The following is a 123,269-nucleotide window of genomic DNA, read 5'->3' on the forward strand; positions in this document are numbered from 1 at the left end:
TTCGGCCTTCCTGATCACGAGTCCAGGGCAGAGCCTGCCAGCCCTATAAAAGGGCTGAGCAGGCCCGAAAGCCTCCTTTTCGCCCTGGACTCGGCAAGCGAACACCCGGCTGGGCTTCGCTCTTCTCGGCGGCCATTTTGAGGCTGCCTCGTGGCATCGGCCATTTTCTTGTGGAGGCCTTTAACTGGAGGCCTTTAACTGGTTTGGTGTCAGGGGCGGAGAGTTTGGGATCCTTCCCCTTGGGACCAAGGGGGAATTCTCCTGGGACCAGGGCCTTTCCTTTCCGGGCGGTTTTTTAAGGCACCCTTTGGGGGAGGCGTTGGTCCAGGGGGGTGAGGCCTAGTAGCTGGGTGAAGCCTTTGGGCCCTTAGGCTTGGAGGTTTAGGGGGAATCTTTTCCCTCCCACAGATCTTTGTGGGATACTGGGGATTCCTCCCCATTTTTTAGTTTAAATCTATTTTAGATTTAGTTTAATTTATTTTACCTCAAGTTTTAACCCGATGGCTCCTAAAAGGCAGAAGCCTTCTGTGCCTTAGGTTGAGTCTGTGGCCCGGCCCAGGAGGGCCTTGAGGCCTTCTGCCAGGGCCCGGCTGGTACAAGAGGACTCCCATACAGGGGCCAGGAGGGAGGGCAGGAGAAGAGGTCCCCTGGTTGCCGATGCTAATATGCCTGCTCATTCCTGGTCTAGGATCATCGAGAGGCTGGATGACCTGGATGCCTGTTGGAGGTCGGTGTATGGGCCAGGGGGTGCTACCCCAGCGGCCCCAGCGGCTCTTGGCGGACCACCGATCGAACTAGCAGCCCAGACCGGGCAGATGACAGCGTCACCCAGCTCAGTAGGAGCTGGGCCCTCCAGGATGGCTTCTACCCCGATGGGGGCAGGTGAGATCGCACCACACCCCACATTTCAACCGCTCCTCCCTTTGCCCGGTCAGGCCATTGTTCCCCTGGGTTCTGGGAGTGGGGTCAACACATTGGGTAGTGCAGCTGTCACTTGTAGCCAGGTTTGGGCTCCCCCCACTGTTACTGCAGTGGCTCAGACCCCTTTGACGGCCTCTGTGCCGGTGGCGGGGTCTGGGGACACGAGGGTGGCTACGGCCTGGGATCCTTTGGCCAGCATTAGGTCAGGTGCCATCCCCTGGGGGCTGCCCTCCATGCCTCTGGGATTTCACCTCCATCCCCCTGTCAGGGAAAGTATCTGGAAGGGGGAATATATTGATCTTTTCTCCCTCCTTAACAGAGAAGTCCCCAAGAAAGAGAAAGAGGAGGAGGTGCAGGTGGACAAGCCTAAGAAGGTTAAGGTTAGCAGATGCTTCAGCTCTTGGCTGTATGCTTATCTGACTTACGCTTCCATAGTGGTTCAGAGGGAGCCCGCTAGGGCCACCTCGATGTTTAAATATATCGATTTGATTGCCCGTGCTCATTTTGAGTACAAGGGCACGATTTGGTGTCACTATGACAAGGCTTTTAGAATGAGAGTAGCATTTGATCCCACACTCCCTTGGGATATGGTTGTCCCCGATCTGTGGTTTGCTGCAACCCACATGTCGGGGAACAAGAATGGCGACCGCATGGACAGCGGCCACTTCATGGAGGAGGAGCCGGCGGCATCCCCTCCGGTTAAGACGGCTACAAGGGGCGCGGTGAAAACGGCCCCCCATGTCATGAATTTTCGGCAAAGGGGGCGTGTTTTCGCCCCTTTTGCAAATTCAGGCATGCCTGTGGGAACTGTGGGGGCTCCCACTCCACCAACGTTTGTACTAGGCCCAAAAAGGGTAAGGATAGAAAAGGGGGGGTCAGGCTAAGCAACCCCCCCCCCACTGGGGGAAAAGGGTCCCAGCCCAATTAGGCTGGGAGTTTTGAAGGAATGGTTGGAGGATTACCACCCTCGCAGGAGAGCGGCTGCTCTCCTGCAGGGTTTCTCGGAGGGTTTTAGGATCCTGTATGTGGGGATCCGGAAGGCTTTCATGTCTGACAACCTTAGATCAGTTGTGGGACATGAAGACATTGTTAGAGTCAAAATCCAGAAGGAGGTGGCCGAGGGCAGGGTACTGGGACCTTTCCCGTGCCCGCCCACACCGACTCTTCAGGTTTCCCCTTTAGGTGTGGTCCCCAAAAAGAGTAGTGGTGAATTTAGGTTGATTCACCACCTGTCCTTTCCAAAGGGTGAATCAGTGAATGATTTCATTCCTGATGAACTTTGTTCTGTCCGCTACGCATCTTTTGACGCAGCGGTAGCTATGGTGAGGAAGTGTGGGGTAGGAGCCCTTATGGGTAAATGCGACATTAAGTCGGCATTCCTGCTCCTCCCCATACACCCAGATGATTTCGAGCTCCTGGGCTTCCACTTCAAAGGCGGCTTTTATGTAGATAGAGCATTGCCAATGGGATGCTCCATATCTTGCTCTCTTTTCGAGAGCTTTAGCACCTTCTTGGAGTGGGCGCTCAGGAGGCGCACTGGTCTGGGCTCGATCGTTCATTACCTAGACGATTTTCTGTTGGTGGGGCCTGCGCGGTCGGAGCAATGTTTTGCTCTGATGCGGGCCTTCGAAGCCCTTTGTGCTCAATTGGGGGTACCTTTGGCCGCTGAGAAGACCGAGGGCCCCGCTACCAGGATCTCTTTTCTGGGTATCGAAGTAGACTCAGAGGAGCAATCTTGCAGATTGCCCCTAGAAAAGCTGGGGTGTCTCCCTCTTAGTGAGGCAATCAAAAACCGATCAGCTAAGCAGGGGTGTTAGGATAGAGTTAACGGCTGCCACCGACCAGTCTGTGTGCCCGGTGGCGGCTCTTTCTCAATTCTGTAGTCTGAGAGGACCGGGTCAGGGGTACCTTTTTAAACATCAGGACGGTACCCCTTTTACCTGCTATCAATTTTGGGTTTTATGTCCAGGGCTCTGGTCAGGATAGGTATTTACCCCGCCGGCTATGGAACGCATTCGTTCCCTATCGGTGCTGCCACTAGTGCGGCTGTGTCTGGTTTCCCAGGCCACAGGATCCGGGAGATCGGCCGCTGGCGGTCAGCAGCCTATTTAGGATATATACGGCCAGCTGAGGGTCTAGGGCAGGATCTCAGGCTAGGTAACCTCTCTTTGCCCTCTTCCAGATAGCCCCGCCAGTACGAGACTGACGGCGTTGCTTTGCAGCCACAGCATGGTATTTTGGGCCGGCCCCTCAGCAGCAAGAACCGCCGTGGGGACCCAGCTGTCATTGGGCCAATGGGTCAACATCATATGGATGGGGAGAAGAGGCCTGCGGTGGGAAGGGCTTCTCCCACTACTCCTGGGAGGGCGGCATCCAGTAGCTGCACCCAGGTGGTTGGTCTTACACCTCGGTGGTAATGACCTGTGTATGCTTGGGGGTCTACCTTTGATCTGCCAGGCTCGCGAAGATCTGCAGATGCTTCGCACTGTGTGGCCTACCACGCAAGTGGTTTGGTCTGAGATCCTCCCGAGGATCGTTTGGAGGGATGCCATTTCCCTTAGGGCCATTCACCGGGTTAGAAGGAGAGTGAACAAGGCTCTGGGTAAGGTGGTCAAAGAGTTAGGTGAGGTTGTAGTGGCCCATCCCCACATTACCGTAGATCAGCCATGGCTTTACCGGGCTGACGGTGTTCACCTGTCAGATCAGGGGAACACCATCTTCTTACAGGACCTGCAGCGGTCACTGCGCGAGCTGGTGCAGTTAGAGGGGGGAGTCGGGGGGCCAAGATAGAGATCTGACCCCCACTCCATGGCAGGTTAGGGGCGGAAAACTGGGTGGTGGTTTAGCAACTGCGTGTTCTCCGTTGGGCATCTTTGGGGATGATTGACAGGTTCTTTCCAAAGGCTTGTGGTTCGAGCGACCTGAGCTATTGGGGGGAACCTGTGTTTGGGTCCCGCCCATTTAATTCCCCTTGTAGGGGTTAGCAGGCGGGACCTCCCACATGCAAGTGCATGGCAGGGTTTCAGATGAGGGCGTGGTCCCTCACCTGGATCAGCATGGAGCTACGCCCATAAGTTGCCCCAGAAGTTTTTCTGACGTCATTTTCTGCCCCGGAAGCAATTGTTTGACTCTGCAGGTCCTTGTTAGGGTTATAGTTAATTATGCTAATTTATGCTAATTTAATTAATTAAATTATGCAAATTTAATTCATAAAAATGACCCAGTTTTAAATCCAGCTCTTGTGTCGTGTCGTTACTCCGCCTCTGCTGCAATACCTGGCCGGTGACTCATCCCCGGCCCGTTTTGCGGTAGAGCCAGGGAGACACGGCCCTCGGCTCGCCGCCATCTTGGAAGGCCAAGATTTTGCGAGATCTCGGCCAATTTTCGGGTGGCTTTGGCCTACCCGATGATGCTGCCAGGGTGGAGCCTGCCAGCCCTATAAAAGGGCTGAACAGGCTCCAGGGCCTCTGATCTAGGTCAAACAATAGCTTCATTTGTTATTTCCTACAATAACAGCTATGACTGTCTGAGTACAGAAAATATCATTTTGAGATGTGTCAAACAATCTTCTAGAAAAAATTTTCTAGAGTCTGTGCTGCACATTTGAAAAAGCTCATCTTACATTCCTATTTGCTGTACTTTAGCTGGTGAGGTATCAAGCAGACTAGGTGAATAGATTAGAAGATAATCCTTAAAATATACTGGTCTGGATTAATCTTCTGTATCCAGGAGGTCTCCCTAACATACTCTGATTTTCTGTTGAACATAACCAAGGATATGTTAACTCAGAGTTACAGAAGACATGGTCCAACATTCTGAAATCAGCAGGTTTAGAAAAAAATGTAGTCTAAGTCTACTTTAAGATTTGTGTATGTGGGGGGGGGGGGATTTTATGATTTGTGAACTTCAACTCCCAGAATTCTTGAGGCAGCCATGGTGGCTCAGGAATTCTAGGAGTTGTAGTCCACTAGTTATAAAAGGGCCATAGTTTCCCATCTCTGGTTTAGATGATTAAGACTCCCACTTTAAATTGAAACACACTGGAAGCGAATGAAATTAGTATAATCACTGGAGTAATATTTTTACTATCGGACCTTAACTTAGCCATTCTGCCAAGGTAATCTTAAATCATGGCCCTCACCTTTGTAATGTCCATTTCAGGCCTTTTGTCACGCACCAATATTGACACATATTTTAGAGAACACAAAGTCGCTTTCGTTGTGTTTGGGCTTGCAGCACGGATACAAAGGTACTTTAGGTCATCGTAAAAATTGAGGATGGGTAATTTATTCAGCTTTGTTTGAGTAGGCTGGAAAGCAAGGGAAAATGCAGTATAAAATTCATGTCCCTTACTTCAGTTATCGGTCTAATTACACCTGTTCTGGCAGGAATAAAAGACATGCTTATAATTTAGGTGTAATCAAGTCCCTGGTGAAATCAATCATAAACAAACTAGCAAGCAAGCAAATAAACAAAACTCCTGTTAATTTTAAAGGGGCAGATTTGCATCCTCTAGGAGTCAAAGTGGGAATCTAACTCTCAATTAAACAAAGATTTGATGTATTAGTGCAGATCATATTGAGACTCTCAGAGTGACAAGGTGTAAAATTTCAGGTAGGATAATCCTTACACGTGAAATAACATACTAATTTATTGCATTGCAGCCCAAAGGCAGGGGAGGGAATCTATAACAAAACTATTTATTTTTAACATTTTACATTTGTCTTGCCAGAACATCACTACAGCAATATACTGTAAAGTATTGTGCAAGCCATAGTATTCTCTGTGATGCTCTATGGAAGCAATGTTTGCACTTTGAAGAATCGTGATAGGAAGACTATTGATGCCTTTGAACTTTGGTATTGGATTCCTGGGAATATTGCTGAGAGACGAGAAAATAAATCAATGGATAAACACATCAAGCCAGAAGTTCTCACTCAAGTCACAAATCATCCTCAAGCTTCAATCATCCTACTTCAGACACATTATTAGTGATGGGCGAACCCAACGGTGTTCGGGTTCGGCAAGTTTGGATGAACTTTACGCAAAATTCGGCCAAACCCGAACCGAACCCGAACTCGAACCCGAACGGGGAACCCCTCCCACGAAGAGATTCCAGGGGCAGAGCTTTGACGTCACCGGCAGGTTGCTAAGGACGCCAAGGTGATCACTTCCTGGAATCTAGGAAGTGATCACTTTGGCATCCTTAGCAACCTGCCAGTGACGTCAAAGCTCCGCCCCCGGAATCTCTGCATGGGAGGGATTCCCCAGCTCCTTCAAAGGGAGGTCTTCATGTAAAAATAAACATTGTTATTTTTCTGAAAAAGGACACCGCAGTGACGCTGCAAACATCCTTAGCAACCTGCCGGTGACATCAAAGCTCCGAACGCCGAACACGACCCCAAACTTTGCCTGAAGTACGGACCCGAATTGTGCGGGTTAGGTTCGCCCATCACTACACATTATGCTAAGGCCAACCTCTCTGGAAAAGGATATAATACTGGGAAAGGATGAAGGAAAGAGAAGAACCATCAACAAAGTAGATGGACTCAGTTACAATAGTGAGGAGCGCATTGTTGGAAGACTTGAAAGAGCAGGTTAGGGACAGATTGTCATGCAGATCTGGTTGTTAGGAGTTAACTACCTGATGGGATATAATAATCAATTATCAATGTATGATAGGATTATAATTTTGGCAACTGTAGGTTGATTATTAATATCTCCCAAGAATGTGGAATGTCTGTCTGGTTGATATGACTAAGCAACCTTCATTTAACCTGTTTAAGGAAATGATTTACTCAGCTTGTGTTTATCTAAGTCAACTAAGTCTTCTGTTTGTCTAAGGCAGGGGTAGGCAAAGTTGGCTCTTCTATGACTTGTGGACTTCCACTCCCAGAATTCCTAAGCCAATCATGCTAGCAGAGTACATTGTACATTGTATAATGGACATCAATATGCATTATATTGACAAGAATATATTCTGTCTATATATATATCCCATTTTTTGGAAACCTTACACTGTGTTCCTCTAAATATTCATCTGTGCTTGTCAATATACCTGTGTTGTACATTGATGCTCACATTGTTAGAAAACAGTGCACTGGCTTTAAGGCAGGGCTTCTCAATTATTTTCAGATATGCCTCCCCCCACCCCAGGAAGAAGTAAACATTTTGCGCCCTCCCAACTCTCCGCCAACAAGCATCTCACAGCCTGGCCTGCCTGACCTGCCACCCCAAAATTGTGCCCCACAATGAGATGCACATCCTGACACTTCTACTAGTACTTCCATCACATTCCTTGCGCCGTTGTGTCCAGGGCAACCTGTTATAAAAGAAAATGTCTCACGAGTTTGAGAAGTTTTATTGAACTTGTGAGATGTTTTCTTTTAGAATAGGCTGCCCTGGACACAACACTAAGGAACTCTATGGAGCTACCAGTACAACTATCAGGTAGGACGTGCATCCTAATCCCTGCGGCAAAACCCCCCACATTCCCCGAAGTCACACGCCCCCCTGGATCGCTCTGCACCCCCTTAAGAAGCACTGCTTTAAGGGAATCCCCAGCCATCAACTTGACGTCTCTAATTAAAGCTCTATAGCACTGATGATGTTACCTTTTTTAACAATGAAACATTGCAAGAAAACCACCAAGTTCAGAGATCACCATCGAGCCCACTATAGAGGTTCAAACAAAGGACAGAATGGGGGATCAAAAAGGAAGGGTCATTTCCCCCCATAATTCCTACTTTCTGGACTGGTTTCTAGTACGTTAAAGTCTCAACTCCAAGGAAGCTGACATTTAAACATTCTCAGATACCAAAACTACAGGTGGCTGATATTTGGCTTGCCATCACAAGGGAAGGGGGAGAGATAAAAAAGAATAAAAGAAAGTAATATGTGCAGATAAGATTGGAAAGTAATATTGCATCCAGCAAAGGAGTCAGTTGAGACGGGCAGTACAGAAGTCAAATAAATAAATAAATAAATAAATAAATAAATAAATAAATAAATAAATAAATAAATAAATAAAAAAATAAACAAACAAACAAACAAACAAACAAATATCCGTTTCAAACAAGGAAGTCCCTTGATATGTCTTCTACTTGCAACACTAATTCTGTTGTATATGTGTTGTTATGTTCCGTCACCTTTTAGCTAAGGAGGTACTTCTCTAGCTACGCCAAGAATACTTAGGGAAAGCAGCTTATTGTGCTGCATTGTCCATTAAGCATGCTTTATGCATCCCCCAGGGTGAGTGTTGGAAGCAGAGAAAGTCTTTGGAAACGTCATACAACACCTGCTACGCATTTGGATAACAAATCCAGAAGAATAGCAGATCTCTTACTGCTATCTGTGTGGTTAAAATGAAGCAGCATGCTTGTCAATAGCTTCCCACCCACCAACCCACCCACCCCCAGACTCAAACTCCCAAGAAAGTTGGGTTCACCCTAGATTCAAACAGATTGTTTTGAAATGCCAGGTTCAAGTGACACAATGTGAATTTCTGCAGTGCTTTGATTCTGATTTGGATCAGTAGGGGTACCATGGAAGGACTCTTAGAAAATTACTTTCTTGGTCAGTAGGGGGAGAGCAACGGGGAGGGTATTGCTTGAATTGCAGTAAACCAGGCTGTCAGTCTTTCTATTTGTATCGGATTGTATCAGAGTTGGAAGCAGTGGTGGGCTACGAGCCGGAACGCTAAGTTGCACTCGCCGCCGCGGCTTGTAAGTTCTGGCGGGCAGTGTTCCCTCTAATTTTTTGGGGGGGTGGGCGGAAAAGTATAGCGTCTGAGTGGCAGTCCCTTTGGGACTGGGCGGCACAGAAATAATAAATAAATAAATAAACAAACAAATAAATAAACAAACAAACAAATAAATAAAAAACCCACCCTGTTTTGCCTCAGAGAATAGGCGTTGATTGCTTACCTGAACGCTTCTTCTCGTACGGTGAGTGGGTACAGCAGTCACGCGGGTTGCTCCTGTCCAATCCGATGGGATTGAGCCTAGTATTTAAAAAGCCTGCTGGATCCGCCCCTTCCCCAGAATTCGCGAATCCGTAGACTAGGCTCAGTAGTGAAGCTCCATAATGTTCAACTCTCATGTGTTAGAAGAAAGGTAGGAATAGAAGTCATAGAAGACCACACAAAAGGGAGGGAAGTGACTGCTGTACCCACTCACCGTACAAGAAGAGGCGTTCAGGTAAGCAATCAACGCCCACTCACCGTACAAGAAGAGGCGTTCAGGTAAGCAGTCACGTGGGACATACCCAATAGATAGGTCCCTAGGGTGGGATTAGATTGCTATCGTGAGAGATAACGGATTGGAGTACCCTTCTGCCGAAGGCAACATCCGCTGAGGCGTAAGAATCGATTTTGTAGTGCCTTATGAAGGAATTTGGCGAGGCCCAAGTGGCTGCTTTGCAGACTTCCTCCAACGGGGCTTGAGTCGCCCAAGCAGCAGATGTGGCAGCACTTCTGGTGGAGTGCGCTGTAATATTCTTTGGAATGGAGAGGGAAGCTTTCTCATAGGCCTTAGAGATGGTCCCTCTGATCCAACGGCCTATTACTGTTGAAGACACTTTGGATCCCATGGATCTGGGATGATAGGCCACGAAGAGTGCTTCAGACCTCCGAATGGGTCCTGTGCGTTGAATATAAATTTTTAGCGCTCTAGTAAGATCCAGAGTGTGCCATCTAATTGCCAGGGGGTGCTCCCGTTGGAGACAGAAGGAAGGTAAGACAATATCCTGGGATCTGTGGAACATGGAACTGACCTTGGGTAGAAAGGTGGGGTCCAGTCGCAGAACCACCTTGTCCTGATGGAACTGACAGAGGTCCTGTCTGATAGAGAGGGCTGCCAACTCAGATATGCATCGGGCGGATGTAATCGCCACCAGGAATGCTACCTTAAAGGATAGGTACCTGAGGGACGCAGATTTCAGGGGTTCATAGGGTGCCTGAGTAAGGGAATGGAGAACCCGTGGCAAGTCCCAGGAAGGATATCTGTGGATCTTAGAAGGCCTGAGATTGGCAATTCCTTTGAGAAATTCTTGAATTTCCGGGAAGGAACGGAGAGGCTGCCTGCGAGGCCCTGCCAAAACAGAAGAGATGGCTGCCAGGTGGCGACGGATGGTGCTGGTGGAAAGGCCTTGATGGAAACCTTTCATGAGGAAGGAGATTATCCTGTGAATGGGAAGACACAGGGGAGATAAGCCTTCCTGCGAGCACCACTGATGGAATTTGGACCAAGTGTGGTCGTATATCCGGTTGGTAGACCCTCTTCTAGACTTCAGGATGATTTCCACTGTGTCTGGGTCGTACCCTCGCAGGTCTAGGTCTCTCCGGATAATAGCCAGGCGGTGAGGTGGAACCACTCCGGATCCGGATGGAAGGAGGCCCCCTGCCACAACATATCCTCCGAAACGGGGAGTCGCCAGGGGTCCTGGACGGACAGCTGTTGGAGGTCCGCGAACCAGGGCCTGCAAGGCCAGTGAGGGGCGATCAGAATTACTCGAGCCCTCTCCAGGATGATCTTGTGAACCACGTCTGGCAGAATTGGAAGTGGAGGGAAGGCATACAGAAGACCTGGAGGCCAAGGGATCCTGAGAGCATTGATTGCCTCTGCTCCCAGGGATGGAAACCTGGAGATGAAACGAGGGAGCTGGGCGTTGGCTTCGGTCGCAAACAGATCCAGCACTGGATGGCCGAACCTGAGGCAGATTTGGTGGAACAGTGCTTGATGGAGATTCCACTCTCCTGGATCTATGGTTGCTCGCGATAGCCAGTCCGCTTGGACATTGAGGCTCCCCAAGATGTGATCGGCTAGGAGCGACTGGAGATGTTTCTCCGCCCAAAGGCCTAACTTTAGGGCCTCCCTCATGAGGGCCTTGGATCTTGTGCCTCCCTGTCTGCAAATGTGGCTTTTGGTGGCTATGTTGTCGGTAAGAATCAGAACATTCTGGTTGGAGATGTGAGGTTTGAATTGCTTTAGAGCTAGAGACACGGCTCTTAATTCTAGCCAATTGATGGGCCTGGAAGCCTCCTCCGGTGACCACGTGCCCTGGGCTAGTAGACCCTGGGCATGGGCTCCCCAGCCCGAGAGGCTGGCATCTATGGTGACAACAAACTGGTCTGGGCACCGGAAGGGAGATCCCTTGTCTAGGGCTGGAGAAGTCCACCACTTGAGGGATCTGCGAACTGTCGGTGGAATGGCGATGCGACGAGTCGAGTTGCTGTGGCCCGATCTCTGGAATGGTAACAGAAGCCACTGTAGTTCCCTGGCGTGAAGGCGGGCCCAGGGGACAATGCCAATACAAGACACCATCTTTCCCAGTAGGGAGGATAGGGTGACGATGGAGGCAGATTGTTGGGATAGGATGCGAGCGATGAGATCCAACATGCTGCGTTTTCTCTCAAGAGAGAGGAAAACCTGGGATATCTCAGAATTAATGACAGTTCCCAGATGTAGAATGGAAGTAGATGGCTTAAGGTGACTCTTTTTGAAATTTATAGAGAAACCATGGTTCTGTAGAATCGACATGGTGGAGGAGAGATCTGCAGCCACTCCATTTTTTGAATTCCCATGAATTAAAATGTCATCTAAATAACATAAAATATGAATGGGCGTGGCCCGGATATGAGCCGCCAGGGATCCCAAGAGCTTAGTGAAGACTCTGGGAGCTGAGGAGAGCCCAAATGGCATAGCCCTATACTGAAAATGCCTGCCTTGAAGGCAAAACGCAGAAATTTTCTATGGCCTTTGGCAATGGGGATATGGAGGTAGGCCGAGAGTTTAGCATCAATGGTTTTAGTCAAAACAGACAAGATAGACTGAAACTCCGGAGGCAAGGAAGAAATATCAGCCGGAAAAATAGGAGGATCCCTGAAGGCCTGAGAAGGTTCTGGCTGGGAGGAATCCTCAGTAATATCTGGCTCCTCTGGACCTAAGCCCCATAGGTTAGGTTGGGGTGGATTTAGGTTTGGCTCATCCAGGGATAGCACAGGAACCCCAGAGAGAGGCAGGTTAGAGGCCTCTGGGCAGGTTGGATTCATATGCACTTGGGCCTGCACCTTTAAACGTTTGGCTGATTTATCATGTATTTTTTGTAGGGCTAGGTCCCTTCTCTTCTCAGCCCTGGTGGACTTAGCCAAGGAATGGGCCCCTGAAGAAGAGGAGGAAGAGGCCTGGGGGATATTAGTAGATTCATCACCAGTAGGCCTAACCTCTCTGGGACCTTTAGTAGTGCCTCTCTTGGGAAAAGAAGCCATAGTCTGAACAAATTACAGAAGACGAGGCTTGAGCCAAGAAATTTAGGGGGGAGAAGAATTTAATGAGCTTCCCAAGAGGAGAGGTGACCCTGCTCCTAGGCCCAGGAGCGGCTGCGACTTAGGGGCAATCCGGACAGTACCAAGAGTTCGTGTCCCTAAATGCAGCGTGGCAGGCCTCACAAAACTTAACTTAAGTAAACCAAGGCACACTGGTTGGAGGCCACTTCCGTGGAGAATAGACCTGAGGGACTCACAGCTACTCCAGGGTCAAGTGGCGGACTGGAAGCACTGATGGCTGACCAAGAAGGGCAAAACCGAAAGTGCGAAGTTACTGGGCGCGAGGGCCTTCGCGCCAAAAAACCCCGCTCCGTTTAATTTGCAACCGGAGGGAACTAAGTCCGGGAGACAATCAAGTCCCACACCGCAGGAGGTAAATAGCCCTTAAATCCTTATGTAAACAGTGGCTTGCCCCGGCAGGACCTCCAGGCCGAGAGGAATAAGGTTAAATTCCAGGCCGGCCGCAGCGACAGCACGCACGGAAAAATAAACCGCGAATGGCTGTGCCGCTCACTTCTCCCCCAAACTCGAAGCCCGATACGGCTGAGTAGATTTCACTGCCGGCAAGCTTTAATAATAGAATAATCTTACTGTTTTTAGAAGAGAAAGATCGAAGGGAAGGTGTTTTGAGAGGAACGAGCGTTCACACGACCGCAGGATAGCGGGACTGAGCGAATTCTGGGGAAGGGGCGGATCCAGCAGGCTTTTTTAATACTAGGCTCAGTCCCATCGGATTGGACAGGAGTAACCCGCGTGACTGCTGGACCCACTCCTTCAGTACGGAGAATTTCAAAATAAAATACTGTACTGTGTGTCTATAACAGTGAGCTCATAATAGGGAAACTCTATCAATATCAAAATGCCACTTAAATAGTTGAGCTAGTTTCAAACTAGATTTTGATTTTCTTTCTCTCTTCCTTACTCCCATTCTTTTTTTTTCTCTTTTCCTTCCTCTCTTTTTTCTATCTGTTTCTCTCTCTTCCTCTCTTCCTCTCTCTCTCCTTCCCTCTCACTCTTTCCCTCTCGGCTTCTGGGCAGGTTTGGAAAACTCTGAGTTGATGATGATTTTTAAGTGAGCGATTGCTCACTGCTCAGCTTAGAGGGAACTATGCTGGCGGGACCAGCGCGATTTTGCTGCTGCACCTGTAGAGGTAGCAAAATCGTGCATGGAGCCACAGGTAAAACCTCACCAAAACACAGGTGCAGTTTTGCTACCTCCACAGATGCAGCAGCAAAATCGTGCTGGTCCTGCAAGAACTTACGAGCTACGGCGGCAAGTGCTATTTGACATTCCGGCTCGTAGCCCACCGCTGGTTGGAAGGCACCTTTTAGGTCATCTGGTCCAACCCCCCCTGCCCAAGCAGGAGACCCTACACCATTTCTGACAAATGGCAGTGCAATCTCTTCTTGAGAGCCACCAGTGATGAAGCTCTCACAGCTAATTTAATGATCAAGGTAGCATTTCGGGGGTCTGTCATTTAAAAAATGAAAAATAAAAAACCTTATTCTTGGTTTTTATTACAAATTCTCATAAAATCATCAGTACACTGGAGACTACAAAAAACCAATAGCAAGAGAAGATGAATGTGTCTTGATTTTATTGCTCAATGAATTATTAGAGAGAGAGAGATCAAAGCATAAATATAATGTGTGTGTGTGTGTATATTGAAGGAGCATCACAGCTTCCTTTTTGACTCTTGGCCCCACTAGGGGCCATAATCCAAGGCAGATAAGATTTTTTAATAGCCGACAATTATAATCTATAAGTGTAACATATTTTTGCTGATAATGAAAAGGAAAGGAGACTACTATAGATCTATTTTGTGCTTATTTGCCTTCATCAGGTAGCCACACCCTTACTGGGACAAAAAAATTCATCAAAAAAATCACACATAACCCTTTCCTGGTAGAAGCTGGTACAGGAAATGAAGCTGTAGCCTAGAGCAGTGTTTTCCAACCTTGGCAACGTGGAGAAATTTGGACTTCAACTCCCAGAATTCCCCAGCCAGCAAATGCCGGGTGGAGCTCCATTTTCACTACCCCATGGCGTTTACAACCCCCCCCCCCGGTCCGGGCAGTAGCCCACTCCTGCTTAGAGCCCAAGCGAGCAAATTCATCATACACAGTTTACCTACTATTACTCAGCCCTGCTAAGCTGAGATATATGTGTATTTCTGGTGAAATTATAATGAGAATAATTTCTGTATTTGAATCTATAGACATAAATCACGCTATACACATTTTATGCAAATCTGTGTCTCCTTTTAAAAATATGAATTACATAGTAAGGAATCATAACTATAAATGAATTGATGCAGCATCTTCTAGTGAAAATTACAATGAAACAAATCATATAACAAGAAAAAAATAAGACAAGAACAGCATGGTTCATAAAAGCAAGTACAAAATGAAATCTAAACATAGGATATAATCAGTGGCTTTTACTAGTAATAACAACAACAACACAATTCACAACTTTCCTAGATATTTCCATAAATTAATCTTGCGACATCTGATCTATAATTGCTGTTTGGGATTGATTTGAAAATTTGCTGACAATGGCACAAGGAACTTAAGGTGTCAGATATAAGATAAAGGGCCGTTTAATAGCATAAATCACAGATATAGCTTCAATATTTAAATGCAAAAGATGTTCCGCTATGAGATATTATTGTAATTTTACGCTAAGAGATATTATTGCAATTTTACATTATCACCATTGAGGGCAAGTCATTGATTCAGGAGTGTCAATGTCTTTCTATGTGGACTGTGAAGGATATTATGAAAATATTTGCCAAAGCTGATAAACATTGTTATGTTAATTGGGTACAGTAGTATCTTGGTATTCAACTGCTTTGAAACTTGTCAAATTTGATACCAAATGCATTTTGAAGTGAAAATTTTGTCCTAGTACTCTTGCGCCTCAACGTACAAATTAAAACTTGTTGATGGTGGCTGCCTTGTGACCCACTACATAATTCCTTCTCAAGATTAAATTTGTTTGATACTCATTGTTTTTTGTACTCATTGCACCTTCTGGAACCAGTTAATGTTGAATACCAAAGTATTCATCTTATCTAGGAAACATGAAACTTTGGAGAGTGCAAAATGTTATTTGTTTGTTTATTCGTGACCGAATAATACATTGTACATACTATACAACATAAAATTTAAAATATAAAACACAAGATTAAAATAAGTACAAATTAAACAAATCTCTGATTTTGGCAAGATATAAAAGAAGACAAAAAAATGAAGAGAGAAAATGTAAATGGATGTCAAAAGTTGTTTTTTTTAATCACTACATTTTAAAATGTTATTAATGTGCTTGTTTATTTAAATTCCATTTTCTAGATGATCCATGTCCCTCAAGGAGTGGAGTGTGTTAAAAGAAATCAGATTATATTTTGCCTTACTTTTTAAAAAAAGTATATTTATTAAAGTAACCCAAAACCATCACAGCACATGGCAAAACCTGAAAGCCAGTCTAGTAATACCATTTTCAGAACTCTATAGTTCAGAATGGCCTTGATATTTCCTTGTATTTTGGTAAGAAATTGCAGAGACATTTCAGTTGAATTGAGTAACCAATGGAGAAGGAATTTCTTTCTGTTGTATCATGGAAACCTGCAACAAACTAGATGGAGCTATAACTAGGTTTAAAAGTTGGATGTGCAATGTTCTATCAGTGGGGATCCCTTTGGGGGGGGTCGAATGACTATTTTCTGGAGATTGCCTAAGACCATGGGAAAAGACAAATTTCCCATGGCCTTAGGAACTAAAGCTCCTATTCTGGCACCTTGCAACATATTTTTACCATCCAACCAATCAGGCGTTTACAATGGGAGTGTCCCTCTGACCTTCCTTCCAATCAGCTTACAGCTCTGTTGGGAGAATTGGCACTAGACTTATGGTTGGGTGTCACCACAACATGAGAGACTGTATTAAGTGGTCACGGCATTAGAAATGTTGAGAATCACTATTTCTAGATCTTGCAACATGGGAAAACCAGAGGCTTCATTGCTTTAGTACTACAGAATGTGTCATTCTTCAGCCATGAAAACCGGCATTCAGTGTTCCCTCTAATTTTTTTTTGGGGGGGGCGGAAAAGTATGGTGTCTGAGCGGCAGTCCCTTTGGGACTGGGCGGCACAGAAATATTAAATAAATAAATAAATAAATAAATGAGTGAGTGAGTGAATGAATGAATAAACAAACAAACAAACAAACAAACAAACAAACAAATAATAAACCCACCCTGTTTTGCCTCAGAGAATTTCAAAATAAAATACTGTACTGTGTGTCTATAACAGTGAGCTCATAATAGGGCAACTCTATCAATATCAAAATGCCACTTAAATAGTTGAGCTAGTTTCAAACTAGATTTTGATTTTCTTTCTCTCTTCCTTACTCCCATTATTTTTATTTTCCTTCCTCTCTTTTTTCTATCTGTTTCTCTCTCTTCCTCTCTTCCTCTCTCTCTCCTTCCCTCTCACTCTTTCCCTCTCGGCTTCTGGGCAGGTTTGGAAAACTCTGAGTTGATGATGATTATTAAGTGAGCGATTGCTCACTGCTCAGCTTAGAGGGAACTATGCCGGCATTTGTATAGTTTTACATTTTAAATGTGCAGAGTTTTAACGTTTTAATTGCTTTTCTATTTATCTTGTATGGTCTGTAAGCCCTCCCTCCCATTGCACAAAGCTGCCGTACTGGAGAGATAAAAAGCACAGAAATTTAACAAATAAATAAATCATATCAAATTTCTTCTGTTTTCTTTTCTCTTCTATGTTGTAGGTTGGCTCAAAATATATCAAGGGTATATTTTCTCTATTTTAATTATTGCTGCTCTCTCTCCCCCTTTACAGTCTGTCAAAGATTCTACTGCAGTGTTATTAACAGTGCCTGCTTAGAATTCTTTAATTTTCTCAATATTTCATCTCGTTCACAATTTGGCAGTGTTTCAGAGGAGTTAATCAGCCCTGCTTCCTGACCTTCATGCATAATTTTTCTCTGGTGGTTATCTCAGGTGTTCATTTAAACTACTCTTTGTCAAGGGCAGGGCTGACGTCTCTGCCATGATTTGATCCGACATTTTACTTTTGTGGCTTAAAGGAATCGCTTCAGTTTGAATGTGTAAGTTGAAAAATCAGAAGGTTTTCTGTTCCATAATATGATTTTGAAAATACCAAGGATGGTTCCTTTTGAGTAGGGTTCCAGCAATTTTGTAATGTCAGCAGAATTCTCTATTTCAGTGTTTCCCAACCTTGGCAACTTGAAGATATTTGGACTTCAAATGCTGGCTGGGGAATTCTGGGAGTTGAAGTCCAGATATCTTCAAGTGGCCAAGGTTGGGAAACACTGCTGTATTTCACCAGGTGATCAAGAAGTTGACCCTGATCCTGAGAATTTGACTTAGAGAAAGAATAATGGCCCTGTCAGTATTCCAATAACTCTTTATTTGTAATCATCTGTAAAGTGGCTTTGTTACTTTGAAGGGTCTCATTCTTGATTTTCCTCTATCTTTTTTTACCTCACAACAATAAAGAGTCTCTACATCAGAGCTCTCCAGGTTGGCGGTCCGGAGCAGGGTGAGGAGAAAGAGGGTATGATGCGGGAGGGGCAGGCACATGTGTGAAAATGGGGCTGTGAATGCCCACAATGAGGATCCCATGAATGAGGCCATAAGCTCCTACATGTGTGAGGCACGCTATGCGAGTGAGCGCAGAGGCATGCGCCCCAGCTGTTCCTTATGCGGCCCAGTGATTAACCTGCAGCCCAGTAGTAAGCCAAGGACCACAGACTGGTGGCCCCTGGTATATGTGGTATATATTTCTCTCTGTGGTATACTCATGGGACTTGGAATTTGTGTAGACCAGGTTTATCCTCCTTCTTCTTAGCATCAATATTTTGTGCTTCCTCAATAATTTCTAGTTATATAGGGTATTTTGGAAGAAATACCTTGAATGTCTTTTTAAGGCATTCACTTTGTTGTTTACTGTTGTTAAATATTCAGAAAAGGGAAATACTGTATTTTTTTGGAGTATAAGATGCACCTTTTTCCTCCCTAAAAGAGGCTGAAAATTCAGGTGTATCTTATACACCTGGATTTGTTAAAAAGTGCTATTGCTAACATGCTGTTATGCCCTTTGTTAAACGGGCATTATAAATAAATGGTTTTTTAAAACATTATTATCATCATCATCATCATCATCATAATCTGAATGTAGCTTTTTTTGGTAGCTTTTTCCCCCAGCCCTAACTAAGTGCTAACAATCTTCCCAGCTCTTACCTTGCAGGTTCTTTCATTGTTACTCTTTGTGAAGAATGTTTTCCAAGCCCGAAGTCTCTGCAGGGTTATTTTTCATTGCTCTAACTTGCACAGAGGCAAAATCTTGCATGGGGGTGCGTGGGGGCATGCGTCATGCGGCGGGGACGCACAGGTGCACATACATCACCGTTTTTGCTACCTGATTGGCGATCCCAGGCGTACTGGGGGCAGCGCAATACTGGTGACCTTGCCAGTCAGCCTCCAACAAGCAAAGTCAATTCAGTTCTTAAGCTGAATTGGTTTAACAATTATATGATTCACTTAGTATTGTTAAGCAGTGATTTGCTTAACAAAAAAGATCTGAAAGACAGACATGACTCAATAACCAGAAATTGCGGGCCCAATTGTGATTGTAAATCGAAGACTACCTATATTATAATATGAAATAATATGAAAATATTATTTTACTGAAAGTAGATCCTTGGAACAAACTTCCAGCAGACGTGGTTAGTAAATCCACAGTAACTGAATTTAAACATGCCTGGGATAAACATATATCCATCCTAAGATAAAATACAGGAAATAGTATAAGGGCAGACTAGATGGACCATGAGGTCTTTTTCTGCCGTCAATCTTCTATGTTTCTATGTTTCTATATCGCATCTTCAGTTTACCTTTCCATAATTTTGACTGAACCAACCAATATAAGCTATTTGCAAATTAATCCATAGTTAGAGAGAGTCGTATCTGGATTGTTTATTATCAATTCAACATTCAACTCTGCCATTTGGGTTTCATCTTCTACCATGGAGCTCATAACCATATCAATAATCTTAATAGTTTGGTTAGGGAAACTTGCTTAATGCCATGCTGGAACACAAATTTATTTATTTATTATTTATTATTTTTTAATTTATTTTATTTATTACTTAGATTTGTATGCCGCCCCTCTCCGAAGACTCGGGGCGGCTCACAACACGTGGAAACAAATCATAAATTTAATTCTCTTGTTTCAAGCCCAAGTTTCTATAGCTTTTATTAGCCATAAAAATTAGTGCTCTATCATCTATGCTACATGGGAGAAACTTTTGAGCAGAAACTCATGGTTATACCATAGAACTGATATAGCCAATTAAAAGTTTTATATGGTCCACTCCTCACAAAAACTGATACTGCACGAAGTTTTTCTTTTGTCTCTGAAGAAAGCTGAAGAACAAACCAGATACAAGACAATCAAACATTAGTGTGTTCTGTAGCAAATGAGTCACTCAAGGAATGAAGACTATTGGGCTGCTGTTTCTTGTTCTATCTCAGGGATCGGCAACCTTAAATACCCAAAGAACCCCAGAGGTCCTAAATGGAAATCCCCTGTTCAATTCTGGACCCAACCGGAAATCCACTTCCCCTGCCATAGCGCAGCATCCTTTTTCCTCTACCTGTACTAACTGAAAGCCCTATCAATTGTGGATATGACTGGCAACATGGAGCCACAGCAGAGGGACGAGAGAGCCACATGCAGCTCCAGAGCCACGGATTGCTGACTCCTGCTCTATCTCTTCTGATAAAAGGGTTCAGCCTCTTGTTGCTGTTGGAATAATACATTTGTGTCTGCTATCTCCTTCAGGATATTCAAAGGAAGAAGGAGACATCAATGGCTTCCGGCTAAAGAGAAGACAGCAGAGGTTACTAGGAGCCTTCCTGTATATATCCAACCTATGACCATCTTCTGATACCACAACTCTGAAGTTAGACTACGAAATTCTGGGTTTAAAGATTACGACATTCAACATTCCGTATAAGCTAAAGGTTTTCTTTCCAAAATACTGATGAATCAATGAGGCATTTTATACCCTTTGTTCAATATATGATAATTTAATATTCTCAACAGATCTATGAAATCTCAGGTTTTCGCCACATCATTTAGCTTGAATTCATTTGAGGGGATTCTTTTTAAATACAAATAAGCTTAAGGTTAAGGTGCAAATCCAAAATGTTTTAAGACTGCTTAGATACGTACCTTTGAAACAATCAGTAACACACAGCAGCTGTCAACATTGTACATCCAGTGAAATCAATCACTTTGGGGGGAGGGATTCATGTCTATCATTTTTTTAATCGAACCACGGGGGGGAGGACGAGTTAGCCAATACAAAATAAAAATGTCTTGCAAAATATTCAAACATACAAGCTACGTTTTGCTTACAAGAATCACATCATTGTCTGAATAAAGATTGATACACATTTTAAAATCATTTCATGGAATACATCTCTTCCCTGTGTTTTTTTTTTAGTAAACTGCACACAATTTTTATTGGGGTGTTAAAGAGGTACATGAGGGAAGAAAATTAGTGGAATGGCAAATGTTTTCTTTAGTGTGTGAAGACCTCGTTTTGTTGCTGTTTCCAGTCCTCATGCTTTTATTTTTTGCAAGAGTAGCAAATTGCCATTCAGTCCCAATCTAATGATCCCAATTTGTTTAGCAGTAGGAAAGTAACAAAGGAAATCTTGAGTACATGCTCTTTTTTTTTTAAGCGTATGTGCTATATTCACATTAGGGAGCTATAATTAAATCACAACTTCCCACAATAGGCTAGTAGGTTAAAATGCACTCTTCCCAGCTTTATATTCTCCTGATGGGAAGGTTGATGTCCCAAAAATTTTGAGCCCACCAATTTGAGAAAGATTTTAATGACCAAAATGTGATTTTTTTCTTTAACACGTATTTAACATTCATATCTGGTAATTGCCAGTAAACACCTGATAACTCCCCAAAACATGATGTTTTCTCCAAACCTTCTGTGCTATACCTGTAACAATATAAAAATGGCCACTATATCAACAAAGACTGACATTTCATGAGGTTTTGTTCTTTAACCATGTATTGGATGACTCCTTTCTCTCACCCCCCCCCCACCGTGTGTGTGTCCATGTGTACGTTTTTTAATTAGGGTGCTTCCATTTTCCATAGGATGAATCAAAGTCAAATGGCAACGAAGTATATTAAGCAAAATCCATTGTTCTTCACTAGCAATGTTCTAATTCTGAAGCTGTTAAGGACATCTAAATCTCCCTGTCGTCTAATAAGTCTGCCATTGTCCATCCTACTGTGTTTAGTTTGTTCTAAACGACAATACAGTATGTATCTATGTATGTATGTATGTATGTATTTATTATTATTATTATTATTATTATTATTATTATTATTATTATTATTTATTAGATTTGTATGCCGCCCCTCTCCGCAGACTCGGGGCGGCTCACAGCAATAATAGAAACAATATATTACAAATGTAATAATTAAAAAATCATTAAAAAAACCCTTATTAAAAAACAAAACATACACACAAACATACCATGCATAACTTGTGTAGGCCTGGGGGGAAAGGAATATCTCAATTCCCCCATGCCTGACAACAGAGGTGGGTTTTAAGGAGCTTGCAAAAGGCAAGGAGGGTGGGGGCAATTCTAATCTCTGGGGGGAGCTGGTTCCAGAGGGTCGGGGCCACCACAGAGAATAGGCGTTGATTGCTTACCTGAACGCCTCTTCTCGTACGGTGAGCGGGTACAGCAGTCACATGGGTTGCTCATGTCCAATCCGGTGGAACTGAGCCTAGTGTTAAAAAAGCTTGCCGGATCCGCCCCTTCCCCAGAATTCGCGAATCCATAAACTAGGCTCAGCAGTGAAGCTCTGTAGTGTTCAACTCTTATTGTTAGAGGAAGAAAGGTTATAGGAAGGTAAAGAAGACACATACAAGGGCGGGAAGTGACTGCTGTACCCGCTCACCGTACGAGAAGAGGCGTTCAGGTAAGCAATCAACGCCTATTCTCCGTACTGAAGGAGCGGGTCCAGCAGTCACATGGGACATACCCAATAGATGGTCCCTAGGGTGGGATTAGATTGCTATCATATGAGATAACGGATTGGAGTACCCTTCTGCCGAAGGCAGCGTCCGCTGAAGCGTAAGAATCAATCTTGTAGTGCCTGATGAAGGAATTTGGCGAGGCCCAAGTGGCTGCTTTGCAGACCTCCTCCAACGGGGCTTGAGTCGCCCAAGCGGCCGAGGTGGCTGCGCTCCTGGTGGAATGCGCTGTGATGTTCCTTGGAACTGAGAGGGAGGCCGACTCATAGGCCTTAGATATAGTCCCTCTGATCCAACGGCCTATTACTGTTGAAGACACTTTGGCACCCATGACTTTGGGGTGATAGGCTATAAAAAGTGCTTCTGACCTCCGAAAGGGTCCTGTGCGTTGGATATAGATTCTCAGCGCTCTAATGAGATCCAGGGTGTGCCATCTAATTGCCAAGGGATGGTCTCGTTGGAGGCAGAAGGAAGGTAGGACAATATCCTGAGTTCTGTGGAACATGGAACTGACCTTGGGTAAGAAGGTAGGGTCCAGTCGCAAGACTACCTTGTCCTGATGAAATTGACAAAGGTCCTGCCTGATTGAGAGGGCAGCCAGCTCCGAAATGCGTCGGGCAGAGGTAATAGCCACCAGGAATGCTACTTTAAAGGATAGGTACCTGAGGGACGCCGACTTTAGGGGTTCGTATGGTGCCTGCGTGAGGGAATGGAGAACCCGTGGCAAATCCCAGGATGGATACCTGTGAACCTTGGAAGGTCTGAGGTTGGCTATGCCCTTGAGGAATTCCTGAACTTCAGGGAAGGATCGGAGAGGCTGTCTGCGGGGGCCCCCTAGGACAGATGAAATGGCTGCCAGATGACGCCGGAGGGTGCTGGTGGAAAGTCCTTTATGGAAACCTTGCATAAGGAAGGAAATGATTCTGTGTATGGGAATGCACAGGGGAGAGAGGCCTTCCTGTAGACACCACTGGTGAAACTTGGACCACGTGTGGTCGTAGATTCGATTGGTCGAACCCCTTCTGGCCTTTAAAATGACCTCCACTGTATCGGGGTCGTGACCACGCAGTTCTAAGTCTCTCCTGATAACAGCCAGGCGGTGAGGTGGAACCACTCCGGATCTGGATGGAATGAGGCCCCCTGCCGCAGCATATCCCCCGAAACGGGGAGTCGCCAAGGGTCCTGGACGGACAACTGTTGGAGATCCGCGAACCAGGGCCGGCGGGGCCAATGAGGGGCGATTAAGATTACTCGGGCCCTCTCGGTGAGGACCTTGTGAATCACGTCCGGGAGAATTGGAATTGGAGGGAATGCGTAAAGTAGGCCTGGAGGCCATGGGCTCCGGAGGGCATTGATTGCTTCCGCTCCCGGGGATGGAAATCTGGAAAAGAAGCGAGGGAGTTGGGCGTTCGCATTGGTCGCGAAGAGATCCAGAATTGGAAGGCCGAATCTGAGGCTGATTTGATGGAACAGGTCTTGATGGAGGTTCCACTCTCCTGGGTCTATCGTTGCTCGAGATAGCCAATCCGCCTGGACGTTGAGGCTCCCCGAGATGTGGTCGGCTAGGAGCGACCGAAGATGTTTTTCCGCCCAAAGGCCTAACTTGAGGGCCTCCCTCATGAGGGCCTTGGATCTCGTGCCCCCCTGTCTGCAGATATGGCTTTTTGTGGCAATGTTGTCGGTGAGAATGAGAACGTGCCGGTTGGGAATGCGAGGAGAGAAGTGCTTCAGAGCCAGGGAAACGGCTCTTAACTCTAGCCAATTGATTGGCTTGGAAGCTTCCTCCGGGGACCACGTGCCCTGGGCTATCATCCCCTGGGCGTGGGCGCCCCATCCCGATAGACTGGCATCTGTGGTGATGACAAATTGATCCGGGCACCTGAACGGGGATCCTTTGTCCATGGCCGGAGACTTCCACCACTTGAAGGATCTGCGAACAATTGGTGGGATGACAATGCGACGATTTGAGTTGCTGTGCCCCGATCTCTGAAAGGGTAATAGGAGCCACTGAAGTTCCCTAGCATGAAGGCGAGCCCAGGGAATGATGCCTATGCATGACACCATCTTCCCCAAAAGGGAAGACAGGGTTACTATGGATACCGAAGGTTTAGATAAAATGCAAGAAATTAACTCCCCTATACTGAATTTTCTCTCGGGAGAGAGAAAAACCTGGGAGGATTCTGAATTAATAATGGATCCCAGGTGTAAGATGGATGTGGAAGGTTGGAGATGACTTTTATCAAAGTTGATGGAAAATCCATGGTCCTGAAGGACTGACATGGTGATAGAAAGGTCTGTTTTCACTTTCTCTAGGGAGTTCCCATGAATCAAAATATCATCAAGATAACATAAAATGTGAATGGGAGACGCCCGGATATAGGCCGCCAGGGACCCCAAGAGCTTTGTAAAGACCCGAGGGGCCGAGGAAAGGCCAAATGGCATCGCCCTATACTGGAAATGCCTGCCTTGAAAGGAGAAACGTAAAAATTTTCTGTGGCATTTGGCTATAGGAATGTGGAGGTAGGCCTCAGTGAGGTCTAAAGAGACCATGAAATCTCCCGTGTGGATGGCGGCCAAAATAGATGATAAGGAGTGCATCTTAAACTTCCTATATTTGATGAATAGGTTAAGCTTCTTTAAATCCAAAATAGCTCTCCAACCTCCGGAGGATTTTGGAACCATAAATAGGATGGAATAAAAACCTAGACCCTTCTGACCGGAGGGAACCGGTTGAATGGCTCTGATGGACAATAAGTGAGAAATGGCCTCCTCCATACGGTTACAATCTGGGGAGGACCTGGGAGAAGGGCAGGAAATAAAACGTTTCGGGGGGGGAGAAATAAATTCTAAAAGAAGGCCTGTTTGAACAGTGTCAATGACCCAGGGGTCCTTAGAGGTGAGACGCCAATTAGAGGCGAAATGGGCTAGGCGACCACCTATGGGAATTGAGGAAAAATTACCATCTAGGTTTCTTTGAAGCCCTGTTAGAGGACGCTCCCCTTTGGAAGCGAAAACCTCTGCCCCTGGAGTTCCTACCTTGGGAACGAAAGCGGGGGGAATACTGACCTGGAGATCTCTGATAGGAAGCCGCTTGATCTTGCTGACGCCCTGGGCGACGAAAGGACTGCGTTTTGGTAGCCTTTTTGGTGGTTGGACCCAAAACTTTCTTCTTGTCCGTGGTTTCCGTGAGGAGTGGATCCAGAAGATCACCGAAAAGAAGGTCGCGCTTTAAGGGTCCCAGGGATAACTGCCACTTCTGGCGTACTCCCGCTTGCCAAGGGCGAATCCATAGGAGTCTTCTTGCCGTTGTAGAAGCTGCAATAGACTTAGCAGAAAATCTAGTAGATTGTAAAGTGGCATCAGCCACGTACTGAGCAGCAGCAAAGTCCTTGTTGAAGTCTTGTTGACCTCTCAAGTCATCGGGAGGAATATGCTGTTGAAGTTGGCGAAGCCACAGAAGCATGGCTCTGGAGAAAAAGGAAGCCGCTGCAGAACTTTTAATGGCCCAGGAATCTGCGGTGAATCCTCTTTTGAGCATTTGTTCAATCCGCTTGTCCTCTGGGCGGAGGACTTCCTCTGCTTCGCCTGGCACAGCAGCCGCCGAGTGAAGGATCTTGACAGGTTCATCCGGTTTAGGAAAGGATAGGAGCTCCTCATAGGAAGAGGAAAGTTTGTACAATTTTCTGTCCTTGGTTGAGGGATTAAGCCCAGAGGCTGGGAAATCCCACTGCTTAAGTAAGGCATCTTTAAACAATTTAGGCATAGGAATTACCTCGTTATCCTCCTGTTCCTCTGTGAAGTAAGGTAAATTCTCCTCCGGGGGATCAGTGGATGTGGAGGCCTGTTTCTCCTGGGCCGCCAATCCCGTAGAAATTCTAGCTTTGAGGAGGAGAGATTTGAACAATTGAGAAGGAAAAATAGTAATTGGAGAAGGAACCTTTATTTGGGATTCCTCATCATCTGAGAGGCCTTGAAAGGGATCCTCATCCTCCTCCATATCCTCATATTCGTCCTGAGAGGAATCTGAATCATCCTGAATAGGAGCTCTAACCGCTGGGGAAGAACCCAAGGGGCGGGAGGGACGAGGAGGTGGAGGAGGTAAGGGAAGCTCATTGATGGTAGAGAATTTAGCATCAATGGCCTTGGACAACACAGAAAAAATAGATTGGAATTCAGGAGGTAAACTAGAAATATCAGCAGGAATGGCAGAAGAATCCCTGAAGGCCTGGGAGGATCCTGGCTGGGGGGAATCTTCAATAATATCTGGTTCCTCTGGACCTATTCCCCATAGGTTAGGTTGGGGTCTGTCTAGGTTTGGCTCATCCAGAGATAACACAGGGACCCCAGAAGGAGGCAGACTAGAAGCCTCTGGGGGGTCTTGACTACTGAGTACTTGGGCCTGTACCTTCAAACGCTTTGCTGATTTGTCATGGATTCTTTGTAGGGCTAGGTCCCTTCTCTTCTCAGCCCTGGTGACCTTGGTCGAGGGGCGGGCCCCTGAAGAAGAGGAGGTCGAGGCCTGGGGGATACTGGTAATCTCATCGCCTGTAGGCCTGGCCTCTCTGGGACCTTTAGTTGTGCCTCTCTTGGGAAAAGTAGCCATAGTCTGACAATTAACAGAAGACCAGGCTGAGCCAAATAACTGAATAATTAGGGAGAAGATTTCAAGGACTTCCCAAGAGGAATGGATCCTGCTCCGAGGCCTCGGAGCTGCTGAGACTTGAGGGCAATCTGGGCAAACCCAGAGTTCGTGTCCCCAAATACAGCGTGGCCAGCCTCCCTAAACTTAAATTAAAGTAAACCAAGGCACTCTGGTTGGAGGCTTAGCCGGTGGAGAATTAAGCCTGAGCGTCCCAAAGCCCACTCCGGGATCCACGCGGTGGACTGAGGCCTACGCGGCTGGCAGGAGGCCAACACGAGAGGCCTAAATTTAAAAAGGGCGCGAAGGCCTTCGCGCCGAAAAATCGCTCCGTAATAGAATTCTTAAAGGGGAAGCGATCGACTAAGTCCAGGAGACTAGAAACAAGCGTCTCACTCCGCAGGAGGTATTTCTTAAGCCCTTTTACAATAATACAATAATGAATCAATGAATCAATACTTGCACCAAGACCTCCAGGCCAAAGGATTAAAGGAATCCACAAGCGGCAGCGGGGATCGTAAACGGCAAAACAGCCGGGGGGAAACGAAACCGCAACTTCTCCCAAGGAAAAAAGCCGAGCCACAAACGGCTGGCGCTATTAGTGCAAGTAAATAAATAAGGAGAAAACAATTCTTACTACTTTTGAAGGAAAAGATCGAAGGGAAGGTGTTAGAATGTTTAACGAGCTATCACAATACAACCGCAGGATATGCGAACTGAGCGAATTCTGGGGAAGGGGCGGATCCGGCAAGCTTTTTTAACACTAGGCTCAGTTCCACCGGATTGGACATGAGCAACCCATGTGACTGCTGGACCCGCTCCTTCAGTACGGAGAAGGCTCTTTCCCTGGGTCCTGCCAGATGACATTGTTTAGTCGACGGGACCTGGAGAAGGCCAACTCTGTGGGACCTAACCAGTTGCTGGAATTCGTGCAGCAGAAGACGGTCCCAGAGGTATTCTGGCCCAATGCCATGAAGGGCTTGTATCTCTGCAGGATTCCCAAACAGTGAACTTCATCACAGCAATTTGGTTTGACAAAATAACATTCTTGGCCTACAGTGCTATAGATCCCTAGTACAAAGGTACCCCATAATAATATGTTGAGAAAATAGTTTAGCGAAATGTTAGGAACTGTTATTGCAAAGTACCCCATTGTAAGTATCTCCTGATTAGGATTCCATTAAAATTGTATTTTTGGGAGGAGCTAAAAAATTTCTATAGCACTTCCCTCCAAATTTTTATTTATTTATTGTATTTCTATGCTGCCCCTCTCCAAAGACTCGAGGCGGCTTACAACATATAATAAAGAATAATAAAATCCAATGGTAAATCCAATTATTTAGTTAAATATCTAATCTAAAATCCCATATATTTTAAAAATTGTACACACTCAGACCTCAGCCACTCATAAGGGGGCCTAAGATCTAAATAATAATAATAATAATAATAATAATAATAATAATAATAATAATAATAATTTATTAGATTTGTATGCCGCCCCTCTCCAAAAACTCGGGGCAGCTCACAGCAATAATAAAAACAATGTTGTAGCAAAACAAATCTAATATTAAAAAAGAAAGCATATAAAACCCTATCATATTTAAAAACCAAACAACACATACATACCAAACATAAAATATAAAAGTCTGGGGGAAGATGTCTCAACTCCCCCATGCCTGGCGATAAAGGTGGGTCTTGAGTAGTTTGTGAAAGACAAGGAGGGTGGGGGCAGTTCTAATCTCCAGGGGGAGTTAATTCCAGAGGGCCGGGGCCACCACAGAGAAAGCTCTTCCCCTGGGGCCCGCCAAACGACATTGTTTAGTCGACAGGACCCAGGGAAGGCCAACTCTGTGGGACCTTATCGGTCGCTGGGATTGCCCCAAACCTGGTGACACAAATGAGTCTTAAGACTTTTACGGAAGGCGAGGAGGGTGGGGGCAGTGCATATCTCTGGGGGGAGCTAATTCCAAATGAAATACTTACCATTTATTTGCTGGGTTCTGTAAAATGAAATAGGCTATGAATGTAAAATTAACTTTGCATGATTGACTCAAACCACCAACATATTAACCATCTGCCATTTTACTGTATAAAGATTGGAGAGTGGAGATACCTCTTTTTCTCTCTTCTCTTTTCTTCCACCATTAACTTTGGGGTGAAACAGCCGGACTTAGGTACACAGAAGAAATTAGGGGTCCTAAAAATTCTTAAAATCCTTCTCCACACTGATCACCCATCTCCACCATGCTGCAGCCAAATGGGATGTCACTGCGGTTTCTTGACATATCAAGAGTAGGTCACTGATAGAACATCTACATTAGCAGAACATCCTCTTCATATACCCCATCTTCATATACCCAAGCATCTGCCATAGCAGAAGAAATTCTTCTGTTCTTCTTAATATCTCTGTTCCGTTTTATAGGAAAGTTAGAGTGGCCCAGTAAATATACATAAGATTGTACTGCAAAAGTGCTACTTCAATTTGTAGGAAAAATAAGCATTTGTGCCCAGAATAGCAATTATACATACTTCATGCTCTTTGACTGCATGTGTTGGGCAGCAAAACTTAACATTTGGCACAATGTGTCTAATATAATATATTATTTTCCTTCTAAAGAGGCACTTATATAGGCATTAAACAGTATTTTGTGGAACTGTTAACTTGCGCTCAGTAAACACCACGATTCCTCCCACCCTTCTTCAGTAAAGCAACAATAGATGTGTATAGCAGCAATACTTAATGATCCATCCTACAAATATCACAAAAGCACCTATAAAGCATGCATATTTAACAGGAAAACCACTGGAGTACACAATTCATAGAATTGTCATTGTTAATATTTCCCTCTCAAAATGTCACTGCTTTTTTCAAAAATAAATGTTTGAAAATATCTTTAGAGCAGAAAACTGCTAGGAAGAATTGGACTAGCTAACTGTCATGTTTTTAATGCTCACTTGTTTTCAACTGATCTATAAGGTTAAAAATGCCCTTAGATTGTCTCCATAAGAAATTGCAGGTGAGAGAGGCAGCGCAGGTGCCTGCCACCGATGGAGATAGAGAGAGAGAGAGAGAGAGAGAAAGAAAGAAAGAAAGAAAGAAAGAGAAACAGAGAGAGAGGGAGAAAGAGAGATAGCAAGAGAGAGAGAAAGAAAGAGAGAGAGGCCAAGAGAGAGAAAGAGAGGGACAGAGAAAGAGACAGAGACAGAGAGAGGGGGGAGAGAGAGAAAGAGAGGAAGGGAGAGAGAAAAAAGGAGAGGAAGGAAGAGACAGAGACAGAGACAGAGAGAGACAGAGAGAGGGGGAGAAAGAGAGATAGCGAGAGAGAGAGAAAGAGAAAGAGGGCAAGAGAGAGAAAGAAAGAGAGAGAGAGACAGAGAGAGAAAGAGAGAGGGAGAGAGAGAGAGAGAAAGAGAGGAAGCGAGAGAGAAAAAAGGAGAGGAAGGAAGAGAGAGAGAGAGAAATTTTTTTGCTAATATTTTTTGGCTAAACATTTTTTAGATGTTTAGGTGGTGGAGACAAAGTTTTCTGTGATGTAAAGCAGAATTCGGGCTTTCTTCAATAATGGCGAGCCATCCGGCTAGTGAGGCAGAAGACCCTTTTTAAACCATGACACTACCAACCTCATGAAGTTGTTTTGAAGAGGCATTTAGCAATTTGCTGCTAAATTACTTAAAGAGCCATTCTATCAGCACCATTCCAGGCCACTTCCATCAGCTTCCTCTTCCTTCCACGTACTTTTCATTCCAGCTAGTTATTCAATTATCAGCAAGCATGACCATTAAACTACAATGGTCAGCAGGAATGAAAACAATTTAGGAAGAAGAAAAACCTGATGGAATCAGACTGTTGCTGGAATGGCTCCATCTTCTCCAGTTAATTTCAAGAGATACATAGCTAAGTTAGCGTCTTTTCTTTTATTCCCATCACCTCTGTCTAATGCAGGTAATTTAATGGGGAGGGTGCCTTTTTAAAATTAATAATATGTAAGTCACTTTAGATGCCTTTCCAGCTGAAGACAAGTATAAATTGCTGTGAATAAGTAATTACTTTAGAGGAGAGGAGAGGTTAGTATGCAAGGAAGGAGCCGCTCCAGGAAGATTCATTTCTTGTCAGATAAATGCTAGCAGAAATTAGGAATGCATAATTTGAAATAAGATTTGTTTATCACCGTGAAAGAGGATTCATAGACAGAACAAGACACATCCTCCCTGTTTGTATAAGCGAAATCAACACTTTGAATTTAACTATATTATTCTCTTATGAAATGTGGACAGATGACATTCACTGGTCCCCAGGACCTGTTTAACATACAGTGGTACCTCATGATACGAACTTAATTGGTTCCAGGAGGTTTGTAAGGTGAAAAGTTCGTAAGACGAAACAATGTTTCCCATAGGAATCAATGTCAAAGCAAATAATGCGTGCAAATCCTTCAGGAAAATCCCAAACTTTAGAAGGGAGGCGAACAGAGGGCAGGGATGAGCAGCTAAAGGGGGCAGGTGGAAGAAGCAAGACTAGGCTAAAGGGTGAGTGGGAAGGAAGAAAGGCAAGGGGGGCACCCCTCCCTTTTCTTTCTTCAAAAGACACCCTTTCAGTGCCTCTGCAAGCACACTGTTCTCCTACTTTTGTTAATGCAAAGTCTTTCCCCTCCAAGCCGCCCCTCCCTTTTCTTTCTTCAAAAGACACTCTTTCAGTGCCTCTGCAAGCACGCTGTTCTACTTTTGTTAATGCAAAGTCTTTCCCCCTCCAAGCCGCCCCTCCCTTTTCTTTCTTCAAAAAAGGGGGGGGAAAGAAACCCCTTCATCCCAGCAGCAGCAGCTTGGGTTCGTAAGGTGAAAATAGTTCGGAAGAAGAGGCAAAAAAATCTTAAACACTGGGTTCGTTAGAAGAGGCGTTTGTAAGATGAGGTACCACTATATTGTATTGCACAAAATGGGCCGCAAATGCCACTTCCAAGCAACCCACTAATCAAGTGTTTAATACCCGCAACTCTTCTTCTACTTTAATGCCTAAAATGGATGGGTGGGAGGAAAACTACAAGAGCCTTACCTGCTCCTTGGCTTTAAAGTATTGCCCCAATTCTCTATGATAGGTTACATTATACAGGTCCATTTTTTAAATAAACAAATCAGTAAGTGCTTTTCTCTTGCCTCTATCAAGAAATATTTCATGGTGTGGACCCCTGACAAATGGGGGTATTTATGTAGCCCTCTTTTTGGGGAGGAAAAAACCAACGGCAAAAACTAGAAAAGCTGTTTCTTTTCTTTTGCATCAAAAATTCATCAGTTCTAATCTCTTTTTTTGCTAGTAATCATCTGGATATTTGCAGTCCACGTCCTTTAGTGCAGTGTTTCCCAACCTTGGCAACTTGAAGATATTTGGACTTCAACTCCCAGAATTTATTTATTTATTTATTTTATTTATTGGATTTGTATGCCGCCCCTCTCCGCAGACTCGGGGTGGCTAACAACAATGATAAAAACAACATGTAACAATCCAATTTTATAAAACAACTAAAAATCCTTATTATAAAAACCAAACATACACACAAACATACCATACATAACTTGTAATGGCCTAGGGGAAGGAATATCCTAACTCCCCCATGCCTGGCGACAAAGGTGGGTCTTGAGTAATTTGTGAAAGACAAGGAGGGTGATGGCCGTTCTAATCTCTGGGGGGAGTTGATTCCAGTGGGCCGGGGTCGCCACAGAGAAGGCTCTTTCCCTGGGGCCCGCCAAACGACATTGTTTGGCCGACGGGACCCGGAGAGAGCCAACTCTGTGGGACCTTATCGGCCGCTGGGATTCGTGCGGTAGAAGGTGGTTCCGGATGTATTCTGGCCCAATGCCATGTAGGGCTTTAAAGGTCATTACCAACACTTTGAATTGTGACTGGAAACCGATCGGCAGCCAGTGCAGGCCGCGGAGTGTTGCAGAAACGTGGGCGAATCTAGGAAATGCTGGCTGGGGAATTCTGGGAGTTGAAGTCCAGATATCTTCAAGTTGGTAAGGCTAGGAAACACTGCTTTAGTGCAACTATTGATCTTCTAGATTTTTCCTTCCCTTGAGTTAGGGAGCATTGAGACAGCTGATCTGCAATTTCTTACCTATTCTCCTGCGAGGCTACCTTGCCATCCGATCCACAATTACACAATGTACACATGAAGTATGGGTTTTGCAGTTATTGCTAATTAATTGTGGCGCTATCCCAATTGTGGAGGGAGTCACAATCCAGTAGAGTTAAGCAATCTTAAATCAGCCAGACTATTTTGCATTGTAGTTATCCAATGCTGCAAATTAAAATGTAGCCCAGTGTTCAAAAACATGTTTAAAACCCACAGAAATGAAGAGTCTAGACAGAAAGCACTAAAAGACAAGCCTTCCAAAATGAACAGCCTTCCTATTTGCCATGATAATTCTTTTGCATATTAATTAATAGTACTTTTATTTTTAAATACTGCTATTTTGTTAGCATTTTTTTCCTTAGCTGACTTAACTGAATCGTAAATAGATAACGCTGCAATAAATAGCAACCATTTTTAAAAATTCTTTTTCTTCTCCATAGCTGCCTTAACACAATATTTAAAAAAAAAAAAATCTAGCTCAACTACAAAAAGAGCTAAACAAAGTAGAAAAATATTCCGGCCTTCATTCTCTCACATACCAAATTCATGCCACATTTTTAAAAGGTTTGAGAATTTGAGGATGATTCTACTTTTAAAAATGAAAATGGGACACTTTTCAAAGGCAATGAAAGCACTGATGTAGAGACAATTCCAAAAATTCGCACTTGTTCCTGATGCCTTCAAAGAACTTCACAGAACATATCAACATCACTTTAAAACACCTTCATATCTATTCGGTCATATGGAGTGTTTATTGGGGCTTTTAATAAAGAACGGTCAATATTGCTTTACATTGTAATTTGCATCTTGCTTCGGAAAGAATTGAGAGTTAATCAAATTTCACATTGACTTAAAGTTTAAAATGTGGGCAATGCTAAAATTAGGGATGGCCTGAAAAATTATTTTCCAGTTTTATAATCAGCCATTAAATTAGCACTCTTTAAATATGCTTCTTTTTTTCACCATTAAGAAATACTATATAAATTAGGCTAAGCTATTTCTATTCACATATTCATAACAAGAAAAATATATATATTTATATATGTAGTATGTACATATAAATGTTTTGATAACGGGGTTTGATTTGATTTGAGAAAGGCGAGTCCAATGAGAACTGTAGAATCACAGACAATGCATGTTACTGGCAGACACCAAAACTTCAAGCACCTCCTGGTCACGCTGAGCATCCTTTCAAGCTGTATCCGAAGAAGAGTCATAAGATGCAGACACTATGAAGTTGCCAGAGCTAGAATGGCTTGCTACAGACTGAGCGGCCTGTTGGCTTAGGTTGTTGCAGATTAGCACCAGCTGGTTACTCTGAGCTTCAGAGAGGGTGCTGCAGCTCTGGTACACACTGAAGTTGGTCTTCCTCCCAGGAATATTCCCTTTCTCACACATAGTCTTGACCATTTTGGCGAGTTTGTTCTTACCTAGAGCCTGACAATTGTACCAGTGCAATGCAGCCAGATTAACAACCGGCTTAATGGATAAGTAAAAAGGGGCATCCTCGTACCGCATTGCGGGGGGACGCCTCTGCGCGTATTCCTTGTAATCTTGCACAGGGCAAGTCTGTGGAGCGTGCTGAGTTGCGTACACCCTGGAATCTGTGCCTGTCCTCTTAATCTTGGCACTCCCGTCACCGCCATCTTGGCCCATCCATTCCAAGTATTCCAAGCCGGTCTCTGTCACCCGAAGTCTAATGTCCCCCCATTTGAGAGTCGACCCGTGGAAGCCAGTACAATGGCCAAAGGCCTTTGTGTTGTTGAGCCAGACAAGGTTCAGCAACCCCTCGGGATTATATCGGCTTAGCAGGCCTCTTTTGCGAAGAATCAGCTCATCGGCGAAAGTCAGCTTCATTGACTTGTGGGGCTTGTTGCCTTTGCCTTTGCACCTCAGTTCCATCTGCTTCTGCTTCAGTGCTTCTTGGGACCTCTTGAATTCCTTGTCTCGGGTGATACTGTATCCATATCGATGCTCTTTGAGATACCGCTCCAGCCCACACTGGTAGTTGGCCAAGCTGTTTGGCTCATATTCTGAACCATCCTTCTGCCGGGCATCGACAAAAAAAGATGCTAAGTAAGCGTCTAGTTCTTTGCAAGGAATAATGTAGATCTCCCTGGTTTCTGAAGGATACTTAGAGATGAGAAACTCTCTGAAGTTTCGGAGAGCTGTCTGGGTACTGCGAATTGTTTTTTCATTTTGCTCTCTAAGTTCAGCAGCTCTCTCATCTTGGTCTGGGAGAAGCAAAAGAAGTGATATGTGAGAACAAGCTCATGGGACGCATAATTTTTCTCAAATTATGTTTTTTTCTTAAAACAAAATGAAAGTCAATTATTGCTCACAAAGATTGCAAAGGTATTATTCATTACATACCTGTCAAGCACAGACAGCCAACTTCTGTTTCACAAATGATGTTACTAAAGATATGAAAAAAACTCAAACATATATATCTGGCACACAGTTAATTTACAGAGATTTATAGGAAGAAAAACCTGAGATATAGGTTGGTCTGCATTTTGGAAGAACCTAAACAATAGAAAATATTTTATACCAATTCCACTGTTGAATGGAAAGGTCAAATTAAGAAAACAATAGTGAATAATTTCATTTGTGAAATCAGAGGCTGTACTGGTTCCATGTTTAAATACTTTTTATAATTATTATATATTTATAATCAAAGCACTTTATAACATGCTAATAAGATGCTATGAACATATGAATATAATGTGTTAATTTACCAAAAACTCCCATTCTTTAAAAAAGTCTAGGGCAGTGCACTTTGTACAAAGAAGAAAAGCAATTAATCATATTGGGTGCTCTTGATTATTGATCTATTGAAAAGATTTCTGTCTGATAACAAACAATTTACAAGAACTGGCTTTGAAGACTGAAAATTTTAAAAGGTATGATATCTTTCTCTTTGGAGTCCAAAAAACTGCCTAAAGGCTGCCTACATAGATCAGATTTGTGTTCATTTTCTAATAATCACTGCAGAACATCCCACCACGTTTACTAGTTCAATTTACCATCTTCATCTCTGTAAGAAAATATGTTTTCATCTATTGATTTTAATATTCTTAAATGAGATACATGGACTCTCCAAATGCTAGTTAAGTACACACTCACATATGGCTGCCATTAGCAAGGAATCAATTTTTCAGGAAACTAGGGGCTTATCAGTTATTCATTCATATTCCATTCTACCTTTCATTGGTTTAAGATAAAATAGCAATCAATTAATCAATGTCAATATCAAAACCAATAAATAGACCTGTTTATCATACTTTTTAAAATGCACTCCTCATTTTTCCTGTTTAGTTAAGCATCTCTTCATCAGTCAACTGATTCATAGAGTTTCTGTACCTATTGCCAAATACATTAATTATAGGAGTACAATTAAACAAAGTTAAATAGTTCTATGCTGACAGATATGGACAGAGATCAAGATGTACCAAGAGAGGAGAAGAACTGAACGGCTTGCCTGCTGGAGTTGTGGGTGTTGATGGAATAAGGTCTCCAACCCTGGGCAGGGGGTTGGACTAGAAGACCTCCAAGGTCCCTTCCAACCCTATGGTTCTATTCTTCATCTTCCCATTTGTTTCCCAATTTAAAAAATCCTCTTCCTGAAAGCTACCATCTGAAAAAATGCATACCTGCTCTTGAGAAGGAAGAAGGGAGCAACGAAACTGTTAGGACTTTGTCCATAACGGTTGGGTTGACAATATATAAACCAACAATATGTATTATAACTGAGCTATGTCTGTTTAGCTGTGGCGTTGCAGACTACCACAAGGGGGAGCTAGAGTTCATAGCTTATTTCTCTGAGTCACCCTCTCTGTTTCTCTTTGTCTCACTGTTAATGGCTACTCACTATTAGGTTAACTCTGCAATCTCTCTGTATTTAGTTATGTATTATAGTAAAAATGTGTTTAGGCTTGATATCTTTGATGATTATGACAAAAGGAACTAGTAAGAAAGACTATGTACTTAATAAAGTTTGGATTCTTATTCTGACTTATTATGTGTATGACTTTAGACTGCTTCTCTGAATATGTTATTTCTCAAGATAAACTTTAATTCATGTTAGTACTGCATATCTGTGTGTGGCTGAGTAATTATTCACAACTAATTTCAATCTAAACATTTTTATGTGTGTACAACCTTGGTAAACAATTATTAATGAGAAGAAAAATGGTTAAAGAACCAATGATAGCTTGAGCCAAAAACATAGGACATAGTATCCATGTGGCTGACTATTAGGAGACCTGGCACAATGGGCAAACTGGAAGTCCATTTCCCCAAATTTCTAGTTTGCCCGTTTGGCCATTTTTTCACCACTCCAGGCTTCAGTGAGGCATACACGGAGAGGCTGAGCACATGTACAAGGACAGTGGGATTGTGCACATGTGCAGAGGGAAGTACGGGGGAGTGCGCATGAAGGAATGGGTGTGGACATGTTCGCTATCACTGGTATATAGTAATACATCACGTTATGACGTAGAATAGAATAGAATAGAATACAATTTTTTATTGGCCAAGTGTGGTTGGACACACAAGGAATTTGTCTTGGTGCATCTCAGTGTGCATAAAAGAAAAGATAAGTTCGTCAAGAATGATAAGGTACAACACTTAATGATAGTCCGGGTACAGATAAGCAATCCAATCATATTAGGAACCAGTCAATATAAATTATAGGGATACAAGCAACAAAGTTACAGTCATACAGTCATTACTGGGAGGAGATGCAGGATGAGAACAATGAGAAGATTAATAATAGTGGAGACTTAGTAAATAGTTTGACAGTGTTGTGGGAAATATTTGTATAGCAGAGTGATGGAGTTTGGGGGAAAAACTGTTCTGACGTCTAGTTATCTTGGTGTGCAGTGTTCTATAGCTTCGTATTGAGGGTAGAAGTTGAAACAATTTTATGTCCAGGATGTGAGGGGTCAGTAAATATTTTCACAGCCCTATACAGTGTTCCCTCGATTTTCACGGGGGATGCGTTCCAAGACTGCCCACGAAAGTCGAATTTCTGCGAAGTAGAGATGCGGAAGTAAATACACTATTTTTGGCTATGAACAGTATCACAAGCCTTCCCTTAACACTTTAAACCCCTAAATTGCAATTTTCCATTCCCTAAGCAACCATTAAGATTATTATTCACCATGTTTAGTTATTAAAGTTTATTTTAAAAAAATATTTATTAAAGGCAGACGAAAGTTTGGCAATGACATATGACATCATCGGGCGGGAAAAACCGTGGTATAGGGAAAAAACCCACGAAGTATTTTTTAATTAATATTTTTGAAAAACCGTGGTATAGACATTTCGCGAAGTTCGAACCCGCGAAAATCGAGGGAACACTGTATATGAAAATCCAGATAACAGCAAACCAGGATTAAAAACAAGCCAGGATTCCTAAGCAAGTTTCACATTTTCACCTGTGATTTATAACCAGATTAGATATTGGTTTCTTTCCTGGGGTTGGACCGTACCCCAAACCACTATTAAACTAATCACATTAAGATGCAAATCCAGTTATTGCATTCGAAACTAGGCAGAGCCATTGCAATGATTTCTCCTGGCAGCCTGATTCTCTCACTTCACTTGACAGCGGGAGGATGAGGGATACACATAAAATTGTGGCATGCAAGGCAAGTAGGTCAAAAGGAAAACAAAAATTATTTTTTCTGCTCCATTGCAGTTAACTTCCTTCTCTTTGTGAAATTTTGACAAGGGGTGCAATTTACGTGTCATCTGTTTTGACTAGACATCAGATGTAATGTTGATCACTGTGACAAGGATTAAATGTTTTCTCAAATAAAGTCACCCAGCGCAATGCATTATTATCTGGGGGGCATGACTAAAATAGCTTTAGGAGTTTGTCCTATTTTCACTCTAAATAAAAGTTCCCGGTATCATTATGGTTTTACACAGTGGTTTTTCTTAAGCCACTTCTGTCTTCGAAATAAGTGTCCACTATGAGAATGCATCTTTTCTGAGTTTGGGTGGAGGTGTACACATAGCTCTAGGCTTAGTACAGACATAGAGAAAATTACTATATATTTACTTACAAAGGAGTCATATCACAGTCTGAATACAGGTAATCCTTGACTTATGATCATGACGGAGCCCAAAACTTCTCTTGTTAAGCGAGACAGTCGTTAAGTGAGTTCTGCCCCATTTTATGACACCTGTTAAGTGAATTGCTACAGTTGTTGAAGTTAATAACACAGTTGTAAAGTGACTTTGCCTGTCAGATGAACCCCAGGACACTGCAACCATCATGAATATGAATCAGTTTCAAAGTATCTGAATTTTGATCATGAGACCACAGGGATGGTGCAACAATGGTTGTAAGCAGCGTTCTCCGTAAGCTGCGTGCGTGAGCACACGCGCGCCCCAAAATACCCCCCCGCACACCCTTTTTCACGGGCGCGTGCTCCCCATCCCCCTGCCAGCCCGCGGGGGGGAGGCACTGGCAGTAGAAGGGAAGGGAGCCGCGGCTGCCCCTGCCTCCCCACGGTGCCTGCGGCCCCCTCGGCATTTTGGCGCTGCCCCACACCCACCCGATCCGCCCCCTCTGCTCCTCTGCTGCCTCCTGCCTTGTGGCATGGCTCCTCCCACACCAGGAACGCACGCCCTGCCCGTCTCACAGTCCCTTTGCCGAGAGCACTTTCGTCCCAGGCTCTCAGCAAGGGGGTTGCAGGAGAGGCGGGGCAGGCGTTCTCACAGCGGAGGCCGGCAAAAGTGATATTCAATGTCGGGAGCGCGCGGGCAGTTGCACGCGCTCCCTATCCCCCTGCCAGCCCGCTCAGAACATTCAAAATAAGAAAAACCTTCGCCGGTGAAGGCTTTTCTTATTTTGAATGTTCCGGGCTGGCTGGCAACATTGAATATCACCTTTGCCAGCCTCCGCTGTGAGAAGAACGGAGAGAGAACGAGAGAGAGTGAGAGCAACAGACAGCAAGATAGAGAGAAAGTGAGAGAGAGGGGGGGGAGAAAGAGATAGCAAGAGAGAGAGAACAAGAGAGAGAAAGAGTATGAGAAAGAAAACAAGAGAGAAAGAGTGAGAGAGAGAGAAAGAAAACAAGAGAGAGAAAGTGATAAAGAGAGAGAGAGAGCAAGAGGGGGAGAGAGAGAGAAAGAGATAGAGAGAAAGAGAGAGAGAGATGAGAGAGGAAGGGAGTGAGAGAGAGGAAGAAAGCAAGAGAGAGAGAGACAGAGAAAGCAAGAGAGAGAGAGAGAAGAGTGGAAGGAAGTGATAGAGAGAAATGATAGAAAAAAGGGGAGAAAAAAAGAGAAATGAGAAAATGATTGAGGCAGAGAATGACAGGAAAGAGAGAGAAACAGAGAGAGAAGTGACTCTTGATTTAAAGCATATGGTAAGAGCACTTAAATAATAACATAGGGGAAAAAACCCAGCCCTCACCTGTTTTTATTAATAGTTATGTTTTGGGTTTTGCTGGTTGATTTAGTTTTAATAGTAATGGATTTTGGTTTTTTTAAATTATTAATTTCTTTTAATAAAAAAGAAGGGTTTTTTTCTTATTTATTTATTTATTTATTTATTTATTTATTTAGAAATTAGAGGGAACATTGGTTGTAAGTGTGAAAAGCAGTTGTAAGTCATCTTTTTTAGTGCTGTAGTAATTTAAAACAGTCACTAAACAAATGGTTGTAAACAGTGAAGGGCTAGCAAACCTTTTACTACCACACTGTGGGCATGGCTTATGCAGGATGCCCTGTATTTTCTTTCAACATCTTTCAGTGCAAATTGGGTGCTCTGGGTTGGAGCTCCATTTTCGCTACCTCACTGCATCCCACCACCACCCACGTCCAGGCAGTAGCCCAACCTTGGTTGTACATTGAGGACTTTGTGCACTGTATGTTGGAACAAGAACAACACTGTATTGGGAGATATATTGAAATAGTGTATATCTTTATATACTACCAATGCATTTCCCACACCAAACAAAAAGATATTGACAAAATTGAACGGGTCTAAAGACGGGCTACAAGAATGGTGGAAGGTCTTAAGCATCAAACGTATCAGGAAAGACTTAATGAACTCAATCTGTATAGTCTGGAGGACAGAAGGAAAAGGGGGGACATGATCGAAACATTTAAATATGTTAAAGGGTTAAATAAGGTCCAGGAGGGAAGTGTTTTTAATAGGAAAGTGAACACAAGAACAAGGGGACACAATCTGAAGTTAGTTGGGGGAAAGATCAAAAGCAACATGAGAAAATATTATTTTACTGAAAGAGTAGTAGATCCTTGGAACAAACTTCCAGCAGACATGGTTGATAAATCCACAGTAACTGAATTTAAACATGCCTGGGATAAACATATATCCATCCTAAGATAAAATACAGAAAATAGTATAAGGGCAGACTAGATGGATCGTGAGGTCTTCTTCTGCTGTCAGTCTTCTATGTTTCTATGTTTCTATTATATTAACATTATATGTTATGAAAAGTGGAATCTAGACTCATATAGAAGTGAGTACACTCCCTCACACTTTGTAAATATTTAAGTGCTATATCTTTTCATGTGACAACACTGTTGAAATGACATTTGGCTACAATGTAAAATAGTGAGTATACAGCTTATGCAACAGTGTAAATGTGCTGTGTCCTGTAAGTAACGCAACACACAGCCATTAGTGTCTAAACTGTTGGCAACAAAAGTGAGTACACCCCTAAGTGATGATGTCCAAATGAGGCTCAAGTAGCCATTTTCCCTCCCTGATGTGACCTGAACCATTAGTGCTACAAGGTCTCAAGAGGGAAGCCGGAGCAGGTGTGTTAAATTTGGTGTTATCGTTCTCACTCTCTCATACTGGTCACTGGAAGTTCAACATGGCACCCACCTCACGGCAATGAACTTTCCAAGAATCTGAAAAAACAAATTGTTGCTCTACATAAAGATGGCCTAGGCTAGTGATGGCAAACCTTTTTTTCTTCAGGTGCCAGCACCCATAATTCAATGCCTGGGGAGGGCGAAAACAGTTTCTGCAACCCCCCGGAGCCCTCTGCAGGCCGGAAACAGTCTGTTTCCCAACTTCTGGTGGGCTCAGTAGGCTTGTGTTTCACACTCCCCAGGCTTCAAAGTCTTCCCTGGAGCCAAGGGAGGGTATAAACGCCCTCGCCCATCCTCCTTGGAGGCTCTCTAGAGGCCAAAAATGCCCTCCCAGAGCCTCTGTGAGAACCAAAAACCAGCTAGCCAGCACTCACATGCATAATGAGCTAGGGCAATGGCTCACGTGCCAGCAGATATGGCCCCGTGTGGCACCTGTGGCACCCGTGCCATAGGTTTGCCATCACTGGCCTAGGCTGTAAGAAGATTGCCAAGACCCTGAAACTGAGCTGAAGCCTTGTGGCCAAGACCGTGCAGTGGTTTAACAGGACAGATTCCACTTATAACAGGCTTCGCCATGGTCAACCAAAGAAGTTGAGTGCCCATGCTCAGCATCATATCCAGAGATTGGCTTGGGGAAATAGATGCATGAGTACGGCCAGCATTGCTGTAGAGGTTGGAGGGGGGGGAGAGTGGTCAGCTTGTCAGTGCTCAGACCATACGCCCCACTGGGGACCTCATCGAAATGTCACCAAGAATCTCTGAAACTTACACGGGAAACTGAAAGGACTAATTACCAAGTAACCAAATAAGCAACCATACAAATATTTCTAAAGCCAATACAATTAGAATAAATTAATACCAAAAATAAGAGACTGTCTATAAGTAGCCAGGTCCTTGTGTCATGAAGAGCTTTCTAGCTACCCTGTTTCCCCGATAGTAAGACACCCCCGATTGTAAGACGTATCGGAGGTTTCAGGGGTTTCGGCTAATATAAGCCGTACCCCGAAAGTAAGACATATGTCTTACTTTCGGGGAAACACGGGGGTATTGCCGCCTCCCTCTCATCTAGCTGCGCGCCGCCTCCTGCCCACGTCCGCACCGTCCTCCTCTCCATACGTCGCCGCGTCTGCCACCTCCCTCTGATCTTAATGAGCGCCGCCTCCTGCCCACGTCCGCACCGTCCCCCTCTCCATACGTCGCCGCGTCTGCCACCTCCCTCTGATCTTAATGAGCGCCGCCTCCTGCCCACTTCCGCGCCGCCCCCTCCATACGTCACCGCGTCTAAATGTTAATTTTATGGTTAAAACAAAAAATTCGACAATTTTTTTCCAATATAAGACATACCCCGAAAGTAAGACATAGTGGGGCTTTTGGGGATAAAAAGAAAGTAAGACACTGTCTTACTTTCGGAGAAACACGGTAATAACCAGCACCATAAATTTTATCTGGAAGATCACCAAAAGCCAGTGTAGCTAATGAAACAGTAGTGTTATGTGGATATATCATAGCATACCCAAAATTGTCCAATATATTATGTAATCATTTGCAGAATCAATGCGTTTTAATTTTAAGTAAACATTTGCTCACACAAAGAAGCAAAGTCTACCGTGTTTCCCCGATAGTAAGACCCCCCCGATTGTAAGACATATGGGGGGTTTCAGGGGGGTCGGCTTATATAAGCCATACCCCGAAAGTAAGACATATGTCTTACTTTCGGGGAAACACGGTATAAACGGTATTGCGGGGGGGGCGATGACATTGCTTCCAAGCTCCCCGCGCGCCCCTCGCCTTCGCTCGCCGCGGCCTCTTCCACCGCCTCTTCCCCTGCCGAAGCTCAGCTGCAAGCGGCCAGCGAGGCCGCTTGCAGCTTCGCTCGCCTTCCAAGCTCCCCGCGCGCCTTCGCATTCTCCCCGCTCGCCTTCGCCTTCCAAGCTCCCCGCGCGCATTGCTTCCAAGCTCCCCGCGCGCCTTCGCATTCTCCCCGCGCGCCTTCGCCTTCCAAGCTCCCCGCGCGCATTGCTTCCAAGCTCCCCGCGCGCCTTCGCTCGCCTTCGCTCGCCACCGCCTCTTCCCCTGCCGAAGCTCAGCTGCAAGCGGCCAGCGAGGCCGATCGGATCCGAGGCGAGCGGCCGGAGCTGCGCCCTCCTTCGCCCGCCTCCTTTCCGCTCGCCTCGGAGCCGAGTGGCCTCGCTGGCCGCTTGCAGCTGAGCCTCGGCAGGGGAAGAGGCGGTGGCGCCGCGGCGAGCGAAGGCGAGGGGCGCGCAGGGAGCTGCGCCCTCCTTCACCAGCCTCCTTTCCGGCAGCTCCCTGCGCGCCCCTCGCCTTCGCTCGCCGCGGCGCCACCGCCTCTTCCCCTGCCGAGGCTCAGCTGCAAGCGGCTCCGAGGCGAGCGGAAAGGAGGAGGGCGCAGCTCCGGCCGCTCGCCTCGGATCCGATCGGCCTCGCTGGCCGCTTGCAGCTGAGCTTCGGCAGGGGAAGAGGCGGTGGCGAGCGAAGGCGAGCGAAGGCGCGCGGGGAGCTTGGAAGCAATGCGCGCGGGGAGCTTGGAAGGCGAAGGCGCGCGGGGAGAATGCGAAGGCGCGCGGGGAGCTTGGAAGCAATGAGCGCGGGGAGCTTGGAAGGCGAAGGCGCGCGGGGAGATGTAAGACATACCCCCAAAGTAAGACACAGTGGGGCTTTTGGGGGTAAAAAGATAGTAAGACACTGCCTTACTATCGGGGAAACACGGTATCATTTGAGTGAATATAATTTTGTGCCTCAGCACTTATGCCTCCAGAAGGTCGGTACATCCGAGTATTTTATACACATCCAGCAATTATTTTGTAGCTGTTCACATCACCAGAATTTTGACTGACAATGTACCATTCCAAACAAAGTCCTGTTTAGACATCAGTGTGAAATGTGCTAAACAGTCATCACATCTTTATAGAAGGGCTTGTCACAACAGAAATCAAATGTGTTATATAGCTTCTTATTCTTGTTTAGTAAAGATGAATGACGCATCTGCGATGAGAATATGATATCTTTTATGAATTAAAGATCTCTTGTAACTAAGAAACCACTGAATCTTCTTGCAAAAAAACCCCCAATTTATCTGGAACTTCAGTTCTTCAGGTAATACACCTGCATAGAGACTCATTTCAAAACCTTGAAGAGTTAGGACAGATTTTTAGTGCTGTTCTAAGATGCTCCATTTTATTTCCTTTCAGTTTCCTACTTCAAAATTCATGCAGTCTTACAAAACTCAGGAATACCTACCAAGGGAGACATTTTAAGAAAAGATGTGTATACAGTATTTTTATGAATGCACAATGACCATTAAGAAAAATTACACTTCTTGTTGGTTTCCATACATCATAAATGATCTATTGCAGGGGTCCCCAACCACCGGGCCGTGGACCAGTACCAGGCCGCGGGGCATGTTGCACCGGTCCGTGGAGTCAGCAGCTGCCAGTCCTCCTGCCGCCGCCCCCTCCCTCCAGTGCTTCATCTCCCGCTGGGAAAGAGGCCTCGGGAGACAGGTTCTGCCGGCCACAGGGTGATGGACGGGACAGAGGGGCAGGAAGGACCGGGAGGCTCAAGCCTCTTTTGGCTTCTGCCGTGGCACGCCTTTGCGTTTTTGGCTGTGGGGGAGGCAGGAGGGCCGGCCTGACCCCCTCCTTCCAGCGCTTCACCTGCCGCCGGGCAAGAGGGTTTGGGAGGCAGGTTCTGCCGGCCACAGGGCGATGGCGGGAAAGAGAGGCGGGAAGGACCAGCACCCCCATGCTTAATCCCTCCCCCAACCACACCCCTTTCCGCCCCCACCGGGCCATAGAAAAATTGCCTTGCTGAAACTGGTCCCTGGTGGAAAAAACGTTGGGGACCACTGATCTATTGGCTCTGAATGGACAAATACTCACCAAGAACAAAGGGATAAATCAGATAAATGAAGTCAAAAGGTGCTTTTTCCAAAGGCAATAGGACTTATTTTGTTTTTTCTTTGAAAACTCTTCTTGAATGAGAAGTGAAACATTTTCAAGAAAAAACAAAGTAACTGCATGCTCATCCTGGGACAGAACACCTAACCGCACCAGCTGCTGCCTGTGATGATCCGAATGCTTTGCCAATGAACAGGCTGTTGGGTATTTTGATTATTATTAATATTATTTGTATTAGCAGAGTTCAGCTGGCTTAATTTGCTGCGGAGTTAGCATGGCAAGAAATAACACGTGGTTCAGAATCCCATTTGTTAGCAATGAATGACCACTCCTTCATAAAGATGAAAAATACAATCTTTGCTTACAATTATGTTGATTCCTGCAATTGATAGATTGCAGGCAGATAAGTTTATATTCCAGTCCATATTAATAACTTCTGGATGGTCCCATGTGTGAGCACACAGGAGTTTATTTATTTATTTTATTTATTTACTGGATTTGTATGCCGCCCCTCTCCGTAGACTCGGGACAGCTAACAACAGTAATAAAAAACATCATGCAAATCCAATACTAAAAACAACTAAAAAACCCTTATTATAAAAACTAAACATCCATACAAACAAACGTACCATGCATAAATTATAAAAGCTTAGGGGGAAAGAATGTCTCAATTCCCCCATGCCTGACGACAGAGGTGGGTTTTCAGGAGCTTACGAAAGGCAAGGAGGGTGGGGGCAATTCTAATCTCTGGGGGGAGTTGATTCCAGAGGGTCGGGGCCGCCACAGAGAAGGCTTTTCCCCTGGGCCCCGTTCAGAAGAAGAAGGTAGAAGAGGAAGAAGAAAAGGGGGGGGGCATCTACTCTGCAGAAGTTTATATAGCCTGCAGAGTATCTGCCCCTTTTGGTCATCAAAAGGTGACACACTGGTCAGTTAATTGCGACCTGACCATAGAGATCTGTTTACCAGACAGTGCAAGCATGTAGTAGAGTGGTTTAAACCCAACACAGGCTCCCCCTGCAGCACTCCCGAGCTTCATTTTCACTGGCAGAGATGCCATGGGTAGGTCCTTTGCTGTTTCCAGAGTGGCCCCGTGGACCAGATCTAAGCACCCCTCTAGGTGGATGCAGCCTGCAGGCCTTGAGCTTGATACCCCTGAACTATCACATCTAGTTTGGTTCCAATTGCAACATCTCAGGTTTTGCCCATTGTCATTGGAGGCAAACAGAGAAACAAAGGAATGAAACATCATATGCAATAAATATTTTATTACATTAATCATAATAAGCTGTGCTGTAGTCTAACCGGTGAATATTCTTAAATCAACTTTGGAATGCGATTGTAATTTCAGGCTTAGCAGCATGGAGCTGCAAGGCAGTAATTAACCCAGTAAATCACATTCTGGAGTTTTCTATGGAACTTGACAGGACTCAGCTGATATATTACTTATTAAGAAAGACATATACAGTCCTTAGACTGTAAATACTTTTTTTTTTTAAAAAAGATTGTATTGCCAAATGCAATAAATCACAGATGCCCTTTTCTAATTTATCTGTTATATCCACAGGAATATAAATATATAATGTGCAGTGAGCTATTGCTGCCAAATTCTCACAGTGCGCAGAATACCGTATGAACTTCCCAGGGAACTTCAGTTCTCACCTCTTAGAGAAAATAAAAGCTACAAAACATTGCTATTATTGAATTTGTGTCATTCCCCCTTCCCTTTATGCTATTTTATCAGATCAAATCACTGGCTTTTAAATGCATTGCCTTATCAGATTATTTAAGGCTTAGAAAGTGCAGCAGAAACAGGAAAACGTAACAAAGAGTGCTCTATTAAAGAACGTGGTCGCTGATCCTCTAAAAATAGGGGTCCCCAATCTCTGATATGTGGACCGGCACAGGTCCGCGGCATGCCAGCAACCGAGTCATGCAAACAAGACCAATTCATGGAAGCCACAGCATAGAAAACCACAGCCCCTCCGACCCACGGAAAAATCTTTCTCTGTGGAACTGGTCCGTGGTGCCCAAAAGGTTGGTTTCCAATGCTCTAAAATGCCTTCACATCTTTGACATAAATTGTTTCAATTCCTACACCCTCAAAACCAGGGGTCCCCAACCACCGGGCCGCGGACCAGTACCGGGCCGCGGGGCATGTTGCACCGGTCCGTGGAGTCAGCAGCTGCCGGCCCTCATGCCGCCACCCCCTCCCTCCAGCGCTTTGCCTCCCGCTGGGCAAGAGGCCTCGGGAGGCAGGTTCTGCCGGCCACAGGACGATGGACAGAGGGGCGGGAAGGACCGAGAGGCTCAAGCCTCTTTTGGCTTCTGCCGCGGGGCGCTTTTGCGTTTTTGGCTGGGGGGAGGCAGGAGGGCCAGCCTGACCCCCTGTCTCCAGCGCTTAGCCCCCGCTGGGCAAGAGGGCTTGGGAGGCAGGTTCTGCCGGCCACAGGGCGATGGCGGGAAAGAGGGGCGGGGACCAGCACCCCCATGCTTAATCCCGCCCCCAACCACACCCCTTTCCGCCCCCACCGGGCCATAGAAAAATTGTCTTGCTGAAACTGGTCCCTGGTGGAAAAAACGTTGGGGACCACTGCTCAAAACGATGCTATACAGCACTGTACACCAGAACAACTAGACACAAGAACAGTTTTTCCCCCAAACACCATCACTCTGCTAAATAAATAATTCCCTCGCCACTGTTAAACTATTCACTAAGGCTGCATTACTATTACTATTAGTCTTCTCATTATTCCTATCACCCAATTCATCCCACTTATGACTGTATGTCTGTAACTTGTTGCTTATATCCTTAAGATTTTCATTAATATTGATTGTTTCCTGATTGCTTATTTGTACCCTATGACAATCATTAAGTGTTGTAACTCATGAGTCTTGACAAATGTATCTTTTCTTTTATGTACACTGAGAGGATATTTACCAATGACAAATTCTTTGTTGTCCAATCACACGTGGCCAATAAAGAATTGGCCACGTCTATTCTATTCTATTTTGTTCTATTCTATACCTATTCCATTCCATTCTATTCCAAAATAATCTATTGGAACTTAGATGGATTCTGCAAAAAAAATTAGAATCATTCCAGATGATAAATGATTCCAGATAAAGAATGGTTACATACTGAGCGGAGCAACTGTAGCTCCTTTTTATGTTATGTGTTATGTTTTGCCTATTTTATGTTTGTTTAGAAACATAGAAACATAGAAGACTGACGGCAGAAAAAGACCCCATGGTCCATCTAGTCTGCCCTTTTACTATTTCCTGTATTTTATCTTACAATGGATATATGTTTATCCCAGGCATGTTTAAATTCGGTTACTGTGGATTTACCAACCACGTCTGCTGGAAGTTTGTTCCAAGGATCTACTACTCTTTCAGTAAAATAATACTTTCTCATGTTGCCTTTGATCTTTCCCCCAACTAACTTCAGATTGTGTCCCCTTGTTCTTGTGTTCACTTTCCTGTTAAAAACACTTCCCTCCTGAACCCTATTTAACCCTTTAACATATTTAAATGTTTCGATCATGTCCCCCCTTTTCCTTTTTAAAAAAAGGAATGGTTACATTTCATTCATATTGCATTGATAAGCTTCAGAAATGCTGGACAGAACGTTGGATCACAGAAAAATGTAGACCAATGTTTCTTAGCCTTGGCAACTTGAAGTCATATGGACTTCGGCTCTCAGAATTCTGGGAGTTGAAGTCCACATCTTAAAATTGCCAAGGTTCAGAAACACTGCTGCAGTTTGATCCAGTATATTCTTCCTGTATTTATGCAAATCTTTTATATCTTGCCTTGCCTTCTAACACCTCAAGGCAGCTCACAATCAAAAATCATAAAATGCATACATAGAAATAAACCATTGGGTTAATTTCTGACTCTCCAACTGAATGCTGCCACTACTGTGTTCAGTTCTGGAGACCTCACCTACAAAAAGATATTGACAAAATTGAACGGGTCCAAAGACGGGCTACAAGAATGGCGGAAGGTCTTTAGCATAAAACGTATCAGGAAAGACTTAATGAACTCAATCTGTATAGTCTGGAGGACAGAAGGAAAAGGGGGGATATGATCGAAACATTTAAATATGTTAAAGGGTTAAATAAGGTTCTGGAGGGAAGTGTTTTTAATAGGAAAGTGAACACAAGAACAAGGGGACACAATCTGAAGTTAGCTGGGGAAAGATCAAAAGCAACATGAGAAAATATTATTTTACTGAAAGAGTAGTAGATCCTTGGAACAAACTTCCAGCAGACGTGGTTGGTAAATCCACAGTAACTGAATTTAAACATGCCTGGGATAAACATATATCCATTGTAAGATAAAATAGAGGAAATAGTATAAGGGCAGACTAGATGGACCATGAGGTCTTTTTCTGCCGTCAGTCTTCTATGTTTCTATGGAGTGAAATCTGTGCAAAAGAAATCTATTATGAAGAGCTCTCTAGCTGAAGTGCTAAGCTATTAGTTCTAGGGCTGCTACAACGACAAAATCCTGCTGATATGTATTTCTTTGAACTGAAGAAAATAAATTAAAACCTTATTATATAAGTAGTCTGGTTTGCCTATGATTTGCCATCCCATATTTGAGTTAAAGAGCAAAACTGGGACTCTTAATGTATTTTTCCAAGGCTCCAATCAAATTAAATGAGGTATACAGGACAAATCCCACGCAGGAAAAAAAAAGGTTGGGAAACAGGTTGATAATCTGCATTAGAAGAGTAAAAGGAAATAGAAAGTTCGCCCAGGAATCCAACTGAAGATTGGGTTTGGATGAGAAGCGAAGGAAAATATTTTCACAGAAAAAAATACCAAATTAACTCCAGTTGCCTTTTGAAAAAGCACTTTTGGGAGAGCAATGATGTGGCTGACTGAGAATCTCCAGAAACATTTGGAGAGAAACATATCTAGCAACAATATCCTAAACTATGGGACAATGGAAGGACTTAATTTATGTATTTGATAAACAATATCAATAACATGTTCAGCTTACTTTGTGAGCAACTTAAGATAATTCACAAAACTTTAAAAGACAGCAAAACATATATTTATCCATGTGCAATATGGAAATCCCAGCACATACTTTCACTTAGGTTGTTATTCAGGGTTTACTAACAGCGACATAAATTGCACAGTGAAGGAGAAACAGGAGACAATATCTGATAGAACATAAAGCTAAGAATGAATGGGCCTTTTATTGTTTTCAATGTGGGAATGTGAGAAATAATATTTAATGCAACACCCCCCCCCCAAACAATATGCATTTTCCCATGGTCTTAGACAACCCCCATGAAACGGTCATTTGATACCACCACCCCAGAACCACTGTGTTAAAGGAAGTGGTTGTGCGACCCCTTTTCAAGAAGCCTTCCCTGGACTCAAATGAATTAAAGAAATTTCATCCAGTCTCCAACCTACCCTTCAAAGGGAAGGTTGTAGAGAAAGTGGTGGCATTCCAGCTCCTGTGGTTATTGGATAAAAAAGATTATCTAGACCCCTTTAAATCTGGCTTCAGGCCTGGCTACAGCATGGAAACTGCTTTGGTAAGGCTGATGGACGATCTCTGGAGAGATCGAGATGGGGGGGTCACTCCTCAATCTTGGTGCTATTTGATCTATCAGCTGCTTTTGATACCATTGACCATGGTATCCTTCTGGGACAAATAAAAGCGTTGGGGCTAGGAGGCACCGTGTTATAGTGGTTCTCCTCCTATCTCTTTGGTCGACCTCAATCGGTGTTAGTAGGACAGAGATCGACCCCTAGGCCCCTCATTTGTGGGGTGCCCAAGGGCTCGGTCTTCTCCCCCCCTTTAATATCTACATGAAACCACTGGGTGAGGTCACCCAACAATTCGGGGTGAGGTATTAGCAATATGCAGACGATACCCAGTTATATAACTCCACCCCACATCAATGAAGCAGTGGATGTGATGTGCCGGTGCCTTGAGGCTATGAGGATCTGGATGGGAGTCAACAGGCTCAGACTTAACCCAGACAAGACCGAGTGGTTGTGGATATTGCCTCCTAAAGACTATGTCAAGTGTCCATACTTAGCTCTTGGGGGGGAGAAATTGTCCCCCTCAAACGGGTTTGAAATTTGGGGTCGTCCTAGACTCACAGCTAAAACTAGATCAACATATGACAGCTGTTGCTAGAGGGACCTTGGCACAAGTTCGTTTAGAGCACCAACTGCAACCCTACCTGGATCGAGAGGCATTCCTCATAGTCAATCATGCCCTTGCCACCTCATGATTAGATTATTGCAACAAGCTCTACATGGGGCTACCCTCGAAGAGTGGTTGGAGACTACAACTGACCCAGAATGCAGCTGCGCGAGCTGTTGTGGGTGTGTCTAATTAGATCCACATTACATCAATCCTCCGCAAGCTGCACTGGCTCCCTATTGGTCTCCGGGCACAATTCAAGGTGTTGGTCATTACCTGTAAAGCCCTACATGGCTTAGAGCCAGGTTACCTTCGAGACCGCCTTCTGTCACACAACCCTCAGCAACCGGTGAAATGTCACAGAGCTGGTCTCCTCCAGGTTCCGTCAGCTAAACAGTGTCGGATGGCAGGCCCATTGGGGAGAGCCTTCTCTGTGGCTGCCCTGGATCTCTAGAACCAATTACCTCCTGAGGTCAGGACTGCCCCCACCCTACTGGCTTTCTGAAAAGCAGTTAAGACCTGGCTTTTCTGGGAGACCCAGGGCCATTGAGCTCGCAGTTATAATCAACGAGATCCGGCCATGGAATTATATGTATCAGTTTTATTGTTCTCATGCTTAAGATGTTTTTAATATTTTATTCTATTGTTAAGCCGTCCGGAGTCCTTTGGGAGTTGGCCGACATATAAATTTAATAAATAAATAAAATAAATAAATTGCAATCTCACGAATGGAGCCAGTGTCCCTCTAATTCAGAGGTGGGTTCCTACCGGTTCAGACCAGTTCTAGAGAATTGTTAGTAACTTGACGGCCTGGGGAACAGAAACTAGCAGCAACCCAGGCCTGCCCTGCCCTCAAACCAGATCTTTCACTTCTGTGCATGGGCAAAAAATTTTAGTACTGCCCATGCGCGCAACATATGGCGTGGTACCACAGCAAATCAAAGTAGCAGAATTCAGAACCTACCTCTGGTCTAGCTATTACCTTGCAAATAACTTTATTATTTTTATCTCTGACTGTAACTTAGGAAATCATCCGTCAAGTCAACATGCCTGATGTTAACTGGAATATCCCTAGCGCCCTTACAGGTCCCATCAACTAGACAATGTCGTTTGGCAGCACTCAGGGGAAGAGCCTTCTCTGTAGGGGCCCCAGCCCTCTGGAATCAACTCCCCCCCCCCAGAGATTCGCACTGTCCCCACCCTCCTTGCCTTTCATAAGAATCTGAAAATGCTTTTATGCCATCAGGTTTGGGGCCCCTAGACCCCAGCCTCTGCCCAATGAATGTGTAGGATGTGGTAGTATGCATGTGAATGTTTGATTTTTTAAATGTTTAGCTTTTAAAGATAATTTTTAAATTAATTATTTCTATGAGTTTGATTAGAAGTGTTTTATATATTGTAATTTTTATTGAAATGTTGTAAGCCGCCCCGAGTCCACAGAGAAGGGCAGTCTTGTGAATCTTTTTTTAAAATGGATATCTGAAGCAGGTGCTCAGAGTTTTAAATTATATTTTGCCTCTTCTCTTAATGCATGTTTTTATGGTATGAACACTACTAAATCTCAATGACCCATCCAAGAATGATGCTATCAGGGACAGTGAACTGTCCAAGAGCTACTGATCACTTAAATCTCTGAGGGGCACATATCCCAATCTGGTTGCTGGACAATGTGACACTGTTGCCATTTTGACTTCGCTGCCCAAGAGAATAAGCATCTGGCTTCCAAGCCCTATCCTAATTTTGTTTTGTTTTCTAATTGATTTCCTGGGCAATTGGATACATTGCAACAGAGGTCAATATGCTCAGTTTTCTTTTACAGAACTACTGTGTTAAATTCCATATTTGAAACACAGGTCTATTGATCTTCGAGATCATCGCATCTCAGAATTGAGTCGAGAACTGGTTCTTCCAATTGGTATACAGTGATCCCTCGAGTATCGCGAGGGTTACGTTCCAAGACCCCTCGTGATACTCGATTTTTCGCGATATAGTGGTGCGGAAGTAAAAACACCATCCGCGCATGCACGCCCTTTTTCCATGGCCGCGCATGCGCAGATGGTGGAGTTTGCGTGGGCGGCGGGGAAGACCCAGGGAAGGTTTCTTCGGCCGCCCAGCAGCTGATCTGCTTGGCAGCGCCGCAGCAGCGAGGAGCCGAAGATCGGGGTTTCCCCTTTGCGTGGGCGGCGGGGAAGACCCAGGGAAGGTTTCTTCGGCCGCCCAGCAGCTGATCTGCTCGGCAGCGCCGCAGCAGCGAGGAGCCAAAGATCGGGGTTTCCCCGCCGCCCACGCAAAGGGGAAACCCCGATCTTCGGCTCCTCACTGCTGCCGCGCTGCCGAGCAGATCAGCTGCTGGGCGGCCGAAGAAGCCTTCCCTGGGTCTTCCCCGCCGCCCACGCAAAGGGGAAACCCCGATCTTCGGCTCCTCGCTGCTGCCCGCCCGCCGCTCGCCCGCCCGCCCGCTGCCCGCCGCTCGAGAGCAAGAGGGGGAGAGATAGAGAAAGAGAGAGAAGGAAAGAAAGAGATGAGAGAGGGAGGAAGAGAGTGTGAGAGAGGAAGAAGCAAGATAGAGAAAGAGAGAGAGAAAGATGAGAAAGGAAGAGAGTGACGTCATCGGGTGGGGAAAATCGCGATATAGCGTTTCGCGAAGATCGAGATCGCGAAAATCGAGGGATCACTGTATAGCAATCTTTTGATTGATTTGATGGCTACAGATTTTATTGCTCTGGGTGTGAAGGAATAATGCAACATTTCATATATTCTGCAGAGTACTTTCTTACCCTTGCAGATCATACAGATGTTCTTTTATCACAAAATGACTCTGGGATCATTTTTTTCCTTTTGAAAAGCTACAGTGATTCTTTAGCATCCATCTGTCAACAAGCATGATTTTTTTAGGAACATTGATATATTTCTAGCTATTCTTACAGAACTTCACTATTTAGCCTTGGATGGTGGATGAAATCTGCAAAAACTGAATGAAGAGTAAGAGATAGCAAAGAGAAAGAAAGAACTTTGTTGGAGCATGTTAAAAAGATACAACAGCATGATGTGTTTGCTCTCTAACCTATTCCATAATTTTGCTTCTTGGAAATATAAAAAGTCTGATGCAACCTGCAAGAAATAGGAACTGTTGGTGGCCAAATATTCTGCAACACAGAGAAGAAGTACAGACTATAATGTATTTCAGGTTTTATTGTACTGCAACTTATACCACTATACAGGCAGTCTAATCTTTTCTATCAGCTTAGAGTGCATTTCAAATAAAGGTTTAATTTGATTTATTTTCTCATTATTTCTTGTTATTTGCCTGAACACTAATTTTCTCTTTATTACCAAAAAGGGAAAAAAGAAAAAAATCAATCTCTCCCTTCCATTCCAAACAGTATAATCGTATTAAATTTGGCTCACCAGCAGAGCTAGGCTGAATGACTGCCAGTTCTCTAAACTTGTTATTGCATACACAAGAGAGACTCAGTGCAAACGTAATTCATTCACAACAGTTTAATTGTTCATTTGAATGCATCTCTCTGGATATGATATTGGGGATCCTTCCAAAAGCTGGCTTAGCAAAGGACTAAGGATTTTCATTTCTGGACAATCTCATACAATGTAAAATAACTCTTACATCTTGGATCAACCTGCATAATTACATCCAGAATAATTTAGATTAGTTAGCTTGTTAATTATTAAATGTATTTATTAAATTTGTTTGCCGCCTATCTTATCAGAGTCAAATTTGGGCAGCTTGCAACATTAAATATTATATTTGAGGGAGGGACTTCTGTGCTACCTAATTTAAGATTTATAGCATGTCCTGTTCCCTAGTGGTCCAGATCAACAATCCACTTTTTATTGGGAGATTGTGATCCCCTTATATAGAGCGCTGGTGAGACCACATTTGGAGAAATGTGTTCAGTTCTGGAGACCTCACCTACAAAAAGATATTGACAAAATTGAACGGGTCCAAAGATGGGCTACAAGAATGGTGGAAGGTCTTAAGCATCAAACGTATCAAGAAAGACTTAATGAACTCAATCTGTATAGTCTGGAGGACAGAAGGAAAAGGGGGGACATGATCGAAACATTTAAATATGTTAAAGGGTTAAATAAGGTTCAGGGGGGAAGTGTTTTTAATAGGAAAGTGAACACAAGAACAAGGGGACACAATCTGAAGTTAGTTGGGGGAATGATCAAAGGCAATATGAGAAAATATTATTTTACTGAAAGAGTAGTAGATCCTTGGAACAAACTTCCAGCAGACGTGGTTGGTAAATCCACAGTAACTGAATTTAAACATGCCTGGGATAAACATATATCCATTGTAAGATAAAATACAGGAAATAGTATAGGGGTAGACTAGATGGACCATGAGGTCTTTTTCTGCCGTCAGTCTTCTATGTTTCTATGTTTCTATTATAAACAAACAAACAAACAAATGAAAGAATGAACCAATTCTTCATTATACATATGATTTATAAATGAACCTGTTTTAACCGTGTACGTGTGAGGAATCTGTGGGTCTCAATATATGGCCATTTCACAGCAGCTCTAGTCCAGCAGTGGGTTGTTCCCAGTTCAGAAAGCTTCTTAAAACTGCTAGCGCCAGCAGAGGGAGGTTCCGGCCACCCGCCTGGGAAACTTCTGCACATGTGTAGAAGCATTGAAACAGTGGCAAAATATTTTACAACCTACCACTATTCTAGTCAGAGAACCAAATGTGAGAAATGTCAGGAAGAGCAATTCAATAATACCTTAATTTATTTGATTTGACTTCTATCCCGCCCAATCCCATGGAACTCTTTAGAGAATTTAGAATTATAGTTCTATAATTAAATTAGAAACATAGAAGATAGATGGCAGAAAAAGACCTCATGGTCCATCTAGTCTGCCCTTATACTATTTCCTGTATTTTATCTTATATGTAAATTCTAGACAAATTCTATAAATGTTGGGGTATGTTCTATTGCTGTCTGGAAAAAAGGATAAAGTAACAAAAGCACATTGAATTAATAACAAAAGAGAGTTATTTACTGGTGATAAATGGGTTCATGGGAAAATAAATATAAGATTAGTTATATAAAATATGATTATTGTTTTAAAACTGGTTTACAATAAATATGTAAAAGTAGGTATGTAATAGAGTTTGAGCACAGTAAGAATTGCTATACAGATTCGCTACACAGACGTCCAATGTTTTTAAATGTCTGTTTTGTTTTGTATGTTATATGTATATATGTTTATAAATAAAACTTTATTTTAAATTTTAAAAAAAGAATTATAGATCTAAGTACAGGTAGTCCTCATTTTGCAATTACCTGAGAGCAATTGTTCCACTGCAACCATGATGAACAGATAACTTTACAACCAATCTCATATTTATGAACGTTACAGATCTGTAAACCTGAGGTAAGATTGAAAGCACTGTTGCTGTTTCACTTAGTGTCTCCCATCACTTAATGACTGAGTTGCTGGTCTGGACTGTGGTTACTAAACGAGGACCACTTGTACTTCTCCTGATGCAAATAAATGATTTGTATGCAGTAGAAAACAAAGCTCTTGTACCTTTATTAATGTATAGAATTTTAAAAAGTGTCAGTAGGTGTAACTTTTTTTCTTGTGCAATCACACCTGCAAATATTCCAAATATGGCAAAACAAATACATACAAATAGGATAAAATCTGATGGCAGAAGACCCTCTCAGAATATCACAGCATTGTTTGCTAAAGATATACTGAAATATTGCATTTTGCCATTGAAAGAATTCCTTCAAAATAACCTATTTAAGCAATACACATTTTCATATCTAAATTTCAGTTGAGCTTAAAGTTACCTAAGAATTGATAGTACCTAGAATTGACTAAGTCTCTGTCTAATTCACCAGTTATGTTTATCATATGGGATTTTTTTTAAAAAGCCAGACCTATATACAAAGAGTAAAATTGTATATAATAATTGTTTTTGCAGACATAGCTTTCTTCATAAATTAACTTAATACATCTAAGAGACAAGCCTTTTTTTCTGTTGACTGAAAATGTCCAATAGTTGCCTCTGGTTAATAAAAACGTAACGCTCAAAGACTAGAAGCGTATTTATTTCTTTGACTTTAAAAAACCTCACTAAGAACAAATTTTAAATATATGTTGAAGTTTAATAGATATTGTATGTGTAATTTTATGTCTACTGAGATAATCAAAGTTAGAAAAGTGATAGTGATTTTTTATTTCCAGCATTAAAAGGTTACTAATGAATGTTGGCTACCTGAATTTTTATTTTAGACAAATTTTCTTGTGCCATTGAAGGATTCCAAATGCAATATAAAAAGTAAACACTAAATATTTTCAATGGATTACATTTTCTTCAAAGGTTTCTCAATGTCTGACTTGGAGATATCCAAAGCAAAAACTTTAAGTGAAGATTCTGTTTTATAAACAATTAAAACAGTTATTGTTCACAGGCGTTTTACATTTCGCAACTAGTTGCTTCTATGCAACAAAAGCCCCACGTATAAGATTTAGTTTTTAAATATACCAATTTAAAAGAAATATTAACCTTCAAAAAATTCAAATGAATGAGACTGCATTGCTAAAATAAAAACCTCCACCAATTTCTACTTCCGTAACCCTCAGAATAAAATCAAAACAATAAGAATCTACAAAAAATATATTCATTGCAGATTATTACAAAGCATTAATACTATCCTACTTTGATACTATATATTGTGCTGACAGGTAACTTCTTCCAATGACTTCACGAAGATATGGAAAAGAAGAAGGAAGAACCTGGAGTCCTAAGGCAAAGCAAAGGGATGAGATGATGCATCCACCCTAACTTTTCTTGACCACTCTGTGGCCTTTGCTACAATATCCTCCCAGTTTAGCCTATCAAAGATTGGGACCTTTGCACTGTTCTCCATTGTTCTAGTTCAGTGAAGGCAAACCTATGGCATGCGTGCTATAGGTGGCATGTGGAGCCAGACCTAAGGGCATGTGAGATGTTGCCTTATGTCAGCTCCAGCGTGCATGTGCCTTCTTTCCAGCCCCTTTTGGCCTCCCCAGGCTACAGGAAAACCTCCTGGGGATGGCGAAAATGGCCCAATGGGCCAAACAGAAATTTGGAAAAGAAATTCCAGCTTGGCTGGTGAGCCATTTTTCACCATCCCCAGGGTTCTGGAGGCTTCAGTGAGGCCTATGCGCATGCGTGGGAGGGCAGTGCATGGGGGGGAGGGGCAGCACAGAGGTTGTACACATGCGTGCAAGGGGAGGGTATTGCATCATGGGTGTAGGCACATGCATGCACCCTATCTCTCACGCGCACCCTTTTGGCACCCAAGCCAAAAAAGGTTCGCTATCAATGTTCTAGTTGGTGTTGGGGGTGAGTGACCAGGCAATGCAAGGTTTAAAAAGTAAGGGAGCAGGCTAATCACATCTAAATCAAAACACCCATTCCCCCCCTCCAAAAACCCCCTAAAAAGCCTCCATCAAAATGATATTTTAATTTGGATAACTTGTATATTTTGGATGATGCAAAAATGGCTGCTGTATCTTAAAGAGAAATGCCACTGTATCTAAGTGAGAAAGACAATGAATCCACTGAACATTTTCCTTGGAGAAGAGCGGCATACAAATCTAATAAATGAATGAATGAATGAATGAATGAATGAATGAGTGAGTGAGTGAGTGAGTGAGCGAACGAACGAACGAACGAACGAACAAACAAACAAACAAACAAATGATGTGCATAAAAGTCCAATATAATTTGTATACTCTGTTAGACATAATTCCTTTTCTATAACAGTGTTAGAAACTGAGATTAGCACATAGCAGGTTACTGTCCTGGCCAATCTGTTATTAGCTACTTTATTATTGTAGTATCAGGTTAGAATACAGTATTGCAGGCTAATTCTGCCCATTGCCAGGAGTTCAATCCTAACCAGCTCAAAGTTGACTCAGCCTTCCATCCTTCCAAGGTCAGTAAAATGACGACCCAATTTGTAGGAGGAAATAGGCTGACTCTACAAACCATTTAGAGAAGGCTATAAAGCATTATGAAGTGGTATATAAGTGCTATTGCAATGTACTATCTATCTATCTATCTATCTATCTATCTATCTATCTATCTAGCTAGCTAGCTATCTATCTATCTAGCTAGCTAGCTATCTAGCTATCCATTAAATTTGTATGCCGCCCTTCTCTGTAGACTCGGGGTGGCTCACAACAATAATAGAAAACAATATATAATACAAATCTAATAATTAAAACTAAAAAACCCATAATTTAAAAAACATGCACACAACATACCATACATAAACAGTATAGGCCTGGGGAAATTATCTCAGTTCCCCCATGCCTGATGGCAGAGGTGGGTTTTAAGGAGTTTACGAAAGGCAAGGAGGGTGGGGGCAGTTCTAATCTCAGGGGGGAGCTGGTTCTACAGGGTCGGGGCCGCCACAGAGACTTCTCTTCCCCTGGGACCCGCCAAACGACATTGTTTAGTAGATGGGACCCGGAGAAGGCCAACTCTGTGGGACCTAATCGGTCGCTGGGATTCGTGTGGCAGAAGGCGGTCCCGGAGATATTCTACCTATCTTGGCTCCAAATTACACTGATTCTTGGTAAGTTATCATTTCCTTACGGTCTCAAGTTTTCAATAGGAACGGTATTCCTACCACTACCATCACCACCAGTAACCAATTCGCGCTTGTATATGTTGAATTAGAAAAAGTAACCTCTGGAAAAAAATACCATGTCTTTTTTTAAAATGCATTAATCAAATAATCATTAGGAACATTCGAAATGTTGATACCTGTAAGTGTCTGTGCCACCGGCTCAGTGACTGTGCTGGGAGCAGTGCTCGGCTGCTGCTGGCTAGAGCTAACCTCCGGCTCCGTGCTAACAGAAGGAGACAATGCTACATCACTGGAAGCTTGATTTGGCCCAGGCTGGAGGAGATCTTCTGAAGCCGACAGCTCTTCTTGCCCAGGAAGCTGCAAGGCTGATAAAGGGATGCTGATAGGTTTGCCAGAATTAGAAGTGCTGGCCGGCACCTGGAGGGGCCCCTGAGGATTTACAGCCGGGATGTTACCAGGCCTTCTGCTTGAAGAAGGCAGATTGAGTTTTGGAGGTTTCTGGCTCACTGGCCTTGATGTAACTTGCGAAGAGGCCGAAACGTTCTGTAAATCGAAGTCAGCGCTGAGGGAAGGAGATGAGTGAGAAGTTGACTTAGATGCCGCAGGGTAGGAGGTCCCACCTTTAGGCTTTGACATGTGCGTCAAGGACAACGCAGGGCCGTCAATGCCACCAGTGATTTCGGCATTCGCCACGATATAATAATCCTCCGGGAGTTCTTGCTTGATTTTTTTGGTTAACACATCATTGCTGCTTCCATCGATGACCTGAGACTGAGAGTCCAAATGTAGAGAAGAAGATGGGCCGGACCTTTTAAGGGAATTCATCTGAGATCTTTGACGATGGGGTTCAAAATCGCTGTCTTCATCCGTCACCGAGGACTCACAGACCATGTCGAAAAGGTTAGACTCATCTTCGTATTCCTCCACTGTTTCATCCAATTCGGAAGGCTCACTGCAGTAGGAGAAGTCGCAGGAATCTCTGGTTCTGTTACAGTCCAACTTTGCTTTTCCTGATCTCCCTGGATAGCGTTCCACCGGGCTGGCTTGGGGGTCTGAAGGCATGCCAATTATGCTGGGGCTATCCAAGTTGAAACTCCTGCTATCCTGGAAACAAACTCTTTCCTGTGAGCCAGCTCTACAAGTAGCTGTCAGTGGCCAGTGATAGGCATGACCTGCACTACAGCCCCACATAGCTGTCAGGTTGCCATGGGAACCCTCCGAAAGTAGGTGTTTTAAATTTGGAATGAGGCTGCAAATGGTACCGTGACTGTGGGCCCAACTGACCAGCTTGGAAAGGTTTTCGGAGGACGTGTGGAGGCAGTCTTCCATGGTGCATCACTCAATAACTTTGTTCCTTGAAAAGAAAAGAAAAAAAAATGCATTAGAACCAAAGTCTGCACTTGAACTAGAATGCATATTCCGTAAAATACGGGTAGTCCTTGACTTACAACAGTTAATTTAGTGACTGTTCAAAGTTACAACGGAGCTGAAAAAGTTACTTATGACTGTTTTTCACCCTTACTCTGGAACCAACTCCCCCCAGAGATCAGAGTTGCCCCCACCCTCCTCGCCTTTCGTAAGCTCCTTAAAACCCACCTCTGTCATCAGGCATGGGGGAATTGAGATATTCCTTCCCCCTAGGCCTATACAATTTACGCATAGTATGTTTGTGTGTATGTTTGGTTTTTAATTAGGGTTTTTAGTAATTTAAATATTAGATTTGTTATATGCTGTTTTTATTATTGTTGTTAGCCGCCCGGAGTCTACGGAGAGGGGCGGCATACAAGTCAAGTCAAGTCAAGTCAAGTCAAGTCAAGCCAAGCCACGTCAAGTCAAGTCAAGTCAAGTCAAGTCAAGTCAAGTCATAAATAAATAAATAAATAAATAAATAAATAAATAAATAACGACCAATGCAATCTCTCCGTGATCAAAATTCAGCCGCTTGGCAATTGACTCATATTTATGTCACATAAATATATGAAGAACGGTCACAGGAACTGGGCATGGCTAGTCTGGGGTGATAATGTTCTTGCTCCTATGTTGTTACAAGAGGATATTCTAAAGGCTCTGCATGACGGACACCCAGGGGTGGTCAGGATGAAGGCACTGGCCCGAAGTTATGTGTGGTGGCCCAGCATGGACAAACACATAGAGGATTGGGTCGCAGGGTGTACTCTGTTCCAGGAATCTCGAGCATTCCTCCCAAAGTCACCTGTGTATGAATGGGAACAACTGAGAGCTCTTTGGACACGCATATATTTGGATTTTGCGGATTCATTTCATGGGCAAACATTTCTAATAATAGTCGACACATATTCTAAATGGTTGGAAGTGGCATGGATGCCTAGCACGACGACAGAAGTGTTATCAGGGTTTTAAGGAAATTATTCGCAACACATGGTTTGCCAAATATAGTAGTGTCTGACAATGAACCACAACTAACATCAACACCTTTTGAAGGGTTTTTAGCAGACCTGGGGTTTAAACATACATTGATCGCTCCTTTCAAGCTGAGCAGTAGCAGCCTAGTGGAATGAACTATAAGAACTATAAAGGAGGCACTAGGCCCAAGGGATTGGCAAGCCAAAATTGACAAACTCCTAACAACACAACACATAACTCTGAGTACAACCACATGCAAAAGCCTGCCAAAGTTCTAATGGGCCAGAAGCTCTGGTCTGTCCTCAACAGGTTGCACCCAAGTTATTGGAATAAAATGGAAAATCCCAAAACAGAGAGATTCAGAACATCCCAAATAAATACACCCATTTAAGCAAGAAATTTCACCATGGGGTCCCTATGGCTACCTGGGAAAATCTTACAAATAATAGGCCCAAAATCCTACATAATAGGCCTACATGATGACCAAAAATGGCGGCGACATATAAATTACGCGACCGCTGGCCATTAAACACTGACTGGACCGCTAGCCCAACACTTGACCATGTTCTCCCTACAGCTATGACTAAATCCCAGAAGCCAGTTCACTTAGCTATCGATCCGGAGGCGCCACTCAGCAACAGCAATGTGTCCAGTCCAGGAGGTCCGAACATGTTATCCGAGCCGTTCCAGAAGTTTCCAGAGAGGGAGCCAGAGAGAAAAAACATGTCAACTGAATTCTGCAGGTCAACTAGAGCTGTAACACCCCTGCGGACCTCAGTGATTACGTATGCAAAATTATATGCTGAACTAAGGGGTGAGGGATGTTATGTCCTGAAGAAGCTGGGAAGTTTTCGCTCTAGTCCAACAGGGAAGTAAAGTAGGAAAATTCTGATTAGTTCCCTGCCGGGTTGGCTCCCTATTTAACTCCCCTGCCTTTTGTATACTGCTGCTGGATAATACCTGTAACCTAATAAACAGTTGAAGTCATTCCACTACTCTCCTGTCTCTTCAGTAACCAAACTCAACATGTTTAATAACAGTAAGCATTACATCTGTATGCATACCCACATGCTCTTGCTCTCTCTCTCACACACACACACTCACACACACACCACTGTCTCTAACAAAATGTCACAATCCAGACAGTGTTTTGACAAACATTCAAGGCAGGATAGCTGAAACAGGAAATGTGCATACTGTATACAGTAATACCTCGTCTTACGAACCTAATTGGTTCCCAGGAGAGGTTCGTAAGACAAAAAGTTCGTAAGACGAAACATTGTTTCCCATAGGAAACAATGTAAAATCAATTAATCCGTGCAACGAAAAAAAAACGCAAAAAAACGCCGCCGCACGGCTGTCACCTTTTGAAACAGCCGGGGGGCTTCTCAGCGGCCTCCCGAATGCCGAACGCCAAACCCGAACCTCCGGATTTGGCATTCGGGAGGCCGCCCAGAAGCCCCCCGGCTGTTTCAAAAGGTGACAGCCGGGCGGTGGGGCTTCTCGGCGGCCTCCCAAACCCGAACTTTTGCCGAACTTCCGGGTTCGGCGTTCGGGAGCCGCTGAGAAGCCCCGCCGCCCAGCTGTCATCTTTTAAAACAGCCGGGGGGCTTCTCGGTGGCCTCCCGAATGCCAAACCCAAAAGTTCGGGTTTGGCGTTCGGCGTTTGGGAGGCCGCTGAGAAGCCCCCCGGCTGTTTCAAAAAGTGACAGCCGGGCGGCGGGGCTTCGCAGCGGTGGCAGGTTCATAAGAAGAAAAAAGTTTGTAAGAAGAGGCAAAAAATTTCTGAACCCCAGGTTCGTATCTCGGGTTGTTCGTAAGACGAGGGGTTCGTATCATGAGGTACCACGGTACTTATTTATTTATTTATTTATTAGATTTGTATGCCGCCTCTCTCCATAGACTCGTTATAGAGCAGGAGTCCCCAATGCCTAGGCCATGGACCAATACTGGTCTGTGGCCTGTTAGGAACCAGGCAGTGATGGACTCCTACGGGAACGGTCAGGAACGCAGTTCCGGTAGCAAAATTTGGAGCTCCACCCCAGAGCACCCAATTTTCACTGAAAGATGTTGAAACAAAATGCATAAGCCATGCCCACAGTGTGGTAGTAAAAATTTTTGGTAGCCCATCACTGGAACCAGGCCACACAAGTGGTGTGAGAATGCACAAAACTTTATTTGTGTATGTGCAGGATTATGTTGCAGATGTGAAATCATACCATCTCCCTGCCCCGCCCTGCCCCCCCCTCCCCTGCTCATGATGCCACTCCTGCCGGTCCATGGTTGAGGGCCGCTGTTATAGAGGAAATCATTCTTCCCACAAGAGTTGTAGATCTTTTCAGAAGTTTTATCTCAGCTAGTGAATGTCATTACATATAGGGCACACTCCTTTTAAAAATATTTTTTGCATTACAATATGTTTGCTTTAGATCAGCGGTCCCCAAACTACAGCCCGCGGGCCGGATGCGGCCCACTGAGGTCTTTTAACCGGCCCGCAGCAGCACACGAGATTTTACCAATCGATATAATAAGAGAGAGAAAGAGGGATAAATAGAGAGAGAGAAATGAAGAGGAGAGATAGAAAGGGAGAGAGAGAAAGGGAGAAATAGAGAGAGGGGGAGAGAGAGAAAGCGTGAGAGATTCAAAGAGGGAGAGTTAGAAAGAGAGTGAGAGAGAGAAAGAGAGGAGAGAGAGAAAAAGAAAGAGAGAGGGACAGAGAGAAAAAAAGAAAGAGGGAGAGATAGAGAGGGAGAGAGAAAGGAAGAGGGAGAGATGGAAAGAGAGAGAGAGAGAAAGAGAAAAACGAGAAAATGATGGAGAAAAAGAACGAGGGAGAGGAAAATGAAATAAATGAGAGAAAAGGAAGAGGGAAGAGAGAAGTGGAGAGGAAGGAGGGAGGGAAGGAAGGAGAAATGGAGTTTGTTGATTTAAGTTTAAATTTACTTGTTAATAAAAAAGTATAAATTACTTTATTATTTAATTATTAATTACTTAATTATTTATTACTTCTTCTTTATTTTAAATATTGTATTTGTTCCCATTTTGTTTTTCACTTTAAATAAGGTATGTGCAGTGTCCATAGGGATTTGTTCATAGGTTTTTTTTATAGTCCAGCCCTCCAACAGTCTGAGGGACAGTGAACTGGCCCCCTGTGTAAAAAGTTTGGGGACCCCTGCTTTAGATTGTTTTAATTTATTGTTAGCAAATACAGGTATATAAAACATGTCCCTAAACCTGAACCATCCAACTGAAAGAAATTTCTCAGATGGCTGTAGAGTAAACCCTGTGACCTCCACAGCAATCTTGGCTATACACAAATCTTCTTGTTTCACATGTACCCATCATAATAAGATAAGCTCATTAAAAAAAAGATAATCACTTTGGTTTGTAGGAATGTCATAATCCATTAACACAACACTGTCTAGAAGTCTGTGGGATCAATCTCTTGTAACTCCTAATGAAAAACTCCTATCTCTACCGGTCATTATTCATATACTAGATGGACGAATAATCCGATTTATTATAATGCAGCTTCAGACATTTATCATTATTAGCTTGCTGAAATAGTCTCTTCTGAAGCTCTCCTCCCCTTTTCCATTTGCCAGGCTCCTGGCTGCATATTATTTAATATATTCTGCTCTTGTGCAAATTCATTCCTCTTTCAGTTCGTCTATATTGACTATTGTATATAGAGTAAGAACTATTTGCCTTATCCTTACCAGCTTTGTTTATATTTATACAGGTAGTCCTGGACTTATGATCATAATTGAGCCCCAAATATGTTTTGCTAAGAGAAACGTTCGTTAACTGAATTTTGCCCCATTTTACGACCTTTCTTGCCCAATTATTAATTGAATCACTGCAGTTGTTCTGTTAGTAACATGGTTGTTAAGTGAATCTGGCTTCCCCATTGACTTTGTTCGTCAGAAGGTCACAAAAGCTGATCACATGACCCTGAGATACACCAACTGTCATCAATGTGAGTCGGTTGCCATGGTTAGTTGATCACATGACCATGATGTGCCAAAATAGTCATAAGTATGAAAAGTAGTCATAAGCAAGGGTGGGTTCCTTCCGGTTCAGACCAGATCACCCCAAATCATTAACGACTCGCTGGTGATGTGACAATGGCATCACAGATTTGGTTTGGTCAGTGCCGGTCAATGAGCACCGACATCTTTTTTGTGTGAATTTATTGTGATTCTTTTACTGTTTTGAAGGTTTTGCCTGTTCTTGTAAAAGGGCGTTCCTGCCCGCCTCCGGGTTTAAACTGACTTTTATTCCTTCACCCAAAGCACAGCTGCTCAGCTATGTTTCAGGTAGATTCCAGCTACTGAGCATGTGCAGAAGCCAAATTGCATGAGGGAATGTGCTTGTGCATGTATGAATGGAGTGTGCACAGCTGCGTACCCCTGATGCATGCATGTGCCCCGGTGTAAGATTTCGCTTCTGCACATGCGCAGCAAGTGAAATCTTGTGTGAAGATGCTCCCATGAGCGAGATTTTGGCAATTTTCACCAATATTTTTGCTGGTACAGTAAGACCTCACCTATCGCGGGTGTTACGTTCCAGACCCGGCCGCAATAGGTGAAATCCGCGATGGGGAATTTATCCTCCTTTCCACCAGCTCCGGATGCCTGGAGGCGAGCAACGGCTAACCTTTCCCCCCCCACTACTACTTAATCTGCGCCTGAGGAAAAGAAGAGGAGGGGGGCAAAAGAATCGCAGCCCCCGAGCATTCCCGACCCACTGCTGTTCTTTGCAGCAGTTCGGCTAAACGTTGTCTTTTTTGCCTTGCCCCGGCTGGAAAGTCCCTGGTGAGCTGCCCCGGCTGGTTCTTTTTTTCTCTCTCTCTTTTCTTTTTTTTTCCCCCTCCACCCACCCAGCACTTCCTCTTCCGCCCTCGAGCCCAGTCTGGAAATCCCTGCCGCGTCACATTCCTTTCTTTGCTCGTGCTCGCTCGTTCGCGCGCTGCCGGGAGCTCTTTCTACAACCCCAAGCACGCCACCGCCAACCACTAAGCACACCTCCAAAGACTGCCTTCTCGGCACTGGCAAGGCGGGTTGAATGAGGGGACGGGCCTCCGCCAGAGCTCAGTCCCCGCCCCGCTCATCATTCGGCAGTCCCGCTGGAATTATTCTAGCGCTTGTTTGTGTGGTGAAATGATTCCAATGAAGCTTCTCTCTGAGCATGGGCTGAGCGCTTGTCCTGCCCTTCCAAACTTCTAAGCGCCGTATCTGTGCCAACGCTGACTTCAAAACCCGCGATGAAGTGAAGCCGCGGTAGGTGAAGCGCGATATAGCGAGGGACTACTGTAGTGCCGAAGACGGCAGGCCTCCCTGGTGCACGTGCATGCAAAACCTTGCGATTTGAACCGGTGGACAAGATAAGTGGAACTCATCCCTGCTCATAAGTCACTTTTTTCAGTGCCGTTGTAACTTTGAACAGATACTAAATGAACTGCTCTAAATTGAAGATTACCTGTACAAGTCTCATTGCAGATCAGAGCTTTTTTTAAAAAAACACACACACACAAAGCTTGTCTTAAGTTGTGTTTAAATGCATTCTCCGAAAATAACTTTCTATTTCTAGGACTCTTATTAAGAAATTCTTTAGGAATAGAGTTTCCCCAACAATTAATCTAATAAATAGTGAACAATGTTTCCTTTCTTGACTACTATTTTAATTAAGGCCTGGAGTTTTCATTTGCTTAATCCTTAGCATGGTGCCACATATTTTTCTACCGTTATTCTGCTACGGCTGGCAAACGTTCAGGGGAAAGCGGCTGCTTCGCCAAGTACGAAATGGCATATTTCAGCTATGACTGCCTGCAGAACAGGTGCTGAACAGACTGCAAACAGATTGGCTGATTAAACGCCTTCCGCTATCAGGGGCAACACAAGATACATTTTCCCTGAAAGTGTATTAGTTCAGCGATGGACCGTGGATAGATACAAATACAGATGCTTTATAATTCTCTGCTAAGACCATCTTTCATGTAATCAGTCAGATCCGCGGTTGGCACACATTAACAATGTCACAGTAAAATAAATAGCTGAATAGGAGAAAAAAACCCCATCATTTGAATTATTTTATCTCCTAGGATTCGGTCCTATGATTTAATGAAGAAGGTTTTTTGAATCAAGCACGAAGGCAACTACTTGTAACAGCACAGGGTCTCTTCACCAGTTGTAGTGCCTCAAAAGGACAAGCCAACACCGTAAAATGGGTGAACAGTGCAGTCAGGCAGTAGGGAAAGCAAGTAGGATGCTTGGCTGCATCGCTAGAGGTATAACAAGCAGAAAGAGGGAGATTATGATCCCGCTATATAAAGTGCTGGTGAGACCACATTTGGAATACTGTGTTCAGTTCTGGAGACCTCACCTAAGTGAACACAAGAACAAGGGGACACAATCTGAAGTTAGTTGGGGGAAAGATCAAAAGCAACGTGAGAAAATATTATTTTACTGAAAGAGTAGTAGATCCTTGGAACAAACTTCCAGCAGACGTGGTAGATAAATCCACAGTAACTGAATTTAAACATGCCTGGGATAAACATATATCCATCCTAAGATAAAATACAGAAAATGGTATAAGGGCAGACTAGATGGACCATGAGGTCTTTTTCTGCCATCAGACTTCTATGTTTCTATGAAGTCCCCTATATTGGGGGTCCCCAGTCTCTGGTCTGTGGACCTACCAGCTCAGGCCATGTACCCTAAGCTGTGCCAGATGTTGGACCTGTGTGCAATTATTCATAGCTGTATATCCAGGTTTTTTGGCCAAATTATTTCTTACATTAAAATAGGAAAAGCAACATTTCACACTATCTTCTGTATAATCCCAAAACATTATCCTAATTCTACGAGCTGCAATGGTGCTGTGGCTAGAATGCAGAATAGCAGGACTACTTCTGCTGCCTGGCTGCAAATTTGGCAGATCAAATCTCACCACCGGCTCAAGGTTGACTCGGCTCTCCATCCTTCTAAGGTGGGCAAAATGAGGACCCAGATTGTTGGGGGGCAATATGCTGACTGTGTAAATCGCTTAGAGAGGGCTGTAAAAGCACTATAAAGTGGTAAATAAGTCTAAGTACTATTGCTAGTGCTATAATTCTATAATACTCTGGATTCAGATGGTATGGTATTTACTTCCTAAATAAATGTTCCTAGGACTTCAGTTATGGAACTGTGATAGTAGTAAATAGTGGTATGTATACAATAACTTTTTCCACAGCTAAAGCTATGTATCACTAAACATTAGGAGAAGGGAAAGTAAATAGGAACTATCCATTGCTTGCCCATTCCTTTAATATTTCCACTACCACACTAATTACAAGAATAATTTTCCTAGTTCGAACTGTGCACCTAGGCAGTCAAATATAGTACCAGGAAAAGAGAAGGAAATGTAAACATTTTAAAATAAATGTTATTTTAAAAGATGTACTGTGAAGTTACAAAGATGCATAAAAACTTACCAAAATATAAGCAGAAAAGCTAAAGTTGATTGCAGGTCTGAACTTGGATATGTTCAGGTGTAAACAAGAGTTTTACCCACAAGGCCAGCCATTTATCTATCTAAAGGGGGAAAAAGAGAAATAAAATAAATTCCATAAATTATTAATCCCACATACATTTTGCTATCTATTGGTTGTGAAAATGTATGCTTAAAAGTGAAAAATTGAAGGTCATTTCCCCCTTTTGAGTTTAAGTATAGCTAAATGGGAAAATAATACTACATGAACAAAAAGATTATTCCTAGGGAATGAATCTATGACCAACTTAAACAAGCATTTTAAAAAGGAGATATTTCTATAACATTATTGAAAGTAATGATGTAATAATGTACGGCTCTAAAACCCAGACATTTAAAAAGAACAAGGTGAACAAGATAGGCTCCTTCAAATTATACATTTGGAAGACGGTCACTAAAAGGGCATGAACTTCAAGAACCCAATTAATCAACCCTGGATTAAAGGAACTGACTATTTCCTTGAGCTGATGATCAGTCAAGCACAATCCTTTGGGCATGTGATATGAAAAGTTGAGAGACTAGAAAAGAAAAATGATGTTTGGCAAAGCTAAGGAAAGAAAATTAAGGGGTGACAATGGATAAGATGGATGATGAATTCAAAGAAGAGTTAGGGCTGTTGTTGGGATATGACGAACAGTCAAGCATTTACTCATGTAGCCATCATCAGATAAGTTCTACTTGATGGCATTTAACTAAGTGTATTGTGCAAACACAGTTACTGCTAAGATCATATATCATATTAATCACAATGTGGTTTATTTTTAGTTTAGGACATTGTACAAATATCGCCAATGTAATTTGTAAACCATGATTTATGGCAGTGTATTGTATGAACTAATCCAATGATTTATTCAGTAACAGTTAAAAAGTGCCTTGGGATAATGTATTAACCCATGCAGTATTTATTTATTTAACATATTTTTTTTATTCTTTTCTTTAGCTCAAAAGATTTTCAGTGCTAATCTATTCCCTGTTGGAAGGTTTACACTCAAAGTTCAAAGCACAATTACTAATTCTTAAAGTTACTATTCTTATCGCTAGCATTTTTAATTTGAAGGAAAAATATTTACAAAAGGGAAAGGAAGAAAAGATTGCCTAAACGTTGTTTATTTTAAATATTTATGACATTTGTATAGCCCCATGTAAGATGAAGCTTTGTGCAAAGATTACAAAAAGTAAACAGAAAACCAATTTAATACAAAAGGCTGTGCGGAATCAAAAACAAGATTAATGCAACAAAAATAAAAACTCACAGCAACAGCAAAATAACTTGAAAACTGACAGATCTCAAGTGAATTATGTAATTTTAAAAGTCTGGGTGAATCTTTTTTGCTGCCTAGTGAACCCATTTGAGAAATCTTACTGAATGAGCAGGCATGACAGAGTACAATTCATGAAAAGGTGTATGTAATTTCATTGAATAATAATAATGAGGTGAGGCCTCTGGAAAAATGCCCATAATGTTCATATATAGAGATATGAATTGGCACTATTATGCTTTGTTTATTGATTTTTATGTATCTTACTATTTTTATGCTAAAACTTCCAGGAAACTTTTTTTTAATCAAATCAGGCGGTAAAAGCAATAAATAAATAAAATATAGAAATATAAATAGCTTTCAATAAATTAGTACTAAGCAATTTAAGACTTTTAAGATTAAAACCAACATTTTAAGCTGGGCTCAATTACACACAGGGAGCCAACATTGGTAATCTGTTGGCCATTGTTGGAATCAATAGCAAACTGATACTAAAGCAGTACTGCAAACATATGATTATAATAATCTAAATGAACTGTTATCAGAGTGTCTGTAATTTCAACCAGGTGACTCTATCCAAATGAACAAGCTACTTATATATTAGTTGAAGCTGATAAAAGACAACAGAGGTCACTAAAGCTTTTAATGATAGATCAGAAATCTAATTCTTTGCCACCTAGAAGCAGCAACATATTCGATTAATACCGACGAAGCCTCCAAAATAGCTGCAGACTTTTTTTTTTGTTCATCTCTCTTAGTACAGGTGTTCCCAGAGCCCGCTATCAATCTGCAGCCTATTTGGCCTGCATGAATGGCCAGCTGGTGCGCAAAAATGCACACAGCTCCACTCGTGTGAGCATTGCAGGTGCTCGAGGCCTCACTTGCGTGTCACAGGTGCTTGCAGTCCCATTCACAGTCTGGGCCCCACTCAGCACGCATGCACACATGCCTGCCCTTCCACAAAACCATCCCCTCTTTTCCCTCTCCCCCCCCCCGCACTCCAGGCCACAACCCAGAAAGTTTGGGGAGCTCTGTCTTAGCATACCAAGACTATACAAATATAGTCTTAGTATGCAAGACTATACATGCAAGACTACAAATTTTTCAGGCTAATGGAGAGTTCGCCTTAACGTGGAAGCCATAAACCATACTTCAGTTGTTGTTCAGTTACTAAATTGTGTGTGACTTTGCAACTCCATAGACTACAGACTGCCAGATCCTACACCACCTCATGGAGTTTGCCCTGATTCATGTTCATTGTGTTAATGAAACTATCAAACCATCTCAAAACAAGTGTTAGTTATGACCTCTAAAGCCCTACATGGCATCCAACCAGATTACTTATGGGACCGTCTTCTGCCTCACACATCCCAGCGGCTGGTCAGGTACCACAGAGTTGGCTTTCTCCAGGTTCCATCAGCTAGACAATGTTGTCTGGCAGGACCTATGGGAAGAGCCTTCTCTGTGGCGGCCCCGGTCCTCTGGAAGCAATTCCCTCCAGAGATTCGCACTTCCCCCACTCTCCCGCATTCCACAACAGTTTAAAGACCTATCTCTGCCGGCAGGCTTGAGGCCATTAAGTCCATCATCTTGCCCTGGCCGGCAAATGAATGTACAGGTTTGATTGACTGAATGTGAGTGATTGGCTCTATTAAGAAACGGGTTTTATTATGTTTTAATTTTAGGTTTCTATATGTTATGTATTTACTTTTGTTGTGAGCTGCCCTGAGTCTTAGGTATAGGGTAGCATAGAAATCAAATCAAATCAATCAACCAATCAATCTCATCCTTTGCCATTGTGTTCTCCTTTTGCTTTCTACCTTTTCCAACATCAAGGGTTTTCCAAATTCTCTCTTCTCATTTGGTGGCCAAAATATTTGAGCCTCAAGTTCAGTATCTCTCCTTTCAAAGAACAGTCAGGGTTGATTTCTTTCAGAGTGGACGGATCTGATCTCCTTCTCATCCAAGAGACTATCAAGTGTCTTCTCCACAATTTGAAGGCATCACTTCTTCTGTGTTCAGCTCTCATAACCATATGAGATGATTCAGCTCTCACAACCATACTTTTTTTTTCTTTTTAAAACCCTTTAATCTCTTTATTCAGGGAGACTGAATGGAACTGAGCGTTTATTGGTCTTTCCTGATGCCTACATTGAGTTCATAGCAGATATTTTCTGTTTCTGCCTGGATAGAGAAATATCTGCCTCTACCTAGGATTAAACTTTCAACCTTCTGAGGGGGAAAGCTAGTTTCTTCATTTTTGGGCCATTGTGCCACTCTTTCACATCCCATACATTATTCCTGGGAAAACTATAACTTTGACTATACAGTGTCAGCAAGGTGATTCCTCTGTATTTCATTGCTTGGGGGGGTCAAAACTAAAACTAAAATTCAAGTACAGTAATACCTCATCTTACAAACCTCTTGTCATACAAACTTTTCTAGATACAAACTCGGGGTTTAAGATTTTTTTGCCTCTTCTTCCAAACTATTTTCACCTTACAAACCCAAGCCGCCGCCACTGGAATGCCCCGCCTCCAGACTTCTGTTGCCAGCGAAGCACTCGTTTTTGCGCTGCTGGGATTCCCCTGCAGCATGACAAAAACAGGGAAGTCCGGAGGTGGGTATTCCCATGGAGGGGAGCCTCAGGGGAATCCCATCAGTGCAAAAATGGGCACTTCGGCTGGCAAAAGGGGTGAGTTTTTGGCTTGCACGCATTAATCGCTTTTCCATTGATTCCTATGGGAAACATTGTTTTGTCTTACAAACTTTTCACCTTACAAACCTCGCCCCAGAACCAATTAAGTTCGTAAGACGAGGTATCACTGTACATGCTTTTAATCTCCATGAAAGGGAACAAAAAGTCAAAAATACAAAACAAAAATATACCGGCAAGAGATGCCATCACTCACTGGTAATAGTATATGGTAGAAAAATATTACTGTACTGTATTAAGGGAATGCAAAAAGATTGACTAAAATAGCAAGTTCATATAGGTCTGGTTAAATTAAATACTGTACTTGAAAACAATCTGAGATTGGCACTGCTTTCAAAGAAACTGCATTCACTGCATTCACTTCTCTCATTCCAGTTTTCTTTCAGTCAGACAGGTTTTTCAAGTTTCCAATCATTTTAGTTATCTACAGATCCTACCATGAGTGTAACAATAAGATATGTATAATATGAGTATTTTCTCTTTTTAAACAGGTTACAAGAAAATTAAGGCTGCATGTTCAATAGCTCTGCTTCTGGAACATCTGTCCCTATCAGCCACCAACTGAGTAAAATCTCCTTAGCAAATTTTCTGGCTACACATATGGTTATAGTAACTGAGTCAAAACCTCCTTTGTTATAGCTAAGCTACGGGAATCGCTTAGTAACGTTTCCAACGAAAAATGGCTGAATGGGTTTTCTTTAGTATGTGATTTAGTCTGCTTCAAGATAAACGTAATTTTCAAAATTGTTTAGCTTTCAGCTAAAATTAATTTAACAGTAATTTAGTTTTTTGTGTTTCTACAACAGACTAACCTTCCATTTTAAGCATTCAAGTACAAAACTTATTTCTAAGCAAATATGTATAGACTTCCCAAAAGCTGTTTATTTTTCTGTCCATGGCAAAAAAAAACCCCTAATTTTACTTCCCCACCCCCATTAAAACATATTATTTAAATATTTAATTTTTTCCCAGACTTGGAGATTCATCTCACCTTTATTAATAAGGTCCACTGTAAACCCAATGGCAATCAAATATGATACTTCCAGTTATTAATCACTCTCAATTGTTATTGTAACCAGAAGTTATTATAGTTCTTCTGGATAATCCTTCCTCAGAAACCTCTAAGAAGGTTACAAAGGTTTTTTATTAATAATAATAATAATTAGCTATTAGAAGCTTTCTGGCTCCTCCCTGATATTAGTGTTAGTCATAAAATGATTTAAATTTTTCTCATATTTTATTCTTTTTATAATTATTAATGTCCTTTTTCTTTTGTTTGACATTAGATCAGGGATGTCCAACCTTGGCAAATTAAGACTTGTGGACTTCAACTCCTAGAATTCCCCAGCCAGCACTTACTAAAATTTGATGTTCACGGAGAGGGGCGGCATACAAATCCAAATAATAAATAAATCCAGAATGATCCATTCAGATTTAAGAAATAGAATAAAGCAATACGGAGTTAAATTCTGCCTTTGTATAGAACAGATCTGCAGAACACATGGACTTCCAAGCAGCTTTGTATGGTCCACCATTTTTTAAAAGTAGTAAATTTAAACACAGCATTACTACTGCTTCCACTACTCTAGTATCCACAGAACAAGTGGATTGGCACTGCTCCTAATTGTGGACCACACAAAAAATTAATTTATCAACAATCCTCAATAAGTTGTACAGGCCTGGTATATAATTCAGAAGGTAGGTGTTGTACATACTCTTGATCAGTTGGAGGATGATGAAGATATTGAGGACTCAGATTCAGATAGTGTTTATGAAGTAGTGGGGGGCCCGGGGTTACAGGTAGTAGAACAGGTGGGAGGCCAGCCACAAAATGGGGCTATGAGTTCAGGATCTAGCGAGGGAGAATCAGATGCACGCTGGGTTAATCCTAAATTCAGAAGAATTCAGAAACGTAGAGCACAAAGGTCTGGAAGAAGATATTAAGGAGAGGAATGGGTTAAATATTGTAGTGAGGTAATTGGCACGTCAGGAGGCTAGTGGAGAAGAAGGGTGGAGTTTCAACGTTGCCGAAAAGAAATATGGAGGGGTTTTTCCCGCTACGCTAAAGTAAGCCAAAGTATTTTGTATTGTATTTACTCAGTGTAACTGTTTTTAATAGCTATGTAGTTAGGAAATAAATCTTGTCTCAGTTAAGCAGGAAAGGGAATGTGAGGAATGCGGCTAGAAGAGAGAAAACGGACCGATTGATGTTGGAAATGTGTTGAAGTACAAGAGAGCAGAGAAATAAATGGAATTGCTTTATTCATGAAATGATGCATTTAATGAGAGTTATTTGTAATTACTAAACTTCTACCAGAAACCAGAACAGTAGATAGTCCTCATTTACCCATTGCCTTGCTCAGCAACCATTCCAAGCTGCAACAGTGCTGAAAAAAGTAGACTTACAACCAGTCCTAGAACTTGTGGCTATTGCAGCATCTCCTCTGTCACCGAATCATGCTTTGCATGCTTCAAAACCAGTGTGCATTTATGATGGCCACTGATAGTCATGTGATCACCATCACAACTGGCTTCCAACAAACAACATCAATGGCAAAGCCATGGTCATATAATGTAGCACTTAACAACCAACAGTATTCACTTAATTACTGAAGCAGAATTATTTTGTAAGTCCAGCACAGTCATTTGATGTTTCACTTAATAATGACACTGCTTAGGTTGGCTGCTCACAACTGAGGTTGTGAGGACTCCCTATTACATCTTTTCTGCTTCTGACATTGCGATAAGAGAATATCTGGTTGCATGCAGATTATAGAGTTACAGGATACCATGGACACAACAATACAATAAATAATAGATAACTGATCTATGAAAATAGCCATTTCCATAGCTGTTTATTTTAGACTAAACCACATGTAAGACTGTATCTCGAGCTGCATGCAACTGATTTACCCAAACATTACTGAAGAGTGAATTAAATTTCTTGGGAGTAATGCAATTAAATGTGATGACTGTTTATCTGGAAGAACCTTTTTAGTTTCCTTTCCCCTAAATGTCTGGACAATGTAAAAAAACAAGAGATTATGCAATCTATTCAAATATCTTCCACTAAACAAAGGGGTTGGATCAGACGACTATACAGTATATGGAAATTAACCCAATATTTATCTTTTCAAATTGCCTAAAAATCCTACCCAAAGTCTATTTCTCCATTAATATATATATAAAACGGGATTTATGCTGCTTTGACACATATGAAACTCTGTGCAATGCAATTAGGAGGGTGGGGGAAATGATATTGTTGCAATTGCTTTCAGAATTTACTGTACATTTTCATGGCTTGAATGCATAATTAAGGACAGAGTAGAACTGCATTTGAATAAAATGCCATATGACGAGGTAACACTCATCCTATTTCGGGAACGAGCCGGGTATTGTGTTAATGATAATTCCTAACAGTTTGAAAATGTAAGTTCAATTATCCAAGCATAAAGCCTGTTACACTAGCATATAAATCTTACAATCAGTACATTTTATGGACATAAGAAGAGGCTTGCTGAGATGTGTTGGATTACAACTCCTTTCTTCCCCCAGATTATTTCCAACAGAAATCAAACGGAGTCTCACAAGTAAGGCATAATGGCAGTAACTCTCGTCTACGGTTGTTTCCAATAATTAGTATTCAAAGACACGATGCTTTAAATTCTGGGGAATAGTATATATTTCCAAAGTTCAGCTAAATTTCCTTTTAAAGCCTTGTAAATTAGAAGCTATTATATCTTCCGGCAGGGAATTCTTTAGCTGAATTATACATAATGCATTTTTCTATCAATCTCCCAACATTTACCTTCATTACATTGTTGTGGTTGGCTCTGGCCCAGCTCCTGCCCCAGGGAATGGGGAAGTGGATGCAGGGGGAAATTCAACATGTCACAGGCCTGTGTTATTGCCGACAGAATCAGTTCATAGTTTAGTTTCCTCGGACGAAGAAGAAGGTGGTAGTGACTCAGCAGAGGAGGGCTTGGCAAACAGCCAAGGCAGTCAATCTTCCTTATCTTCTATAGCTTCAGATGATGACATTTTGGACCCACATGAGTGCAGAATTATGCGTAGAAGAGACCAAGTAAGAACATATTACAGGAAATAAGGGAGGCCACCTGTGTTTGGGTGGGGCTCCAGTAATTAGGGCTGCTGCTATAAATAGCAGCATGTGGATTTGGCCATTGTGGAAGAATATCTGTTGCAGTTTCGTCAGGAATCTTGTGTGCTGGACTTTGTTGCTTTTTCACGCCTTTGAAACCAAAGCAGAGCAGCGTGTGTGTGTGTGTGTCTCCCTTCGTTGGAAGAAGAAGGGGTGTGAAGTTTCTTCACAGCTGCTAGCTAAGTACTTAATGACTGCTTAAGGGAAATTGTACAGACTACCTGGTTGTTTTGGGAAGAGTGCTCTTTGCAATACAAAAAGAGTGCTTAGTTTATTTTGACTTTTGTGATAAAGAACACTGTTTTGAATTTTCAAACGTGTGTGTGTGTGTGTCTGAAATTTGTATCCTTGATTTTTCGGGAGGCTCCTATCAGAGAGCCAGACAGAACATACATGATCTCAATTCCAGTATTAAAACAGAAGTAATAAAAAGCTTTTTTTAATGCATGCCTCTTCCATGATACATAAAATACATACATGCCTTTTATTCCCTTCTACCAATCATCTTTTTCTCCAAGCTAGAGGCCAAACTATGTATCATAATTATTAGGGGTACATCTCACTTTTGTTTGTGTGTGAAGTAAAATCATTGTACATAAGAAGACTCGTGCCAGTAGCATTATTTCCCAAATTAAATGCTCTAAAAAGAAGAAAAACTTTCCACGAATACCAACAGATATGCACATACAAACATGTGATGGATGAGGGATCTTTTTAGAAGAGAAGATGCTACAGAATTAGATTTAAACTTCCATACTTTCTGTTTGGTAGCTCTCTTCCCAAAAAAGGTCCCAGATGCAGGTAGTCCTCGACTTACAACAGTCCATTCAGTAACTGTTCAAAGTTACCACAGTACTGAAAAAAAGTGACTTATGACCATTTTTTACCCTTATGACCGTTGCAGCATCCTCGTGGTCTCGTGATTTACATTCGAATGCTTGGCAACTAACTGACTTTTCAGTCACATGATCCCCTTTTGCAACTTTCTGACAAGCAAAAACAATGGGAAAACCAGACTCACTTAACAACCAAGTTACTAATTTAACAACTGCAGTGATTCATTTAACAACTGTGGAAGTCGTAACACGGGGCAAAACCTACTTAACAAATGTCTCACTTAGCAACATAAATTTTGGGCCCGTAAGTTGAGAACTACCTGTATTTACTTTAGAGCCGGGGTAGCACAGTTAGAGTGTAGCACTGCAGGCTACTTCAGCTAACTGCTAGCTGTAGTTCAGCAGTTCAAATCTCACCACCGGCTCAAGGTTGACTCAGCCTTCCATCCTTCCGAGATGGGTAAAATGAGGACCCAGATTGTTGGGGGCAATATGCTGATTCTGTAAACTGCTTAGAGAGGGCTGTAAAAGCACGATGAAGCAGTATATAAGTCTAAATGCTATTGCTAAAATATAAATTGACAAAAAGATCAAGTTGAAGCCTTCTTATTAGGTATGCTAAAAGCTCAAAATATCATATTTTTCGGAGTATAAGACGTACCGGAGTGTAACACACACCTTACTTTTGAGGGAGGTAAATAGGGGAAAATAATCTACCTACCAAGTATTCATCTGGCTGTCCGGAGTCTGTTCAGCTTAAGCACATTATTTTACCCCCTGGTTAGGGCTGAAAAAAACTTTTTCAGGGCAGGAAAAACTGCATTGGAATTCCTGCAAACCAGGAAGATCATTAGAACCACGTTAGTGCTTAAAAATCATTTTTTAGACTAGGAATGAAAGCCAGCCTGCAAAAACGTAGGGCTGGGAAAACCCTTCTTAAGAGGGAGTAGGAAGCCGGGAAGATCATTAGCACCTAGTTAAGGCTGGGGGGGTGGGAAGCTTCAAAAAAAAAGCTGCATTCGAAGTATAAGACGTACCCATTCGAAGTATATGACGCAGCCTCTTTTAGAGAGGAAAAGAGTGTGTCTTATACTCTGAAAAATTTGACATATACTGATAGTCTTCCATTTACAACCACAATTGGGGTTGGAATTTCAGTTGCTAAGCAATTCATTGTAAAGTGAGTCATCATATGAGCAGATCCAATTTTACAACCATTTTCCCCCATGGTCATTAAATGAATTGCTTGTAGGAGAAATGTGGAAACAAATACGAGCAATCTAAAAATTCAGATGCTCACATTTTTAGTTTGAGTTTCAAAGGAGATATTTTGCCCACAGCACACCATGCTGGCTAGAAATTGTAAACCCTGCATCACTTCAAACTGATAGCAACAAATTCAAGAATGACATAATCAACACTGTATTTAAAAGCCAATTCTAGCAAACTCTAGCAAGCAGAAACTATCATTGTACAATAAAAATTGTACAATAGAAATAAAAAAAGAGCTCGCATAGAAAAGTTTTCACCAAACTCCTCAATCCAAAATGAGTTAGTAACAGAGGTGGGTTCCTACCGGTTCCGACAGGTTCTATAGAACCTTTAGTAGGCAGCCTGGGTTGCTGGAACTGGCAATGACCCGGGCCTGCCACATCCCTGAGCTGCTTCTCTCGGCAGCGCCATAGACACCACCATCTTTTTTTATTCTGCACATGTGCAGAAGCTTTTTTTAAAGTACTGTACTGCGCATGTGCGTGCAATGCCTGCCCATGCGGCGCGTCCCTGGGTGAAACAGCAGTAGCAGAATCTGGAACCCACCCCTGGCTAGTAGCCCAGTATATATTTTCATTGAGTGACTGCTGGCAAACTGGGGATTCGGAATTTTAGAATCACAAGACTGGAAGAGACCTGGAGGTTTTCTAATCCAACCCCTCGCCCAAGATAGGAGACCTCATTGCATCAAGGACAAATAGCTGTCAAATCTTTTGTCTTTGTTTCCTTTCTATCTATCCAAGGAAGTCCAGGGCTGCAGGAACCCGAATGACCAGCCAATAGCGGCCAGATGTTTGCTGTCTTTTTCTGCAATTTCTTCTTTATTTTTAACCTGGCTTTATTATTTTCACAAATAACTCAAGGTGGTGAACATATCCAACATACCTTCCTCCTTTTATTTTCCTTTTCTTCTAATGCTCTTTCAGATTATTCTGGTAGTCCTAGGAAAGCATCACCACTATTATTTTAGACTCCAAACTAAGCACTTTGTCAGCAAGGACTCCACATTTTCCAAATAATAACTTTTAACCCAGTTAGTGTGTCTACCTGGGCCAGAGCCACTGGTAAACAAATCTTAATGGATTAGTGGCTTAAGACAGGGGTGAACATAAGAAAATAAGAAGAGCCATGCTGAATAAGACCAAATCCCATCGAGTCCAGCATTCTGTGTCACACAGTGGCCCACCAATTGTACATGGGGATCTTGAGCAGAAAAAGGCAAAACCCTCGCTTTCCCTGGGGCCCCAACAAATGGTACTCAAGGGAATCCTGCCTGCCTCAACCAACATAGAGGCGGCACATGGACATCTGTTTCAATAACCACCGATACACTTGGCATCCATGAATCTGTCTAATCCTACCTTGAAGCTATCAAGGCTCACAGCTGTCATGACTTCTTCTTGAAGTGAATTCCATAAACCAAGGACCCTCTGGATGAAGAAATATTTCCCTTTATTTGTCCTTGCTTTCTTACCTATGAGCTTTAGGGAGTGCCCCCTCATCCTAGTACTGTGTGATAGAGAAAACCTTCCCCTTTTCTATCCCATGCATGATTTTATACACTTTGATCAAGTCACCCCTTAAATGCTGTCTTTCAAGGCTGAAGAGACCAAGGCGTTGCAACCTGTTTTCATAAGGGAGATGCTCCATTTCCTTGATCATACTTGTTGCCCAGTTCCATTATATCCTTCTTGAGGTGAGGTGACCAGAACTGTACACAGTACTCCAAGTGTGGTCTCACCATCGATTTGTACAGAGGCAATACAACACTTACTGATTTATTTTCGATTCCCTTCCTAATCATGCCAAGCATGGAATTTGCTTTTTTTTTACTGCTGCTGCACACTGGATTGACATCTTCATTGAGCTGTCCCCCAAAACCCCAAGATCCCTTTCTTGAGTTGTCTCAGAAAGCTTGGTCCCCATCAGTCGGTAGGTATAATTGGGGTTCTTTGCCCCGATATGCATAACTTTGTACTTGGTGGGCTTCAAAACTTTTAGCAAGGGTTTCTCTGCCTGGGTTCTGGGTGGGCATGGCCGTGGTGGGTGTGGCTTAGTCAACCTCCTGCACCCCGGCTGGTTGTGTGTGTCTGCCCCCCCCCCCGAGGCTCCAAAGGCTTTCTTCAAGCCTCTGGGAGGACAAAAATGGCCTTTGGAAGTCCAGCCTTCCAAAACTTTCATTGGGCCCTTTTTTCACCTTCCCTGAGCCTCTGCATGCACCTTGCACTTACCTGCATCCAAAACGGGCTGCATGGGGACTCCTGGAGGGGCAGCAGGGCCCAGCCAGGAGTAGAATTTGAGGGTTCTCCGAATTGCATATAATCTTAGCTAGTGTTTCTCCTGAACCCCTGCGAAAACCCCTGCGAAAACTCAGCAGCCCACTCCTGGCATAAGAATGTTGGGGAATGGAAGAGCTCTGTCATTAAAAAAAACAGCACAGATTTCAGAATGGTTTTAATAACCCTATTTGCCTGTCTACTCCCATTAACTGAAAAGTCTAACTTTGTATAGGCTGGTGAAAAAAAATCTAGGCCATTCATGCCAATCAGAGAGCAATGCCAAGTACTATTGACTTCTTAAACAAGCAATCTGTTTAATAAAGGATAATTGCATAGAAGCTATAACACAAACCTTATATGATTATATAAAGTTTTTGTTTGTTTTAATCAGAAACCAAGGGAAATAGATTTTAAGCATTCTTTAAAAAACTATGTACAATAAATGCAAATAACACAATGTACTTATTAAAGCAGGTGCAGCTTGCTTAAAAAGACCAATTAAAGAGTAACATATTTCATGTAAATTAAGGTTATGTTTAATAACAACCTTGTCTATAAATTATCTATTTCTTTGCATAGTAACGCTGTACTTGTTCCATACATAAGTAACTCAAAACCTCACGTTTGGCATAATGGAGTATTTTTCGTGCCAGTGAAATTTCATTTTCATATACTTCTATGCCAGACAGTTCTTTCTGATTATATCCAGAAGGTGGCCAATCTTAATTTTCAGAAGATTAGCATATTAGGATGCTTCAATTGCTTACTTAATAAGATACTCGGCTGCAAAATATTTGGATGAGTTGGAAATTGCTTACAGATTTTTGACAGGAAGGAAATGCAACATGACTCATGGACAGCTTTTAATCAGCTTCAAATTAGAAACATGCCACACGTTCCATGCACAAAATACAACAAATTGTGTCTCTGGTTTGAAGAAGGTACCAAGTGTACAAATATGGTTTCCACCAACTGCATTTCCTAAAATCTGTAGAGTTAACTCTTGCCAAAAAGGATTACTATTCAGTTTGATTTGAAAGATCTCTATAAAACAAAGGGGAAAAACCTCTCTCTCTTTTTGTTAAACACAGAACGGTCAGAATACATATAAGGAAAATAATGCACAGGTGACCTATTACATTTGTGGCCAAAAAAGGACACTTAAAAACTACCAGATATTTACAGAAGCTAGCAAATTATGGAAAAGCAAAATAAATTTTTTAAAGATCCAAGAAAAAGGTAAAATAGAAAAGCACATGTGTGGTTTTATCATCACTAACTATGATAATAAAGAACCTTGGTGATGCAGTGGTTAGAGTGCAGTACTGCAAGCTATTTCTGCTGATCACCAGCTGCCAGCAGTTTGGCAGATTGAATCTCAGTAGGCTCAAAGTTGACTCAGCCTTCCATCCCTCCAAGGTCGGTAAAATGAGGACCCAGATTGTCGGGGGAAATATGCTTACTCTCTGTAAACCATTTAGTGAAGTGAAGTGGTATAAAGTATACAGTGTTCCCTCGAGTTTCGCAGGGGATGCGTTCCGAGACTGCTCGCGAAAGTCGAATTTCCGCGAAGTAGAGATGCGGAAGTAAATACACCATTTTTTGCTATGGACAGTATCACAAGCCTTCCCATAACACTTTAAACCCCTAAATTACAATTTCCCATTCCCTTAGCAACCATTTACTCACCATTATTACTTGTACTCACCATTGAATAAGACACAGTGATCCTGATATTTATAAACATAATTATTTATTAACAATAATTATTTTTTTGTTATTTATTTGCAAAAAATATTAGTTTGGCGATGATGTATGACATCATCGGGCGGGAAAAACCATGGTATCGGAAAAAAACCCGCGAAGTATTTTTTTATTAATATTTTTTGAAAAACCGTGGTATAGGCTATTTGCAAAGTTCGAACCTGCGAAAATCGAGGGAATACTGTACTGTACTTATATACCACTGTGAAGTGGTATATAAGTCTAAAATGCTAATGCTAAATGCTATGATGATTTAAATGGAAAGAGACCCTGTTGATACATCAACCATTTGGGGAGTGGCAGACCTTCCTTGAAATATTGTAAGTTCATAACTAATAGACAGAAAAAAATATTGTCTCTAACCAATAAGTAATTATGGAAGGGCAACTGAGACTGTCCTGATTTAAGAGACAACTATGATAGAACTAAAACTTTTAATTGATTGCCATACAGCACTGGAAGGTTACAATTTATTTACAAAAGGAATAGGTCAGGAGAAAGGAGGGAGAGGGGAGTTTGCACTGTGCCTAAAGAAAAAAACCCCACATTCTTACAGAAATTCAATAATCAAAACATGGAAATCCTGTTGAAAACATGTGTTTAAGAACAAAAGGAGAAAGACAGATGGGGTATACAGTTGTCACGGTTTATTACAGATCACTTGGACAGCCAAAGATACAGATGGGGCTTTTCTGCATTAGTCTTTCAAACAGGCATGCAATAGTGATAATAAGAGATTTCAATTATCCTGACATCTGCTGGGAATCTAACTCTGCCAAAAGTCAAAGGTCCAACAAAGTCCATCTCTGCTGTCATTGACAACTTCATTTTTCAGAAGGTAGAGGGATGGGGAACAAAACAAGGAAGCCTGTTATTTAGGATCTAACCTCACAACAGTGAATAATCAGTTGCAGAATTGAAAGTAACTGGTCATGTAATGATTGAATCCGTGACAAACAGAGGAGGAGTAACGCCAAATAATTAGCCCTGCACACTGGAACTAATTTTGATTGAGGGAAAGAGAGATCAGACCCCAGGGAGAAAAATATTTGAGGAGGAGGAGAAAGCCTATACAATTTTGAAGGCATATTGAAGGCACAATCTCAAACAACCCCACCACAAGGAAAAATGTGAGTAATCTGGAATAGTGAAGAGATAAAGGGATATGCACAAAAAACAAATGAAGAAGTAGAACATGATGAAAGCAAACATAAAGCTAGTTGTTGTGGTTGGCTCTGGCCAGCTCCTGCCCCAGGGAATGTGGAGGTGGAGGCAGGGGAAACGTCAACATGTCCTAGGCCTGTTTTGTTGCCGGCAGAGTCAGGGAGTGCAGTTTCCTTGGACGAAGAAGGTGGGGGTGACTTGGAAGAGGGGGGCTTGGCACACAGCCCAGGAAGCCAATCACCATTATCTTCAGTCGATTCGGATGACGAAATGTTAGACCCACACAGGTGCAGACTTATGCATCAAAGAGACCAATTGAGGAAATATTACAGGAGATAAGAGAGGCCACCTGTGTTTGGGTGGGGCTCCAGTAATTAGAGCTGCTGCTATAAATAGCAGTGTGTTAGTTTGGCCGTTGTGGAAGATTATCTGATCGCAGTTCTTCAGGATCGTGCCTCGCTCTTTCTGAACTTTGTGGATTTTTCACACCTTTGACACCAAAGCAGAGTAAAGTGTGTGTGTGTTTCACTTCGTGGGAAGAAGGAGGGCTGTGACGTTTCTTCACAGCTACTAGCTAAGTACTTATGGACTGATTAAGGGACTTGTACAGCTTACAAGGTTGTTTTGGGGAAGAGTGCTCTTTGCAATACAAAAAGGGTGCTTTATTTCTTTTGAATTTTGTGATAAAGTACATTGTTTTGAACTTTCAAACATGCGTGTGTCTGAATTTTTAGGAGGCTTCTACCAGCAGAACAGTAGTTGTCAGAAATTGTAAGAACTGTGATAAAGAGGCTATAGCTCCGAATGAATTAAGTTTGTGAGCTACCAGAAACAATGAAAAATAGAATAGAATAAAATAGAAAAAACAGTTAAAGAGCCAATGATAGCATGAGTGAAAAACATCGGACATAGCATAAACTTGGCTGACTGGGACCTGGAACATAAATTGCAAAATTAAAAAATCAGTGGCATTTAAAGAAAATTATTATAAGATGTTTTATAGATGGTATCTGGCACGATCAAGATTAGCAAAAATCTATCCAAATTTAAATTTGACATGTTGGAAATGCAACAAAGAATTAGGCACCTTCTTTTATTTATAGTGGACATGCCCCAAATCAAAAGTATTATGGAAAATAATACATAAATGGCTACTGGAGATAACTGACATAGACATAGAATTCACTCCAGAATCCATGTTATTAGGAATCAGGGGAACCCCCCCCCCAAAAAAAAAATATAATATCTAATGATACATATAGTAAAAGCTGTAAGGATATCATATGCACAATTTTGGAAGAATAAAACGATCAGAAAACAATATTATAGATAAAATTTACAGATGTGCAGAAATGGACAGGATGACTATAGAGATTAAGGGAACAAGTAATTTAGAATATTATGAGATTTGGAATAATTGGTATAATGGGATTGAAAATAGAAGCAAAGGATTGTGATAAAATGTGAAAGGACATATGAAAAACGAGAAATATATAAACATAAAATACAATGTATATAATTATATAGATGTAATGTAAGAAATGTAAGAAACAGGCAAAGATCTATATTATTAAATTATAGTGATGTTTTTAAAGATGGGAAAACTAATAAAAACTTTTTAAAACTTTTTAAAAAGAGAAACTGTTCTTTAAGTACATTAGAAATAAAAGAAAGGTAAAGATAGGAATAAAATGTGAAAGGATGTACTAAATGGAATAAACATGCAATGTAACATACGTATATACAAAGAAGTGATATAAGAAATGTAACGAACGTAAGAAATCGGGTATAGATCTATACTAAACTATTGAAATGTTGTTTTAAAAAATTTGGAAAAACTAATAAAATATTTTTTTAAAGAATAAAAGGAAAGCTAGAGTAGGTGAGGTATAAGTAGTGAAGCAATCATGAGTGACAGTAGAAACACAGAATTTCCAAACTTCTCTTCTGCTTGCTTCTCTCTCTGAGGGAAATTAGAGCCCTAACTGGTAATTATTATGCTACTGAAGAAATGAGGGGACTGTAGCTTGAGATAGACAAGGGGAAGGTAAGAGAGAACTTAGTTAATTCAGAGTCAGATGGCTTTCATCCCAAGTAGCAGAGATTATTGTTGAACTGCTCTCAGTAATCTTTGAGAACTCCTGGAGGTGTAGCTCAGGATTGAAATGTGGGCTCCTTGGTACCCTCTGCACTGATAATGTTACCTAGTTTGGTAATGAAACATCTGTAAGAAAACAACCAAGCTCAAAGGACATCAAGGACACCACAACCCTGGAGGACTAAGCTCCTAATAGGCTAGAGGAGAGCAGATGTCATCATCCCTGTCTTCAAAAAGGGGGATAGGGAAGATACAGAAAACTACATATTTATTGAGCATCACAAAGATCCATTGAGCATCATAAACAATGGTTTACTGTTGCAGCCCCCATGTTGTGGAAAACCCTCCCTGTTTGGATCAGATTAGCCCCCTCACTTTTGGCTTTCCAGACGCTGTTAAAAACAGGGATGTTCTGGAGAGTAGGGGATGAATTGTCAATGTTGCCATTTCTTTATTTGTAGATGAATTTGAATATAAATTGATGCTTGTGGAATCTTCAGTTACTATCAAAGATCTCTAGCACAATTTGTAGAAATTGTATAGTTATAAGGAAACACTCTTGGTAATGGAATAGCGCTAATATTATAGTAACAAGGATCCAAATAAATTAAATAAAAAATTGGGGGGAGGGGGTTATTGTTCTAAATCTATTAATTCCTAAAAATTATTATCACGAGGGAAATATCCTGACTATTCAATAAGAACACTTCCATTATATTACTTTACTAAGATAAAACTATCCTTAAATTTGTGGGGCGCAATCAACGTGGTAAAATTGAATATTGCAAGAGAGACAATAGATTGAGAGAAATGCCTATGCAGATTTTAAACTGTCTATTCAGTCCAAAGTATAAGCTATCATGACCTCCTATTGGATGTTTTCTTTGCTGCTGTAACCTTTATTTTTCTGTACCACCAGTCATTTTTTCCCCCTATGGATGAGTCTTTCTAGACCTATGTACACAGATATATAAGCACTTGCATACATACATATATACACATAAAGAAGTAAGAGATGACCAGGCTGAGCTCGAGAGTCAAACACATCATCAGTCATGAGTCCCTGGATACCCACAAAAGATCTAAGTTTAATCCACCTTGAATTCCTTCTACTCTTATCTCCCGCAAATTTCCCTTGACGGTTAGTAGTTCAAGTTCTTGTGGCGAGCTTAAGCTTGCAATACGTCTTTATACTCGTTTGAACTACCTGAATCTCCTGATTTTCCCAACACTTGACAATACACACACACACACGCACACACACACACACACACATATATATTCAAATGTATATAAATGTTATAAATATTATTATTATTATTATTTATTAGATTTGTATGCCGCCCTTCTCCGTAGACTCGGGGCAGCTCACAACAGTGATAAAGAACAATATGTATTGACAAATCTAATAATTTAAAATCTAAAATAGCAATTGTACATTTAAAAAAATCTAAAAACAAGGAACCCCAATATAAAAAACATACATACAGTCATATCATGCACTAACACTACATAGGCAGGGGGAGATGTCTCAGTTCCCCTATGCTTGACGACAGAGGTAGGTTTTGAGGAGTTTACGAAAGGCAAGGAGGGTAGGGGAAGTTCTAAGCTCTGGAGGGAGCTGATTCCAGAGGGTCGGAGCCGCCACAGAGAAGGCTCTTCCCCTGGGTCCCGCCAGACGACATTGTTTAGTCGACGGGACCCAGAGAAGGCCAACTCTGTGGGACCTGACCGGTCGCTGGGATTCGTGCGGCAGAAGGCGGTCTCGCAGGTATCCTGGTCCAGTGCCATGAAGGGCTTTATAGGTAATAACCAACACTTTGAATTGTGACCGGAAACTGATCGGCAACCAGTGCAGTTATATAAATGTATATAAATATATATAAATGTTATTTAAAAAGTAAAAGCATAAAAATGAGATACAACCAGCTTTTTAAAAGAATTATTATCTCCCCAATAGCAATAATTAATTTATTAAATTATTTTTATAAATAAACAGCAAAAAGTTAACAAAACATGTATTTGCTTAACAGATAAAAGGTTGCCAGACTGAAGCCCAGCAAGAATGTAGCTTTTGGATTCTTTCTGAAATTGGTTGGTTTCTCCATTTTTTTTAACGTAATCCAGAGATTTTCCACTTTACTGATTTTCAATTAGAAGAGTTTTACTCCTGACTCTGAAATTGCCCATTATTTATTGATAAGTAATTCAGGAAATGTTGATAGTAAGGACAATCAACCAGGTTTTCTTTAATCAAATTATAGCTATCATATCTTATACTAATAAATCAATGGTTAAGGTTCATAAATATTCTTATTATTTTAAAATAAGATTGATTAACAAAATATATTTTCATGTTTATTGGACAGCTCATAATTTTTTTTATTAATCTGTCAATATTATGTAAAAGGACTAGTTACTTAGGCAGATGATACGAGCTTGTCCACAATAGTTCATTTTTAATATCCTTAATAAATTAATATGTTCACTAATTATAGCAGATCCACCGCCATCATGTGGTTTAACAAAACTATTCTATGTATTTCCATTTATTAAAATTTGATTTTGTTTGTTTCTCAAGAAGTTGATTCCTCTTCCCAGCGGAAGAGGGAATATTGAAACCATCACTGAAATGCCTTTATCCTATAAGTTAGGAGATTGCATTATAGATATTATTTCATTATTTCCATTTACTTTCACTTCCATTTCCATTTACTTTCCAGAAGAATGGTTCAGGTTTTAATAAGGTTCCTAATGTCTATGACACACTGTGATACCTCATGCAGCAGCAGTACCAAGGCGCTATGGTGTTTAGATCTAGCAGCATAGAATTAAAATACATGAATGGACAAAATATAGTGTACTATAATATGTTTTCTACCTTTGTATAAAATATTGTCAGGTGCAAATGACCAAAAGCATGTTTTGAGTTCAAAGCACATAAGAGTTTATAATTGTGATAATAATCTCTTCACAAGGATTTGGTCAATGAACGGTCAAAATTTAGGGCCAATGAAATTCAAAAGTGGCTAAAGTTGGGTGTCCTCTGGTGCACAATGTTTACTAACTCATGACACACTTAACCTCACCTTCCAGCTCAGCCCACTCATCTACCGATACTAAAATAGATTGCACATTTTACATTGTTTTACTTTAATATTTATTTTTTCCATTTCAAAGGAGTTATGTGGTCACCCCTCTAATATACAATAAGCCTGGGCAGGGGACAATAAAACATAACACTAAACCAGTTTTTTAGCAATTCAAAGCAAGACTTCCCTACACATGGACATTTACATTAACCAGGTTTCAGTCTCACTTTAGCCAATGCTTGTGGGAATAGATGACTTTAATGCCTTCTGGAAGTATAGAAAGATATCGGGCTGATGCCTTTTGGTGAGGAGTATTCCATACAATACTCTCATTCAATGTTCCCCTCAGTATCAAAGTGTTCTCATCTGTGAAAGGTTTCCATTTTTCAAAGATAATTTCTCTTTGATTTATCTTTTAATAGCATATGGATGAACAGCCATATAACCAGACCTAGTAAGCAGTTCAAAATACTGTACAATTATTAAGGCAGACAATATACAAAGTATGCTGCCAGATTAAGAATCTTATTAAGGAATCTGTGTAGTATATTTGTTACCAAGGTAACAAATACAGCATGATTGTTGACATACAAATGAGTTTATTAAGTAATGCTGGTTTTCATATAGTAGCCTCCTACATACAAAGATGCACATTTTTTAAAAGTTCATTTAAAAGTTCAAAGCAATTCTAAGCAGTTGTTGCTCCAAAGTTGTTGTTTTTTAATTGACACTAAAAGCATATTTTAAAGAAATAACTGAGTATAGTCTACCTAATTAGCAGCTTTACTTACCTGATATCTTACAGATATCTTAGGACTACAATTCCCAGACTTATACAACAAATTGGATAATTACATTCATCAGTTTTGGAAAGGTTTCCATTTAATGTAAACTAAGTAGACCCAGTTCAGTAAAATTAAGCCCCTTTAAGTCCCAGTGATATCAGTAACCAGCTATAACAATATCTTTAATTAGGCCTAAATAAAAATGTAAAAACGTTCAGAATTTTTCTGAAAATAGGCAATATTATTATTTATTATTATTATTTATTAGACTTGTATGCTGCCCCTCTCCGGAGGCAATTCAAAGGCAATTTTTATTCATTTTGATTTTTTTTATTTATTTGTATCCCATCCCCAAATAACTCATGGAAGCAAACACATCCAATATTTGTCCCTCCAACAAATTTCCCCCCAAACAACAACCTCGTGAGGTGGGAGAAAATGACTGGCCCAAAGTCATCCAGAGAGCTGTCATGGCTAAGGAGGGACTTGAACTCAAGGTCTCCCACTTTCTAGTTTGGTGCATTCACCAGAAAACTAAACTGAATTATATACATTAGGCAATATTGTTGTTAGCCGCCCTGAGTCTACGGAGAGGGGTGGCATACAAATCAAATCAAATAAAATCAGAGAGGAGCAAAATGATCCAAAGTTTAGCACAGATTTTGGGAATAACTGAACTGCAGCTCTCATGGTGAAACATTTTGCTTTGGTGGGTTTCAGCAGGTTCTGACCAGTTCTAGAGGACTGGTAGCAGAAATTTTGAGTAGTTCAGAGAACCAGTAAATACCACCTCTGACTGACTAGCTGATCCATCTATTCTCTGCTCCTGAGTCCCAGCTGATTGGAAGGAAATTGGGATTTTGCAGTAACTTTTCTTTGGACTGGGGAGGGAATGGAGATTTTGCAGCATCCTTCCCCTGGAGTGGGGAGGGAATGGAGATTTTACAGTATTCTTCCCCTGCCACGGCCACTGCCATACCCCCTAAGCCATGCCCACCAAGCCACACCCACAGAACCGGTAGTAAAAAAAGGTGAAACCCACCACTGCCATAATGATACCATTATGTCTACTACTTTTGCAGAATACTGAACAAATAAAACCAAATGCGAGTATGTCGATGCAAATTTGCAAACACAGATATTACAGGCATACTTCAGGGAGGAAAGTAGGGCAGATTTAGCCACATAATAGGAGAGCCTTCATGTAATAAATTCAGTTTTATTGCTGTTTGATGAATAAAACAACTGTCAAAAAGTGTATCCTGACTTAGACTACTACGGTTAAAAAAGATATGCTAAGGCATCAGATTTCTATCACTTAATTAAGATTCATTTCATTATTCCTTTGAAGAATCCAATTAAAGTAACATCAAGAGGAATTTTATAGCAAACCTTAACAAAGTACGTTTGATCACGACCACAAATAAAATGGAAGCAAAGCCAAATAATCCTTTCAATAACACATGGCAATGTATTAAAAGCAATGCTGTATACATAAATACATAAAACATACATATACATGTTAAAATGACCCAAAGTGCTTTGACAAGCAAATATGCACTTATTGCAAAAACCTGAATAGTAATTTAAAGGATGTAAGACAGCCACCCCGAATTAAGTGAGAATTAATGCACTTTTTATTTATTTTTAAATCTTAACTGTGAAAGTCTCAATATATTCGATATTCAATATAACCCAAGAAGTAATCTAACTTCTTTTGATTGCTGAAAAGTTTTGTGAAATCAAAAGCTTCACAAATCTTTGTACTGGTCAATGATGTAATCAAAATCAGTATTCTATATCCTACATATGTCTGGGAAATAAGCCTGTTGATAGCAATAGTAATAACATTTAGACTTATATACCGCTTCACAGTTTTACAGCCCTCTTTAAGCGGTTTACAGAGAGTAAGCATATTGTCTCCAAAAATCTGGGTTCTCATTTTACTGACCTTGGAAGGATGGAAGGCTGAGTCAACCTGGAAACTACTGAGATTCCATCTGCCAAACTCCTGGCAGCCGGTGATCAGCAGAAGTAGCTTGCAGTACTGCACTCTAAGCACTGCACCACTGAGGTTCTTAGAATAGGACTACAGTGAAATAACTAGGGTTTCAAATAGAAAATATAGAAATACAATGTATGTCTAGTCTAGTGCATATAATCTCACTGAGATTTATTTATTTGTTTATTTATTTATTTATTTATTGGATTTGTATGCCGTCCCTCTCCGTGGACTCGGGGCGGCTAACAACAGTGACAAAAAACAGAATGTAAAAATCCAATACTACAACAGCTAAAAACCCTTGTTATAAAACCAATCATACATACAAACATACCATGCATAAATTGTAGAAGCCTAGGGGGAAAGATTATCTTAATTCCCCCATGCCTGACGGCAGAGGTGGGTTTTGAGGAGCTTACAAAAGGCAAGGAGGGTGGGGGCTATTCTAATCTCTGGGGGGGGGGTTGGTTCCAGAGGGTCAGGGCCACCACAGAGAAGGCTCTTCCCCTTGGCCCCGCCAACCGACATTGTTTAGTTGACGGGACCCGGCGAAGGCCCACTCTGTGGGACCTAACTGGTCGCTGGGATTCGTGCGGCAGAAGGCGGTCCCTGAGATATTCTGGTCCGGTGCCATGAAGGGCTTTATAGGTCATAACCAACACTTTGAATTGTGACCGGAAACTGATCGGCAACCAATGCAGACTGTGGAGTGTTGGTGTGATATGGGCATATTTAGGGAAGCCCATGATTGCTCTCGCAGCTGCATTCTGCACGATCTGAAGTTTCCGAACACTTTTCAAAGATAACCCCATGTAGAGAGCGTTACAGTAGTCGAGCCTCGAGGTGATGAGGGCTTATCAGAGATATTATCAGCATTAGAAGAGCTGCTCCCAATTCAGCAGTGGGCTGCTCCCAGTTTGGCCCAGTTCCACCCATCCCACAAACCAGTAGTTAAGGGTTTTAGAATCCACTACTTCCCCAATTCTTCCAACCTCATACTGTATGAACTTGAAGAACATTTCCAGGTAGTTTTATGCTATTATCCTGTCCTCCTTACTTGAAGTTCAACAGCAATAGTAATAGCACTTAGACTTTTGTGCTTTGTTCTCTATAGCCTTCGCTAAGTGGTTTGCAAAGTCAATGTATTGCCCCAACAATCTGGGCCATCATTTTACCGACCTCAAAATGATGGAAAGGCTGAATCAACCTTGAGCCAATCAGGATCAAACTCCTGGCTGTGAGCAGAGTTGCATGCTAACCACCGTGATGCCGCCACCACCCTTCAATAGAAAGCCATGTTTAATACAGAAAATTGTTTAAGGTTGGTACATCTGAAATATGGTAACTGTCCAAGAACATTTTATGAAAATTGGAACATAGGTCTTTTTGCTGTAATATAACATTCAATGAGGAACAATTTTGCAGATTTTATTAAGTCACACCTCTGTATTAAAGACTTGGAAACTGGCCAATAAAGATGCAGAACTTAACAAACTAGTTAGTTTAGCATCTCTTCTGGGTATATCGCTATAAAGCAAAACAAAAGATAGTATCATTAAATATAAAGAAGTACTTAAAAAAAAAGCCAGTGGATTTATTAATGCCAACTCTTCTTTTCCCTGCAGGCTTAGTCAGGTGGGTTTGGGGTTTTTTTTTAGCATCACTAGAAGGGAATGACAATTTACTCCTTGTCCCCATCTTTTTGGCTTTGTTCCAGGCCATAATTCATGCAATTTTATCCTTCTGTTATCCATGCTGAGAAACATTATCTAGTCATAAAATAATAAAGAGAGTCTGAACAGTAATGTTGATGCCAGCAGTATTACTAGTGCCACAGCAAGATCTGGGTTATGCTAAGAACTGCTTCTGTGGAAAGTTTCTAAAAGTTTCTAAATTAAATCATGTAACATAGTTTAAAAAATCATTTATTAAAATTTGTGAACCCAATTTTTAGATCATCACTGCATTGCTAATTAATTACCAGCCATAATTTAAGCTGTTGGTACAAATTTTTAAAATCTCAAACAATGTATTGTTTAGCTAACTAGGAGATTGTCTTTTCTGAATGAAACTAATTAATATTTGCAGGCAAGATCCTTTTCATGGTGTCCACAAACTGCACATGCCTATTTAGTTGAATTTTACTATTAGTCGATTAGCTAATAAATTCTAATAAATGTTTTTTTAACTTTTTATATTGCTTTCGGTATTTTATTTTGTCAGTTAATGAAAATCAAGGTGTAAATAATCTAAGATAGTATTTCAGGGTGTCAACAAACAAGTATGGTTGACATACAAACTTTGAGATCATTTTGTGAGAAACTCCTGTACCAAAACTTTTTCACTAAAGTTAGCAATCTTTGGATAAGTTATGTTACTGTTGAGTTTTAGAACAGGAAACGGATCCATTTAACATCCCCCCCCCCCGCCCGGAAAAACTGTTTTATTGAAAGGGTCCCATAAACAATGGGATCTCCCAAGGACCTGCATCCAAAAAAGTCTTCTCAAATGATCTGAAATAACTGATGAATATTGACAGATCCACATGTGCTGATGACACCAAATCCATTAGAGTAGATGAAATAAAAACTAGAACAAAAGCTTTACTTTAACTTTCCTATATTGGGAAATAACCATTAAAGTGGCAAATGGATGTAATGTAAAGTACCCTATGAACTGATAGGGTGTAAGCTAGGTATGGCCACACACAAAATACTGTATACAAGTCCAGTTATACCTGAAATGAGAACACTGAAGACGTGAGAAAAAGTGGATAGAAAATTGATAACCTTAAAATACAATGATAGTACAATGTTCTGTAATAAAACATGAACTATTTGTTGAGTGATTATCACAAATATATAATAAATACGAGTGAAAAGATGTCTATAAATTAAACATGGTATGGAAGAAAGTAAATAGGCTATTTCTATAATATGAATATCTGGATTTACCTGGAAAAGCTGAATGTGAAATTCAGATCAAAGTACTGTATTTGTTAATTCAATTCAATTCAATTTATTAGATTTGTATGCCGCCCCTCTCCAAAGACTCGGGGCAGCTCACAACAGTAATAAAAACAGTATAACAATGGAACAAATCTAATAATAAAATATATAAAAACCTCAACAATTAAAAACCATACAGCACATACACATCAAACATGAAATATAATAAGCCTGGAGGAGACGTCTTAGTTCCCCCGTGCCTGGCGATATAGGTGGGTCTTAAGTAACTTGTGAAAGACAAGGAGGGTGGGGGCTGTTCTAATCTCTGGGGGAAGTTGATTCCAGAGGGCCGGGGCCACCACAGAGAAGGCTCTTCCCCTGGGGCCCGCCATACACAGACTGGAAAATAGATTGATTCATGGGCTATTAAAGATTGCTATTCACAAAAGCTATATTTAGTATGGGCCTCTCAGTTGTTGAGGAATACAAGTAATTCTCAATTTACAACAGTTCATTTAGTGACTGTTCTAAGTTGCAATGTCACTGAAAAAAAAAATGACCTATCACAATTTTTCACACTTATGACCACTGCAGCATCCCCATTGTTACGTGATTAAGATTTGGATCCTTGGCAACTGGTTCATATTTAGGACATTTCAAGGGTCCTGGGATCATATCAGGTGTGAAATGCTCCCTATTCGCTCGTGCCTGTCAGTCGTCAGAGAGTCAGTCCACCCGCCCAGACACCACCATTTATTAATTATTTTATTTATTTTATTTATTGCATTTATATGCTGCTCACTCCAAAACAGACTCTGAGCGGCTAACAACGGTTATAAATGCAATACAAGTTAAAAAACAGTAAAAACCTCACTAAAATCACGTATATAATAAAAAAACATACATACTAACAATCAATCTTAATTCCAGGCCTGCCAGAAAAGCCAGTTTTTAACAGCTTTCTGGAAAACTGGTCAGGAGGAGATAATGCGAATCAAATTCCATAGGGTCGAAGCCACCACAGAGAAGGCTCTTCCCCGAGGTCCCGCCAACCGACATTGTTTGGCAGACGGGACCTGGAGAAGGTCGACTCTGTGAGCCTTTACTGGCTGCAGCAAAGTATGAGGACAGATGCGGTCCACCTTGTTCGTGTGCAGAGGTTAAAAGAACCCAAATGGTGGCGTCTCGGAGGGTAGGAGGAGCCTCACACTGCCTCTGTGACCGGCTCTCCGTCGACCAACAGATATGAGTGAACCAGAAGCATTTCACCCCTGGATCATGTGATTAACTTTCTGACAAGTAAAGCCAATGGGGAAGCCAGATTGTGTTAATACATTAAGAACTGAAAGTGATTCACGTTAAAAAAAAAAGTGGCACAAAAAGCGTAAAATGGGGCAAAATTCACTGACCTACTGTCTCACTCAGTAACATAAAATTTGGTTTCGATTGAGTTTGTAAGTCAAGGACTACCTGTATGGGCTGGAAGTTGTAACTGAATTCTTGTCCAGTTTTTGGGCTCACTGTAGGTATGTGGATGACTGATAATACAAACCATTGTTGTAGATCAGTGTTTTTCAACCAGTGTGCCGGGGCACACTAGTGTGCCGTGAGACATGGTCAGGTGTGCCGCGAAGCTCAGAGAAAGCAAACAAGAGAGAGAGAAAGAAAGAGAGAGAAAGAGAAAGCAAACAAGAGAGAAAGCAAGCAAGAGAGAGAAAGAAAGAGAGAAAGAGAACAAGAGAGAAAGAAAGCAAGAGAGAGAACAAGAGAGAGAAAGAAAGAAAGCAAGAGAGAGAGAGAGAGAAAGAGAGGGAGGGAGGGAGAGAGAAAGAGAGCAAAAAAGAGGAAAGAAGGAAGAGAGAAAAAAAGAGGAAGGGAGAGAAAGAGGGAGAGAGAAATAGAGCGAAAGGAAGGAAGAGAGAGAATTTTTTTGTCCAATATTTTTTTAGCCAGCGCCCCCCCCCCCCGCCCTCAATGTGCCCCATGGTTTTGTAAATGTAAAAAGTGTGCCGCGGCTCAAAAAAGGTTGAAAATCACTGTTGTAGATACATATTTGGGTTTGATTCAGTATGAATCTTGTATTTAATATAGGTTTATGTGAGACCTACGAGCAAGCATTAAATAGCACACAGGATTGTAATCCAAGTGCCACTAAGATGTAAATAAGAAATGTTTTTTTACATTTTTAATAAGGTACTATATTTATAGCAATATTTAACCCAGATAGTATCATAATTTATACAAACACCAATAGAAACATGGAACCATTACCTCACACACCTTGTTATAATTAATTCATCAACACAATAATAGTGTCACTTAATAGAATGGATGATGGATGCTGAATGCAGCATGGGAGAAAAAAAGATGACTTCAGAGTTAATGAATGTGAATGGAATATGCAGATCCTGAATATTCTGCTCATCGGCCCTCTTAATAAACTGCACGAGAATCTAAACTATTCTGCTGAAGACAATGCAATTGCCATTACACAAACCACTGTTCTGCAAATCTTTATTAATGGTAGGGGGGGAAAGAACAAGAATTTTGGGATGAAGAATCCTATTTTGGAGTCATGTCTCTGTAACAGAGGTTTCCATGCTTACCATGACTAGAATTTCACCTTTAATTTATTCTGAAAAAAACAATTAGCATTTTTGCATTCTTGAGGGATGAATACAAATACTGTACTGCAACTGTGCACCTTTCCTTTTTGGGGCCAGAAAAGCAGACAAAAGACTTAACTTCTTTTCAAGTTGTCTTATATAGGAGAAGCACCAGAAATAAAAGCACTGAATTCAATACAATCAATTGGGTTGAAGTAAGCATGACTAGAATAACACTTTAAACAATTGGGAAGGCTGTAATGAATGAATATGCTACCAGACTTTAGTTCCTGTGCACAAGATTACCAGACAATAAATACTTGCCCCTTCTCCTTCCCTCCCCGCCCCCCATGGTTAAAAACAATAATTGTTGAACTGGTGTAAGAATTCCAAAAGAGCTAGAGGAATTTATCTTCCATTCTAAACTCTGATAATTCAGCTCCTTCACTTAACAAAGCAGGAAGCTTTTCCTTATAACTCCCTCCCCCATTCTCTCCCAATTCTTTTTCTTCCTCTCATTGTCTTTCTTTTTAAAGTCAAACTAAAGAAAAACTTTTTTGCGGAGTAAAATTCCAGGAATCAGACACAGGATCTCTCGTATTTCATTGTCATAGAAAGAAAGGAGGGGGAGGTCTATCCAACTATCTTCCCGCTTGTTGTCCCAGCATACAATACCATATTTTTTCCATCTACCCTTGAAAGGCATCCAGAAAAATCCATCCCCAAGATCATTTACCTGGCTAAGAGTTTCAACAAACTCAATGGAAATCTCTGTGGGCCACTGCAAGGTGGGTTGAGGCTCTTTGGAACTAATGTTAAAATCTCTGCCCTGGCACATCAGTTCCATATATGTCTGGGTCTTGCTATTCCCTATATTAGTTGTATAGACACCTTGTTACAGGTACACCTGTCCCTAGACATCCTAAGCTTCTTTCTGACTTCCCACCTGAAGCAACTACTGCATGCTTCTTTCTTGGGTGTAAACCAACCTCTCCTTTCAACCAAATCATACTTTTTTTTTTACGACCCCCCCCCTCCCAAAAAACCTTCCTTCTATTTCCTCGCCCACAAGCAGCCCTAACCCTTTTCTTCAACAGGCACCAACTCGCAGGTCTTTGAATCAGCCTCATCACAAAAGATTATTATTATTATTATTATTATTATTATTATTATTATCATCATCATCATCATCATCATCATCATCATCATCATCATCTCTCCGAAGACTTGAGGCAGCTCACAGGATACAATATAAAACAGTGAAGATGCCTCCCTTTCTTCAATCAGCTGTCTCCCAATCCTGCCAGAGGAGGAAGGAAGGAAGGGATGGGAGAAGAGAAGGGGGGGAGGGCTGCAGCTCATTCCTTTCATGCTCTAATAAACTTACATACTCAGGCACACACAGAGAGAGACACACACAAGCAAAACAAACTCTGATTTTTTTTCAAAGTATTCACTAAGTTTGGGGTGCAGCTCTTCAAGCTTCTTCCACTGGTGGTCCTTCTCCAGGAGAAAGTGTTGGGGTTTCTTTTACACCCACACCCCACAAAGGGGGACCCTTTTGCCTATGTTGTTCTCTCCATTCATTCTCTAACTGCCCTATTTCTCTTGCTTTCCTCTCCTCTCAAGGATGAGGACCAGCAAGTTGCCTTCCACTCGCAAGCGTCTTGCAAGAGCTGCCTTCCTAACCCCCCCCACTCACGCCCCCCCCCCCCGAAAGCTAGACTTGCTTTCTGATCCCCAGCCAGGTGTCCCAAGTGCCCAGAAGCTGCTCCCACCCGGGGGCGTCCCCGAGACCTTCGCCACCTCGACCTCCGGCTCCCCACAGGGCTGAGATCCACCTACCTGCACGTGCCCGTCCATAGGAATGCGATGGGTGTCCCCCACGTGATAGTGGAGGGAGGGACGGGAGGGGTGAAGGAGGAAAGAGGCGCCCGTGGTCTATTGGCGATATTGGATGGCCAGCTTCTTTATAAAGCGGAGGTTGTTTAGGCGGGGAGGGGGGGGAAGAGTGTTGTGTCTGGTGGAGGGGAGCGCGGATTTCATCCCCGCTCATTGGCAGCTCCCCGCTTTCCTCCTCCTCGCGCCCACCCCGCCCCGCGCCACCCCATGTGTTGGTGTGCGCGTCCGCCGACAGCTCCCCCGCCTTCTTTCTCGGCGATATTATTAAACGCTGGGTGAGACACCGGGGGAGAGCGAGCCCGTATCAGCTACCGGAAATCGAAGCCCTGGCCATAAATATACCACAGGAAGTACCACACGCACTCACACATCTCTCCCCCACACACACACACCACCATTGTTACTTGCTTAGCCAGTCTTTGCCGCCCCCTCCCACCGCCTCAACTCTCTCTCTCTCTCTCTCTCTCACACACACACACACACACACACACACACCGGCGCCCTTGCCTTCTCGATCCGCCGATACGCACTCGGGCGCCCTGCACGGAAAAAGGCTCCCTGACCACTATGAGATGGTGGTCCTGGCGGGCCAGTGCCAAATTCACGTTAGGGAAAGGTTAATAATAATAATAATAATAATAATAATAATAATAATAATAATAATAATAATAATAATAATAATAATAATAATAATAATAATAATAATAAACAATAATTTATTAGACTTGTATGCCGCCCCTCTCCGAAGACTCTGGTCCAAAGGAAGAGGTTTCCTGGGCTGGTCCAAAGGAAGAGCAGAGGTGTCAACATGTCAGATAATGCCGGATAACTTATGTACAATAGAATGCAACATCTGTACTTCAGATATTTCTCTGTAAAGGTATAGAGCCAGCAATATTACTGGGGGGGGGGGGGAGAGAGAGAAAAGAGAAAAGGAAAAGGAAAGAAAGAGACAAAGAAAAGGAAAGAAAAAGAAAAGGAAGGAAGGAAGGAGAAAAAGAGAAAGAAAGGAAAGAGAAAGAAACAGAAAAGGAAAAAGAAAGAAAAGAAGGAAGGACGGACGGAAGAAAGAAAGGTCTTGAATAGAAAGAAAGAAAAAGAAAGAAAGAAAGAAAAATCTTGGATAGGAAGGCAGGGAGGGTATTTCAAAAGGTTTTAAAGAAATTCACAGAAGGAAAAAGTACTGGAAAGTGTGAGACTAAAAGCCCATTACAAGCGCTCACAACTGGCGGTTTTCTTTAGACACCCCGCAGAGTAAGATGATTTCGGTGTCAGAGTGCCTTCATCCAGACGGCAATTGAGGTCCCTCCCAGGTAAAGGTGCAGATAAAGGTATTTAAATTGTTCACGCTACATCGAAAAAGAAAAAAAAGAGAGATAGACTCTCAAAATAGTCCCATCCCTATGCAAGCAGCACACAATATATAACGAGGTGCCCTCAATGTCATTTTAATAAGCCTCCCTTTCACGCAGGAACGTGTGCGCCTTTCTGGGCGTTTTGTTGGCGACCTCAATCAAACCCAGGATCCCAGTGTCTCTGCTACAGATAGTCGTCCGTCCAGTATTCCTCCCTCCCCCTTTTACATTCGTCGACATTTGTTTCCTTTATTATTGTTGTTACTATTGTTGTAGTTGTTGTTGTTGTTGTTGTTGTTGTTGTTGTTGTTATTATTATTATTATTATTATTACAATATTTTTCTTCTTTTTGCTGCTTTCTCTTTCCCCCCCAAAGATAATTCACAACCAAGCGAAATATCACCTCAGCCGTGCGCTGCGGTCACGGGGCTCCGGTTGGCGCCGGGTTTGGAGGGAAAAAAAATAATGAAATTAGTAAGACTGTCACGGTTCCTATTGTTTTGAGGCGAACGGACTCTGCCGGGTTTTTTTCTCCTGCTTTTTCCAGCCCAGCAAGGAAACACAGAAAGAGGGAGGGAGGGGAGGCCAAAAAGATGGAGGAGTCTGAGGGAGGATGGGAGTCTCTTATTATTCAACGGCGAGGCAATAACAGCAGCTCATTAAATACAATGCAAAGCAAATGTCCGCCTGTGGGAAGAGCAGCTGGAAAGCATTCCAGCCCCTTGGAACCATCTGTATTCCAGGAGCAGCAAAAGGGAGGTGTTTCTGAACGCAGTATGAATATCCTTCTCTGGTCACAGGATATATTTATTTTATTTTATTTTACCAGGTTTGAAAACTAGAGAAGGGGGTGGAGTTAATTTGGGGCAGTTTCCTCTTTCCTTAGTTATTTGTAGTGTGCAGACATCAGGAGAGGCAGTGCTTCTGCTTATTGGAGTGAATAGCAATCGCAGGAGAATATATCTCTTTCGCTCATGCACATGTTATATATAAGGTGCCACTTGGTAAGAAAAGTACAGTTTGAACGCTGGGACTGGAAAAATAAAAATAGGATCTAGGTCACCCCAAAGGGGAAGGAGGACAAAAGATGACAGGCATTTCTAACAAAATTTGCAACTGCTGGGTTGATAGGAGTGGGGAAGGACATGGATCCAAATTTGGCATCTGCTGATTTTCTAAAGAAAGAGATAATTTTGAGAGTGATACAGGATGTTTATGTAATAAAGATTGCCATTAAACAGTAAGTCTTCAGAAGTTGTGGGTGCTCCATCCCTGGAGGTTTTGAAGAAGAGATGGAATAGCTATTTGTCTGGAATGGTATAAGGTAGCCTGCAGAGGGTTGGATTAGAAGACCTCTAAAGTCCCTTCCACCTCTGTTAATTCAGCTTATATTATCTAATATTATTATCTAATATTATTTATTATTTTTATAAATAACTCCAGGCAATGAATACACACAATACTCCTTCCTATTTTCTCCATAATGACAACCAGGTGTGGGTTCCACTTACCTTCTCTACCAGTTTGCATTGCGAGGGAAGGTGGAATGGATTGAGAGAGAATGACTGGCTTGAGGTCACCCAGCTGGCTTCCATAATTAAGGAAGGACTTAAACGCACTTTCTAGCCTTAGCCACTAGATCAAACAGGCTGGCCCTGTCTTTAGATAGACAGAAGCGTCCTCAGACCTGGTTCTAGAGACCAGCAAGTATAGGGTTAGGTCAACAGGCAAGGGAGATATTGACTAGATTAGATTAGATTAGATTTATTGGATTTATATGCCGCCCCTCTCCGCAGACTCGGGGCGGCTCAAAACAATGGCAAAAAACAATACATAGTGACAAATCTAATATTTACCAATCTAATTACAGTTTTAGGTTAAAAAATTCATAAAATCAACCCAAGGACACAATAAATCATACATCAAAACAACATGGGCAAGGGGGAGATGTTTCAATTCCCCCATGCCTGACGTCAGAGGTGGGTTCTGAGGAGTTTACGAAAGGCAAAGAGGGTGGGGGCAATCCTAATCTCAGGGGGGAGCTGGTTCCAGAGGGTTGGAACCACCACAGAGAAGGCTCTTCCCCTGGGTCCCGCCAGACGACATTGTTTAGTCGACGGGACCCGGAGAAGGCCAACTCTGTGGGACCTAACTGGTCGCTGGGATTCGTGTGGCAAAAGGCGGTCCTGGAGATATTCTGGTCCGGTGCCATGAAGGGCTTTATAGGTCATAACCAACACTTTGAATTGTGACCGGAAACTGATCGGCAACCAATGCAGACTGCGGAGTGTTGGAGTAATATGGGCATACGTAGAGAAGCCCATGATTGCTCTCGCAGCTGCATTCTGCACGATCTAAAGTTTCCGAACACTTTTAAGGTAGCCCCATGTAGAGAGCGTTACAGTAGTCGAGCCTCGAGGTGATGAGGGCATGAGTGACTGTGAGCAATGACTCCCGGTCCATTCAGATCTAAGGTGTGTTATTTGAGCATTCCCTTTATTTTTTTGAGCAGTATATATTAATTTTCCGGCATCCCAAAAATTAGTTTCTCAATCAAAATATTTTCAAAAAAAAAAAAATTATTTTCAAGAAGGTTTGCTAGTGATAATATAAAACCAATGATGCCGCTTTCATGTGATTTAGGGATTCCAGTGATCATAGATTTGAAGGTCTGGGTTGAAACCCACGGCTGGAATCAGGAAGTAAATTAAAAAATGTAAATTGAAAATGTCAGGTCTGTATTTGGATGAGGGAAAGAAACACACAATTAACAAGACACAAACATTTAAATCACTGATTTTATCAGAACAGTCTATTTTTTTTTTTAAATGACACTGTATAAAACTGGACAATATTACATTTAACACTATGCTAGCTTGATGGTGAACAAAAAGAAGGACAGGTTCTCTTTTTCCTGGCCATCCAGTAACCCTAAGCAAGAATAGTCTTCATGGACTCTCTAGGATTTGCTGAAAGTTAGACATGCTTAATGAACTACTGAACATCCTGAGCTCTTTAAATAAATCCATTTTTAAAGACCATTATCCTATCACCAGAGATGATTGAAAATCGTATTTCACTCCAATTGACTTCTTCAGGTGGACAGAAGAAAGAATATCATCATATTTTTAGCCTCCGGCAGAAGATGGCTAACTGAGAATGAGCAGATATTATATATAACCTAGAGAAACTGATAACACAAGAAAGAAAGAAACTTAGAAGCTTCAGGAAAAATTGCATGGCATAGAAATGTTTTATGAGAAAGCAGCTTGGAGGTGGATCTCCCCACCATCACGCAAGATGACTCTCATCAAGCTGTCTGATAAAACCTTAGGTTGAAAGTAGTAGTTACTTAAGACTATGTCAACAGTAGATAAGAATGCTTAATAATAATTACCACGAAGCACAAGAAAACCGCTTGGAATTACATTTTTTGCTAAACTGGTGATCTGATGACAAGTAGATCAGTGATGGTTTTTAAATTTTTTACTACCGTTCTGCGGATGTGGCGTGGCTTGGTGGGGGTGGGGTGGCTTGGTGGCCGTGGCAGGGGAAAGGGAAGGGCATTGCCAAATCTCCATTCCCTCCCCACTCCAGGGGAAGGTTACTGCAAAATCCCCATTTCCTCCTGAACAGCTGGGATTCGGAGGCAGAGAATAGATGAGTCAGCTAGCCAATCAAAGATGGTTTACGGGTTCTCTGAAATACTCAAAATTTCCACTATCGATTCTCCGAAATACTCAAAATTTCCACTACCGATTCTCCAAAACTGGTCAAATCCTGCTGAAACCCATCTCTGAATTAGATGGCTGAATGAAGTTATTAAATATGTACATGAGAACATTATTAATAGATTGAGAATACTGTATTAAATATGTAGAGATGTTTCAAACTATGCAACAGTCATTTGTAATGATTAAATCTTATTGCATTTTTCAACATACAGCTGCAACTCAGCAACAGTTGTTCATTCCTTTTGAATAGCCTTCCCTACATTGAGATAATAGCCATCTCCATAAAGCTTTTTCATTCAGTTTTATTTCAAATCTATTATACAGTGATCCCCCGGGTATTGCGCTCCCGATCATTGCGAAACGGCTATATGGCGATTTTTGAACCCGGAAATAAAAACACCATCTGCGCATGCGCGCCCTTTTTTTCTATGGGCACGCATGCGTAGATGGCACCGGGCAGATCAGCTGCTGGGCGGCTTCCCTGGGTCATCCCCCTCTTGCTGGCGGGAGGGCGAAGCGCCCCCCCAGCACCCGCTCGCCCGCCATTCGCCCGGCCACCCGCCATTCGCCGCTCGCCCACCCTTCGCCCGGCCACCTGCCGTTCGCCCGCCATTCGCCCGGCCACCCGCCGTTCGCCCGGCCACCCGCCGTTCGCCCGGCTCGCCCGCCGTTCGCTGCGAGCCCGCCCTTCGCCCGGCCACCCGCTGTTCGCTCGCTGCTCGCCCGGCCACCCAGGTTCGTTTGGCTTCGGGACATGCCGGCGGCGACGTTTTAAAACAGCCGCGCGGTTTACCAACTGAGTCCCGAAGTTGGCCTTTGACTTCGGGACTCAGTTGGTAAACCGCGCGGCTGTTTTAAAACGTCACCGCCGGCATGTCCCGAAGCCAAACGAACCCGGGTGGCCGGGCGAGCAGCGAGCCCGCCCTTCGCCCAGCCACCCGCCGTTCGTTCGCCGGGTTGTGGGTCCGGGGGGTGCTGGCAAGCCCCCCCATGCCGGCGGCGACGTTTTAAAACAGCCGCACGGCTTCCCAATGCGTCCCGAAGACAAACACGGAAGTTCGCCTTTGACGTTTGTCTTCGGGACTCAGTTGGCAAGCCGCGCAGCTGTTTTAAAACATCGCCGCCGGCATGGGGGGCTTCCTAGCAGCCCCCCAAACCCGGGTTCGGGGTCCGGGGGGTGCTGGCAAGCCCCCCATGCCGGCGGCGACGTTTTAAAACAGCCGCGCGGCCCCCAATCTTCGGCTCCTCGCTAGCGCTGCGGAAGTAAAAACCCGATCATTGCTAGGGGTCCTGGAACGGAACCCTCGCAATGATCGGGGGATCACTGTACATCCATGTCTTTGGATTTTTATTCGGCTGAAGGGTCAAGTTCATAACTGCTATAGAATAGTTTATTATCATACTGCTGTGCTTCTGTTATAACCCCCTCCCCCAGAAAGAAGTAAATATTTTGTCACCCACCCACCCCACTCTCTGATCTGGGCCCCAATGGAATTTTAGTGTTAATATTTATTATTTTATTTATTATAAACTGCAAGCAAACTACTGGCTAGGAAGGCTGCTCTACCCAGTTACCTGGGAGTAAGTCACACTGAACTCAATGGAGGCTGTTTTCGGTTAGGCAGGCAAAGGCTACTGTGGTTAGGGCCCTCTTTTGACATGGGGCCAGGGCAGCTTAATCAAGATGATGATTTAGGGTTGCTGCCCAAGCCCATAAGCGTCACCTTTGCTGGGCACTCACAGCAAATGGTGTGAAAGGAAGCTCTAGGGTACTGCTGAAGCTTTCACCCAGCTGCAGTGGATGGTTCTCCTTTTCCAACACTATGCCTTTCATGGCTACTGTGACGCCCACCAAGAACAATAAGAACCCACACAGCCGCCCTGCCCTGCCTGGCTGCCTTGTCTTCTGGGCCTGGAGTAGCATGCAACTGGGAAAACACTCCCCGTCCGGGGGAATAGATTGAGAGGGACCACACGTTTCTCAAGGTCACACGCGCCCCCTGGCATCAGTCCATGCCCCCCCCATGGGGTGCGCCCCACTATTTGAGAAGCACTGTCATACTGAGATATATTATATGAAAATATTGACGATTAAAAAACAAAATAACTTCTCCATCTTCCATGCAAATTTTCTCCTAGGTCCTCATTATCAGAATCAAACATATGATTTTTAAAGGGGGAGGGAAGAGGTTATGGAAGTAACAAATCTTTGCCACAAAAAAATGTTCCAGCAGCCAATAACTGATTGTGGGAGAAAATTTTAGATTAGTGGCAAACTATACACTTAGCATCTTTTAGGTGATCAGGTGCCAAAGCAGGAAGAAGGGTGTAAAACCATTCCATCAGGGTTTTCTGAGGACTGGGAAGCTATTTCTGAAATATGTTATACATTAATTATTTTAGGATTTGGGTTACAATTTTTGAATCAGTGGCAAGAAGCCATAGTTAATTGTTAGCAGCTGTGATCTGGAAATCATGAAAAGGGGAATTGTGATTGCATAAATCACATTGCCAGTCCCTCCCCTTAGATGAATCTCCTTAAACCTGTGGTCCTTAATTATGATGGAATTTGTTTGTTGATAAAATTTATATAGCTGCCTTCTCGCTCACAACTCCTCTATTACACCTTATTGCAATTATTCTGCAAGATTGGATTATAACTCAACACATTTGGGGAAGGTTGCTATGAAAAAACCCTCATCCTTTCACAAGGCCATATAATGCCTCCCCCCCCTTCAGAAAAGTGGCATTTTATGTTAAGGGGGCGACCTCTGCAAGGTGACTATGTTTCATATCAGGCCACACCATCAGAGTCTTCTGAAACTGAGTGTTAAATACTTAAAATTATGTTCAAAATGAAAGTGAGAAGGAAAAAGATGGGAGAGAGGAAAGAGAGGCACTTTGATGGTATTTACTGCACACACTTTGCACATCTACTGAGAAGATAGTTGCTATTGTGTTTTACTTTTTTAATTCACAACTTTTGTTGCCTTCCTAGTTTATTTCTGCAGGTGGTTTTATTTCTTAGAGCAAATAATCAGCTTCATGGTAGTTGAATTGTGAATGTTGGGTAGACATGGTAGGTTGGACAAAGAAAATGCAGGAATTCAACATCAGATTTGCATAATATACCTGTCCTAACTAAATGTTATCAACTGTGTCAGTACTACGTACTTCACCGGTTGGGTTTGTCGATATATGAACTAACCAGCAATATATGGAGGAATTAGTATATTACTTTAAGGACTAGGACTGCAATTAGTTATAAAAGGGAGTCAGATGTATTGCTCTGGGGTGGCTATTGTGGTTAGTCTTGTTAATGCTTGCTATTGCTCTATTGCTCTTGCTAACGCTAATTCCTTGATCTCCCTGACTGCTAATTTTTGTCTGTGTGACTATACTATAAATATTGCTGTGTGCTAAATATTGCTGTATGCTAAATATTGGTCTATGTATTATGTATTATGTATGTAAGTACTGTACTGTAATACTTACGGTATTATATAGAACTGTGTGTTCTGAAGGGGAATATTATTGTTTAGTCCGAGTCCTCGGAGAGGGGTGGCATATAAATCCAATGAATGAATGAATGAATGAATGAATGAATGAATGAATGAATGAATAAATAAATAAATAAATAAATAAATAAATAAATAATAAACAAATGAATTTACCAGCAGAAGGAAACTTTCAATAAAGTGTAAAGAGGCAGTATGGGGCACAATGCTTGGCAGGAAAAGAGTAACCTTCTCTTTTTTCAACTAAAAAATGCTGCACTGCACTCATGCGCTTTTATAAGAAAAAGTATAGTCGCTAAAATAACATACGTTAATGACACAATGACTTTTGCACAGTGAAATTGTGATGTGAATTTCTCCATTTGCCACCATTCCTTCTCTGGTGGATGCCTATGGCTGCATTGTTTATATATTTCACCTAGAATGATCATCAGTGAAGAGTGAATATTTATCAGGTTGTAAATTGTAATCCCACTGAAGTTATTTTTACAATCATTCAACGTCTATAAAAAAATAAGTTGGTGGGTTAGATACACAGTTGTGCTTACGGGAATTCAGAAGACTAGAGAGAGATTACAGGTTTCCTTAATCTATTTGTTATAGTTTACTTTCTCTATGGAAGCAACATGTTTTCTAGAGTAAAAGAGTATGTCATTGTGAGTCATTAATCATACCCAGAAAGGTTGTAACTGCCCCCTTAGTCATATGGCCAGGCATGTCCCATATGACTGAGGACCCAGATTGTTGGGGACAATATACTGAAACCTGTAAGCCACTTAGAGAGGCTGTAAAGCACTGTGATTTGTAAGTCAAAGCGCTATTGCTATTACAGAATTCTTCTCACTCATAACTCTCCACAATATTAAACAGCTACTTTTCCCAGGAGTCCAAATTAACAAATAACTGGAATGAGTTAGCAGCGACATCTGGTGTTAGCAATGAGTTTATGCAGCAATCTCTGCAAGGGAATGCATTATTTCTTTTGTTGGGAAACAACTGAACAGAAGAAAATGCAGAAATATTCACAAGTATTTGAATTTTTGTGTGAAATTTTCTTTATTTTATTCTCTTCAGTTGTTTCTCAACAGAAGAAAAGTATTAAACTGAACAGTAAATGCTTGAAGAGAGAGAGAATAAGCTTAACATTATCTCAAGACGCTAGGACTAGAGGTGGATTTGAACTGCCGAGTTGGGAAATTTATTACCATGCAGCAGTATTGACATGAATGAGAGAATGGATTTTATTAAGAAACCAAAGACTTTTGACATTGGAAGGACATGACTTGCAGATAGGTTGGCACGCATTTATATGATACGAGAGAAACAAAATACAGTTATTTCCAGAGACATTATATTAGGAATTCATTATACTTAGTATGGAAAAAATAAAAGGGGAATACTATATGAGCATACCTACCTGATATTGATAACAGAAGCATTAACTCATCCAAACGTAGTGAACTGGCAGAATATACCACGATATAAGAATATTTTGACAGATGAAGGGAAGCTGAAATTGATTCAGGAATTAAGGTAAATGTTTATCCACTTTATTACAGGTAGTTGTAAAAATAAAAATAAATGGTTTATATGGTCCACATTTCAAAATACATTTTTCTTCAAATTAAAAAAAAAACAAAGGGATACTTCTTTGAGGATGATGTCAATTGTCTTCTTCTTCCGAGGAATGAATGATTTCCATTGTTGATGGCTACTGTAGCTTTTCACTTTCTCTTATTTGACCAGTTACAAGTTTATTCATGGAGGATCAGAACTATGAAATCTATTTCTGTTTCATCACATAAAACCAATTCATGCAGTTTATCCAGTCGTTCAATGAACAGTTAACAAATAAAACTGAGAAAGAAAAGGCATTATTTTTCTGCCAAATGTTTCCTCGCACCTCCCCAACTGCTGGTCACAAAGCATGGCAATGATAATTATCAGGTTTAGGTAACTTTAATGGGTTAAGTTTGGGTGGAACTGTAGTCCAAGCCACCCAAAAGGGCTCTGATTGGGATTATAAAAACATCCACATAATCCAGCACGAAGCTTACAACTTCAGCCTGATGATGGCGAATGTGATTTCACCGAAACCTCGCATAGACATTCAAAATATTACACAGGGCAAAACCCGAACTCAGAACAATCTACATCCACATAATTATTTAAACAATCTCAAGAGAACAATATTGATTGTTCATGTAATACTTTTAATTACTGGTAGCTTGGTTAGCTTAGCTTGTGTAGTTCTAAACTGGCTTTTCTCAAACTTTTTACCCTCAAAGTAAATTTCAACTCTCAGGGAACCTCTGCTTAACAATTACCGTAGCAACAATTCATGATGTCAAACATCAAAACACCGGCTGTTTTCTGACACAATTTCTTGCACAACTCTTTGTGAGTAAAGAAAGGCTGATCCAGAACTTCACCATTAAAAAAAAAAAGTTTCTTGCAATACTGGGGCTTTTGAGACTCCATTCTCATCTATTGATTCTTTACAGCAGTGATTTTCAACCTTTTTTGAGCCGCGGCACATTTTTTACATTTACAAAATCCTGGGGCACACCACCAACCAAAATGGCACAAATCTAATAAATAATAACTAACTAACTAACTACATACATACATACATACATACATACATACATACATACATACATACATACATACATACATAAATAGCCCCCTCATATATACAATCCCATGTAACATCCCCTTATAAATACAGTCAATCAATCATCCCTCCTCAAATTTATACCACTGTCTCATTTCTGGGTACTTCTCCTGTCTTTCCCCCTTTTCTCTCTCATGTTTCTCATTTCTCTCTCTTCTTCCCTTTTTCCCTCATTCCTTCTCCCTCTCACTTCTCCTCTTTTTCCATCCCTGTCTCTCTCTCCCCTTTATGCATGTGTGTGTATACACACTCGAACCATTTCCAAAACCAGTTGAGGGCTGGGGTTTTTTTTCTCTTTTATTCTTTTCAAAAACAGGTGTTTGGGTGGGGTTTTTTTCTTATTATTTGGGTGCTTTTTACCATATGCTTCAAGAATCACCTCTCTCTCTCTCTTTTGTTTCTCTCTCCTCTCATTCTCTGCCTCAATCATTTTATCTTCTCCTTTTTTCTCCTCTTTTTGTTCTCATTTCTCTCTCTCTCCTTTCCTCTCCCTATCTGTCTCTCTTGCTTTCTCTCTCTCTTGCTTTCTCTCTTTTTCTCTCTTGCTTTCCTTCTCTTTCTCTCTAGTTCTCTCTCTTATTTTCTTTCTCCCTCTCTCTCTTGTTCTTTCTCTCTCTCATGCTTTCTCTCTTGTTCTCTCTCTCTTTTGCTCTCTCGTTCTCTCTCTTATTTTCTTTCTCTCTCTCTTGTTCTTTCTCTCTCTTTTGCTCTCTCGTTCTCTCTCTTATTTTCTTTCTCTCTCTCTTGTTCTTTCTCTCTCTCTCATGCTTTCTCTCTCTTGTTCTCTCTCTCTCTCTGTTGCTCTCTCTCTCTCGTTCTCTCTCTTCCTTTCTTCTCTGTGGAGGCCGGCGAAGGTTTTCCTTAGTTTGAATGTTCTGAGCAAGCTGGCAGGGGGATGGGAGGCAGCCCCTTTACTGACAGCCCAGGACGGGACTGTGAGAGGGGTGGACGTTCCCACAGCGCTCGGAGCGGCTAGCAGCCGGATCGCCAGCGCCGCTGCAGCCACCAGGAGGAAACGGGGGAGCTGCCTTTCTGGCGGCAGTCCAAAGTCATCTGTTGTCCTCCTGATGCTGCTGACATGGTGCCAGGGACAAAACACCCACCCACTCCTGAGGGAAAAGACGGACTGGTTGGGATGGGAATTAGCATCTCTCCCGCCGCGTTACGTAGGCAAGGCAAGGCAGAAACTCGCCGGACACGGAGCCCAAAAAAAGCGCCTCAGGAAGGCAGAAGCGAAGCGCCCCCACCGCCCGCTCGCTTTCCAAAGCTGCGCCCGTTGCGCCGGGCTCTTTGCCTGAATCCGCCTCCTTTCTGAGGCTCGAGCGAGCCTCCTTCGCCGGCAGCCGAGGGGGTCGGCTTCGCCCCCTGCCCAGTCGAAAGTGTGCGTGTGAGGTGGAGAGAGGCTGCTTCTGCAACGGCATGGCCAGAGAGAAGCGGGATAGCAAGGCGGCGGCATTCTTCTGCCTGGCCTGGGCGCTCTGCTTGGCTCTCCCGGGCTTCCCCGCAGCATGTAGGTGGCCGAGAAGACCGAGCAGGACTGTGAGAGGGGTGGGCGTTCCCACAGCGCTCGGAGCGGCTAGCGGCCGGATCGCCAGCGCCGCTGCAGCCACCGCTGTGGGAGGAGCCGCGCCCCAAGAAAGCCCGAGAGAAGGATGGATCGGGCGGGCGGGGACAGCCACAAGTGGAAGCCTCAGCCCTGGAGCTCCCACTTGCAGGAGCCGCCTTGCGGCACACCTGACCATGTCTCGCAGCACACTAGTGTGCTGTGGCACACCGGTTGAAAAACACAGCTTTACAGATAGGAAGAAAAAGATATTTTACCAGCCCTTAACACAAAGAGAAGGGTGGTAATTGCCTAAGGACACATAGTGTAGCTTCAAGTTCAAAAGACTGCAGAAGGTTGGTTTACAATGCCTAAGTTCACCTTCATCAGCTACTTTGCAGTTTTATCTAGTGGAGCTTCTGTCTTATTTTGATTTTTGCCAGACAGTGAAAAAATATTTGGAGAGTTACAATCTCCAACAAAGCTTTGTTATCATTTTTTTTTATTTTGTTGCTGGTCTGAGAATGGAGAAACTTAATTTCTTTACTCTAAATAAAAATGGTAGAGTTACTGCAGCTTTTTAAGATAGATGATTGATAGATAGATAGATGATAGATAGATAATAGATTAGATAGATAGATAGATAGATAGATAGATAGATAGATAGATAGATAGATAGATAGATAGATAGATAGATAGATAGATATGTAGACAGACAGGCCCCAAAATAAGCACCAGGTCTCATTTTCAGATGTCTTACCCGCTTACCTTAGGACCACCACAGCCACGCTTCCCACACCCTGACACCTGTCGTGCCGTTGTTTGACTTCTTCTGTGGCTGCTCATGGCCAGATACCACATTACTTGTGACAGGGCTGCTGCTCATGGCGGGAGGCTGCATGGTGCAATGTGCTATTGCGGGTGCAAGTGGCAGCACCGGCACAATGAGGCTCACAGCGTTCTGCGAGCGGCGGCACTGATGCAATGAGCCACATGGAATCCTGCCATGAATGGTGGCAAAGGTGTGACACGCCATATGGCATCTGGCTGCAAGCAGTTGCATCTGTCGGGCAACAACATGACAGGTGTTGAGGCATGGGAGGTTTGGGTGCAGTGGTCCTAAGATAAGTGGGTGTGGGGCACATGGGGCAGCTCCACACCCTCAGCCCTGCCCTAGGTTGATTTTTACACCTGCACCTCATCCCACCTTGTTCAAGAGACAGTGGATGGAGCTCAACTAGGGCTTATTTTCAGGGTAGAGCTTATATCAGACGCAGATGTGAAAATCAGGCTAGGGCTTATTTTCAGGGTAGGTCATATTTTTGGGGAAACTAGATAGATAGATAGATAGATAGATAGATAGATAGATAGATAGATAGATAGATAGATAGATAGATAGATAGATAGATGATAGATAGATGATAGATAGATGATAGATAGATGATAGATAGATGATAGATAGATGAGATAGATGATAGATAGATAGATGGATAGATGATAGATAGATAGATAGATAGATAGATAGATAGATAGATAGATAGATAGATAGATAGATAGATAGATAAGAGAATAAAATAAAGATCACATGAAATATTAGTGCCACTTTACAAAATCCTGGAACACCGCAATCAATTTTTGTCACCATACTACAAACAAGATGTGAGAGTTTGGAAAAAGGTCAGAGAAAAGCAACTAAGATAATAAAAGGCCTGGGAGGCTAAATCATATGAAGAATGGCTGCAGGTTTTCGGTGTGGCTAACCTAAAGAAAAGAAGAATCGAGGTGACATGATAGCAGTATTTCAGTATGACAGGCTGCCACAAAGAAGAGGGAGTCAAATTATTCTACAAAATACCAGAGGACAGAACAAGAAATAATGGCTGGCAACTAAATAAAGAGAGAAGCAATCTGGAATTAAGGAGAAACATCCTAACACTCCTTCGTGGGCACTCCTTCACTGGAGGTTTTTAAGAATAGACTGGACAGTCATTTGTCTGAGATTGTATATGTGCTAGAGTGACTGGCTCACGTTCACTTAGATATTATTATGATCTCACAGCTCTTGCTTTTTCTTATATTTTTGATTATTTTTCAATCGTTTCCTAGCACTCCAGCACCTGAATTCCCATAGGCTTATTTTCTTCATGTCCATTGTTGGCAGCTAGAAATTTATCCCCATAAATAATATAATAAATAATAAATAACATAAACAACATTCAGTTGTGAAGAAAAATGAGAGGAAAGGAGGTTAAGATCTAAAAGTTCTGCCTAGTAGAAGCTCTGAAGAGCTATACATTTAATTGGAGACAATAAAAGGCAATTTCATTATATTTCTTTAGGTGTTAATTATTTCTCTTCCTTTTTCTTTCCCTGCTGTTTACCACTACTTTTAAATCCACACTGGTATGAACTGTTTGCTTTGTTTCAAAGTGCAACATTAAGCCAGATGATAGGAGTTGGACCAGATAAATCCAGCTGGGAACAAAAATATATATACTGTATAACCACACCTACAGGTTGTACTTTATGTTGCAATATATCACAGAAGCTAACAGATTCCAAAAGAATTGTAAAGGAAAACCTGGAGGGAGGGAATTGTAAACACACACATTTCAAATATGACTCTTTAAATAAATGACTGGTAGTCTGGCAAACACAAGCATTTTGACTATATAAAACAACACATGCACAAACTTTTTAAAAAAGCTTATTCATGGCATACTGCTACTATTTTGAGATAATTCTTCTTTGGAGAATTGTTTATTTTGTTGCCTTTTGCAAGCTGTGATGAGTGACGAGGACAATATGACTTCAGGAACAGAGTGATCAATGCATGGAATGCACTACCTGACTGCGGTTTCTTCCCCAAACCCCAAAAACTTTAACCTTAGACTGTCTACAGTCAATCTCATCCCATTCGTAGGAAGTCTGTAAGGGACGTGCATAAGTGCACCATTATGCCTACTGTCTCTGTCTTACTGTCCTATTGTCCAAATTTACCTGTACCTACTTTGCTTTTGTTTATGTTCTTACCAATACCTACTACCTTGTACATGTTTTGACAAATAAATAAATGAAATATATCTGATATATACAAAGAAGAAATGTTAGAACAAGCATTGCTTTGTAGACTGAAGTATCTTCATTTAATTTTCTGTACATGTGTGCTTTTCTGCCATTTGATCTTGTTTTAGTAACTTTTTAAAAAGCCTTTTTAATTTAAATTGATTGTTTTTAATTGTGTTTATGTGTTTTGATTGCATTATGTACAGTATCCAGAGTTACTATAATATGTCAAATAGGGAGCTATATAAATGTGATTAAATAATTTCTTCCATGTTAAAAAAAAGACCACATCCCAAATGGAGTCCATACAATTTGATGAAGCCTTACAGAAATTAACTTAAACTATGTATCAAACATCTCTTATCTTTTGTCACGCTGAATATTGCCAGCCCCAGAGACATTTAGTAATTAAAGAGTTAACTTTGTGTGCCTTACTAAGATCCTCCTATTATGATGTAATATCCTGCCAAATCTAACATCACTTCCTTCTTCTTCATCCTAAAACTCCATTCTCTTTTTACCTCTATCATGTGAAGACATATTTGTTGTGTTGTCCCTCGAGACATGCTTTATTTTTCTACTTTTATAATAAAAGAAATCTTGTTTTTGAACAAATGACTAAAGGCTTCATCTATCGCCTCCGCGGGGTTAATGTTCTAACGGACTTTAATAACTTCCACATCAAAGTTTGGGAAAGCAGTTCTACAGGATGAATTGCGGAGAAACAAAGTCTCTTTCAGAGAAGTTCCTATCTTTCTTATTCCATCCTTTTGAAATTCCTGATTTTTGGTAAGGACTTTCAAGTTTTCAGAATACAGTCTTCCCTCGATTTTCGTGGGGGATGCGTTCTGAGACTGCCCGCGAAAGTCGAATTTCCACAAAGTAGAGATGCGGAAGTAAATACACTATTTTTGGCTATGAACAGTATCACAAGCCTTCCCTTAACACTTTAAACCCCTAAAGTGTAATTTCCCATTCCCTTAGCAACCAGTTAGATCATTACTCACCATGTTTATTTATTAAAGTTTATTAAAAAAAATATTTATTAAAGTCGGATGAAAGTTTGGCAATGACATATGATGTCATCGGGCGGGGAAAAACGTGGTATAGGGAAAAAACCCGCAAAGTATTTTTTAATTAATATTTTTGAAAAACCGTGGTATAGACTTTTCGCGAAGTTCGAACCCGCGAAAATCGAGGGAACACTGTACATGTAGTCCTCAACTTACAACCACAATTGGGTCCAAAATGTATGTTATTAAGAGAGAGATTTGTTGTTTTGTGAGTGAGTTTTGCCCGATTTTACCACCTTTCTTACGAGCCATTGTGGCGCAGTGATTAGAGTGCAGTACTGCAGGTTACTTCTGCTACTGCTGCCTGCCTGCAATTTGGCAGGTTCAAATCTCACCAGACTCAGACTTCCATCCTTCCGAGGTGGATAAAATGAGGAACCAGATTGTTGGGGGCAATATGCTGACTCTGTAAATGGTTTAGAGAGGGCTGTAAAGCACTGTTAAAGCGGTACATAAGTCTAAGTGCTATTGCTATTGCTTTCTAGCTACTGTTGTTAAGTGAACCATTGCAGTTGTTAAGTTAGTAAGACAGCCGTTAATTGAATCTGACTCCCCCCCCCCCATTGACTTTGCTTAACTGTCATAAAATGAACCAGTTGCCAAATGTCTGAATTTTGATAGCAGAACCATGGGGTTGCTGGAAGTGTGAAAAATTGTCATAAGGCAGCTTTTGGCTCAGATGAAATTTGATGGGCAGTTTTTCATACACTGCCCTGTGTTTGAAAAACCACCATACAAATTGTTGTGGTTAGCTCTGGCCCAGCTCCTGCCCCAAGGACTGTGGATGTGGGGGAGACATCCACATGCTGCAGGCCTGTTTTGCCCCTGGTGGAATCTGCTGATGAAGGCTCCTCTGAGCAAGAAGACATGAGTGACAGGGAGGAGGAAAGTGTGGCAGACAGCTCAGAAGGAGATCAATTATCTAGCTCCTCCTTGAATTCAGAACAAGTGTTAATGATACAGCCACCCATGCGGAGAGCGATCCATAGGCAACAACTGAGAGATTATTATCAAAGAAAATCAGGCCACCTGTGGTTGGGTGGGGCTGTGGTAATTAGTGAGGCTGCTATAAAGAGCAGCCTGTGGGTTTGGCCATTGTGGAGGATTATCTGATCGTTGTGTTTCATGACTGCTTTACTGACTTGGACCTTTTGTGTGGTGATTTTCCCCCGCTTTGAAACTAAACCAGAGCAAAGTGTGTTTCACTTTGTGAAAGAAGGACTGTGAATTGCCTCACAGCTGCAAGCTAAGTATCACAGAACTGATAAGGGACTTGTACAAATTACCAGTTTGGTTGGAAACAAGTGCTCTTTGCTATCCCAAAAGAGGGCTTGGTTTAAGTGAATTTTCATTATAAAGAACATTGTTTTGAATTTTCAAACGTGTGTGTGTCTGAAATTGTATCTGTGCATTTTTGGGAGGATTCTACCAGAGAGCTCGACAGAACACAAATGATCAAACTCCAAATAGCCTGAATGTATATATCGAAGCAATCTTTTCACCTCAGCAATTGAAATTGTTTTCTTAAAAAAAAAACCCACCAACACCATCAAAGGAATCTATAAAGGTGGAACTTCCTTCATTAATTTTCTAAAATTTACTTTGGTTTCTCTTATATGGATTTTGTTTCTTATAAAGAGAAGAATTTCCACCTACAATCTGAAAGAGAAGAACTTTGCCATTGATTTATGCACATGGGAACTCATTTATTAAATGAAACAAACCATCAATCACTTGGATTGCTGACCCAACATTTAAAGTTTGCTCCCCTTAATAATGAAAACCAGAATATCGGACCAGAATATCTCCGGGACCGCCTTCTGCCGCACGAATCCCAGCAAACGGTTAGGTCCCACAGAGTTGGCCTTCTCCGGGTCCCGTCGACTAAACAATGTCGTTTGGCGGAATGCAGGAAAAGGGCCTTCTCTGTGGCGGCCCCGATCCTCTGGAACCAGATCCCCCGGGAGATCAGAACTGCCCCCACCTTCCTTGCCTTTCGTAAAGTTCTTAAGACCCATCTCTGCCGTCAGGCATGGGGGAACTGAGACATCTCCCCTGGGCCTATACAGTTTATACATGGTATGTTTGTGTGTATGCTTGCTTTTAATAATGGGGTTTTTAGTGTTTTTTAAATTATTAGATTTGTTCTTACATTGTCTTTGTTATTGTTGTGAGCTGCCCCGCGTCTATGGAGAGGGGCGGCATACAAATCTAATCAATCAATCAATAAATAAAATAAAATAAATGTAGAAGTTGAAGATTTGGGGTGGGGGGGGAAGGAAATTTGGTTATCTAGCTTTTCATCTTTAAGATGGTCCTGCAGTTGAGAGCTGAAAATCAGTAGCATAGAGACCAGTATCGCATTTCTACCGGCACAGATGAGGATGCTGCACCGGTAGTAAAACTGGAGCTGCGCATGCATGTGCGTGCTGGTGAGAATTTGCTTCTGCACATGCGCAGTAAACAAAATCTTGCAAGGGGATGCACATGAGATTTTGGCATTTTTTTGCTTCTGCGCCTGCCCGGAAGCAAAAACACCACCAAAATCTCACGTGCGCGTACATTTCCTAGCGAGATTTTGCGCGCAAGCCAGATACCCAAAGCTACACACACAGCACATCAGTAGTGGTGGGAGCAGCAACCACTACTTAGTTAGTCCTCAACTTACAACCACAATTGAGCACAAAATTTACATTGCTATGTTGTTAAGTGAGTCCTGCTCCAATTTGCAACCTTTTTTTTGCCACAGTTGTTAAGCGAATCCCTGTGGTTTGTTAAGTTAATAACACGGTTGTGAAAGTGCAATCTTGCTTTTCGGGGACTTTGGCAGAAGTTCGCAAAAGCTTAAACTGCAACAGTCATAAATATGAGCCAAGTGTCTGAATTTTGATCACATGATCATGGGGATGTTGCAACAGTCATAAATGTCAAAAATGGACATAAGTCATATTAAAGTTCATTGCAAAATCAAAAGCAGAAGCACACACAGATAACTGATTCATCTGGATACAATAACTTCTTTATAAACATAATAACGGATGAATTTACAATACCAGTTGCAGAGTTTTTCTTCAATGTAGCAACAGTTAAAAGTAAAACACAAGCAGCTTCTACTTAGTTCAGAGTGGAGACAGAGTGCAGAGCCAGCCTTAAGCTTAAATTTCAGTTTCAATTCTCTGCACATACTCAGAAGTAGTTAGCTCCTATTGGCTAACTGAGTCGCTATGCCTTTTCATTGGCTGACCTTGTTAACATTGGCTCTCTCAGTTCATGAATATCTTAACAAGTCACTTTTTAAAAAATGTGGTTGTAACTTAAAACAGTCACTGTAAATGTGTCTCCAAGCTGCTGACTTTGATTGGAACCTCGATTTTCGTGGGGGATGCGTTCCCAGACCGCCCGCGAAAGTCGAATTTCCACAAAGTAGAGATGCGGAAGTAAATACACCATTTTTGGCTGTGGACAGTATCACAAGCCATCCCTTAACACTTTAAACCCCTAAATTATCATTTTCCATTCCCTTAACAACCATTTACTCAGCATTATTACTGGTACTCACCATTGAATAAGACACTTAGTGATCCTGATATTTATAAACATAATTATTTATTAACAATAATTATTTTTTTGTTATTTATTTGCAAAAATTATTAGTTTGGTGATGACATATGATGTCATCGGGCAGGAAAAACCGTGGTATAGAAAAAAACTCGCGAAGTATTTTTCAATTAATATTTTTTGAAAAACCATGGTATAGGCTATTCGCGAAGTTTGAACCTGCGAAAATCGAGGGAACACTGCACACACTTACAAACATAGGGAAAATATACAACCTGACATACAGCCTAAGCCCTAACCATGTAAACCTACAAATGCTTACTCAGGAATCTACATTCAACCAGCCTATCACTTTATAAATGTATCAGTATTTACAAACCCAATCTCACCCTGTATTGCCACAGCTAATTATGCTTCCATTTCTGTTATTAGCTTTTCAAATAAATTGAACTTTGAAAGAAAAAAAAAATCCCATTACCTCTTTTCCAGTTCTATCAGACTCCAATATTACAAGCTGTAGAATGTCATGGCATTTCAAAGGCCAAGTACAATCACTTTGCTCTATCAAGCAGAGAATTTCTGGCCCACAGGCCAGTTTCGGGTTGGCTGACGAAAACATTTGAATGTAGAAGAGAAATATTTCCTAACCAACATTCTCCTAATTTAGATCCAAATGAATATATTGCATTAATATTGTCCCAAATGCTGGGGTACAACTGATTTCTGGCACTCAATTACATCTGATTTTATTCATGAATAATACAAGGATTGTGCCAGAATAAAACATTTATCCACTACATATCAGGTATGAAATTCAGCAGATTCTGACAGGTTCTGGAGAATCGGTACTGGAAATTTTGAGTAGTTTGGAGAACCGGCAAATATCACCTGTGGCTGACCCAGAGTGGGGTGAGAAGGGAGATTTTGCAGTATCCTTCCCTTGCCACGGCCACAGAACCAATAGGGGAAAAATTGAATTTCATCCTTGCTGCATATGTCTCCTTTACTACACCTGCAGAAAGTAGACTATTAATACAATTTTATGTTATTAATACAAGGTAAGATATTTTAAATATATTAAGGGGGAAAGCACCTTTCAGCTGTGGCGAGGGGGGCGTTCGCCCAGGTTCGCCTGGTGCACCAGTTGCGACCCTATTTGGACCGGGAGTCACTACTCACAGTCACTCATGCCCTCATCACCTTGAGGCTCGACTACT

At 42.1% G+C, this 123,269-nt stretch overlaps 1 protein-coding gene across 1 annotated transcript; it reads right to left on the minus strand.

Annotated features, from left to right (window-relative positions):
- Positions 1 to 33,869: 33,869 nt before the first annotated feature.
- On the minus strand, positions 33,870 to 101,767 carry KIAA1958 (KIAA1958 ortholog). The gene is made up of 4 exons (XM_070736240.1): positions 101,471 to 101,767; positions 70,587 to 70,686; positions 60,904 to 62,081; positions 33,870 to 35,372 (listed from the first exon to the last, which is right to left on the minus strand). Exons 3-4 carry the CDS (start codon positions 62,054 to 62,056, stop codon positions 34,330 to 34,332), a joined length of 2,196 nt encoding a protein of 731 aa, XP_070592341.1. The 5' UTR covers positions 62,057 to 62,081; positions 70,587 to 70,686; positions 101,471 to 101,767; the 3' UTR covers positions 33,870 to 34,329.
- Between the last annotated feature and the right edge of the window lie 21,502 nt (positions 101,768 to 123,269).

This window comes from Erythrolamprus reginae, chromosome 2 (genome assembly GCF_031021105.1).
Source record: "Erythrolamprus reginae isolate rEryReg1 chromosome 2, rEryReg1.hap1, whole genome shotgun sequence".
NCBI lineage: Eukaryota > Metazoa > Chordata > Lepidosauria > Squamata > Dipsadidae > Erythrolamprus > Erythrolamprus reginae.

Bases quoted from the DNA above. Each gene is read 5' to 3' on its own strand.
- KIAA1958 (XM_070736240.1), bottom strand. From the start codon at position 62,056: ATGGAAGACTGCCTCCACACGTCCTCCGAAAACCTTTCCAAGCTGGTC. The intron at 35,373-60,903 runs GTATCAACATTT...TGCTTCTCCCAG, and splicing joins GGTGGCACAGACACTTACAG to ACCAAGATGAGAGAGCTGCT.